Source organism: Lolium perenne, chromosome 2 (assembly GCF_019359855.2).
Source record: "Lolium perenne isolate Kyuss_39 chromosome 2, Kyuss_2.0, whole genome shotgun sequence".
Taxonomy (NCBI): Eukaryota; Viridiplantae; Streptophyta; class Magnoliopsida; order Poales; family Poaceae; genus Lolium; species Lolium perenne.
In genome coordinates this window covers 164,097,784-164,241,962 of record NC_067245.2, presented here as the reverse complement: position 1 = coordinate 164,241,962, position 144,179 = coordinate 164,097,784, and positions in this window count along the sequence as shown.

Below are 144,179 nucleotides of genomic sequence, written 5' to 3'. Positions count from 1 at the left end.
ACTTTGCCCCAACGAAACAGTGAGGTTGTCAATCTCACCGGCTTGCTGTAACAAAGGATTAACCGTATTGTGTGGAAGATGATTGTTTGCAGAAAACAGTAGAACAGTATTGCAGTAGATTGTATTTCAGTAAAGAGAATTGGACCGGGGTCCACAGTTCACTAGAGGTGTCTCTCCCATAAGACAAACAGCATGTTGGGTGAACAAATTACAGTTGGGCAATTGACAAATAAAGAGAGCATGACCATGCACATACATATCATGATGAGTATAGTGAGATTTAATTGGGCATTACGACAAAGTACATAGACCGTCATCCAACTGCATCTATGCCTAAAAAGTCCACCTTCAGGTTATCATCCGAACCCCCTCCAGTATTAAGTTGCTAACAACAGACAATTGCATTAAGTATGGCGCGTAATGTAACTAGTGACTACATCCTTGAAGATAGCACTAATGTTTTATCCCTAGTGGCAACAGCACAACACAACCTTAGAACTTTCTATCACTGTCCCAGGTGTCAATGCAGGCATGAACCCACTATCGAGCATAAGTACTCCCTCTTGGAGTTACAAGTATCTACTTGGCCAGAGCATCTACTAGTAACGGAGAGCATGCAAGATCATAAACAACACGTAGATATAACTTTGATAATCAACATAACAAGTATTCTCTATTCATCGGATCCCAACAAACGCAACATATAGAATTACAGATAGATGATCTTGATCATGTTAGGCAGCTCACAAGATCCGACAATGATAGCACAATGGGGAGAAGACAACCATCTAGCTACTGCTATGGACCCATAGTCCAGGGGTAGACTACTCACTCATCACACCGGAGGCGACCATGGCGGCGTAGAGTCCTCCGGGAGATGATTCCCCTCTCCGGCAGGGTGCCGGAGGCGATCTCTGGATCCCCGAGATGGGATCGGCGGCGGCGGCGTCTCCGGAAGGTTTTCCGTATCGTGGCTCTCGATGCGGGGGTTTCGTCACGGAGGCTATTTGTAGGCGGAAGGGCAGGTCAAGAGGCGGCACGGGGGCCCCACACCACAGGGCCGCGCGGCCAAGGGGGGGGGCCGCTCCGCCCTAGGGTGTGGCCCCTCCGTGGCCCCTCTTCGTCTCTCCTTCGGACTTCTGGAAGCTTCGTGAGAAAATAGGCCCCTGGGCTTTGATTTCGTCCAATTCCGAGAATATTTCGTTACTAGGATTTCTGAAACCAAAAACAGCGTAAAACAAAGAATCGGCACTTCGGCATCTTGTTAATAGGTTAGTTCCAGAAAATGCACGAATATGACATAAAGTGTGCATAAAACATGTAGATAACATCAATAATGTGGCATGGAACATAAGAAATTATCGATACGTCGGAGACGTATCAGCATCCCCAAGCTTAGTTCTGCTCGTCCCGAGCAGGTAAAACGATAACACAGATAATTTCTGGAGTGACATGCCATCATAATCTTGATCATACTATTTGTAAAGCATATGTAGTGAATGCAGTGATCAAAACAATGTATATGACATGAGTAAACAAGTGAATCATAAAGCAAAGACTTTTCATGAATAGCACTTCAAGACAAGCATCAATAAGTCTTGCATAAGAGTTAACTCATAAAGCAATAATTCAAAGTAAAGGCATTGAAACAATCACAAAAGAAGATTAAGTTTCAGCGGTTGCTTTCAACTTGTAACATGTATATCTCATGGATATTGTCAACATAGAGTAATATAATAAGTGCAATAAGCAAGTATGTAGGAATCAATGCATAGTTCACACAAGTGTTTGCTTCTTGAGGTGGAGAGAAATAGGTGAACTGACTCAACATTGAAAGTAAAAGAATGGTCCTCATAGAGGAAAAGCATCGATTGCTATATTTGTGCTAGAGCTTTGATTTTGAAAACATGAAACAATTTTGTCAACGGTAGTAATAAAGCATATGCATCATGTAAATTATATCTTATAAGTTGCAAGCCTCATGCATAGTATACTAATAGTGCCCGCACCTTGTCCTAATTAGCTTGGACTACCGGATCATCACAATGCATTGTTTTCACCAAGTGTCACAAAGGGGTACCTCTATGTCGCCTGTACAAAGGTCTAAGGAGAAAGCTCGCATTGGATTTCTCGCTATTGATTATTCTTCAACTTAGACATCCATACCGGGACAACATAGACAACAGATAATGGACTCCTCTTTTATGCATAAGCATATAACAACAATTAATAATTTTCTCATTTGAGATTTGAGGATTGTTGTCCAAAACTGAAACTTCCACCATGGATCATGGCTTTAGTTAGCGGCCCAATGTTCTTCTCTAACATATGCATGCTTAACCATAAGGTGGTAGATCTCTCTTACTTCAGACAAGACGGACATGCATAGCAACTCACATGAAATTCAACAATGAATAATTGATGGCGTCCCCAGTGAACATGGTTATCGCGCAACAAGCAACTTAATAAGAGATAAAGTGCATAATTACATATTCAATACCACAATAGTTTTTAAGCTATTTGTCCCATGAGCTATATATTGCAAAGGTGAATGATGGAATTTTAAAGGTAGCACTCAAGCAATTTACTTTGGAATGGTGGGAAAATACCATGTAGTAGGTAGGTATGGTGGACACAAATGGCATAGTGGTTGGCTCAAGTATTTTGGATGCATGAGAAGTATTCTCTCTCGATACAAGGTTTAGGCTAGCAAGGCTTATTTGAAACAAACACAAGGATGAACCGGTGCAGCAAAACTCACATAAAAGACATATTGAAAACATTATAAGACTCTACACCGTCTTCCTTGTTGTTCAAACTCAATACTAGAAATTATCTAGACCTTAGAGAAACCAAATATGCAAACCAAATTTTAGCATGCTCTATGTATTTCTTCATTAATGGGTGCAAAGCATATGATGCAAGAGCTTAAACATGAGCACAACAATTGCCAAGTATCACATTACCCAAGACATTTATAGCAATTACTACATGTATCATTTTCCAATTCCAACCATATAACAATTTAACGAAGGAGAAACTTCGCCATGAATACTATGAGTAGAAACCAAGGACATACTTGTCCATATGCTACAGCGGAGCGTGTCTCTCTCCCATAAAGTGAATGCTAGGATCCATTTTATTCAAACAAAACAAAAAACAAAAACAAACCGACGCTCCAAGAAAAAGCACATAAGATGTGATGGAATAAAAATATAGTTTCAGGGGAGGAACCTGATAATGTTGTCGATGAAGAAGGGGATGCCTTGGGCATCCCCAAGCTTAGACGCTTGAGTCTTCTTAGAATATGCAGGGGTGAACCACCGGGGCATCCCCAAGCTTAGAGCTTTCACTCTCCTTGATCATGTTGCATCATACTCCTCTCTTGATCCTTGAAAACTTCCTCCACACCAAACTCGAAACAACTCATTAGAGGGTTAGTGCACAATATAAATTGACATATTCAGAGGTGACACAATCATTCTTAACACTTCTGGACATTGCATAATGCTACTGGACATTAGTGGATCAAAGAAATTCATCCAACATAGCGAAAGAGGCAATGCGAAATAAAAGGCAGAATCTGTCAAAACAGAACAGTTCGTATTGACGAATTTTAAAATGGCACCAGACTTGCTCAAATGAAAATGCTCAAATTGAATGAAAGTTGCGTACATATCTGAGGATCATGCACGTAAATTGGCATAATTTTCTGAGTTACCTACAGAGGGATTTTGCCCAGATTCGTGACAGCAAAGAAATCTGGAACTGCGCAGTAATCCAAATCTAGTACTTACTTTTCTATCAACGGCTTAACTTGGCACAACAAAACACAAAACTAAGATAAGGAGAGGTTGCTACAGTAGTAAACAACTTCCAAGACACAAAATAAAAACAAAGTACTGTAGGTAAAAACATGGGTTGTCTCCCATAAGCGCTTTTCTTTAACGCCTTTCAGCTAGGCGCAGAAAGTGTGTATCAAGTATTATCAAGAGATGAAGTGTCAACATCATAATTTGTTCTCATAATAGAATCAAAAGGTACCTTCATTCTCTTTCTAGGGAAGTGTTCCATACCTTTCTTGAGAGGAAATTGATATTTTATATTACCTTCCTTCATATCAATGATAGCACCAACAGTTCGAAGAAAAGGTCTTCCCAATATAATGGGACAAGATGCATTGCATTCAATATCCAAGACAACAAAATCAACGGGAACAAGGTTATTGTTAACGGTAATGCGAACATTATCAACTTTACCCAAAGGTTTCTTTGTGGAATGATCAGCAAGATTAACATCCAAATAACAATTTTTCAGTGGTGGCAAGTCAAGCATATTATAAATTTTCTTAGGCATAACAGAAATACTTGCACCAAGATCACATAAAGCATTACAATCAAAATCTTTAACCTTCATCTTAATGATGGGCTCCCAACCATCTTCTAGCTTTTTAGGAATAGAGGCTTCACGCTCTAGTTTCTCTTCTCTAGCTTTTATGAGAGCATTTGTAATATGATGCGTGAAAGCCAAATTTATAGCACTAGCATTAGGACTTTTAGCAAGTTTTTGCAAGAACTTTATAACTTCAGAGATGTGGCAATCATCAAAATTCAAACCATTATAATCTAAAGCAATGGGATCATCATCCCCAATGTTGGAAAAAATTTCAGCAGCTTTATCACAGTGCGCTTTCAGCAGTTTTAGCAGTTTCAGGCAGTTTTTCGCGCTTTGCATTAGAAGTGGAAACATTGCTAACACCAATTATTTTATTAGTATGAGTAGGAGGTGCAGCAACATGTGTAGCATTAGCATTACTAGTGGTGGTAATAGTCCAAACTTTAGCTATATTCTTCTCTTTAGCTAGTTTTTCATTTTCTTCTCTATCCCACCTAGCACGCAGTTCAGCCATTAATCTTATATTCTCATTAATTCTAACTTGAATGGCATTTGCTGTAGTAACAATTTTATTATGATGATTCTCATTAGGCAAAACTTTTGATTTCAAAAGATCAACATCAGCAGCAAGACTATCGACTTTAGAAGCAAGTATATCAATTTTCCCAAGCTTTTCTTCAACAGATTTGTTAAAAGCAGTTTGTGTACTAATAAATTCCTTAAGCATGGCTTCAAGTCCAGGGGGTGAATTCCTATTATTGTTGTAAGAATTCCCATAAGAATTACCATAGCCGTTGCCATTATTATAAGGATATGGCCTATAGTTGTTACTAGAATTGTTCCGGTAAGCATTGTTGTTGAAATTATTTTTTTTAATGAAGTTTACATCGACATGTTCTTCTTGTGCAACCAATGAAGCTAATGGAACATTATTAGGATCAATATTAGTCCTATCATTCACAAGCATAGACATAATAGCATCGATCTTATCACTCAAGGAAGAGGTTTCTTCATAATTTACCTTCTTACCTTGTGGAGCTCTTTCCGTGTGCCATTCAGAGTAGTTGATCATCATATTATCAAGAAGCTTTGTTGCTTCACCAAGAGTGATGGACATAAAGGTACCTCCAGCAGCTGAATCCAATAAATTCCGTGAAGAAAAATTTAGTCCTGCATAGAAGGTTTGGATGATCATCCAAGTAGTCGGTCCATGAGTTGGGCAATTTTTAACAAGAGATTTCATTCTTTCCCAAGCTTGAGCAACATGTTCAGTATCTAATTGTTTAAAATTCATTATGCTACTCCTCAAAGATATAATTTTAGCAGGGGGATAATATCTACCAATAAAAGCATCCTTGCATTTAGTCCATGAATCAATACTATTCTTAGGCAGAGATAGCAACCAATCTTTAGCTCTTCCTCTTAATGAGAAAGGGAACAATTTTAGTTTAATAATATCACCATCTACATCTTTATATTTTTGCATTTCACATAGTTCAACAAAATTATTAAGATGGGAAGCAGCATCATCAGAACTAACACCAGAAAATTGCTCTCGCATAACAAGATTCAGTAAAGCAGGTTTAATTTCAAAGAATTCTGCTGTAGTAGCAGGTGGAGCAATAGGTGTGCATAAGAAATCATTATTATTTGTGGTTGTGAAGTCACACAACTTAGTGTTTTCAGCGTTGGCCATTTTAGCAACAGTAAATAAAGCAAACTAGATAAAGTAAATGCAAGTAAACTAATTTTTTGTGTTTTTGATATAGCAAACAAGATAGCAAATAAAGTAAAACTAGCAACTAATTTTTTTGTATTTTGATTTAGTGCAGCAAACAAAGTAGTAAATAAAACTAAGCAAGACAAAAACAAAGTAAAGAGATTGAGAAGTGGAGACTCCCCTTGCAGCGTGTCTTGATCTCCCCGGCAACGGCGCCAGAAAAAGAGCTTGATGGCGTGTAACTCACACGTTCGTTGGGAACCCCAAGAGGAAGGTATGATGTGCACAGCAGCAAGTTTTCCCTCAGAAAGAAACCAAGGTTTATCGAACCAGGAGGAGCCAAGAAGCACGTTGAAGGTTGATGGCGGCGGGATGTAGTGCAGCGCAACACCAGGGATTCCGGCGCCAACGTGGAACCTGCACAACACAACCAAAGTACTTTGCCCCAACGAAACAGTGAGGTTGTCAATCTCACCGGCTTGCTGTAACAAAGGATTAACCGTATTGTGTGGAAGATGATTGTTTGCAGAAAACAGGAGAACAAGTATTGCAGGAGAAGGTATTTCAGGAAAGAGAATTGGACCGGGGTCCACAGTTCACTAGAGGTGTCTCTCCCATAAGACAAACAGCATGTTGGGTGAACAAATTACAGTTGGGCAATTGACAAATAAAGAGAGCATGACCATGCACATACATATCATGATGAGTATAGTGAGATTTAATTGGGCATTACGACAAAGTACATAGACCGTCATCCAACTGCATCTATGCCTAAAAAGTCCACCTTCAGGTTATCATCCGAACCCCCTCCAGTATTAAGTTGCTAACAACAGACAATTGCATTAAGTATGGCGCGTAATGTAACTAGTGACTACATCCTTGAACATAGCACTAATGTTTTATCCCTAGTGGCAACAGCACAACACAACCTTAGAACTTTCTGTCACTGTCCCAGGTGTCAATGCAGGCATGAACCCACTATCGAGCATAAGTACTCCCTCTTGGAGTTACAAGTATCTACTTGGCCAGAGCATCTACTAGTAACGGAGAGCATGCAAGATCATAAACAACACGTAGATATAACTTTGATAATCAACATAACAAGTATTCTCTATTCATCGGATCCCAACAAACGCAACATATAGAATTACAGATAGATGATCTTGATCATGTTAGGCAGCTCACAAGATCCGACAATGATAGCACAATGGGGAGAAGACAACCATCTAGCTACTGCTATGGACCCATAGTCCAGGGGTAGACTACTCACTCATCACACCGGAGGCGACCATGGCGGCGTAGAGTCCTCCGGGAGATGATTCCCCTCTCCGGCAGGGTGCCGGAGGCGATCTCCTGGATCCCCCGAGATGGGATCGGCGGCGGCGGCGTCTCTGGAAGGTTTTCCGTATCGTGGCTCTCGGTACTGGGGGTTTCGTCACGGAGGCTATTTGTAGGCGGAAGGGCAGGTCAAGAGGCGGCACGGGGGCCCCACACCACAGGGCCGCGCGGCCAAGGGGGCGGCCGTGCCGCCCTAGGGTGTGGCCCCTCCGTGGCCCCTCTTCGTCTCTCCTTCGGACTTCTGGAAGCTTCGTGAGAAAATAGGCCCCTGGGCTTTGATTTCGTCCAATTCCGAGAATATTTCGTTACTAGGATTTCTGAAACCAAAAACAGCAGAAAACAACAACTGGCACTTCGGCATCTTGTTAATAGGTTAGTTCCAGAAAATGCACGAATATGACATAAAGTGTGCATAAAACATGTAGATAACATCAATAATGTGGCATGGAACATAAGAAATTATCGATACGTCGGAGATGTATCACATCGATATACCAACGGGGGTTTAGGTTTCTGTCACTCCGGCAACCCCGCAATTGGCAAACGAGTACAAGATGCATTCCCCTAGGCCCATAAAGGTGAAGTGTCATGTAGTCGATGTTCACATGAAACCACTAGAAGAATAGCACCACAACTTAAATATCATAACATTGAATATTACTCAACCATAGTTCACTACTATCATTTAGACTTCACCCATGTCCTCAAGAACTAAATGAACTACTCACGAGACATCATATGGAACATGATCAGAGGTGATATGATGACAAATAACAATCTGAACATAAACCTTGGTTCAATGGTTTCACTCAATAGCATCAACAACAAGTAGAAATCGATACCGGGAGAGTTTCCCCTATCAAACAATCAAGATCAAACCCAAATTGCTACGGCGGTGACGATGTCCAGCGGTGGAGACGGCGGTGATGATGGTGGAGATGATGATGATGGTGATGGAGATGATGTCCAGCTCGATGACGGTGACGATGGCGTCGATTTCCCCCTCCGGGAGGGAATTTCCCCGGCGGATCTCAGCCGCCGGAGAGCTCTTTTCTCTCTGGTGTTCTCCGCCCCGCAGAGGCGGCTGTAACTCTTCGTGAGGTACCCTCTGTGGCTTAGGTCTTCGGGACGAAGGATTTCGCGAAGAAAAGGAGGCGAAAGGGGCTGTGGGGCCCCTCACCACCAGGTGGCGCGGCCAGGCCATGGGCCGCGCCGCCCTATGGTCTGGGCCCACCTTGGGTCCAGCTGGCTCCCCCTTCTGGCTTCCTTCGTCATCTGGAAAAATAGGATTTTTGGTATAATTTCCTTCCAAAGTTGATCTTCCGAAATATTGCGTTCTGACGGTGCTTTTTCCAGCAGAATCCTGGCTCCGGTGCTTGATCCTCCAATAATGATGAAACATGCAAAATAGATGAAATAACATAAGTATTGTGTCCAAATATGAAATATATCAATGAATAACAGCAAATTATGATATAAAATAGTGATGCAAATTGGACGTATAAAATTCTTATGGGAATTCTTACAACAATAATAGGAACACACCCCCTGGACTTGAAGCTATGCTTAAAGAATTCATTAGTACACAAACTGCTTTTAACAAATCTGTTGAAGAAAAGCTTGGGAAAATTGATATACTTGCTTCTAAAGTCGATAGTCTTGCTGCTGATGTTGATCTTTTGAAATCGAAAGTTATGCCTAATGAAAATCATAATAACAAAATTGTTACTACAGCAAATGCCATCCAAGTTAGAATTAATGAGAATATAAGATTGATGGCCGAATTGCGTGCTAGGTGGGAAAAAGAAGAAAATGAAAAAGAAGATAATATAGCTAAAGTTTGGACTATTACCACCACTAGTAATGCTAATGCTCCACATGTTGCTGCACCTCCTACTATTAATGGTAAAATAATTGGTGTTGGCAATGTTTCCACTTCTAATGCAAAGCGCGAAAAACTGCCTGACACTAAAACCGCTGAAATCGCTCGTGATAAAACTGCTGAAATTTTTTCCAACATTGGGGATAATGATCCCATTGCTTTAGATTATAATGGTTTGGATTTTGATGATTGCCACATCTCTGAAGTTATAAAGTTCTTACAAAAACTTGCTAAGAGTCCTAATGCTAGTGCTATAAATTTGGCTTTCACGAAACATATTACAAATGCTCTCATAAAAGCTAGAGAAGAGAAATTAAATCGTGAAACTTCTATTCCTAGGAAGTTAGAGGATGGTTGGGAGCCCATCATTAAGATGAAGGTCAATGACTTTGATTGTAATGCTTTATGTGATCTTGGTGCGAGTATTTCCGTTATGCCTAAGGAAATCTATAATATGCTTGACTTGCCACCATTGAAAAATTGTTATTTGGATGTTAATCTTGCCGATAATTTTACAAAGAAACCGTTGGGAAGAGTTGATAATGTTCACATTACCGTTAACAATAACATTGTCCCCATTGATTTTGTTGTCTTGGATATTGAATGCAATGCATCTTGTCCCATTATATTGGGAAGACCTTTTCTTCGAACTGTTGGTGCTATCATTGATATGAAGGAAGGTAATATTAAATATCAATTTCCTCTCAAGAAAGGTATGGAACACTTCCCTAGAAAGAGAATGAAGTTACCTTTTGATTCTATCATTAGAACAAATTATGATGTTGATGCTTCGTCTCTTGATAACACTTGATATACACTTTCTGCGCCTAGCTGAAAGGCGTTAAAGAAAAGCGCTTATGGGAGACAACCCATGTTTTTACTACAGTACTTTTTATTTTATATTTGAGTCTTGGAAGTTGTTACTACTGTAGCAACCTCTCCTTATCTTAGTTTTGTGCATTGTTGTGCCAAGTAAAGTCGTTGATAGTAAGGTTCATACTAGATTTGGATTACTGCGCAGAAACAGATTTCTTTGCTGTCACGAATCTGGGCCTAATTCTCTGTAGGAACTCCAAAAATTATTCCAATTTACGTGAGTGATCCTCAGATATGTACGCAACTTTCATTAAATTTGAGCATTTTCATTTGAGCAAGTCTGGTGCCTCAATAAAATTCGTATTTACGAACTGTTCTGTTTTGACAGATTCTGCCTTTTATTTCGCATTGCCTGTTTTGCTATGCTTGATGGATTTTTCTATTCCATTAACTTTCAGTAGCTTTGTGCAATGTCCAGAAGTGTTAAGAATGATTATGTCACCTCTGAACATGTAAATTTTAATTGTGCACTAACCCTCTAATGAGTTGTTTTGAGTTTGGTGTGGAGGAAGTTTTCAAGGATCAAGAGAGGGAGATGATACAATATGATCAAGGAGAGTGAAAGCTCTAAGCTTGGGGATGCCCCGGTGGTTCACCCCTGCATATTTCAAGAAGACTCAAGTGTCTAATCTTGGGGATGCCCAAGGCATCCCCTTCTTCATCGACAACATTATCAGGTTCCTCTAGTGAAACTATATTTTTATTCCATCACATCTTATGTACTTTGCTTGGAGCGTCGGTTTGTTTTTGTTTTTGTTTTTGTTTTTGTTTGAATAAAATGGATCCTAGCATTCATTGTGTGGGAGAGAGACACGCTCCGCTGTTGCATATGGACAAATATGTCCTTAGGCTTTACTCATAGTATTCATGGCGAAGGTTGAATCTTCTTCGTTAATTTGTTATATGGTTGGAAACGGAAAATGATACATGTAGTAATTGGTAAAATGTCTTGGATAATGTGATACTTGGCAATTGTTGTGCTCATGTTTAAGCTCTTGCATCATATACTTTGCACCTATTAATGAAGAAATACATAGAGCTTGCTAAAATTTGGTTTGCATAATTGGTCTCTCTAAGGTCTAGATAATTTCTAGTAAAGTGTTTTGAACAACAAGGAAGACGGTGTAGAGTCTTATAATGTTTACAATATGTCTTTTATGTGAGTTTTGCTGCACCGGTTCATCCTTGTGTTTGTTTCAAATAGCCTTGCTAGCCTAAAACCTTGTATCGAGAGGGAATACTTCTCATGCATCCAAAATCCTTGAGCCAACCACTATGCCATTTGTGTCCACCATACCTACCTACTACATGGTATTTCTCCGCCATTACAAAGTAAATTGCTTGAGTGCTACCTTTAAATTTCTATCCTTCACCTTTGCAATACATAGCTCATGGGACAAATAGCCAAAAAACTATTGTGGTATTGAATATGTACTTATGCACTTTATCTCTTATTAAGTTGCTTGTTGTGCGATAACCATGTTCCTAGGGACGCCATCAACTACTCTTTGTTGAATATCATGTGAGTTGCTATGCATGTCCGTCTTGTCTGAAGTAAGGGAGATTTACCGCTAGAATGGTTAGAGCATGCATAATGTTAGAGAAGAACATTGGGCCGCTAACTAAAGCCATGATCCATGGTGGAAGTTTCAGTTTTGGACAAATATCCTCAATCTCATATGAGAAAATTAACTGTTGTTGAATGCTTAAGCATTAAAGAGGAGTCCATTATCTGTTGTCTATGTTGTCCCGGTATGGATGTCTAAGTTGAGAATAATCAAAAGCGAGAAATCCAATGCGAGCTTTCTCCTTAGACCTTTGTACAGGCGGCATAGAGGTACCCCTTTGTGACACTTGGTTAAAACATATGTATTGCGGTGATAATCCAGGTAATCCGCGCTAATTAGGACAAGGTGCGGGCACTATTAGTATACTATGCATGAGGCTTTTAACTTGTAGGATATAATTTACATAACGCATATGCTTTATTACTACCGTTGACAAAATTGTTTCTTGTTTTCAAAACCAAAGCTCTAGCACAAATATAGCAATCAATGCTTCCCTCTGTGAAGGGCCCTTCTTTTACTTTTATGTTGAGTCAGTTCACCTATCTCTCTCCACCTCAAGAAGCAAACACTTGTGTGAACTGTGCATTGATTCCTACATACTTGCATATTGCACTTGTTATATTACTCTATGTTGACAATATCCATGAGATATACATGTTACAAGTTGAAAGCAACCGCTGAAACTTAATCTTCCTTTGTGTTGCTTCGATACCTTTACTTTGTTTTATTGCTTTATGAGTTAACTCTTATGCAAGACTCATTGATGCTTGTCTTGAAGTACTATTCATGAAAAGTCTTTGCTTTATGATTCAATTGTTTACTCATGTCATTTACCATTGTTTTGATCGCTGCATTCATTACATATGCTTACAATAGTATGATCAAGGTTATGATGGCATGTCACTCCAGAAATTATCTTTGTTATCGTTTACCTGCTCGGGACGAGCAGAAACTAAGCTTGGGGATGCTGATACATCTCCGACGTATCGATAATTTCTTATGTTCCATGCCACATTATTGATGATATCTACATGTTTTATGCATACTATTGTCATATTTATGCATTTTCCAGCACTAACCTATTAACGAGATGCCGAAGAGCCAGTTGCTGTTTTCTGCTGTTTTTGGTTTCAGAAATCCTAGTAAGGAAATATTCTCGAAATTGGACGAAATCAACGCCCAGGGGCCTATTTTTCCACGAAGCTTCCCGAAGACCGAAGATGATACGAAGTGGGGCCACGGGGCGCCGACACACTAAGGCGGCGCGGCCCAGCCCCTGGCCGCGCCGGCCTAGCGTGTGGGGCCCTCGTGTGGCCCCTTGACCTATCTCCTCCGCCTACTTAAAGCCTTCGTCGCGAAACCCCCAGTACCGAGAGCCACGATACGGAAAACCTTCCAGAGACGCCGCCGCCGCCAATCCCATCTCGGGGGATTCAGGAGATCGCCTCCGGCACCCTGCCGGAGAGGGGAATCATCTCCCGGAGGACTCTTCACCGCCATGGTCGCCTCCGGAGTGATGAGTGAGTAGTTCACCCCTGGACTATGGGTCCATAGCAGTAGCTAGATGGTCGTCTTCTCCTAATTGTGCTTCATTGTCGGATCTTGTGAGCTGCCTAACATGATCAAGATCATCTATCTGTAATGCTATATGTTGTGTTTTTTGGGATCCGATGGATAGAGAATACTATGCTATGTTGATTATCAATCTATTACCTATGTGTTGTTTATGATCTTGCATGCTCTCCGTTATTAGTAGAGGCTCTGGCCAAGTTGATACTTGTAACTCCAAGAGGGAGTATTTATGCTCGATAGTGGGTTCATGTCTCCATTAAATCGGGGGGAGTGACAGAAACCTCTAAGGTTGTGGATGTGCTGTTGCCACTAGGGATAAAACATTGATGCTATGTCCGAGGATGTAGTTATTGATTACATTACGCACCATACTTAATGCAATTGTCTGTTGTTTTCAACTTAATACTGGAAGGGGTTCGGATGATAACCTGAAGGTGGACTTTTTAGGCAAAGATGCATGCTTGATAGCGGTCTATGTACTTTGTCGTAATACCCAATTAAATCTCACAATATTCATCATAACATGTATGTGCATTGTCATTCCCTCTTTATTTGTCAATTGCCCAACTGTAATTTGTTCACCCAACATGCTATTTATTCTTATGGGAGAGACACCTCTAGTGAACTGTGGACTCCGGTCCATTCTTTTAATCAAATACAATCTACTGCAATACTTGTTCTACTGTTTTTTGCAAACAATCATCATCCACACTATACATCTAATCCTTTGTTACAGCAAGCCGGTGAGATTGACAACCTCACTGTTTCGTTGGGGCAAAGTACTTTGGTTGTGTTGTGCAGGTTCCACGTTGGCGCCGGAATCCCTGGTGTTGCGCCGCACTACACTCCGCCGCCATCAACCTTCAACGTGCTTCTTGGCTCCTACTGGTTCGATAAACCTTGGTCTCTTACTGAGGGAAAACTTGCCGCTGTACGCATCACACCTTCCTCTTGGGGTTCCCAACGGACGCGTGCTGTACTCGTATCAGCAGCCCAACAATTCAAATTCGAATTTTTTGTTAAACTAAAATTCAATACTGGTGTTTGATTCAAAATTTAATAGAATCAAATCTACTGAGCCAAATTTGATGAATTTTATGTTGTTGAAAGCTTATGAAATTATCTAACCAACCCCACTGGTTTCAAACCCTAGTTCATTGTAGATCACCTGCAATAAAAATAACAAGTCAGTACCTTTTTCGAATTCAAACTTTATTTAAAAATCAACCATAATTGATTTTGAGTTGATTCCAACTCTCATAAATCACATTTCACATACTCTACATGAATATGTTAAAAGATAACATAGTTGTTTGAATGATCATGGGCTAGAGCAAAATAATGGCTATGTGGCCATTTCTAGTCCATTTAAATTACCCAAAATTAAATGTTAAATGGTATGAGAGGTTTCCTCCCATTTAAATCTTTGTCTCAAGTGATTCAATATGAGGAAATGATCTTAGCTATAGCACCTCATACTTGATTACTTTGAGATATTAAATTGTTGCAATAGTAGTGTTTAAATTGCATGAGGTGTAGTACCTCATTTAAATCATTTTTCTCAAATGATAAATGTGAAGTATTGACCTTGGTCAACATGATCTCACACTTATTAATTTAGGAGACTAAATCTTAATAAGATTCAATGAGAGGAATTTATTTTCTCAAAAAGAAGTAAATACAAACCCTAATCCGTATTCAATGAGAGGAAATTATTTTCCTAACACTAAGTAGGAAAACCCTAGTTGTGGTTAAGTGATGATTGTGATGATGATAGATCATCTTGAGTGAGCCATTAGGGCTAACTAGTCTACTTAAGTATTGATTGTTGTTTGTTACCTCGTATCCCTTTATAGACGCTAGTACCGAAGACTACCAGGAGGAGGAGGTCTTCTACGAGGAAGAAGAAGAACACTTTGATCACTACACCAATCAAGGCAATCTAGACTAATGCAAGCTATATTATTGCAAGCTATTACCAAGCTACCCTAATGCAAAGCTCTACTAGAGCAAGGCACCATTACACTTTTATTTTGTGTTTAAGGATCCAATCCCAAGTTTTATTCTTACAAGCTTTACTTTGGTTTATCAAAGTTTATTTTGTTCATAGTTCACTTTGGTCTAGATATGATGTATTACAAGAGTATCAAAGTTAGCTTAGAGAACTACAAGTTAGTTAGCACCCCTCATGGCTAGTTGCTAGTGCTAAACTAAAATTGACTACTCTAGATGGGAAACATGTGAATCAAATGACTTTGAAAACCTTGGAATGCTGAGTCATTCTATTGAAAGATTTGGAAGGTGAATATGACTTGTGAATGACATGGTGAATTTTACAAAAACTGATGGTTGGGTTCGGATGCGATACCATTCCAATTTTTGAGTACCCCCACAATACCTGAATCAGGGTAAGGCTTAACTGGAAACTTATGTATCTTAGTATGGGTTCCCTCTGAACAAGCGTCATAGGGGTTATGCCGAGGCTGCCTCCATTGAAAGTGAAATGACGTGAAATGAGGTGAATGTCCTACCCAAGCCCTGTGCAGTTCCCAGGCTGACGGTTTGTCTTCACTGGGAGGCCAAGCTCATGGGGAGAGGTGCCTATACTAGGGTATGTAAATGAAAGGTTATGATTGGTAGTCCACGCACTGAGTGTGATAAATCAGGGCCAGTTACCCCTTACGGATTATTGCAATTGTTGTAGCACAAGTGTACAACCTCTGCAGAGTGTAAACCTATTCGAATAGCCGCGTCCGCGGTCTTGAACAGGTTGAAAGGTCATACTGTTCCGTCATCAGAACTTTTCCAAAAGGTGACTTGTGAATTGAACTTGAAAGGTGACTTTTACTTGAATCACAACAGAGTTGTGGGAATGACACTAATGTTCCCACTTGAGTTAAGTTAGGCAAATGAAGAGTCTTTGTTTACTAAATGCTTATGAAATAAAATTGGCTTTATGCAAATGAACCTAGAGCTTAGAACCCCATTGATTAAGTTGATAGTACTTACACTAGTATTAGTTTGCGAGTACTTTAAAGTACTCATGGCTTTTTCCCTGGCTATTCAAATGGCCAGACTATGAAGAGGAGCACTACTACCAGGAAGACGGACAGCAGGACGTCTACGATAACTAGGACTACTCCTGATGTCAAAAGTTGCCTGTGGAGCAGATGGACCGCTACTACAATACTTCTGCTGTGTGTGTTTTGTAATTGATTATTAGATCAACTATTATTGTAATACTGGATCATGTGATCCTTTGTTGTAAGACAATTATGAGTTGTAATGAATGATGTTCTGTGATATCAATCTATTATGTCTCGCAAAAACAATATTCCTGGGATTGCGATGTATGGCATAATAGGCATCTGGACTTAAAAATCCGGGTGTTGACAAGTTGGTATCAGAGCCATTGTTTGAACTCAGGAAGCCCTAGTTAGAATGGACGTCTGAAAAACTTAGTTTCAAAACAAATGAAGTGAATATTTATGAAAACTTATTCTCTCTCGTATCTTTGAAATCTTTTAAAATAAGAAATCCATGCTCTACTTTTCCTTGAAATTCTACATAAAATTTTGTACACTTGATCATCTTAGTAGAATTTACACCTACGCAGGAGAGCACTAGTGTGAGTTTGTATCTGTCCCCTTTGTATCGTAGAACGAGGAAATGGTTCTTAAAACCATTGGTGTGTTAGTGGTAATGTGTGTTGATTGGCATGAATGAAAAAAAAATGTTGTTGGTTTTTACCACCTCAACACTACTCAAGTTTTCAAGATTTGAACTTTTCAAATTCTTATCCAAACAAACCCTAGAAAAATTCCCTCTCATCTTGTGACTTCCTGTCAACACCCGGATTTTTAAGTCCGGATGCCTATTATGTCATTCATCGCAATCCCAGGAAATTGTTGTTGCGAGGCATAATAGTTAAGTATCACAGTCATCATTCATTACAAACCATAATGTCTTACAAATTGGAATCACATGATCCATATTTCATGAATAGTTGATCTAATGATCAACGAACAAACACAAGTTCATAGCGGAAGCGTAAGATACAAGGACTCTCTAGTCCACAGGCCAACGCTTGACGTCGGAAGACTCCTAGTTGTCGTAGGCGTCCTGCTGGTCATCTCCTTGTTCATCTTCATACTCTGGCCATTTGAATAGCCAGGGACAAAGCCGTGAGTACTTTAAGTACTCGCAAACTAATACTAATGTAAGTGCTAGACATTCTAGTAAGGTTTGCTAAGCTCTAGTTTATTTGCATAAAGCCAGTTTTAGTTCATAAGTTTTTGAGAAAAGCTTATTCAAATACTAACTAACTCAAGTGGGAACATTAGTGTCATTCCCACCATTCAAGTGGTGATTTCAATTCAATTCACCACAATTCATTTCATCATCCTCTTTCGACATCATTTTCAAAGATATGACATCGGAAACTGTATGGCCTTTCCAACCGCCCGTAACCGTGGACGCGGCTATTCGAATAGGTTTACACTCTGCAGAGGTTGCACACTTGTGCCACAACATTTGATTTCATCCGTCGGGATTACCCCGAATCATCATAACACAGTACGCGGATCATCAACTATAACCTTTCACTTACAAATCCTAGTATGAGCACCTCTCCCCATGAGCTTGGCCTCCCAGTGAAGACCAACTGTCAACCTGGGAACTGCACAGGGCTTGGCCGTACAATTCACCTCAATTTCACATCATTTCTCAACAACGGAGGCAGCCTCAAGCGTAACCCCTATGACGTGTGTTCAGAGGGAACCCATACTCAGATGCATAAACTTCCAGTTAAGCCCTACCCATAATCAGGTATTGTGGGGGTACTTAATAATTGGAAAGGTATCGCATTCAAACCAATATCATGTTTATCAAAAATCACCATCTTCTCTTGGTCATATTCACCTTCAAAAATCATTCAATGGAATGCTTCATCATTCCAAGGTTTCAAATTCATTTCAAGTCACATTGTTCCCATCTAGAGTAGTCAAGTTTTATTCATTAGCACTAGCTCTAAATCATGAAGGGTGCTACCTTGCTTTGCTTGATGGAGACTAACTTTACTACTCTAGTACTTCCTTACTTTGACCAAAGTTAACTATAAAAGTAACTCTTTGAGAAAACAAGTAAAAACTTGTAATGTATAAACATGGGATAGGCTTATGTAAGAAAAGGTAAGATTCATGGTGCCTTGCCCCAAGGGGCTTTGCACTTTGCAAGAATATTAGCTTGCCTTGGTAGTTCTCAAAATTCTCCTCCTCCTCCTCTTGGTAGCAACCTTCTTCTTCGGTGTACTCTCCGGTGCTAGCGTCTAAATTTGAATACGAGTATAATTACTCACCAATTCAATGGCTATTCCATGTATCACATACAAACACACAAACTATTCTATGCACACAAATAATCTAATTAGGGTGCATGGGTTGTGTTGCTTGAGGAGAATTTACTTCTTTTCATTTAATATGTAAATGATAGTTTCCATAGGGTTCTTGAGAAATAATTTCCTCTCATTGAAATCTTCTTAAGATTTAATTTCCCTAACAATTATATATGAACTTATATTGAACTAAGTCAAACATTCATCATTATCATTTGAGAAAATGATTTAAATGAGGTAGACCACCTCATACCATTTAATAGTGCTACATATGATTTAAATCTCTAAGTAATTCATATAGGTGAGTTTGGCCAGGGGTCCAAACATCACATGAATTCATGTGAGACAAAGTTTAAATGAAGTATAAGACTTCATATAATTTACTTAATAGTTTTGGACAATATCAACTACATAAACTAGCCATATTGTCCATTAATTAAACTAGGGCATGATCATGCAAAGTGACCACACCATTTTATTGCATAAACAATTAGTGTAAGTCAAATGTGAGCTATTAGAGTTGGAATTAACTTAATATCTATTTTGGTTGATTTTTAATAATTGTTTGAATAGGGAAAAGTCCCTGCCTTCTTCTTTTTATCAACTTAATTCTGCAACTAATCTGGTCATGGGACCAGTGGCATTCTGTAGATATTTTCATTAGCTTTCCAACAACATAAAATTCATTGAATTTGGTTAAGCCAATTTAAATCTATTGAATTTCAAAATTTGGGCAGTATTGAAATTCATTTGAAATTGTTTAAATATGATTTGAATTAAAAAGGCCGGCGGGAAAGCTAGGTGGGCTGAAAGATTTGAAAGCCAGGGGGCAGCCCAACTAGCGCTGCGGGCCAACTGACAGAGGGGCCCGCACATCAGCGACCGAGGCTTACCGAAACGGTACTGGTGATCGTGAGCCACAGGATTAGAACGAGATCGTGCGGCCGAGGCTCGTCGTCTCCGTCGGGGAGAAGGGCTTTATGCCACGGCGGGGGTAGGGTTAGATAGGACACTATTTCCAATAGTGTTGCATTGTTCCATAATTGAAATTTGAGGTAATTTACCAAATTTGGTTTGATTCAAAAGGTGGCAAGATTTGGAAATGTGGTATTTATTTAAGTTGTTTTTTACCAGAGAAAATGAGGTGTGGTGGTGGAAATTTCTAATTCACAATATTGCAAAAATTGCTGTGTGAGATTGTTGAATATGATAAAATGTTCCAACTTTGGATGAGCATAGCATTTGATCTAGGATGAATTTGACATGGTGATATTTACAAAAAGTGTTCACCTTGATGTTGTCTTGGATGAGGTGCAAAGAGTTAGCAAGGTTTAGTTTGAAAATTTTGAATTGCAGGGGCTCAAAGTAGTGATCAGACTATAATTGGCAGTTTTGACCATTATCACATGTGAGCACAATTTGAGTTTGAAAATCATTTAATTTGTGTTTCTTTGATTCCAAAAGTTGTAATAAGTGTTTAGTAACATTATTCAACTAATGTTGAAGACCAAAATGGTCTAGGGTCAAAATTTATAAAAATGGCATAAGCCATATGTGAGGGTTTTGTGAATTTCTAACTTTTATTCTTTTATTTTTCTTTGCTTCATTTTGACAAGAGTGAGGTTTATTTGGTGTTAGATTGAGTTAGGTGAAAGGTTCAAACCATTTTGAGGTAATGGAAGTGGCTAGGTCAAGATTTGATAATTTGGCTATGTGCCACTTATGCCTCTATGCATATGTAGGATTTTATTTTGTTTCTCACTTGAATTGATTGGTAGGTGCTTTGTTGAGTGGGTTGAGGTATTTCCATTCATCTACTCAAGGTAGACAAAGCAAAGCTCATCATTTTCAAGAAGTAGCCATAGGCTTGCATATGCCTTTTTCTTAAATAAGATCTTTTCTTTTTAGTTTATTTTTTTCAAAGATTGATGACAAGAGGGATGAGGTTTAGGGTTTAGTAAGTTTTGCAATGGTTCACCACCATTTAGCAAAGTAAGAAAGATAGAGTTCACAAGTTACACATTAGGGCTAGATGCCCACATAGGTCTTTTTCTTTATTCTGGGTTTTCTCAAAATAGATCCAAATGATTTTTGAGGAGGTTAGGGTTTAGGGTTTTTCTTATTTGATTTCTTTCTCTTTTAATTTTATTTGGTTTGTGATCTTCACTTGATCACTTTAGGGTTTTAGGGTTTATCACATAAGCATAATAGCACTCATCATGGCAAAAACACAAGTAATAGGTATGAGTACTAAGCATAGCACTCTATTTAAGAAAAGTTTTTGTTGGTTCTCATTTTTGGAAAAAAGGAAATTCATTTTCTCTTTGTTTTGAAAATTTGGGGTGTTACAAACCCTTCCCCCTTAAACAAATCTCGTCCCGAGATTTTAAGAAAATTTAGGTTCCTAAGAGAGATTGGGCGATATGATTTAACAGGAAGACATACTTGGCATGGCCTGAGGTGCTTCCTGGGCTTCGGCGGCAGTCATGTTGTAGTAGCGGCCGTTGTTGTTCTGGTTCTTTCTTGCAGCAAAGCGGCATTGGTTCTGAGCAGGTGCAGCGGTGTTGCCGGCAATCTTGGCGAGTCTCTTGGGGCACTCATTGGAGTAATGCCCAACCACTCCACACTCATAACAAGTGATGGTGGCCTTGTCCTTGTTGGCGACGGGGATGGCGTTGCTTCCAGTCCTAGGGCCAGTGTTGTTGTTGTGGTTGTTGTTGTTGTTGCTGTTGTTCCCGTTGTTGTTGTTGTTGGGGTTGTTGTTGCTGGTGTGATTGTTGTTGTTGTTGCCTCCGGGCTTCGGGGATCCTCCGTGGTTGTTGGGGTAGTTTGGGCGGTAGTTCTGGGCAGGGGGCTTGCTATATTTTGGAGTAAATCCTCCAGATGAGTTGTTGCGGTACTTTTGGGTATTGCTGGACCCATGCTGATTCATCATCCGGCGTTTGCGGTTCTCGTTGGCTTGGTGAAGCTTCCCTTCCATCTGGATGGCGGATTCCACCAGGGCTTCCAGGTCAGCAAAGGGAATGTTGACCAGTACGGTCTGCATCTCATCATGGAGTCCGTTCAGAAATCTCTCTTTCCTCCTCTCATTGGTGTCGGTCTCGTCCGGGGCGTACCTTGACAGAGTAAGGAATCTGTCGCGGTATTCTACCACGGACATTCTGCCTTGTTTGAGTTCGCGGAACTCGTCTCTCATCATCTTGATCAGTCCTTGGGGCACATGGTACTTGCTAAACTTGAGCTTGAACTCCTCCCAAGTCATGAACTGACCTCCGTTCATGGCACGGGTGCTTGTCCACCAAGCACGGGCTGGTCCGGCAAGATAGTGGGTTGCAAACAAGACCTTCTCATTGGCTTCCACTCCAGCTACTTCCAAGTTATTCTCCATCGTCTGGAGCCAGTCATCGGCATCGAGGGGCTCTTCGGTCTTGTTGAAGATAGGTGGGTTGGTGTTCTGAAAGTTCTTCAGTTTTGACCCAGGGTGGTCGTGGTTTCCATGGCCGTTGTTGTTCTGAGCAAGCTGTTGCAGTGCAGCAATGTTGGCTTGGCGTTCAGCTCTCTCGGCTTCTCGGTCGGCCATCATCATCTCTAGCATCTGCCGCATGGCGTCTTGGGTGCTGTTGCGGGTTGGTGGCGCCATCTGAACATCGGAGTGGATGATAAGATAAGAGGGAAATTTCTACGGTTTGTTTGAATTAAAGTTCACGAAGTTCAAAACTTGAAAATTTGAGTAGTGTTGAGGGGGTCAAACCAACAACACTTTTTCATTCATACCAAACATCACACATTACACATCTAACACACCGTTGGTTTGAAGAACCATTCATTCGCTCTACGATACAAGGGGATCCTGATACAACTCACACCTACTTAAGTGCTGGAGTGATACTACTCTTCGGGGTGGAGTCTTCGTCGTCACGGGTAATGTGCTGGGCGAGAGGCGAGGGCGTTGTCCAACTCCTTGCGGGTCTGGTACAGCATGAAGTCGAGGTGTGCTACATAGTGGTTCATCTCCGGGTGCGGGGGCATGGTCATCGGTCCTCCCATGGGGTCATGCCTTGGGTAGTAGATGAAGCGAGTGTTCTTGATCTTGATCTCATTTTGTCCACACAGACGGGAAATTGCTTCTTGCATCGCTCTGACCAGTCCTTCCTTCCAGGTGTTTCCCGTTACAGAAAACCATATGGTTTCCCATATTGGGGCTCCAAGCTTTCTTCATATATCCGCAGAAACTTCCCACCGAGGTGGTCCTCCGGAGTGATTATTGAGGGGTGTTCCGAAGAACTCGGGATACGGGCGTCCTAGGTAGTCCACGAGTTGCTTCAAGTCTTTCTCGAACATCAGGTTTCCTCCGTGACCAAGCTGATAGAACTCCCATTTGTACTCCATCTGTGAGCAATTAGGATGAGTATGTTAAAGAAGTGGTCATGTGTGTAAAGTTTTATGTAGTTCTTAAGGTAAAAAGGTAGAGCATGAAATTCTCATTTTGAAAAAGATCTCAAGGATAAGAGTGAGAATAAGTTTTCATAAATATTCACTTCATTGGTTTTGAAACTAAGTTTTGCAGACGTCCATTCTAACTAGGGTCTCCTAAGGTCAAACAATGGCTCTGATACCAACTTGTCAGCACCCGGATTTTTAAGTCCGGATGCCTATTATGTCATTCATCGCAATCCCAGGAAATTGTTGTTGCGAGGCATAATAGTTAAGTATCACAGTCATCATTCATTACAAACCATAATGTCTTACAAATTGGAATCACATGATCCATATTACACGAATAGTTGATCTAATGATCAACGAACAAACACAAGTTCATAGCGGAAGCGTAAGATACAAGGACTCTCTAGTCCACAGGCCAACGCTTGACGTTGGAAGACTCCTAGTTGTCGTAGGCATCCTGCTGGTCATCTCCTTGTTCATCTTCATACTCTAGCCATTTGAATAGCCAGGGACAAAGCCGTGAGTACTTTAAGTACTCGCAAACTAATACTAATGTAAGTGCTAGACATTCTAGTAAGGTTTGCTAAGCTCTAGTTTATTTGCATAAAGCCAGTTTTAGTTCATAAGTTTTTGAGAAAAGCTTATTCAAATACTAACTAACTCAAGTGGGAACATTAGTGTCATTCCGACCATTCAAGTGGTGATTTCAATTCAATTCACCACAATTCATTTCATCATCCTCTTTCGACATCATTTTCAAAGATATGACATCGGAAACTGTATGGCCTTTCCAACCGTCCGTAACCGTGGACGCGGCTATTCAAATAGGTTTACACTCTGGAGAGGTTGCACACTTGTGCCACAACATTTGATTTCATCCGTCGGGATTACCCCGAATCATCGTAACACAGTACGCGGATCATCAACCATAACCTTTCACTTACAAATCCTAGTATGAGCACCTCTCCCCATGAGCTTGGCCTCCCAGTGAAGACCAACTATCAACCTGGGAACTGCATAGGGCTTGGCCGTACAATTCACCTCAATTTCACATCATTTCTCAACAACGGAGGCAGCCTCAAGCGTAACCCCTATGACGTGTGTTCAGAGGGAACCCATACTCAGATGCATAAACTTCCAGTTAAGCCCTACCCATAATCAGGTATTGTGGGGGTACTTAATAATTGGAAAGGTATCGCATTCAAACCAATATCATGTTTATCAAAAATCACCATCTTCTCTTGGTCATATTCACCTTCAAAAATCATTCAATGGAATGCTTCATCATTCCAAGGTTTCAAATTCATTTCAAGTCACATTGTTCCCATCTAGTGTAGTCAAGTTTTATTCATTAGCACTAGCTCTAAATCATGAAGGGTGCTACCTTGCTTTGCTTGATGGAGACTAACTTTACTACTCTAGTACTTCCTTACTTTGACCAAAGTTAACTATAAAAGTAACTCTTTGAGAAAACAAGTAAAAACTTGTAATGTATAAACATGGGATAGGCTTATGTAAGAAAAGGTAAGATTCATGGTGCCTTGCCCCAAGGGGCTTTGCACTTTGCAAGAATATTAGCTTGCCTTGGTAGTTCTCAAAATTCTCCTCCTCCTCCTCTTGGTAGCAACCTTCTTCTTCGGTGTACTCTCCGGTGCTAGCGTCTAAATTTGAATATGAGTATAATTACTCACCAATTCAATGGCTATTCCATGTATCACATACAAACACACAAACTATTCTATGCACACAAATAATCTAATTAGGGTGCATTTGTTGTGTTGCTTGAGGAGAATTTACTTCTTTTCATTTAATATGTAAATGATAGTTTCCATAGGGTTCTTGAGAAATAATTTCCTCCCATTGAAATCTTCTTAAGATTTAATTTCCCAAACAATTATATATGAACTTATATTGACCTAAGTCAAACATTCATCATTATCATTTGAGAAAATGATTTAAATGAGGTAGACCACCTCATACCATTTAATAGTGCTACATATGATTTAAATCTCTAAGTAATTCATATAGGTGAGTTTGGCCAGGGGTCCAAACATCACATGAATTCATGTGAGACAAAGTTTAAATGAAGTATAAGACTTCATATAATTTACTTAATAGTTTTGGACAATATCAACTACATAAACTAGCCATATTGTCCATTAATTAAACTAGGGCATGATCATGCAAAGTGACCACACCATTTTATTGCATAAACAATTAGTGTAAGTCAAATGTGAGCTATTAGAGTTGGAATTAACTTAATATCTATTTTGGTTGATTTTTAATAATTGTTTGAATAGGGAAAAGTCCCTGCCTTCTTCTTTTTATCAACCTAATTCTACAACTAATCTGGTCATGGGACCAGTGGCATTCTGTAGATATTTTCATTAGCTTTCCAACAACATAAAATTCATTGAATTTGGTTAAGCCAATTTAAATCTATTGAATTTCAAAGTTTGGGCAGTATTGAAATTCATTTGAAATTGTTTAAATAGGATTTGAATTAAAAAGGCCGGCGGGAAAGCTAGGTGGGCTGAAAGATTTGAAAGCCAGGGGGCAGCCCAACTAGCGCTGCGGGCCAACTGACAGAGGGGCCCGCACGTCAGCGACCGAGGCTTACCGAAACGGTACTGGTGATCGTGAGCCGCAGGATTAGAACGAGATCGTGCGGCCGAGGCTCGTCGTCTCCGTCGGGGAGAAGGGCTTGCTGCCACGGTGGGGGTAGGGTTAGATAGGACACTATTTCCAATAGTGTTGCATTGTTCCATAATTGAAATTTGAGGTAATTTACCAAATTTGGTTTGATTCAAAAGGTGGCAAGATTTGGAAATGTGGTATTTATTTAAGTTGTTTTTGACTAGAGAAAATGAGGTGTGGTGGTGGAAATTTCTAATTCACAATATTGCAAAAATTGCTAAGTGTGAGATTGTTGAATATGATAAAATGTTCCAACTTTGGATGAGCATAGCATTTGATCTAGGATGAATTTGACATGGTGATCTTTACAAAAAGTGTTCACCTTGATGTTGTCTTGGATGAGGTGCAAAGAGTTAGCAAGGTTTAGTTTGAAAATTTTGAATTGCAGGGGCTCAAAGTAGTGATCAGACTATAATTGGCAGTTTTGACCATTATCACATGTGAGCACAATTTGAGTTTGAAAATCATTTAATTTGTGTTTCTTTGATTCCAAAAGTTGTAATAAGTGTTTAGTAACATTATTCAACTAATGTTGAAGACCAAAATGGTCTAGGGTCAAAATTTATAAAAATGGCATAAGCCATATGTGAGGGTTTTGTGAATTTCTAACTTTTATTCTTTTATTTTTCTTTGCTTCATTTTGACAAGAGTGAGGTTTATTTGGTGTTAGATTGAGTTAGGTGAAAGGTACAAACCATTTTGAGGTAATGGAAGTGGCTAGGTCAAGATTTGATAATTTGGCTATGTGCCACTTATGCCTCTATGCATATGTAGGATTTTATTTTGTTTCTCACTTGAATTGATTGGTAGGTGCTTTGTTGAGTGGGTTGAGGTATTTCCATTCATCTACTCAAGGTAGACAAAGCAAAGCTCATCATTTTCAAGAAGTAGCCATAGGCTTGCATATGCCTTTTTCTTAAATAAGATCTTTTCTTTTTAGTTTATTTTTTTCAAAGATTGATGACAAGAGGGATGAGGTTTAGGGTTTAGTAAGTTTTGCAATGGTTCACCACCATTTAGCAAAGTAAGAAAGATAGAGTTCACAAGTTACACATTAGGGCTAGATGCCCACATAGGTCTTTTTCTTTATTCTGGGTTTTCTCAAAATAGATCCAAATGATTTTTGAGGAGGTTAGGGTTTAGGGTTTTTCTTATTTGATTTCTTTCTCTTTTAATTTTATTTGGTTTGTGATCTTCACTTGATCACTTTAGGGTTTTAGGGTTTATCACATAAGCATAATATCACTCATCATGGCAAAAACACAAGTAATAGGTATGAGTACTAAGCATAGCACTCTATTTAAGAAAAGTTTTTGTTGGTTCTCATTTTTGGAAAAAGGAAATTCATTTTCTCTTTGTTTTGAAAATTTGGGGTGTTACAAACCCTTCCCCCTTAAACAAATCTCATCCCGAGATTTTAAGAAAATTTAGGTTCCTAAGAGAGATTGGGCGATATGATTTAACAGGAAGACATACTTGGCATGGCCTGAGGTGCTTCTTGGGCTTCGGCGGCAGTCATGTTGTAGTAGCGGCCGTTGTTGTTCTGGTTCTTTCTTGCAGCCAAGTGGCGTTGGTTCTGAGCAGGTGCAGCGGTGTTGCCGGCAATCTTGGCGAGTCTCTTGGGGCACTCATTGGAGTAATGCCGAACCACTCCACACTCATAACAAGTGATGGTGGCCTTGTCCTTGTTGGTGACGGGGATGGCGTTGCTTCCAGTCCTAGGGCCAGTGTTGTTGTTGTGGTTGTTGTTGTTGTTGCTGTTGTTCCCGTTGTTGTTGTTGTTGGGGTTGTTGTTGCTGGTGTGATTGTTGTTGTTGTTGCCTCCGGGCTTCGGGGATCCTCCGTGGTTGTTGGGGTAGTTTGGGCGGTAGTTCTGGGCAGGGGGCTTGTTATATTTTGGAGTAAATCCTCCAGATGAGTTGTTACGGTACTTTTGGGTATTGCTGGACCCATGCTGATTCATCATCCGGCGTTTGCGGTTCTCGTTGGCTTGGTGAAGCTTCCCTTCCATCTGGATGGCGGAGTCCACTAGGGCTTCCAGGTCAGCAAAGGGAATGTTGACCAGTACGGTCTGCATCTCGTCATGGAGTCCGTTCAGAAATCTCTCTTTCCTCTTCTCATTGGTGTCGGTCTCGTCCGGGGCGTACCTTGACAGAGTAAGGAATCTGTCGCGGTATTCTACCACGGACATTCTGCCTTGTTTGAGTTCGCGGAACTCGTCTCTCATCATCTTGATCAGTCCTTAGGGCACATGGTACTTGCTAAACTTGAGCTTGAACTCCTCCCAAGTCATGAACTGACCTCCGTTCATGGCACGGGTGCTTGTCCACTAAGCGCGGGCTGGTCCGGTGATGTCTACGTTCCCCCTCCTTTCCTGTAGACAGTGTTGGGCCTCCAAGAGCAGAGGTTTGTAGAACAGCAGCAAGTTTTCCCTTAAGTGGATCACCCAAGGTTTATCGAACTCAGGGAGGAAGAGGTCAAAGATATCCCTCTCATGCAACCCTGCAACCACAAAGCAAGAAGTCTCTTGTGTCCCCAACACCCCTAATAGGTGCACTAGTTCGGCGAAGAGATAGTGAAATACAGGTGGTATGAATAAGTATGAGCAGTAGCAACGGTGCCAGAAAATAGCTTGCTGGCGTGTAGTTGATGGTGGTAGTATTGCAGCAGTAGTAACACAGTGAAATAGTAAACAAGCAGTAGTAACGCAGCAGTATTTAGGAACAAGGCCTAGGGATTACACTTTCACTAGTGGACACTCTCAACATTGATCACATAACAGAATAGATAAATGCATACTCTACACTCTTGTTGGATGATGAACGCATTGCGTAGGATTACACGAACCCTCAATGCCGGAGTTAACAAGCTCCACAATTTGTTCATATTTTAGTAACCTTATAGTGTAAGATAGATCAAAAGACTAAACCAAGTACTAACATAGCATGCACACTGTCACCTTCATGCATATGTAGGAGGAATAGATCACATCAATATTATCATAGCAATAGTTAACTTCGCAATCTACTAGAGATCATGATCATAGCATAAACCAAGTACTAACACGGTGCACACACTGTCATCTTTACACACGTGCAGGAGGAATAGAACTACTTTAATAACTTTGCTAGAGTAGCACATAGATGAATAGTGATACAAAACTCATATGAATCTCAATCATGTAAAGCAGCTCATGAGATTATTGTATTGAGGTACATGGGAGAGATGAACCACATAGCTACCGGTACAGCCCCGAGCCTCGATGGAGAACTACTCCCTCCTCATGGGAGCAGCAGCGGTGATGAAGATGGCGGTGGAGATGGCAGCGGTGTCGATGGAGAAGCCTTCCGGGGGCACTTCCCCGCTCCGGCAGGGTGCCGGAACAGAGACTCCTGTCCCCCAGATCTTGGCCTCGCGATGGCGGCGGCTCTGGAAGGTTTCTGTGGTTTTCGTCGAACGTATCAGGGTTTTCGATCCAGGGGCTTTATATAGGCGAAGAGGCGGCGCAGGAGGGTCGAAGGGGCGACGACACCATAGGGCGGCGCGGCCAGGGCCTGGGCCGCGCCGGCCTATGGTCTGGGGGCCCAGTGCCCCCCCTCTGGTCCTTCCCGGGTGTTCTGGATGCTTCCGGTGAAAATAGGAACTTGGGCGTTGATTTCTTCCGATTCCGAGAATATTTCGTTACTAGGATTTCTGAAACCAAAAACAGCAGAAAACAGGAACTGGCACTTCGGCATCTTGTTAATAGGTTAGTTCCAGAAAATGCACGAATATGACATAAAGTGTGCATAAAACATGTAGATAACATCAATAATGTGGCATGGAACATAAGAAATTATCGATACGTCGGAGACGTATCAGCATCCCCAAGCTTAGTTCTGCTCGTCCCGAGCAGGTAAAACGATAACACAGATAATTTCTGGAGTGACATGCCATCATAACCTTGATCATACTATTTGTAAAGCATATGTAGTGAATGCAGCGATCAAAACAATGTATATGACATGAGTAAACAAGTGAATCATATAGCAAAGACTTTTCATAAATAGTACTTCAAGACAAGCATCTATAAGTCTTGCATAAGAGTTAACTCATAAAGCAATAATTCAAAGTAGAGGCATTGAAGCAACACAAAGGAAGATGAAGTTTCAGCGGTTGCTTTCAACTTATAACATGTATATCTCATGGATAGTTGTCAATGCAAAGCAATATAACAAATGCAATAAGCAAGTATGTAAGAATCAATGCACAGTTCACACAAGTGTTTGCTTCTTGAGGTGGAGAGAAATAGGTGAACTGACTCAACATAAAAGTAAAAGAATGGTCCTTCAAAGAGGAAAAGCATCGATTGCTATATTTGTGCTAGAGCTTCTATTTTGAAAACATAAAGAGAGCATAAAAATAAAATTTTGAGAGGTGCTTGTTGTTGTCAACGAATGGTAGCGGGTACTCTAACCCCCTTGCCAGACAAACCTTCAAAGAGCGGCTCCCATTTTATTTTATTTTGGGTGGCACTCCTTCCAACCTTTCTTTCACAAACCATGGCTAACCGAATCCTCGGGTGCCTGCCAACAATCTCATACCATGAAGGAGTGCCTTTTTATTTTAGTTTTATTATGATGACACTCCTCCCAACCTTTGCTTACACAAGCCATGGCTAACCGAATCCTTCGGGTGCCGTCCAATAATCACATACCATGGAGGAGTGTCTATTTTTGTTAATTAATTTGGGACTGGGAATCCCATTGCCAGCTCTTTTTGCAAAATTATTGGATAAGCGGATGAAGCCACTAGTCCATTGGTGAAAGTTGCCCAACAAGAATGAAAGATAAACACCACATACTTCCTCATGAGCTATAAAACATTGACACAAATCAGAGGTGATAAATTTTGAATTGTTTAAAGGTAGCACTCAAGCAATTTACTTTGGAATGGCAGGAAATACCATGTAGTAGGTAGGTATGGTGGACACAAATGGCATAGTGTTGTTTGGCTCAAGGATTTGGATGCATGAGAAGTATTCCCTCTCGATACAAGGTTTAGGCTAGCAAGGTTGTTTGAAGCAAACACAAGCACGAACTAGTACAGCAAAACTCACATAAAAGACATATTGAAAACATTATAAGACTCTACACCGTCTTCCTTGTTGTTCAAACTAATACTAGAAATTATCTAGACCTTAGAGAAACCAAATATGCAAACCAAATTTTAGCATGCTCTATGTATTTCTTCATTAATGGGTGCAAAGCATATGATGCAAGAGCTTAATCATGAGCACAACAATTGCCAAGTATCACATTACCCAAGACATTAATAGCAATTACTACATGTATCATTTTCCAATTCCAACCATATAACAATTTAACGAAGAAGAAATTTCGCCATGAATACTAAAAGCTAAGAACACATGTGTTCATATGCAACAGCGGAGCGTGTCTCTCTCCCACACAAGCATGATGTAATCCAATTTATTCAAACACAAACAAAAATAAAAGCATACAGACGCTCCAAGTAAAGCACATAAGATGTGACCGAATAAAAATATAGTTTCAAGAGAAGGAACCTGATAATTTGTCGATGAAGAAGGGGATGCCTTGGGCATCCCCAAGCTTAGATGCTTGAGTCTTCTTGAAATATGCAGGGATGAACCACCGGGGCATCCCCAAGCTTAGACTTTTCACTCTTCTTGATCATAGTATATCATCCTCCTCTCTTGACCCTTGAAAACTTCCTTCACACCAAACTCGAAACAAACTCATTAGAGGGTTAGTGCATAATCAAAAATTCACATGTTCAGAGGTGACACAATCATTCTTAACACTTCTGGACATTGCCCAAAGCTACTGGAAGGTAATGGAACAAAGAAATCCACCCAACACAGCGAAAGAAGCAATGCGAAATAAAAGGCAGAATCTGTCAAAACAGAACAGTCCGTAAAGACGAATTTTAAAATGGCACCAGACTTGCTCAGATGAAAATGCTCAAATTGAATGAAAGTTGCGTACATATCTGAGGATAACTCACGTAAATTGGCATAATTTTCTGAGCTACCTACAGAGAATTAGACCCAGATTCGTGACAGCAAGAAAACAGTTTCTGCGCAGTAATCCAAATCTAGTATTGACTTTACTATCAAAGACTTTACTTGGCACAACAAAACACAAAACTAAGATAAGGAGAGGTTGCTACAGTAGTAAACAACTTCCAAGACACAAATATAAAACAAAGTACTGTAGCAAAATAACACATGGGTTATCTCCCAAGAAGTTCTTTCTTTATAGCCATTAAGATGGGCTCAGTAGTTTTAATGATGCACTCATAAGAAATAGTAGTTGAAGCGAAAGAGAGCATCCAGAGGTAAATTCAAAACACATTTAAGTCTAACATGCTTCCTATGCATAGGAATCTTGTAAATAAACAAGTTCATGAAAAGCAAAGTAACAAGCATAGGAAGATAAAACAAGTATAGCTTCAAAAATTTCAGCACATAGAGAGGTGTTTTAGTAACATGAAAATTTCTACAACCATATTTTCCTCTCTCATAATAACTTTCAGTAGTGTCATGAGCAAACTCAACAATATAACTATCACATAAAGCATTCTTATCATGAGTCTCATGCATAAAATTATTACTCTCCACATAAGCATAGTTATTCTTATTAATTGTAGTAGGAGCAAATTCAACAAAGTAGCTATCATTATTATTCTCATCAAGTGTAGGAGGCGTAGTATTATCATCATAAAAATTACTCTCCATAGTAGGCGGCACTAAAAGACCAATATCATTATAATCATCATAAATAGGAGGCAAAGTATCATCAAAGAAAATTTTCTCCTCAATGCTTGGGGGACTAAAAATATCATGCTCATCAAAGCCAGCTTCCCCAAGCTTAGAATTTTCCATATCATTAGCAACAATGGTGTTCAAAGCGTTCATACTAATATCATTGCTACTAGCATGCGAATAAGATTCCATGGGTTTTTTAATTTTCGCATTAAACCATTCATGTCTTGACTCAGGAAATAGAATAAAAAGCTCACAGATGTTGTCCATTATGCCTTACTAGTGTAAACAAGAAACAAAAAGTTGCAATTGCAGGATCTAAAGGAAATAGCTTTGAGTACTTACGGCGCCGGAAAATAGCTTGGTAGCCGAGGTCCGGAGTGTGAGTACCTTTTACCTTTCCTCCCCGGCAACGGCGCCAGAAAATAGCTTGATGTCTACGTTCCCCCTCCTTTCCTGTAGACAGTGTTGGGCCTCCAAGAGCAGAGGTTTGTAGAACAGCAGCAAGTTTTCCCTTAAGTGGATCACCCAAGGTTTATCGAACTCAGGGAGGAAGAGGTCAAAGATATCCCTCTCATGCAACCCTGCAACCACAAAGCAAGAAGTCTCTTGTGTCCCCAACACACCTAATAGGTGCACTAGTTCGGCGAAGAGATAGTGAAATACAGGTGGTATGAATAAGTATGAGCAGTAGCAACGGTGCCGTAAAAATAGCTTGCTGGCGTGTAGTTGATGGTGGTAGTATTGCAGCAGTAGTAACACAGTGAAACAGTAAACAAGCAGTAGTAACGCAGCAGTATTTAGGAACAAGGCCTAGGGATTACACTTTCACTAGTGGACACTCTCAACATTGATCACATAACAGAATAGATAAATGCATACTCTACACTCTTGTTGGATGATGAACGCATTGCGTAGGATTACACGAACCCTCAATGCCGGAGTTAACAAGCTCCACAATTTGTTCATATTTTAGTAACCTTATAGTGTAAGATAGATCAAAAGACTAAACCAAGTACTAACATAGCATGCACACTGTCACCTTCATGCATATGTAGGAGGAATAGATCACATCAATATTATCATAGCAATAGTTAACTTCGCAATCTACTAGAGATCATGATCATAGCATAAACCAAGTACTAACACGGTGCACACACTGTCACCTTTACACACGTGCAGGAGGAATAGAACTACTTTAATAACTTTGCTAGAGTAGCACATAGATGAATAGTGATACAAAACTCATATGAATCTCAATCATGTAAAGCAGCTCATGAGATTATTGTATTGAGGTACATGGGAGAGATGAACCACATAGCTACCGGTACAGCCCCGAGCCTCGATGGAGAACTACTCCCTCCTCATGGGAGCAGCAGCGGTGATGAAGATGGCGGTGGAGATGGCAGCGGTGTCGATGGAGAAGCCTTCCGGGGGCACTTCCCCGCTCCGGCAGGGTGCCGGAACAGAGACTCCTGTCCCCCAGATCTTGGCCTCGCGATGGCGGCGGCTCTGGAAGGTTTCTGTGGTTTTCGTCGAACGTATCAGGGTTTTCGATCCAGGGGCTTTATATAGGCGAAGAGGCGGCGCAGGAGGGTCGAAGGGGCGACGACACCATAGGGTGGCGCGGCCAGGGCCTGGGCCGCGCCGGCCTATGGTCTGGGGGCCCAGTGCCCCCCCTCTGGTCCTTCCCGGGTGTTCTGGATGCTTCCGGTGAAAATAGGAACTTGGGCGTTGATTTCGTCCGATTCCGAGAATATTTCGTTACTAGGATTTCTGAAACCAAAAACAGCAGAAAACAGGAACTGGCACTTCGGCATCTTGTTAATAGGTTAGTTCCAGAAAATGCACGAATATGACATAAAGTGTGCATAAAACATGTAGATAACATCAATAATGTGGCATGGAACATAAGAAATTATCGATACGTCGGAGACGTATCATCCGGCAAGATAGTGGGTTGCAAACAAGACCTTCTCATTGGCTTCCACTCCAGCTACTTCCAAGTTATTCTCCATCGTCTGGAGCCAGTCATCGGCATCGAGGGGCTCTTCGGTCTTGTTGAAGATAGGTGGGTTGGTGTTCTGAAAGTTCTTCAGTTTTGACCCAGGGTGGTCGTGGTTTCCATGGCCGTTGTTGTTTTGAGCAAGCTGTTGCAGTGCAGCAATGTTGGCTTGGCGTTCAGCTCTCTCGGCTTCTCGGTCGGCCATCATCATCTCTAGCATCTGCCGCATGGCGTCTTGGGTGGTGTTGCGGGTTGGTGGCGCCATCTGAACATCGGAGTGGATGATAAGATAAGAGGGAAATTTCTACGGTTTGTTTGAATTAAAGTTCACGAAGTTCAAAACTTGAAAATTTGAGTAGTGTTGAGGGGGTCAAACCAACAACACTTTTTCATTCATACCAAACATCACACATTACACATCTAACACACCATTGGTTTGAAGAACCATTCATTCGCTCTACGATACAAGGGGATCCTGATACTACTCACACCTACTTAAGTGCTGGAGTGATACTACTCTTCAGGGTGGAGTCTTCGTCCTCACGGGTAATGTGCTGGGCGAGAGGCGAGGGCGTTGTCCAACTCCTTGCGGGTCTTGTACAGCATGAAGTCGAGGTGTGCTACATAGTGGTTCATCTCCGGGTGCGGGGGCATGGTCATCGGTCCTCCCATGGGGTCATGCCTTGGGTAGTAGATGAAGCGAGTGTTCTTGATCTTGTTCTCATTTTGTCCACACAGACGGGAAATTGCTTCTTGCATCGCTCTGAACAGTCCTTCCTTCCAGGTGTTTCCCGTTACAGAAAACCATATGGTTTCCCATATTGGGGCTCCAAGCTTTCTTCGTATATCCGCAGAAACTTCCCACCGAGGTGGTTCTCCGGAGTGATTGTTGAGGGGTGTTCTGAAGAACTCAGGATACGGGCGTCCTAGGTAGTCCACGAGTTGCTTCAAGTCTTTCTCGAACATCAGGTTTCCTCCGTGACCAAGCTGATAGAACTCCCATTTGTACTCCATCTGTGAGCAATTAGGATGAGTAAGTTAAAGAAGTGGTCATGTGTGTAAAGTTTTATGTAGTTCTTAAGGTAAAAAGGTAGAGCATGAAATTCTCATTTTGAAAAAGATCTCAAGGATAAGAGTGAGAATAAGTTTTCATAAATATTCACTTCATTGGTTTTGAAACTAAGTTTTGCAGACGTCCATTCTAACTAGGGTCTCCTAAGGTCAAACAATGGCTCTGATACCAACTTGTCAACACCCGGATTTTTAAGTCCTGATGCCTATTATGTCATTCATCGCAATCCCAGGAAATTGTTGTTGCGAGGCATAATAGTTAAGTATCACAGTCATCATTCATTACAAACCATAATGTCTTACAAATTGGAATCACATGATCCATATTACACGAATAGTTGATCTAATGATCAACGAACAAACACAAGTTCATAGCGGAAGCGTAAGATACAAGGACTCTCTAGTCCACAGGCCAACGCTTGACGTCGGAAGACTCCTAGTTGTCGTAGGCGTCCTGCTGGTCATCTCCTTGTTCATCTTCATACTCTGGCCATTTGAATAGCCAGGGACAAAGCCGTGAGTACTTTAAGTACTCGCAAACTAATACTAATGTAAGTGCTAGACATTCTAGTAAGGTTTGCTAAGCTCTAGTTTATTTGCATAAAGCCAGTTTTAGTTCATAAGTTTTTGAGAAAAGCTTATTCAAATACTAACTAACTCAAGTGGGAACATTACTGTCATTCCCACCATTCAAGTGGTGATTTCAATTCAATTCACCACAATTCATTTCATCATCCTCTTTCGACATCATTTTCAAAGATATGACATCTGAAACTGTATGGCCTTTCCAACCGTCTGTAACCGTGGACGCGGCTATTCGAATAGGTTTACACTCTGCAGAGGTTGCACACTTGTGCCACAACATTTGATTTCATCCGTAGGGATTACCCCGAATCATCCTAACACAGTACGCGGATCATCAACCATAACCTTTCACTTACAAATCCTAGTATGAGCACCTCTCCCTATGAGCTTGGCCTCCCAGTGAAGACCAACTGTCAACCTGGGAACTGCACAGGGCTTGGCCGTACAATTCACCTCAATTTCACATCATTTCTCAACAACGGAGGCAGCCTCAAGCGTAACCCCTATGACGTGTGTTCAGAGGGAACCCATACTCAGATGCATAAACTTCCAGTTAAGCCCTACCCATAATCAGGTATTGTGGGGGTACTTAATAATTGGAAAGGTATCGCATTCAAACCAATATCATGTTTATCAAAAATCACCATCTTCTCTTGGTCATATTCACCTTCAAAAATCATTCAATGGAATGCTTCATCATTCCAAGGTTTCAAATTCATTTCAAGTCACATTGTTCCCATCTAGAGTAGTCAAGTTTTATTCATTAGCACTAGCTCTAAATCATGAAGGGTGCTACCTTGCTTTGCTTGATGGAGACTAACTTTACTACTCTAGTACTTCCTTACTTTGACCAAAGTTAACTATAAAAGTAACTCTTTGAGAAAACAAGTAAAAATTTGTAATGTATAAACATGAGATAGGCTTATGTAAGAAAAGGTAAGATTCATGGTGCCTTGCCCCAAGGGGCTTTGCACTTTGCAAGAATATTAGCTTGCCTTGGTAGTTCTCAAAATTATCCTCCTCCTCCTCTTGGTAGCAACCTTCTTCTTCGGTGTACTCTCCGGTGCTAGCGTCTAAATTTGAATACGAGTATAATTACTCACCAATTCAATGGCTATTCCATGTATCACATACAAACACACAAACTATTCTATGCACACAAATAATCTAATTCGGGTGCATGGGTTGTGTTGCTTGAGGAGAATTTACTTCTTTTCATTTAATATGTAAATGATAGTTTCCATAGGGTTCTTGAGAAATAATTTCCTCTCATTGAAATCTTCTTAAGATTTAATTTCCCAAACAGTTATATATGAACTTATATTGACCTAAGTCAAACATTCATCATTATCATTTGAGAAAATGATTTAAATGAGGTAGACCACCTCATACCATTTAATAGTGCTACATATGATTTAAATCTCTAAGTAATTCATATAGGTGAGTTTGGCCAGGGGTCCAAACATCACATGAATTCATGTGAGACAAAGTTTAAATGAAGTATAAGACTTCATATAATTTACTTAATAGTTTTGGACAATATCAACTACATAAACTAGCCATATTGTCCATTAATTAAACTAGGGCATGATCATGCAAAGTGACCACACCATTTTATTGCATAAACAATTAGTGTAAGTCAAATGTGAGCTATTAGAGTTGGAATTAACTTAATATCTATTTTGGTTGATTTTTAATAATTGTTTGAATAGGGAAAATTCCCTGCCTTCTTCTTTTTATCAACTTAATTCTACAACTAATCTGGTCATGGGACCAGTGGCATTCTGTAGATATTTTCATTAGCTTTCCAACAACATAAAATTCATTGAATTTGGTTATGTCAATTTAAATCTATTGAATTTCAAAGTTTGGGCAGTATTGAAATTCATTTGAAATTGTTTAAATAGGATTTGAATTAAAAAGGCCGGCGGGAAAGCTAGGTGGGCTGAAAGATTTGAAAGCCAGGGGGCAGCCCAACTAGCGCTGCGGGCCAACTGACAGAGGGGCCCGCACGTCAGTGACCGAGGCTTACCGAAACGGTACTGGTGATCGTGAGCCGCAGGATTGGAACGAGATCGTGCGGCCGAGGCTCGTCGTCTCCGTCGGGGAGAAGGGCTTGCTACCACGGCGGGGGTAGGGTTAGATAGGACACTATTTCCAATAGTGTTGCATTGTTCCATAATTGAAATTTGAGGTAATTTACCAAATTTGGTTTGATTCAAAAGGTGGCAAGATTTGGAAATGTGGTATTTATTTAAGTTGTTTTTTACTAGAGAAAATGAGGTGTGGTGGTGGAAATTTCTAATTCACAATATTGCAAAAATTGCTAAGTGTGAGATTGTTGAATATGATAAAATGTTCCAACTTTGGATGAGCATAGCATTTGATCTAGGATGAATTTGACATGGTGATCTTTACAAAAAGTGTTCACCTTGATGTTGTCTTGGATGAGGTGCATAAGAGTTAGCAAGGTTTAGTTTGAAAATTTTGAATTGCAGGGGCTCAAAGTAGTGATCAGACTATAATTGGCAGTTTTGACCATTATCACATGTGAGCACAATTTGAGTTTGAAAATCATTTAATTTGTGTTTATTTGATTCCAAAATTTGTAATAAGTGTTTAGTAACATTATTCAACTAATGTTGAAGACCAAAATGGTCTAGGGTCAAAATTTATAAAAATGGCATAAGCCATATGTGAGGGTTTTGTGAATTTCTAACTTTTATTCTTTTATTTTTTTTTGCTTCATTTTGACAAGAGTGAGGTTTATTTGGTGTTAGATTGAGTTAGGTGAAAGGTTCAAACCATTTTGAGGTAATGGAAGTGGCTAGGTCAAGATTTGATAATTTGGCTATGTGCCACTTATGCCTCTATGCATATGTAGGATTTTATTTTGTTTCTCACTTGAATTGATTGGTAGGTGCTTTGTTGAGTGGGTTGAGGTATTTCCATTCATCTACTCAAGGTAGACAAAGCAAAGCTCATCATTTTCAAGAAGTAGCCATAGGCTTGCATATGCCTTTTTCTTAAATAAGATCTTTTCTTTTTAGTTTATTTTTTTCAAAGATTGATGACAAGAGGGATGAGGTTTAGGGTTTAGTAAGTTTTGCAATGGTTCACCACCATTTAGCAAAGTAAGAAAGATAGAGTTCACAAGTTACACATTAGGGCTAGATGCCCACATAGGTCTTTTTCTTTATTCTGGGTTTTCTCAAAATAGATCCAAATGATTTTTGAGGAGGTTAGGGTTTAGGGTTTTTCTTATTTGATTTATTTCTCTTTTAATTTTATTTAGTTTGTGATCTTCACTTGATCACTTTAGGGTTTTAGGGTTTATCACATAAGCATAATAGCACTCATCATGGCAAAAACACAAGTAATAGGTATGAGTACTAAGCATAGCACTCTATTTAAGAAAAGTTTTTGTTGGTTCTGATTTTTGGAAAAAGGAAATTCATTTTCTCTTTGTTTTGAAAATTTGGGGTGTTACACTTCCTATGAGTGCCCCAAGAAGCTTGCCAAGACTGCCCCCAATACCGCTGCACCTGCTTAGCAGCAACGCCGTGTCTCCACTTGAAGGAACCCGAACAACCGCAACGGTCGTTTCTACCGTATGAATGCCACAGAAGCTCAGGAAGCACCCCATGCGATGCAGAGTATGTTTCCCTGTTAACCTATTTTCCCAATCTCTCTTAGGTTCCTAACTTTTCTTAAATCTCGGGACGAGATTTTGTTTAAGGGGGAAGGTTTGTAACACCCCAAAATTTTGAAACAATTAAGAACCATAATTTCAATTATCCAATTTTTAGGGTTAACAAAAACTTCCCTATTTCCGAAATCTTTTCTATTATGTGAATGAATGGAATGTTTGCTAATACCATGAATGTGTGTTTGAAGAATTTTAAATAGATCCTAAGCCACAACCATGCATTTAGGATCAAATGGAAACAAATAAAAAAGAAAATAAAATAGAAGTAGAGGCACATATGAGCCTATGGCCCTATTTGTGAATATAGGCCTATGTCATGATCTACCTTGTGTAGATGGTTTGAAAACCTTAACAAACCCAACCTAGTACTCACCAAGCCAAATCCAAAGTGAAACAAAATAGAAAGAAAATAAAAATCAAATAGGAGAGAGACATATGTGAGTGTATGGCCAATTTGCAAATTTGAGAAAATGCCCCACTTTCTTAGTTTTAATTGCTTAAACACAACACTATACCATTTGAACACAAAACAATACAATTTGGGTCAAAGAAAAAGCAAAACAAATCAAAGGAAAAATGAAAATCTAAGTTACATATGCTAATGGTCAAATCTGCCACTTTTAACATGTTACCTAATTTGAGCCCCTTTGGTTATTTTTTTTAAAACTAAACTTTCTAATCTTTTTGCCCAGATCTATTGTACTCATAAAACTAAACAACTTGGTCAAAGTCAACCTTGCTGATTCAAAGTCAAACTCTTAATATAAGCATGCAAAGTGGCAACTTTGAAACAGATTCTAGATTGCCCCAAATTTTGGATTTTTCACAAACCAACTTCAAATTGCAAACCAAGATCACCAATTGATGCCAAACATTATTTATATCACAGATATAAAGTGTTTTGGCCAAATTCAAAGTCAAATGAGATCATTGCATCTCACATATGGTGATCACATAGTTGAATAAAAAGTACAACCACTATTCTACCCACTATTGCCCACCTCACTCCCCTTTTTCTTGTGCTCATCTATAGTGCACCTTGTACTCCAACAACTCCCAATGACATCATATTGCCTAGCCATGCTCACCATGACACAAACTCTCTCCCTATGTCATGGCATATGTCACACATGTTGGCCATGATCTTTTGTGCATGCTCTAGCTCTCTCTAGCCTTGCCAACCATGTCACATACCTTGGCGTCACCTCACCTAAGCTTGCATTGCACTCATAGACCAAGAAAAATTCATAGACGATCCATGCCCATGGCCATGCCATCCCCTTGGTCACCACCACCATGCTCACCATGTCACCCTCCTCCCCTCTCTCTCTCACCTTGCCAACCTCCTCAACCCTATAAAAGGAGGCTTCCCCCACTCCAATTCTTCACACCACTTCACTCCTCTCCTCTCCCTGATCCTCCTCAAGCAATCCCTCGTCCCAATTTCATCCAAAGAGCCCCAATCGATCGCCGGAGCGCCGCCAGTACTGCTGCAAGTTCGCCGGAGCTAGGAGCCGCCCTAGGAGACGCCGCCGGTACAAGGAGCCTCGCCATCCTCGACAACGCCGCCCTGCATCAACGCCGACGACCGCCGGACCTCCGGTGAGCCGCCGACCCCCTAGGCTCGCCGCCAATGAGCCCGTGCTCATCGTCGACGACGACGCACGTGGACCGTCGGATCCTGCTCTAATCCTGCGGCTCACATAGATCATACCGTTTCGCTGTTTAAGTACCGCCGACAGTAGGTCCCGCTGTCAGGCGGCCTGCTCGTGCGAGACACACAGTGGGCCAGCCCGTTTTCTTTTTCTCCCCTGGCCCAATTCATTTTCCCGCGTAGCCCAACAATTCAAATTCGAATTTTTTTCGTTTAACTGAAATTCAATACTGGTGCTTGATTCAAAATTTATTAGAATCAAATCTACTGAGCCACATTTTATGAATTTTATATTGTTGGAAAGCTTATGAAATTATCTAACCAACCCCACTGGTTTCAAACCCTAGTTCATTGTAGATCACCTGCAATAAAAATAACAAGTCAGTACCTTTTTCAAATTCAAACTTTATTTAAAAATCAACCATAAGTGATTTTGAGTTGATTCCAACTCTCATAAATCACATTTCGCATACTCTACATGAATATGTTAAAAGATAACATAGTTGTTTGCATGATCATGGGCTAGAGCAAAATAATGGCTATGTGGCCATTTCTAGTCCATTTAAATTACCCAAAATTAAATGTTAAATGGTATGAGAGGTTTCCTCCCATTTAAATATTTCTCTCAAGTGATTCAATATGAGGAAATGATCTTAGCTATAGCACCTCATACTTGATTACTTTGAGATATTAAATTGTTGCAATAGTAGTGTTTAAATTGCATGAGGTGTAGTACCTCATTTAAATCATTTTTCTCAAATGATAAATGTGAAGTATTGACCTTGGTCAACATGATCTCACACTTATTAATTGAGGAGACTAAATCTTAATATGATTCAATGAGAGGAATTTATTTTCTCAAAAAGAAGTAAATAGAAACCCTAATCCATATTCAATGAGAGGAAATTATTTTCCTAACACTAAGTAGGAAAACCCTAGTTGTGGTTAAGTGATGATTGTGATGATGATAGATCATCTTGAGTGAGCCATTAGGGCTAACTAGTCTACTTAAGTATTGATTGGTGTTTGTTACCTCGTATCCCTTTATAGACGCTAGTACCGAAGACTACCAGGAGAAGGAGGTCTTCTACGAGGAAGAAGAACACTTTGATCACTACACCAATCAAGGCAAGCTATACTAATGCAAGCTATATTATTACAAGCTATTACCAAGCTACCCTAATGCAAAGCTCTACTAGAGCAAGGCACCATTACACTTTTATTTTGTGTTTAAGGATCCAATCCCAAGTTTAATTCTTACAAGCTTTACGTTGGTTTATCAAAGTTTATTTTGTTCATAGTTCACTTTGGTCTAGATATGAAGTATTACAAGAGTATCAAAGTTAGCTTAGAGAACTACAAGTTAGTTAGCACCCCTCATGGCTAGTTGCTAGTGCTAAACTAAAATTGACTACTCTAGATGGGAAACATGTGAATCAAATGACTTTGAAAACCTTGGAATGATGAGTCATTCTATTGAAAGATTTTGAAGCTGAATATGACTTGTGAATGACATGGTGAATTTTAGAAAAACTGATGGTTGGGTTCGGATGCGTTACCATTCCAATTTTTGAGTACCCCCACAATACCTGAATCAGGGTAAGGCTTAACTGGAAACTTATGTATCTTAGTATGGGTTCCCTCTGAACAAGCGTCATAGGGGTTATGCCGAGGCTGCCTCCGTTGAAAGTGAAATGACGTGAAATGAGGTGAATATCCTACCCAAGCCCTGTGCAGTTCCCAGGCTGATGGTTTGTCTTCACTGGGAGGCCAAGCTCATGGGGAGAGGTGCCTATACTAGGGTATGTAAATGAAAGGTTATGATTGGTAGTCCGCGCACTGAGTGTGATAAATCAGGGCCAGTTACCCCTGACGGATGATTGCAATTGTTGTGGCACAAGTGTACAACCTCTGCAGAGTTTAAACCTATTCGAATAGCCACGTTCGCGTTCATGAACAGTTGGAAAGGTCATATTGTTCCGTCATCAGAACTTTTCCAAAAGGTGACTTGTGAATTGAAGTTGAAAGGTGACTTTGACTTGAATCACAACAGAGTTGTGGGAATGACACTAATGTTCCCACTTGAGTTAAGTTAGTCAAATGAAGAGTCTTTGTTTACTAAATGCTTATAAAATAAAACTGGCTTTATGCGCAAATGAACCTAGAGCTTAGAAGCCCATTGATACGTCTCCAACGTATCTATAATTTCTTATGTTCCATGCTACTTTATTGATGATACTCACATGTTTTATACATACTTTATGTCATATTTATGCATTTTCTGGCACTAACCTATTAACAAGATGCCGAAGAGCCAGTTGTTGTTTTCTGCTGTTTTTGGTTTCAGAAATCCTAGTAAGGAAATATTCTCGGAATTGGACGAAATCAACGCCCAGGGTCTTATTTTTTCACGAAGCTTCCAGAAGACCGAAAGGATTACGAAGTGGGGCGACGAGGCGCCAACACGCCAGGGCCGCGCGGCCAGGCTAGGGCCCGCGCCGCCCTAGCGTGTGGGGCCCACATCAGCCCTCCGACTCCGCCCTTCCGCCTACTTAAATCCTTCATCGCGAATACCCCAGTACCGAGAGCCACGATACGGAAAACCTTCCAGAGACGCCGCCGCCGCCAATCCCATCTCGGGGGATTCAGGAGATCGCCTCCGGCACCCTGCCGGAGAGGGGAATCATCTCCCGGAGGACTCTTCATCGCCATGATCGCCTCTGGATTGATGTGTGAGTAGTTCACCCCTGGACTATGGGTCCATAGCAGTAGCTAGATGGTTGTCTTCTCCTCATTGTGCTATCATGTTAGATCTTGTGAGCTGCCTATCATGATCAAGATCGTCTATTTGTAATGCTACATGTTGCGTTTATTGGGATCCGGTGAATATGGAATACTATGTTATGTTGATTATCAATTACATATGTGTTGTTTAAGATCTTGCATGCTCTCCGTTGCTAGTAGAGGCTCTGGCCAAGTCGTTACTTGTAACTCCAAGAGGGAGTATTTATGCTCGATAGTGGGTTCATGCCTCCATTAAATCTGGGACAGTGACAGAAAGTTCTAAGGTTGTGGATGTGCCGTTGCCACTAGGGATAAAACATCAATGCTTTGTCTAAGGATATTTGTGTTGATTACATTACGCACCATACTTAATGCAATTGTCTGTTGTTTGCAACTTAATACTGGAAGGGGTGCGGATGCTAACCTGAAGGTGGACTTTTTAGGCATAGATGCATGCTGGATAGCGGTCTATGTACTTTTTCGTAATGCCCAATTAAATCTCACACTACTCATCATAATATGTATGTGCATTGTCATGCCGTCTTTATTTGTCAACTAGGACAAAACCCGTGCGTTGCACCGAAAATAGAACAATGAACTTTTCGTCAAAAAAGGTCAGTACTATCCAAAATAATTGTCCAAGTATAATTCTACACTCTCCGATCCAACCTAATTTACTCTGCTTTGTCTAGATACAAATGTATGTAGATGTGTTCTATCTCTAGATAGATGCATATCTAGATAAAATTGGGCCAAAAAAAATTATCGGAGGAAGTACTTAAGTGGCCCAATTAGTAGACACCAAATTAATCTAAGCACAGGAAGAACATGCAGCAGTTTAAGCACACCAGGTTTACGGCAAGACTATACATACAAATTACGAAAGAAGCTAGAACTACAAATTACGAAGTAAGCTGTATGTGCGTCAATATGTGAGGTTGTGTATAATGCGTTCGGCCGTACTACGGCATCCGGATGCTACGATTTGCAGCAGCGATTGCAAGTTGGGGTGGCCCTTTGCAGCAGCGCTAGGCGCGAGATGCCAGGAAGCGGTGGCGACGAGCACGCGTTTGAGGGAGAAGCTCATGTGCTGAGAACTGCAGTCCACCGCGAGGGAGACCAAAGCCGCGGCGTTGGTGGCTGCCTCTCCAGGCAAGGGATCTAGTTGCTGCCCATGTCGCAGCTGCTCTCGGACTCCGACCAGGGGACTCCGCCAGAAGGGGATATTGGGGATGTGGAGCGGATGAGCTTGAGGACTGGTTCTTTTTTGGGGTTGTCTGCACTCGCTGCATCACCGAGTCGAAGGGGAACCGCAGACAATGTTGCAGGTAAGGATGGGGGGATGTGGCTCCGGAAATCAGCGGCGTGACGGTGGACGACTGAAAGCGGAGTCGAAGCCGGCAGATCCGAGCACCTGACCCAGCTCCTGCACAACCTCCCGTCGATGGGGTCTCGCTGTCGCTCTCGCTGCGATTCGAAATTCCTTGACGCGGATGCCGGCCGGGAGCTCGCCGGAGGTTGGCTGGAGGGGGACGAAGTCACATGTGCCCCACCGACCACCGTGTCCAATCTTCCTTCAGAGGACTTGTGGTTTCAGACGCCGTCTTGGCCAATTCCGTCTAGCGGCGGCGGACAGGCCGGCTCCCGTCCAGCGCACGGGCGAACTGCGCCAGACAGGTGGGAGTACATCGATAGGGTCTGCTGGGGGCGCAGCCTCTATAGTCTATACTGTTCATGTGACGGCGAGCTCGCCCCGCAGGTGCGAACTCGAGACGCTCCAGGTTTCGTCGCCTACAAGCTCGTCGACCCAGGAATAGATGTGCGCCGCGCCGTTATGTTGCCCTTCTCGATTGCTTCTTCACCTTGAGCTTTCTTCCTTAGGATCTGCGCTTTTAGTTTCTAGCCTTCTACTATTCTACTGGTTGCCTATGATGACGATCTTCGCCGGAGATTTCTCGGGTCGGAAGAGTTTTGGGTAGATGGTATCTTTAGCGATTGACTTGGATTTGGGCGTGAGGGTTGGGATTTTATGGCAGACTACGGTGGCTTTGGTTGGTTGTATCGTGTTCGATTCGTTTTGGAGTTGGATTATATCTAATCGGAGGTAAGATTCGATCGGGGTTGCCTAAAAAAGCTACCGAGTCGAGCGAGGGTCGTTTTCACGGAACAAGCGAGGAGGGCAGACTGCGACGGATATCAAAACGAATCGTTTTCTTGACTTGGCGGTGGCATTGGGCTGTAATTTCTGCCAACTTCAGGGGTAGTAAAGAAACGGACCAACAAGAAACCTTATTTTCTTTATTATTAGGTATAGATTAGGAAAATTGCCCGTGCGATGCTACGGGAGATACGTTTCCATATGGTGTAGTATGTAGGAAAAAAAGTATATGATCATATGTAATCCTTTCCTCCAAAAGATGAAACAACTCATATAGTGGCGGCCCACCTGTATTATGATATTCCGTCACCCGTCCACCATCCAATATAGACCCAATCGACTATCGGCATTCATGCTCCATGCTCAACCAACTCCTCCGACGACACCTCGGCCCAGTTGAGATTCCGCCGCAACGCTGCCGGCTTGCCAAGCAACCGTGGTTTCCAAGTCACCACCAGATGCATTGTACAAATTATTTTTTATCAAATACTCTTAGAACATAACTACGATGTTTTTTCTGAAATATATATATACCTCCACATGTATGTGTGTTTGATGAAAATTAATTAATTTACCAAACTAAATTCTTCAATTCATGACATGCTTGTACACCAAAAAGAGTTTATAAAATAAGGATCCAACAATATAAGCGGCGGGACATGTCATAAGAAGATCTAGCTAGCTAGCCTCTGCATGAATACAATTGAATCATACCAAGCTATACAATATACACCGTGGGTAAAAAAAATAGTGCATTGCATACCTAAGATCAGCGAAGCTTTATTTCCATCGATATCTAGCAAGCGTGGCCTGCTGCCCCGCACGGATGGGGTGAGTTCATGGGCATTGTCGGCCGTCCTCGGTTAGGTCGAGGGGCAGGCGCATGCCGTAGTGCCAGAGCTGAGCTGTGCACAGCATCGTCCCGTCGTCGAGATTCAGTCCGACTTGGCGCCGCGGATGGACGCCATAGTACAGGTAGACGCGATCGAACGATAGATGAATCGATTTCTCTCTTGGCCTCTAGCTCTCCATGTCCCTGTGAAAGTTCTTGTTGACGCCCCCATAGTAAAATTTCTCACGTTTGTTTTTTTGTTTTGAGACGCCCATAGTAAAAAATGTTGGTAGCAATGAGGTGGTCGCTCCAAATTCAATATCTCATCTTGCTTTTGCTCACTGCCGTTGATCGATTGGGAAGTTCGCCATCTGCACTCACTAAGTCACTATAGAGACGTAATCTGCCGAGCCTCCACCGGCAAAAAGCCCACATCCCTGCCTAATCTGCCGTTGTGTCACCCTTGCATATGACTTTGCTGGCCATAGCCAACATGTGGAAGGACCGGACGGGCTCTGCGGCGACCTGCGATGCAAGTGACTCGAGGATGGTTCGACGCGAACTCGCATCGTCTTGGGGAGCGCAGTCGCAGCACTTGTGCGTGCCTTCGTCCTTGTCCCCATCAGGTGGCTCCTCCCCGTGTGCATGCGCTGCTGCTGCTTGGTCAGCCATGGAGGGAGACAACAGCGTGGACAGGGCACTTGAGTGCCACGGAGGTCCACCAGGACGCCGGCAAATCGATCATGGTGGTAGGTCTGCGACCAGTGGCTCCGGCGCGGGTGGTTGCGTCTGGAAGACGTGGGCCGCGACCTGAAGCGGCTGGGACTCTGGGAGATGGCCGATCGTTCTTGCCATGATATTGATACGTGCGTCTTTTCTCCCTCCTTGACCCGGATGAGCGCGTCGTGCACATGAACCTCCACGTTCTTCAGCTTCTGCAGGTCCCACGACTACGTCAACTACGCCGGCCTCCAGCTCCGCCGCCGTGATGACGCACCCACGGAACTGCCAGCTTCCCACACGTTGTTACGCACGATCTCCTAGTATCCGAGGAAGAGCTCCTTGTCCAGCCGCCTCTAACTCGCCTTCGGTGGCGTGCAGCCACGTCAAACAGTATCCAACACCTCGAAGAGCTAGCTGGTCGAAGTCGAGGCGACGACGGGCGGCGGTCGACGGCCAGCGTTACACGGAGATAAAGATTCGATCTAGCCTGGTTTTCGCTGGTTATATAAGCGGGAGGAAGGAAGGAGGCAGGCAGGCAGCTGTTGCGCTGCTCTGGTGAGTTCGTTTTGATCTCCTCGCGTGGCTTCCGCTATTTGAAACTGAAACTAACAACGAACTCTCCCAAGAAATAGATCGATCGAGAAAAACCAACCAAAAGGAAGAGCGCACGTGGCGGAATCGGACATGGGCAGGAGGACAGTCGCCTGACCAAGAAGGAAATCGTTCTCTCGAGATCGACCAGGACTCTGTACCGAGATCGAGCGGCACTCCCTCTTTGGCGCGGTCCAGGAGCGAACAAAGCTAACGACGCGACATCTCAAGCAAACGGACGACCAAACCAAAGGGAGGACCAAACCAAACGGACCGAACGACGGAAACACTTCTCCCTTTATTATTAGGTATAGATATAGATTGCCCAACTGTAATTTGTTCACCCAACATGCTATTTCTTATTGGAGAGACACCACTAGTGAACTGTGGACCCCGGTCCATTCTTTACATCGAATACAATCTACTGCAAACATTGTTCTTACTGTTCTCTGCAAACATCATCATCCACACTATACATCTAATCCTTTGTTACAGCAAGCCGGTGAGATTGACAACCTCACTGTCACGTTGGGGCAAAGTATTTTGGTTGTGTTGTGCAGGTTCCACGTTGGCTCCGGAATCCCTGGTGTTGCGCCGCACTACATTCCGCCACCATCAACCTTCAACGTGCTTCTTGGCTCCTACTGGTTCGATAAACCTTGGTTTCTTACTGAGGGAAAACTTGCTGTTGTACGCATCACACCTTCCTCTTGGGGTTCCCAACGGACGCGTGCTGTACGCGTATCAAGCTCTTTTTCTGGCGCTGTTGCCGGGGAGATCAAGACACGCTGCGAGGGGAGTCTCCACTTCCAATATCTTTACTTTGTTTATTGTCTTGCTTTATTTTATTTACTACTTTGTTTGCTGCATTATATCAAAATACAAAAAAATTAGTTACTTGCATTTACTTTATCTAGTTTGCTTTATTTACTATTGCTAAAATGGGTACTCCTGAAAATACTAAGTTGTGTGACTTCACTAGCACAAATAATAATGATTTCTTATGCACACCTATTGCTCCACCTGCTACTACAGCAGAATTCTTTGACATTAAACCTGCTTTACTGAATCTTGTTATGAGAGAGCAATTTTCTGGTGTTAGTTCTGATGATGCTGCTGCCCATCTTAATAATTTTGTTGAACTATGTGAAATGCAAAAGTATAAGGATGTAGATGGTGACATTATAAAATTAAAATTGTTTCCTTTCTGATTAAGAGGAAGAGCTAAAGATTGGTTGCTATCTTTGCCTAAGAATAGTATTGATTCATGGACTAAATGTAAGGATGCTTTCATTGGTAGATATTATCCTCCGGCTAAAATTATATCTTTGAGAAGTAGCATAATTAATTTTAAGCAATTGGATAATGAGCATGTTGCCCAAGCATGGGAAATAATGAAATCTTTGGTTAAAAATTGCCCTACCCATGGACTGACTACTTGGATGATCATCCAAACCTTTTATGCAGGATTGAATTTTTCTTCGTGGAACCTATTGGATTCAGCTGCTGGAGGTACTTTTATGTCCATCACTCTAGGCACCACAACAAAGCTTCTTGATGATATGATGATTAATTACTCTGAATGGCACACGGAAAGAGCTCCACAAGGTAAGAAGGTAAATTCTGTCGAAGAAACCTCCTCCTTGAGTGATAAGATTGATGCTATTATGTCTATGCTTGTGAATGGTAGGACTAATGTTGATTCTAATAATGTTCCTTTAGCTTCATTGGTTTCCCAAGAAGAACATGTTGATGTGAACTTCATTAAAAATAACAATTTCAATAACAATGCTTATAGGAATAATGTTGGTAGCAACTATAGGCCATATCCTTCTAATAATAGTAATGGTTATGGTAATTCTTATGGGAATTCTTACAACAATAATAGAAATGTGCCCCCTGGTCTTGAAGCCATGCTTAAAGAATTTATTAGTACACAAACCGCTTTTAACAAATCCGTTGAAGAAAAGCTTGGTAAAATTGATATTCTTGCTTCTAAAGTTGATAGTCTTGCTGCTGATGTTGATCTTTTAAAATTGAAAGTTATGCCTAATGAAAATAAAGATATTAAGTCATTTTCTACAGCAAACGCCATTCAAGTTCGAATTAATGAGAATATTAGATTGATGGCCGAATTGCGTGCTAGGTGGGAAAAAGAAGAAAATGCTAAAGAGAATAATGTAGCTAAAGTTTGGACTATTACCACCACTAGTAATGCTAATGCTTCACATGTTTCTACACCTCCTACTATCAATGGTAAAATAATTGGTGTTAGCAATGTTTCTACTCCTGATGCAAAGCGTGAAAAACTGCCTGAAACTGCTAGAACTGCTAAAACTGCTTGTGATAAAACTGCTAAAATTTTTCAAAACATTGGGGACAATGATCCCATTGCTTTAGATCATAATGGTTTAGATTTTGATGATTGTCAAATCTCTGAATTTATAAAGTTCTTACAAAAACTTGCTAGAAGTCCCAATGCTAGTGCTATAAATTTGGCCTTTACGAAACATATTACAAATGCTCTCATTAAAGCTAGAGAAGAGAAATTAAATCGTGAAACTTCTATTCCTAGGAAGCTAGAATATGGTTGGGAGCCCATCATTAAGATGAAGGCCAATGATTTTGATTGTAATTCTTTATGTGGTCTTGGTGCAAGTATTTCTGTTATGCCTAAGAAAATCTATAATATGCTTGACTTGCCACCATTGAAAAATTGTTATTTGGATGTTAATCTTGCTGATAATTCTACAAAGAAACCTTTGGGGAGGATTGATAATGTTCGCATTACGGTTAACAATAACCTTGTCCCCGTTGATTTTGTTGTGTTGGATATTGAATGCAATGCATCTTGTCCCATTATATTGGGATGACCTTTTCTTCGAACTGTTGGTGCTATTATTGATATGAAGGAAGGTAATATTAAATATCAGTTTCCTCTCAAGAAAGGTATGGAACACTTCCCTAGAAAGAGAATGAAGTTACCTTTTTATTCTATCATTAGAACAAATTATGATGTCGATGCTTCATCTCTTGATAATACTAGATACACACTTTCTGCGCCTAGCTGATAGGCGTTAAAGAAAAGCGCTTATGGGAGACAACCCATGATTTTACTTCTGCACTTGTGTTTTATATTTGAGTCTTGGAAGTTGTTACTACTGTAGCAACCTCTCCTTATCTTTATTTTATTGCATTGTTGTGCCAAGTAAAGTCTTTGATAGTAAGGTTCATACTAGATTTGGATTACTGCGCAGAAACAGATTTCTTGCTGTCACGAATTTGAGTAGTATTCTTTGTAGGTAACTCAGAAAAATCTGCCAATTTACGTGAGTATTCCTCAGATATGTACGCAACTTTCATTCAATTTGAGCATTTTCATTTGAGCAAGTATAGTGCCCCTGAAAAATTCGCCTTTACGGATTGTTCTGTTTTGACAGATTCTGCCTTTTATTTCACATTGCCTGTGCAATGTCCAGAAGTGTTAAGAATGATTATGTCACCTCTGAACATGTGAATTTTTGATTATGCACTAACCCTCTAATGAGTTTGTTTTGAGTTTGGTGTGGAGGAAGTTTTCAAGGATCAAGAGAGGAGGATGATACAATATGATCAAGGAGAGTGAAAGCTCTAAGCTTGGGGATGCCCCCGTGGTTCATCCCTGCATATTTCAAGAAGACTCAAGCATCTAAGCTTGGGGATGCCCAAGGCATACCCTTCTTCATCGACAACATTATCAGGTTCCTCTAGTGAAACTATATTTTTATTCCGTCACATCTTATGTGCTTTACTTGGAGCGTCTGTATGTTCTTGTTTTTGTTTGTTTGAATAAAATTGGATCCTAGCATTCATTATGTGGGAGAGAGACACGCTCCGCTGTTGCATATGAACACATATGTTCTTAGCATTATTCTTAATGTTCATGGCGAATGTTGAAACTGGTTCGTTAATTGTTATATGGTTGGAAACAGAAAATGCTACATGTGGTAATTGGTATAATGTCTTGAATAATTTGATACTTGGCAATTGTTGTGCTCATATAGATCATGTTTAAGCTCTTGCATCATATACTTTGCACCTATTAGTGAAGAAATACATAGAGCTTGCTAAAATTTGGTTTGCATGATTGGTCTCTCTAAAGTCTAGATATTTTCTAGTAAGGGTTTGAGCAACAAGGAGGACAGTGTAGAGTCTTATAATGCTTGCAATATGTTCTTATGTGAGTTTTGCTATACCGGTTCATACTTGTGTTTGCTTCAAACAACCTTGCTAGCCTAAGCCTTGTACTGAGAGGGAATACTAGGGCCCGCGCCGCCCTAGCTTGTGGGGCCCACGTCAGCCCTCCGACTCTGCCCTTCCGCCTACTTAAAGCCTTCGTCGCGAATACCCCAGTACCGAGAGCCACGATACGGAAAACCTTCCAGAGACGCCGCCGCCAATCCCATCTCGGGGGATCCAGGAGATCGCCTCCGGCACCCTGTCGGAGAGGGGAATCATCTCCCGGAGGACTCTTCATCGCCATGATCGCCTCCGGATTGATGTGCGAGTAGTTCACCCCTGGACTATGGGTCCATAGCAGTAGCTAGATGGTTGTCTTCTCCTCATTGTGCTATCATGTTAGATCTTGTGAGCTGCCTATCATGATCAAGATCGTCTATTTGTAATGCTAGATGTTGCGTTTGTTGGGATCTGATGAATATGGAATACTATGTTATGTTGATTATCAATTATATATGTGTTGTTTAAGATCTTGCATGCTCTCTGTTGCTAGTAGAGGCTCTGGCCAAGTCGTTACTTGTAACTCCAAGAGGGAGTATTTATGCTCGATAGTGGGTTCATGCCTCCATTAAATCTGGGACAGTGACAGAAAGTTCTAAGGTTGTGGATGTGCTGTTTCCACTAGGGATAAAACATCAATGCTTTGTCTAAGGATATTTGTGTTGATTACATTACGCACCATACTTAATGCAATTGTCTGTTGTTTGCAACTTAATGCGGAAGGGTGCGGATGCTAACCTGAAGGTGGACTTTTTAGGCATAGATGCATGCTGGATAGCGGTCTATGTACTTTGTCGTAATGCCCAATTAAATCTCACACTACTCATCATAATATGTATGTGCATTGTCATGCCATCTTTATTTGTCAATTGCCCAACTGTAATTTGTTCACCCAACATCTTATTGGAGAGACACCACTAGTGAACTGTGGACCCCGGTCCATTCTTTACATCGAATACAATCTACTGCAAACATTGTTCTTACTGTTCTCTGCAAACATCATCATCCACACTATACATCTAATCCTTTGTTACAGCAAGCCGATGAGATTGACAACCTCACTGTCACGTTGGGGCAAAGTATTTTGGTTGTGTTGTGCAGGTTCCACGTTGGCGCCAGAATCCCTGGTGTTGCACCGCACTACACTTCGCCACCATCAACCTTCAACGTGCTTCTTGGCTCCTACTGGTTCGATAAACCTTGGTTTCTTATTGAGGGAGAACTTGCTGCTGTACGCATCACACCTTCCCCTTGGGGTTCCCAACGGACGCGTGCTGTACGCGTGATATAGTTGATAATACTTACACTAGTATTAGTTTGCGAGTACTTTAAAGTACCCATGGCTTTGTCCCTGGCTATTCAAATGGCCAGACTATGAAGAGGAGCACTAGTACCAGGAAGACGGACAGGAGGATGTCTACGATAACTAGGACTACTCCTGACGTCAAAAGTTGCATGTGGAGCAGATGGACCGCTACTACGCTACTTCCGCTGTGTGTTTTTTGTAATTGATCATTAGATCAACTATTATTGTAAGAATGGATCATGTGATCCTTTGTTGTAAGACAATTATGAGTTGTAATGAATGATGTTCTGTGATATCAATCTATTATGTCTCGCAAAAACAATATTCCTGGGATTGCAATGTATGGCATAATAGGCATCTGTACTTAAAAATTCGGGTGTTGACAAAAAGCGGTAGTCTCTAAAGCATAATCCACAAAATATAATGGCATTATTTTATTTTATCTCATCATTAATCCAAAAAAGTTTGGATACGTCTTTCGAATACTTCATCATAACTATGGTGTTCCAAGAAACGTGAGTTGTGGAACAATTTAGTAACTCTCTTAGATGTTCGCTAAAACTCGTAATTCAAATATTTCCACCATGATCCAATCATAGATATTTGACTTTTCTATTACGATGATTTCCACTTCATGCTGAAATTTATTTGAATCTATTCAAATGTTTCAAACTTCTTCCTCATCAAATAAATATATCCATATATATGCACTCAATTCATTGTTGGAAGTTTTCATGAAGTAGAAGAATCTTTCGCACACAACTATGTCTAATGAACCACATACATCATCATGTATGTTTCCACTAAGTTAGTTGCCCGTTCAACTCTTGGCCTATGAATGGTATTTCAGTCATTTTCTTTAGAAAAGATTTGCATGTTCCAAACGATTAAAAATTAAATGACTCCAAAAATCCATTTGCATGGAGTTTATTCATGCGTTCTTTTCTAACATGACCTAAATGGCGGTTCCACAAATAAGTGGAATTCAAATCATTTGCCTTATGGCATTTTAGCATCAGTGTTATGCATGTGTGTTTCACCATAAAGATTTATAATAACTTATCCATCGTACATGGAGTACGATCATAACTTTGAACAACTCATTATTTTTATTTGACCAGAGCAAAATAACAATTATCAAGTTATTTATTATATATCTGAAGGGCTAGGTAGAATGCCAACGGCGAACATAATAACACTTTATTTTGTTCCAGACGTGCATTATTACCACATTCCTTATCAGTCACTTAGGTCATTGTATTCTTGTATTGCGTTGTGTTGTATGACATCTCATACCAATACATAAGGTATAAATAACCAAGAACTTCATTGTGTGACCAATCAAAGAATACATTCATAACATGTATATCATCTATATACACCTGAGCTAGACTTTCTAGTTTTTTCTTTCTTTCTACTAAAATCTTTTTGTAGTTTCTCTTTTGACTTTCCTCATATTTTACAAAATACTTCAACATCAATAACTTCTAGGCTTGTTGGTCAAATACCAATAACCTTGAGGTTCGCACTTTGAAGTTGATCATCACATGACAAGTGTTCTGGATTTCACTATTAGTAACTTTTTAATGCGACGACCAATTTCACTCATAATTTTATCCATCAAATCATGACAACTTCATGATGAAGCTACTATGGCTTACATGGATATGCGAATAACGTTAGTGCCCAACTAGTTAGAGGATCAAGACGACTAGCATCTTAAACTTTCGTACATTCCCATAAAACTTATGAGTTTATGTAGTCTCACTAAATTATATTCTATTATCTTGTAATAAGAATATAGATATCACATATATCTCACACCTTGTTTATTTCTGAAAACAAAATTTTCAGCTCCTTACTTTTCAAACAGATTTGAACATCAAATTTCACGGAGACAAGATAATTTAAGATACTAATTGAAACCATTGCTTTTCGAATCAGCAATTTGAGGATTACCAAAAGTTTGCAATAGGACTTAATCATTTCGTGATTCTTTAACGATACGGTACCAGTCCATAAAGTAACTTGTCAGATTTAACAATGTTTGTATCTCAATTACAAGCCTAGCATAAAGTAGGTAAGGGATGCCAATTCTACAAAATTTAATTCAAATACAATTTAGATTATGTTCAGGATAAATTGAGTTTACTATTAATTCTTAAATTAACTAGGTGAACTCCCACTTAAAGTAATATCCCTCGCATTGTATTAGTGATTACACGAACCAAATCTACTACACCAAGTCCGATCATCACGTGAGATGATGTAGTTTCAATGGAGAACATCAACATGTTTATCATATCATCTATATGATTCATGCTTAACCTTTCGATCTACCATGTTCCGAGGCCATGTCTGTACATGCTAGGCTCGTCAAGTCAAACCCTAGTTTCTGCATGTGCAAATCTGGCTTGCACCCGTTGTATGCACACATTGAGTCTATCACACCCGATCATCACGTGATGCTTCAAAACAACGAGTCTTAACAACGGTGCTAACTAAGGACGAACACTTTATTATCTTGTTTTTTAGTGAGTGGGATCATCTTATAATGCTACCGTCGCGATCTAAGCAATATAAGATGCATAAAAAGATTAACATCACATGCAATTCATAATGTGATATGATATGACCCTTTTGTCTTTGCGCCTCTCCAAATCACGAACATGATCTCTATCATCAACGGGCATGATCTCCATCATCGTCGGCGTAGTGTCAAGGTCAATGGTGCCGGCTTCATGGTTGTCCACCACGTAAATCTGGAACTGGATTTGTGAAATCCATAGGCTTTGGACCTAAAATAACGTGGACCCACCTGGACTGGGCTTCGTTGGACTGTGGATGTGAACTGGACGTCAGGTCCAATAACACTAGATACGTATGGACACACGAGTTTGACCATCCAGTATCCATTGGACCTCGACATAACGAGCACACGACGCGTATGCGTGCAAAGACACATGAACCCTATCCCTGCCCTCAAATCCCCAAGGCTCCTCCGTCGCCGGCAACTGCCCCCTCCGCCGCCGCCCTTCATCCCTGCCCGCCGGAGACCGCGATGGCGACCCAGACCTTCTTTCCCCGACTATGCTGCCCTCCCCTATCCCGAGTAGCCAACAGCGCCTGAAGAGGAGCCTAGCAGCCACCGCCGCCTCCTCCTCCTCAGGACGTCTTCGACTCCGATGAGCCTCTCCGCCACCGCCTGCACACCCCGAAGCATCTGTTCCTGGCCACCAATACCAGCACCGTGATGCCCACTGCTTCCCGTAGCTCAAGGTGAGATTCCCTTTCCCCTACCTCTCTCTCTATGAAGGTGTCCTCTTTCTTGTTCTTGATTTGGTAGTACGGTCAGAGCTAGTGTTTACAGATGCCTCAATTGAACTATGGATTTCCGGCCGTTCTTGTTAATTTGGAATATGTTCTCAGTTTAATTGCTTGACTAGAACATGGGAACTGATGGTCAATCCGTAGTGCCAATGCAAATGTGTGTGCCAAGTTCTGTCCAAACATGAGTACAACTAAGCTATTTGTCCAACTCAGATTGCTTATGTATGATACAGTATGAGCTTACCTTCTCGATGAATATATATCATGGACTTTAGCCCTACAGCTAGCACACACCGGATTGCTTATGTATGATACAACTAGCTTCACCTGTTGAAATGCATCTTCTATTGCTGGCGTTCCTGCTAGCCGTGTGCTGAATATTTCTGCCTACTACTATCTGACAATTTTGAGTAATGTAGAATGATGTTGTTTGCTAAATTTTAGTAAGGTCGAACGTTTGGGTAGCTTTCACTAGAAATGATATATTTATGATGAGCAAATGGATACCGGATATATCTTGTTTCCCCGGTAAACTGTACATTACTTTTGCTCGGTAAAAGATATGCACAGTTCCATTAAGGTTTGGGCTCTGTGACTCTGTGAGGCTTTATTTTGTTCATATGTATTTATATCATTTATATAGTTTAGTGTTTGATCAGCTAAGATTTTTTATATACCTTTTCCTTACATATATTGGTATTTATAACACCTGATGATTTGCGAGCATAACATATCTTTCAGATTATTATTTTTACATGCCCTGTAATCTCCAATATTGTTAGTGACTATCATTTGCTCATATTTGCTGCAGTTGCGCTGTCTCACTTGGAGCATCTTAAGTTGTTGATACTCGTTATTAATACTCCAATTGTCAGAATGTCAAACAGTCAAACTGCAGAGCAATCACAGTTACGTGACAGAGCGGATGAAGTGACTCAGCTCCCCAACGTAGAAGCAAGAAACGATCAAGAGTTTGGGATTTTTTCAAAGAGCTGCCTGATGAAGGAAAGGCTATTTGCGTTTATTGTCAAACCAAATTATCGTATCATCAAGGGATTGGCGTGTCACACTTCAAGCGTCATATCTTGTCTGGATGCCAAGAATTCCCACAGGATCTTGACCGTAATGCAATATTTCCCGTGAGTGACCCTGCTGCAGATGGATGTGGTTTTGTACTAGATCCAGCTGTTACAAGGGATTTCATGACCAAGTTTTGGATCAGTGCTAATCTTGCTTTCAGAAAGATTGAAAATGGGGTTTTCAAGAAAATGATGAAGTCAGCACACCCAAGTTTGAATGTTCATGGTTGAAAAACTCTCAAAAAGGATTGCATTGGTGTGTATGGCTAATTCTGGCTCTAGTGTTAGTTTCACAACTGACATGTGGACATCAGTCCAAGAACTTGGCTACATTTGCCTGACTGCTCACTATATAGATGAAGACTTCAATCTGCACATGCATACAATCAGCTTTAAAAGTGTTCCATATCCTCATAATATATGCTGCTGCAATCCATAGTACAATTTTGGATTGTCTCCATGATTGGGACTTGTCCAACAAAGCTTTTGCTATTACTCTGGATAACGCAACGTCAAATACTGTTGCAGTGAATAAGTTAAAGGCCAAACTTTGGATGGACAAGCCATTTGGTGGCGAAGATCTGCATGTGAGATGCGCATCACATATTTTGAATTTGGTTGTCCAAGTTGGTATGGATATTATCAAGGGAGCAATTGAGCCTGTCAGGGATGTTGTTAAACATGTAAACTCATCCGGACCTCGCCTACAAAGTTTTAATTTACTTCCAGAAATGTCTGGCCATAAACCTAAGAAAGGATTGCTTCTAGATGTTCCCACAAGATGGAACTCAACTTATACAATGCTTGAAGAAGCTCTGAAGCATAAGGCAGCCCACACAAGCTATGCTGATGTTCAAAACATTCAAGGACCTACAGTTGAGGATTGGAATCTGGCTAAGAGGGTTTGCAACTTCCTCAAGAATTTGCCGATGCAACAAAGGTGTTTTCCATGCACAAATTCCCAACATCACACAGATATTTAGAAGAGGTTTGGGGAATTCGAGGACTTCTTGTTGATGAAAAATATACAAAAGATGATTTCTTGAAGGATTTGTGCAAATATATGAAAGACAAGTTTGATAAGTACTGGGATCAACCTAACAAAGTTCTTCTGGTTGCCTCCTTGTTGGATCCACGGTACAAACTAGTTCTACTGAGATTCTGTTTCACCGAAGCATTTGGAGAAGAGGTATCTGATGAGAGAGTAGCTGACGTGGGCATTACCCTTCGGGTAACCAATATTGCCCTATCCTGTGCGGTCCAACTGGAGGCCCATGAAGATACTCGACGGCAAGGTGGGCCACTAGGACGGTGCGGGAGAAGATCCCTTGAAGAACAAGGCAAAAGCCGAACAAGGAAAGTTTGGAGCTAGACCTTTTGTAAAACTAGTCGTACCCGGACAGACTTCTTGAGACCTGGCCACCTATATAAAGGCCAGGAGAGGGGCTGCCGAGGGGGACAATCAATCTTAGCAACTTTAGCCACCAGAAGTCTAGAGCTAGGTCACCGTAGCACTTAGCCTCTCGACGAGATTACAGCCGAAACCTTTGGCACCCCATTGTAACCCAATATTCTCATAATCAAGATCAGACAGGCAGGACGTAAGGGTTTTACCTCATCGAGGGCCCCGAACCTGGGTAAATCGCTCTCCCCGCTTGTATGTTCACTGATGTCTCGTGTCAGCCTACAGGATTCCATCAACCCTAAGCCCCAATCGGAGGGCATTGCCGAGGAGTACCCTCGACAATTGGCGCCGTCTGTGGGAAGTCTGTCGGCACAAGACCCGACATTGGCACCTCCAGTCATGTCGTCGACAGCTTCGTCGACACCATCATCACCATCATCGCCAAGACAAGGAAGCCCGATTCGATTCGGCTCCTACGAATTCACCCCGCACAGCGACTCCTCTTGCTCAACCTTCTCAGATCTACAAGGAAACATGGAGATGACGTTCAACAGCATCCACTACAACGTCAATGCGGAAGGAGTCCTTCGGCTGCTGGGTCCTCACACCGCTAGGTCGTCGAGGAAATCACCACCACCGACCGCAGGGCCAAGCCTATCGTCATCAGTCGACCTCTCGGCTGGCCTGACCAACTCGACGAACTCATCCTCGCCATCAACCCCTCGGTCGACGTCTTCAATGTCAGTCGGATCCGATAACCTCGTGTCTTCAGAGAAGACCTCATACTACTGTTTAAACTGCGACACTAGGCACGGGTTGGGATCGAGCGATACACCGTTCATTTGCAGCGCCCAGTATTCGTCGGGAGAGGACAACATCGACAGCGTCGACAAGAAGGCCACCTAGAAAGCAGTGCGCCATCAAGTTTATGCTGCCAATAACACAAGAAACAGGGGAGACAGAGATCACACTCACCGATCCAGCAGACGGATAAGTTTTGAAAATAGCGCCAGTAACAACAACAGCGATTACACCATCGCAGAGGAAGAGTGGGCAGCAGCCAGGGCGGCCGTGCTTAACAACACATCGCTCCCCGCAGGAACCTCGGTTGGAACCGTCAACGCCTATCGCTCTATATTGGAAAAGAACCGGGAACGCTTATCAAAAGAGCAAGCCACCCTCGAGAGACGCCTATCCGCTGCGGAACAATCTAGCGTGCGACGGAGAGGCTCGCGAGGAAGCGCCTCACGAAGCAGTCAAGGTGTAGGCAAGCATCAATCAAGGCTATCCAGGCTTTCGGAAGATGACGCTAGAGAAATCACGTCGAATCTGACCAAGTCCTTCATGACCACGGACACCGCAGGCATGCCACGGCCAAAAGCCATCGAGGGAGCAACTGCCAACCTCGCAGCATACCTCATCAATCAGGGACCCGAAGGTTCTATGGCTCAGGCTCACCGGGGCGCCTTAGAAAGTCTCGCAATATTAGGAGACAACCTGGTCCCACGGAAGGAAAAGACCACGTTACAAGCCAGTGGCTCAAAGCATCGCTCGAGGGATGCTCGAGACGAAATCACCCAGAGCAGAATCGATAAAGCAAGACGACGATGCACCGCTAGAGAGGAATACGACAGTGACACCTCAGATGAAAGCCAGGAGAACGACGGCGAGCTAAGGGGGGCCGATTGTTTAAGCTACAAGATCCGTGAGACGATGCCATCCAAAAAGTTCAAGCCCACCCCCACCGACGCTGCCAAATACGACGGACAGTAGGAGCCGAGGTCTTGGATAGAAGATTACCTACAGACTGTAATCTTACACAAGGGAAATCAGATAGCAGCAATGCAGTGCTTGCAGCTTTACCTGAAGGACTCGGCACGAGCTTGGCTGAGAGGCCTGCGGAAAGGTTCCATCAAATCATGAGACGATCTAGTGGATGCTTTCGTTGCCAATTTCCAAGCAACATACAAAAGACCCGTCGGGATCAAGGAATTACGACATTGCCAACAGAAGCAGAAGGAGTCGATGCGCGCCTACATCGGGAGATTCACCAAGCTCCTAAACGCTGCCGAAGATGTCTCTGTCGACAGAGCAATCGATGCTTTCAGCGACGGCATCCGAGGTGAAACCTACATAGAGGAGCTTGGGCGCAAGAAGCCAAAAACTATAATCAAGTTAATGGAAATCGCCAACAGATGGGCTGATGGCGAGGACAACGTACGAAAGCCTTGACAGCGCAGTGATGACGAAGACGACGATCAGCCGAAGCAAGACTCGGGTGGACGAAGGGATCGCCGTAAGAAAAGAAAAGACCGCAGTTATGATGACAGTAACCTGGTAGCTGCGGGATACTCCGATCGGCGGGACGATCGATACGACGATAGACGAGACGATCGACAGGACGGCAATAGAAGCAACTCTGGAAATCGCGGCAGTTACAAACCACGGTCACAGAGGACTCCTGAGCTACCCTTTGCCGAACAGATAAACGCTCCCTGCTACTTGCACTCGTACATCGATTCCAAAGACAACAAGACGAAGTCAAGTCATCTGCTCAGGGATTGTCAACAGTTCATCGAAATGCAGAAGCTCATCCAGCAGCAACAACAGCCAACACCACCACCACCACTCCCACCTCAGCACCAAGTCCAGCAGGCTCAGCCTCACAACCCCAACAAGTCGTTTCCACCACCATGTGGGCAGATGAGCATGATCCATAGGACAGGTGTTTCGAGAAGGGAAATGAAGAAGCTCACCCGAGAAATTAATTTGGCAGAAAGCATCATGGCCAACATCCCCGAGTATGTCGAGTGGTCATCTCAGAGCATTACGTTCAGCAGAGCAGATCACCCGATGACAATTCCGAAACCAGGACACGCTGCCTTAGTAGTTGAGGCACAAATTGGAGGGTTCAAGATGAGCAAAGTCTTCATGGATGGCAGAAGTGGATTAAACCTGATATTCGTCGACACAATCAGAAGTATGGGGATCACTATGAGGATGCTAGAAGAGACAGACACCTGTTTTCATGGGATTCTCCCCACTTCACCGGCGTACTCCCTTGGCAAAGTTTACTTGAATGTCGTCTTTGGCAAACCCGACAACTTCAGGAAGGAAAAAATCGAGTTTGAAGTCGTAAACTGGGAATCATAGTACCACGCTATACTCGGAAGACCAGCTTATGCCAAGTTCATGGATGTGCCGCATTACGCATACCTCAAACTGAAAATCCCTGGGAGCAACGGGACAAACATCACAGTCTATGGAAGTTTCTCACGCTCAGACAATTGTGATCACAACTTTCAGAAGATCGCTGCGAAGTTCGGACTAAAATAGGAAATCATCGATCTCCCTTCCAAGTCATCGGCACACGATAACAAGGGAGACGAACGCGTCAGGGAGACGAAGAAGAAGCCAACCGATCTTGCCCTAGAAGTTTCGACAGTGAAAGCTTCGGCAGTTGATGGCACAGCAGTCGTAGAATAAAGCAAGACACTGGCAATCACCGCCGAGACTCCTGGTGAAATCAACGATGCTCCCAAAATCGGTGACGCGGTGGGAAAGCCAGAAGATAAGAAGAACCCATTCCTCGCTTAAGCGGATGGATAGTATTTAGTTTTTTCCTTTCTTTTCAACATGCCCCCTTTATTTTTTCTCGCCCCTTAGTTCCGTGCTTACTTTATTAATGAGAACTTAAGTTTTGATTCCTTGAAAAGCATTGTAGTAATTCGGAGCACCAGAACCACATCATCATAAACCTTGCTTGCGCCCCTCGGCGAACGTTGGTGCGACGAAGTACGCGGCTGATACGTCTCCAACGTATCCATAATTTCTGACGTTCCATGCTTGTTTTATGACAATACTTACATGTTTTGCTTGCACTTTATGATGATTTCATGCGTTTTCCGGAACTAACCTATTAACAAGATGCCACAGTGCCAGTTCCTGTTTTCTGCTGTTTTTGGTTCCAGAAAGGCTGTTCGGGCAATATTCTCGAAATTGGACGAAATCAACGCCAAACATCTTATTTTTCCCGGAACCTTCCTGAAAGTCAGAGGGGGACCAGAGGGGTGCCCTGGGGGCCCCACACGTGTGGCCGGCGTGGCCCAGGAAGGGGGCGCACCGCCCTAGTGTGAGGAGGCCCCGTGGCCCCTCCGACTCCGACTCTTCGCCTATTTAAGTCGTCCCGACCTAAAACATCGATACCAATTGACGAAACTCCAGAAAGAGTCCAGGGGCGCCGCCGCCATCGCGAAACTCCACTTCGGGGGACAGAAGTCTCTGTTCCGGCACCCTGCCGGGACGGGGAAGTGCCCCCGGAAGCCATCTCCATCAACGCCATCGCCTCCATCATGCTCCGTGAGTAGTTCCCCCATGGACTACGGGTTCTAGCAGTAGCTAGTTGGTACTCTCTATCCCATGTACTTCAATACAATGATCTCATGAGCTACCTTACATGATTGAGATTCATCTGATGTAATCGGTGTTGTGTTTGTTGGGATCCGATAGATGATACGTTATGATTAGTCTATCTATAAAGTTTGTGAAGTTATTGTTGCTGCAATCTTGTTATGCTTAATGCTTGTCACTAGGGCCCGAGTGGCATGATCCTAGATTTAAGCTCTATACTTATTGCTTAGATTGTATCTACAAGTTGTATGCACATGTCACTGTCCGGAACCAAAGGCCCCGAAGTGACAGACATCGGGACAACCGGAGGGGATGGCGGTGATGTGAGGATCACATGTTTTCACGGAGTGTTAATGCTTTGCTCCGGTACTCTATTAAAAGGAGTACCTTAATATCCAGTAGATTCCCTAGAGGCCATTTGCCACCTGCTGGTAGGACAAAAGATGTTGTGCAAGTTTCTCATTGCGAGCACGTACGACTATATATGGAAAACATGCCTACATAATTAATAATCTTGATGTTCTGTCTTAATGCTTTGAATCCTATCAATTGCCCAACTGTAATTTGTTCACCCAACACTTGTCACTTATTATTGGAGAGTTACCACTAGTGTAGATCGCTGGGAACCCCGGTCCATCTCTCATCATCATATACTCGTTCTATATGTCATTGGAAGTAGTATCAACTATTTTCCGGTGCCATCGCCTCTGTGTTATTGCTATTGCTGCTGTGTTACTGTTACTACTGCTCTCATATTACTGCTACTTTCACATCATCCCTGTTACTAGTGCTTTTCAGTGGTGAATTGACAACTCAGTTGTTAAGGCTTATAAGTATTCTTTACCTCCCCTTGTGTCGAATCAATAAATTTGGGTTTTACTTCCCTCGAAGACTGCTGCGATCCCCTATACTTGCGGGTTATCAAGACTGTTTTATGGCGCCGTTGCCGGGGAGGCATAACTCTACTCATAAGTTCACCTGGGGAGTACACTCTACCTCTCTCTCTATTTTTATTTCATTTTGTTTTGTTTTGTTTAGTTTACTTTTGTCTAGTTTCTTTGTGCTTAGTTTATTTCTGTCTAGTATTATTTTGCTTAGTTTACTTTTGTCTAGTTTGTTTTTGTCTTGTTTTATTTTTCTCATATACCCAAAAATCCATAAAAATTTGAAAAATCGAAAAATTAAAAACTGCTGTTATGGGAGAACCCACAACCTACTTGGAGCTTATAGAATATTATAATAATTATAGAAAATCAAGAGCGGGTGAAGTGATGAGTGCTGTGATAGAAAAATTGAATACAATTGCTAAAATCTTGCTTAAACGCCATGATATAAACTGTTGCTCTCAACAGGATACTAAACATCTTAAATTTCAATGTGGCTTTAGTGAAGAAGTTTTAATTAAGAACTATAATTGGAATAACTATATTCATCTTGGGTTCGAAGAAGTAGAACAATTTGTCATATTTATGGGAGCCTCTGAGATAGAATCCTTCATGGCTAAAAATTATGAAACTTGTGTTGTTTGTAAGGACCTTAAAGATTATGTCTCTTCTATCCTTAATTTTTTCAATGAAAGTTACACTGATAATCCTTATATCATTGATTATAAAGAGAGACTCATTAATGCACAAGAATGCACTCACAATTTGCAGGAACCTGTGGAAGAAGAAATTGATGAACCTGAAAGCTCATTGGATGAAAAAGAGGAGGAAATTGATGAACCTGAAAGCTCATTGGATGAAAAAGAAGAGGAGAGTGATGAACAAAAGGAGGAAGAATGGATTAGCTACCCATGCCAACCTTCTAATGAGAGTAACTCTTTATCTCTTACATTATTTGATTGTCCTCCATGCTTACCGAAAGAGGTTGAATGTTATGTTCCTGTTGATTCTCTTGAAATATTTCCTATGAGTAATACTTGTGAGAATAATTATGCTACTGTTATTTATGATAATCCATGCTACTTTGATAAATCTTATGATAATGCTTTGTTTGTGCCTGATGTCGAAATGCATGTTACTAAAGAATTTTGCGTAGCAAATGTTTATGATAAAGCTCTTGATGATGGTCCTATGTTACTTGATAATATTAATTGTACTACTAATGAAAATGGGGTTGGAGAATTCTTGACTTTATCTATGAGTCCCATATCTCTTGAGATTGATCAATCATCTTGTTATATTATTGATAAAAGTGAGTTTGAAAGTTTTGATCCCACTATTTTTGAGCTTGATAAAAATTATGTGTTTGTGGATCATGAAAAGTATGCTGCATGTGATAGTTATATTGTTGAGTTTGTTCATGAAGCTACTGAAAATTATTATGAGAGAGGAAAATATGGTAGTAGAAATTTTCATGGTACTAATACACCTCTCTATATGCTGAAATTGCTGAAGTTACTCTTGTTTTATCTTCTTATGCTTGTCACTGTGCTCTTCATAAATTTATTTGTGTACAAGATTCCTATGCATAGGAAGTGGGTGAGACTTAAATGTGTTTTGAATTTGCTTTTTGATGCTCTCTTTTGCTTCAACTCTTATTTCTTGCGAGTGCATCATTAAATTTGCTGAGCCCATCTTAATGGCTATAAAGAAAGCACTTCTTGGAGATAACCCATGTGTTTATTTTGCTACTGTTTTGTTGTGTTTTGGAAGTTGTTACTACTGTAGCAACCTCTCCTTATCTTTATTTTATTGCAATGTTGTGCCAAGTGAAGCCTCTAATCGAAGGTTGATACTAGATTTGGATTTCTGCGCAGAAACAGATTTCTATCTGTCACGAATCTGGGCTGTTTTCTCTGTAGGTAACTCATAAAACTCTGCCAATTTACGTGCGTGTTCCTCAGATATGTACGCAACTTTCATTAGTTTTGAGTTTTCTGATTTGAGCAACGGAAGTACCTCTTTAAAATTCGTCTTTACTGGCTGTTCTATTTTAGCAGATTCTGTCTCTGTTTTTTGCATTGTCTCTTGTGGACTTTAAGCGAGGCTTTCTAGACGTGGAGAGCTGTAGCTAATGTTTTATTGAGTTCTTGCAATGTGTCACTACAGGACCAAGGTGGATTCAAATTTTTTGAGTACTAACCCCTCTAATGAAGTTTATGAGAAGTTTGGTGTGAAGGAAGTTTTCAAGGGTCAAGAGAGGAGGATGATATATGATCAAGAAGAGTGAAAAGTCTAAGCTTGGGGATGCCCCCGTGGTTCATCCCTGCATGTTTCAAGAAGACTCAAGCGTCTAAGCTTGGGGATGCCCAAGGCATCCCCTTCTTCATCAACTTATCAGGTCACTTCTATTGAAACTATATTTTTATTCGGTCACATCTTATGTGCTTTACTTGGAGCGTCTGTGTGCTTTTATTTTGTTTGTGTTTGAATAAATTCGGATCCTAGCAATCCTTGTTTGGGAGAGAGACACGCTCCGCTTTTTCATATGAACACTTGTTCTTCGTTTTACTTTTAATGTTCAATGATAAAAGTTGGAAGCTACAACACTTATGGTTATTTGGTTGGAAACAGAAAATGCCTCATATTGTCTTGGATAATTTGACACTTGGAAATTGTTTTGAGCTCTCAAGTAGATCATGATTAAGTTCTTGCATCATGTAGTTTAAACCTATTAGTGGAGAACTACCGTAGAGCTTGTTGAAATTGGTTTGCATGATTGGTCTCTCTTAAGGTCTAGATATTTTCTGGTAAATGTGTTTGAGCAACAAGGAAGACAGTGTAGAGTATTATAATGCTTGTAATATGTTCTTATGTAAGTTTTGCTGTACCGGTTCGTACTTGTGTTTGCTTCAAACAACCTTGCTAGCCTAAGCCTTGTACTGAGAGGGAATACTTCTCATGCATCCAAAATCCTTGAGCCAACCACTATGTCATTTGTATCCACCATACCTACCTACTACATGGTATTTCTCCGCCATTCCAAAGTAAATTGCTTGAGTGCTACCTTTAAACAATTCAAAATTTATTACCTCTGATTTGTGTCAATGTTTTATAGCTCATGAGGAAGTATGTGGTGTTTATCTTTCAATCTTGTTGGGCAACTTTCACCAATGGACTAGTGGCTTCATCCGCTTATCCAATAATTTTGCAAAAAGAGCTGGCAATGGGATTCCCAGTCCCAAATTAATTAACCAAAATAGACACTCCTCCATGGTATGTGATTGTTGGACGGCACCCGAAGGATTCGGTTAGCCATGGCTTGAGAAAGCAAAGGTGGGGAGGAGTGTCATCATAATAAAACTAAAATAAAAGGGCACTCCTTCATGGTATGAGATTGTTGACAGGCACCCGAGGATTCGGTTAGCCATGGTTTGTGAAAGAAAGGTTGGAAGGAGTGCCACCCAAAAATAAAATAAAATGGGAGCCGCTCTTTGAAGGTTTGTCTGGCAAGGGGGTTAGAGTGCCCACTACCATTCGTTGACAACAACAAACACCTCTCAAAACTTTACTTTTATGCTCTCTTTATGTTTTCAAAACCAAAGCTCTAGCACAAATATAGCAATCAATGCTTCCCTCTGTGAAGGGCCTTTCTTTTACTTTTATGTTGAGTCAGTTCACCTATTTCTCTCCATCTCAAGAAGCAAACACTTGTGTGAACTGTGCATTGATTCCTACATACTTGCTTATTTGCATTCATCATATTACTTTATGTTGACAATTATCCATGAGATATGCATGTTGAAAGTTGAAAGCAACTGCTGAAACTTATATCTTCCTTTGTGTTGCTTCGATGCCTTTACTTTGAATTTATTGCTTTATGAGTTAAGTTTTGTGCAAGACTTTTTGATGCTTGTCTTGAAAGTACTATCCATGAAAAGTTTTGCTATATGTTATCTATTTGTTAGCAACTATAGATCATTGCCTTGAGTCACTTCATTCATTTCATATGCTTTGTAATAGTATGATCAAGGTTATGTAAGCAGCATGTCACTACAGAAATTATTTTTTTATCGTTTACCTACTCGAGGACGAGTAGGAACTAAGCTTGGGGATGCTGATACGTCTCCAACGTATCCATAATTTCTGACGTTCCATGCTTGTTTTATGACAATACTTACATGTTTTGCTTGCACTTTATGATGATTTCATGCGTTTTCCGGAACTAAGCTATTAACAAGATGCCATAGTGACAGTTCCTGTTTTCTGCTGTTTTTGGTTCCAGAAAGGCTGTTCGGGCAATATTCTCGGAATTGGACGAAATCAACGCCAAACATCTTATTTTTCCCGGAACGTTCCTGAAAGTCAGAGGGGGGCCAGAGGGGTGCCCTGGGGGCCCCACACGTGTGGCCGGCACGGCCCAGGAAGGGGGCGCGCCGCCCTAGTGTGAGGAGGCCCCGTGGCCGCTCCGACTCCGACTCTTCGCCTATTTAAGTCGTCCCGACCTAAAACATCGATACCAATTGATGAAACTCCAGAAAGACTCCAGGGGCGCCGCCGCCATCGCGAAACTCCAATTCGGGGGACAGAAGTCTCTGTTCCGGCACCCTGCCGGGACGGGGAAGTGCCCCCGGAAGCCATCTCCATCAACGCCATCGCCTCCATCATGCTCCGTGAGTAGTTCCCCCATGGACTACAGGTTCTAGCAGCAGCTAGTTGGTACTCTCTATCCCATGTACTTCAATACAATGATCTCATGAGCTGCCTTACATGATTGAGATTCATCTGATGTAATCGGTGTTGTGTTTGTTGGGATCCGATGGATGATACGTTATGATTAGTCTATCTATAAAGTTTGTGAAGTTATTGTTGCTGCAATCTTGTTATGCTTAATGCTTGTCACTAGGGCCCGATTGGCATGATCTTAGATTTAAGCTCTATACTTATTGCTTAGATTGTATCTACAAGTTGTATGCACATGTCACTGTCCGGAACCAAAGGCCCCGAAGTGACAGAAATCGGGACAACCGGAGGGGATGGCGGTGATGTGAGGATCACATGTTTTCACGGAGTGTTAATGCTTTGCTCCGGTACTCTATTAAAAGGAGTACCTTAATATCCAGTAGATTCCCTAGAGGCCCGGCTGCCACCGGCTGGTAGGACAAAAGATGTTGTGCAAGTTTCTCATTGCGAGCACGTACGACTATATATGGAAAACATGCCTACATAATTAATAATCTTGATGTTCTGTCTTAATGCTTTGAATCCTATCAATTGCCCAACTGTAATTTGTTCACCCAACACTTGTCACTTATTATTGGAGAGTTACCACTAGTGTAGATCGCTGGGAACCCCGGTCCATCTCTCATCATCATATACTCATTCTATATGTCATTGGAAGTAGTATCAACTATTTTCCGGTGCCATCGCCTCTGTGTTATTGCTACTGCTGCTGTGTTACTGTTACTACTGCTCTCATATTACTGCTACTTTCACATCATCCCTGTTACTAGTGATTTTCCAGGTGCAGCTGAATTGACAACTCAGTTGTTAAGGCTTATAAGTATTCTTTACCTCCCCTTGTGTCGAATCAATAAATTTGGGTTTTACTTCCGTCGAAGACTGCTGCGATCCCCTATACTTGTGGGTTATCAAGACTGTTTTCTGGCGCCGTTGCCGGGGAGGCATAGCTCTACTCATAAGTTCACCTGGGGAGTACACTCTACCTCTCTCTCTGTTTTTATTTCATTTTGTTTTGTTTAGTTTACTTTTGTCTAGTTTCTTTGTGCTTAGTTTATTTCTGTCTAGTATTATTTTGCTTAGTTTACTTTTGTCTAGTTTGTTTTTGTCTTGTTTTATTTTTCTCATATACCCAAAAATCCATAAAAATTTGAAAAATCGAAAAATTAAAAACTGCTGTTATGGGAGAACCCACAACCTACTTGGAGCTTATAGAATATTATAATAATTATAGAAAATCAAGAGCGGGTGAAGTGATGAGTGCTGTGATAGAAAAATTGAATACAATTGCTAAAATCTTGCTTAAACACCATGATATAAACTGTTGCTCTCAACAGGATACTAAACATCTTAAATTTCAATGTGGCTTTAGTGAAGAAGTTTTAATTAAGAACTATAATTGGAATAACTATATTCATCTTGGGTTCGAAGAAGTAGAACAATTTGTCATATTTATGGGAGCCTCTGAGATAGAATCCTTCATGGCTAAAAATTATGAAACTTGTGTTGTTTGTAAGGACCTTAAAGATTATGTCTCTTCTATCCTTAATTTTTGCAATGAAAGTTACACTGATAATCCTTATATCATTGATTATAAAGAGAGACTCATTAATGCACAAGAATGCACTCACAATTTGCAGGAACCTGTGGAAGAAGAAATTGATGAACCTGAAAGCTCATTGGATGAAAAAGAGGAGGAAATTGATGAACCTGAAAGCTCATTGGATGAAAAAGAAGAGGAGAGTGATGAACAAAAGGAGGAAGAATGGATTAGCTACCCATGCCAACCTTCTAATGAGAGTAACTCTTTATCTCTTACATTATTTGATTGTCCTCCATGCTTACCGAAAGAGGTTGAATGTTATGTTCCTGTTGATTCTCTTGAAATATTTCCTATGAGTAATACTTGTGAGAATAATTATGCTACTGTTATTTATGATAATCCATGCTACTTTGATAAATCTTATGATAATGCTTTGTTTGTGCCTGATGTCGAAATGCATGGTACTAAAGAATTTTGCGTAGCAAATGTTTATGATAAAGCTCTTGATGATGGTCCTATGTTACTTGATAATATTAATTGTACTACTAATGAAAATGGGATTGGAGAATTCTTGACTTTATCTATGAGTCCCATATCTCTTGAGATTGATCAATCATCTTGTTATATTATTGATAAAAGTGAGTTTGAAAGTTTTGATCCCACTATTTTTGAGCTTGATAAAAATTATGTGTTTGTGGATCATGAAAAGTATGCTGCATGTGATAGTTATATTGTTGAGTTTGTTCATGAAGCTACTGAAAATTATTATGAGAGAGTAAAATATGGTAGTAGAAATTTTCATGGTACTAATACACCTCTCTATATGCTGAAATTGCTGAAGTTACTCTTGTTTTATCTTCTTATGCTTGTCACTGTGTTCTTCATGAATTTATTTGTGTACAAGATTCCTATGCATAGGAAGTGGGTGAGACTTAAATGTGTTTTGAATTTGCTTTTTGATGCTCTCTTTTGCTTCAACTCTTATTTCTTGCGAGTGCATCATTAAATTTGCTGAGCCCATCTTAATGGCTATAAAGAAAGCACTTCTTGGGAGATAACCCATGTGTTTATTTTGCTACTGTTTTGTTGTGTTTTGGAAGTTGTTACTACTGTAGCAACCTCTCCTTATCTTTATTTTATTGCAATGTTGTGCCAAGTGAAGCCTCTAATCGAAGGTTGATACTAGATTTGGATTTCTGCGCAGAAACAGATTTCTATCTGTCACGAATCTGGGCTGTTTTCTCTGTAGGTAACTCAGAAAAATCTGCCAATTTACGTGCGTGTTCCTCGGATATGTACGCAACTTTCATTAGTTTTGAGTTTTCTGATTTGAGCAACGGAAGTACCTCTTTAAAATTCGTCTTTACTGGCTGTTCTGTTTTGGCAGATTCTGTCTCTGTTTTTTGCATTGTCTCTTGTGGACTTTAAGCAAGGCTTTCTAGACGTGGAGAGCTGTAGCTAATGTTTTATTGATTTCTTGCAATGTGTCACTACAGGACCAAGGTGGATTCAAATTTTTTGAGTACTAACCCCTCTAATGAAGTTTATGAGAAGTTTGGTGTGAAGGAAGTTTTCGAGGGTCAAGAGAGGAGGATGATATATGATCAAGAAGAGTGAAAAGTCTAAGCTTGGGGATGCCCCCGTGGTTCATCCCTGCATGTTTCAAGAAGACTCAAGCGTCTAAGCTTGGGGATGCCCAAGGCATCCCCTTCTTCATCAACTTATAAGGTCACTTCTATTGAAACTATATTTTTATTCGGTCACATCTTATGTGCTTTACTTGGAGCGTCTATGTGCTTTTATTTTGTTTGTGTTTGAATAAATTCGGATCCTAGCAATCCTTGTTTGGGAGAGAGAAATGCTCCGTTTTTTCATATGAACACTTGTTCTTCGTTTTACTTTTAATGTTCAATGATAAAAGTTGGAAGCTACAACACTTATGGTTATTTGGTTGGAAACAGAAAATGCCTCATATTGTCTTGGATAATTTGACACTTGGCAATTGTTTTGAGCTCTCAAGTAGATCATGATTAAGTTCTTGCATCATGTTGTTTAAACCTATTAGTGTAGAACTACCGTAGAGCTTGTTGAAATTGGTTTGCATGATTGGTCTCTCTTAAGGTCTAGATATTTTCTGGTAAATGTGTTTGAGCAACAAGGAAGACAGTGTAGAGTATTATAATGCTTGCAATATGTTCTTATGTAAGTTTTGCTGTACCGGTTCATACTTGTGTTTGCTTCAAACAACCTTGCTAGCCTAAGCCTTGTACTGAGAGGGAATACTTCTCATGCATCCAAAATCCTTGAGCCAACCACTATGCCATTTGTGTCCACCATACCTACCTACTACATGGTATTTCTCCGCCATTCCAAAGTAAATTGCTTGAGTGCTACCTTTAAACAATTCAAAATTTATTACCTCTGATTTGTGTCAATGTTTTATAGCTCATGAGGAAGTATGTGGTGTTTATCTTTCAATCTTGTTGGGCAACTTTCACCAATGGACTAGTGGCTTCATCCGCTTATCCAATAATTTTGCGAAAAGAGCTGGCAATGGGATTCCCAGTCCCAAATTTATTAACCAAAATAGACACTCCTCCATGGTATGTGATTGTTGGACGGCACCCGAAGGATTCGGTTAGCCATGGCTTGAGAAAGCAAAGGTGGGGAGGAGTGTCATCATAATAAAACTAAAATAAAAGGGCACTCCTTCATGGTATGAGATTGTTGGCAGGCACCCGAAGATTCGGTTAGCCATGGTTTGTGAAAGAAAGGTTGGAAGGAGTGCCACCCAAAAATAAAATAAAATGGGAGCCGCTCTTTGAAGGTTTGTCTGGCATGGGGGTTAGAGTGCCCACTACCATTCGTTGACAACAACAAACACCTCTCAAAACTTTACTTTTATGCTCTCTTTATGTTTTCAAAACCAAAGCTCTAGCACAAATATAGCAATCAATGCTTCCCTCTGTGAAGGGCCTTTCTTTTACTTTTATGTTGAGTCAGTTCACCTATTTCTCTCCATCTCAAGAAGCAAACACTTGTGTGAACTGTGCATTGATTCCTACATACTTGCTTATTTGCATTCATCATATTACTTTATGTTGACAATTATCCATGAGATATGCATGTTGAAAGTTGAAAGCAACTGCTGAAACTTATATCTTCCTTTGTGTTGCTTCGATGCCTTTACTTTGAATTTATTGCTTTATGAGTTAAGTTTTGTGCAAGACTTTTTGATGCTTGTCTTGAAAGTACTATCCATGAAAAGTTTTGCTATATGTTATCTATTTGTTAGCAACTATAGATCATTGCCTTGAGTCACTTCATTCATTTCATATGCTTTGTAATAGTATGATCAAGGTTATGTAAGTAGCATGTCACTACAGAAATTATTTTTTTATCGTTTACCTACTCGAGGACGAGTAGGAACTAAGCTTGGGGATGCTGATACGTCTCCAACGTATCCATAATTTCTGACGTTCCATGCTTGTTTTATGACAATACTTACATGTTTTGCTTGCACTTTATTAACAATACTTACATGTTTTGCTTGCACGTTTCATGCGTTTTCCGGAACTAACCTATTAACAAGATGCCACAGTGCCAGTTCCTGTTTTCTGCTGTTTTTGGTTCCAGAAAGGCTGTTTGGGCAATATTCTCGGAATTGGACGAAATCAACGCCAAACATCTTATTTTTCCCGGAACCTTCCAGAAAGTCAGAGAGGTGCCCTGGGGGCCCCACACGTGTGGCCGGCGCGGCCCAGGAAGGGGGCGCGCCGCCCTAGTGTGCGGAGGCCCCGTGGCCCCTCCGACCCCGACTCTTCGCCTATTTAAGTCGTTCCGACCTAAAACATGGATACCAATTGACGAAACTCCAGAAAGACTCCAGGGGCGCCGCCGCCATCGCGAAACTCCAATTCGGGGGACAGAAGTCTCTGTTCCGGCACCCTGCCGGGACGGGGAAGTGCCCCCGAAAGCCATCTCCATCAACGCCATCGCCTCCATCATGCTCCGTGAGTAGTTCCCCCATGGACTACGGGTTCTAGCAGTAGCTAGTTGGTACTCTCTATCCCATGTACTTCAATACAATGATCTCATGAGCTGCCTTACATGATTGAGATTCATCTGATGTAATCGGTGTTGTGTTTGTTGGGATCCGATGGATGATACGTTATGATTAGTCTATCTATAAAGTTTGTGAAGTTATTGTTGTTGCAATCTTGTTATGCTTAATGCTTGTCACTAGGGCCCAAGTGGCATGATCTTAGATTTAAGCTCTATACTTATTGCTTAGATTGTATCTACAAGTTGTATGCACATGTCACTGTCCGGAACCAAAGGCCCCAAAGTGACAGAAATCGGGACAACCGGAGGGGATGGCGGTGATGTGAGGATCACATGTTTTCACGGAGTGTTAATGCTTTGCTCCGGTACTCTATTAAAAGGAGTACCTTAATATCCAGTAGATTCCCTAGAGGCCCGGCTGCCACCGGCTGGTAGGACAAAAGATGTTGTGCAAGTTTCTCATTGCGAGCACGTACGACTATATATGGAAAACATGCCTAAATAATTAATAATCTTGATGTTCTGTCTTAATGCTTTGAATCCTATCAATTGTCCAACTGTAATTTGTTCACCCAACACTTGTCACTTATTATTGGAGAGTTACCACTAGTGTAGATCGCTGGGAACCCCGGTCCATCTCTCATCATCATATACTCGTTCTATATGTCATTGGAAGTAGTATCAACTATTTTCTGGTGCCATCGCCTCTGTGTTATTGCTACTGCTGCTGTGTTACTGTTACTACTGCTCTCATATTACTGCTACTTTCACATCATCCCTGTTACTAGTGCTTTTCCAGGTGCAGCTGAATTGACAACTCAGTTGTTAAGGCTTATAAGTATTCTTTACCTCCCCTTGTGTCGAATCAATAAATTTTGGTTTTACTTCCCTCGAAGACTGCTGCGATCCCCTATACTTGTGGGTTATCAGCGGCAAAAGATTGTGCTCCAAAAAACCCTCTGAAACTACGAGTGCTCAAGGATGCAAAACCAACAAGGACACTGCCCTTTCCCTCTGCTATAGATGCCTCTAAGAGTGCCGTAAAATAGCAAGAGTCTGGAAATACGTATATCAAACGACCCAGGTTCGATACTTCACCTATGGAAGTATCAAGGAACGACGGAGTCATCGGTAGAGCTAGTGCTACCGATATATTCGGGAGTTGTTGTCAGGACATGCATCGGTTGAAAGCAAAGTTGCACATACAACGGGTTTAGCAAGACCCGCAACACGAGCTGATCACTCAAATAATTTGCTGACCAACGAATACACATATGCTTAAACGAGTAATTAAGATTTGCTCCTCCCAAAATTTGCCAACGGCATTAACATGGTAAAAGGTGCATATATATATATGCACCTACCGAAAAAATAGTTTAAACTTCACAATCCAAAACCTTGGATGTAATAGCCAAATTATCTATTTACAATAAGAGTGTGATCCTGAATTACTCTTGCAGAGTTTCCTTTTCTTCAGGTGTCTTCGAATCCTCCTCAAGCCTGTCGACAATTATATTGGCGGGCAATACTACCTTCGGGTACAACGGCTCCAAAATACCAACCGCATTAGCAATGCCCAGTAGGCTTGCCAAAGGATAACGCGCAAGGACGAGGGCAAGTGTAAATCTGGCTCCTGCAAAAACTTGAGCTCGCACCAAGTCTCGAATCTTCTTGGTTTGCTAACACTAGTAGGAAAAGTCTCATCAGTGGCGCACGAAAATGAGATTCTGTGGCGCATGGGCGGTGCGCCACAGAAACGTCGCCACAAAAATAAGGTTTCTGTGGCGCACCTGACCGTGCGCCACAGAATTAAGGTTTCTGTGGCGCACTAGGTGTGGTGCGCCACAGAAAATAAGTGGTTCTGTGGCGCATGTGATATAGCTGCGCCACAGAAACAGGTGCGCCACAGAATTATGTTTTGGTGCGCCACAGAACAATCTACATGTATACTCGATTTTGTGCTCCCTGGTGTATTATACAGGTTTTATACTGGTTTTATACACCGTATACAGGTTATATACTGATATAATATAGACAAATATAATATGGACATATATAATCATCACATCATCATCACATTACTTAGAGCCCGATCGAGTTATACATATAGCTCCGTACAACTCATAATCCATGCAAATTAATTAAGTTCATCATCTCTAGATACAAATGAAGTGACACCGGCCGCCGCCTACACTAGGATGAAATAGAGTACCGCCGCGACGATGGTGAGCAAGAGCGAGAGCACAAGGAAGGTCTTCATCTTGCTCTTGTTCGCTTGGTGCTTCCTCCACTTGGCAACCGCCTCGTGTCTAGTCGGGTACCCTTTGTAGCAGTTGCCGCTGAACTTGTGCACATGTTTCTTGCACTCCCCCCACTCCTCGTACACTCCCGGAACCCTCCCCTCGAACACGACGTAGTAAGTCATCTCTATGGACACAAGGCATATTAGTATATAACGCAATGGAAAGAGTTAGAGGGTTCACATGCATACATATTCACAAGAATTAAAGCAAGGAAATAATAATAAACCTAAAACACATATAGCACCGGTATCACATAAGTAATATGGTTCAACGATAACGACTACAATAGTAATTGAAGTCCAACAACGACGACCACCGTTTCGAGCAAATTAAGCAAGTTTAGTTTACAACACGGTACAGATTTTCCATCGATTCAAAGTAATGCTAGGCACACCGGCCTCGGTCAACGAGACGTCTTCTTGAGCGGCTCCGGGAACGGCTTGTACATGTTCTTCGTCGTCCACGTCCTTCCATCACCCTGCCTACATAGGCGTTCTTCGATATCCCTCTTAGACAACCCTCTGAGTAGGTGTAAGAGCCCCGATGCGTTGGATACATCTTGTAAGATAATTTCCGAGAGCTTTACTTGGATGCGATGGAAGTCTTCTCTAAGATCATCATCATTGATTTGCCTCGACATTTTAATAGGGTCTCGCTTACTAGGTGGCAGAGACATCATCTCTGCATCCTCGACAAACCCTTTAAGGTGATGGAGGACATAGAAGGCCTCCTTAATACTGCCAGCTGGCTGCTTGATACAAGGGAAGTCGATCACGTGCTTGAACCCGAGCTTTTTAGTGTCCAGCCTGATATATTGCCCATTCTTGTCGACGGTGCCTCCATTTTTGGAGTAGCCAAGGATAGCCTCATCGAGAACACCCCTTATTCTCTTGTAGTCTTTCTTCGTCGTCGTACTCGACGAGTCGAAATACTGGGCTAGTGACCACTTCGGATCTAGGATCATGAGTGTGCAGTATTTGTCCCTGCTCAACACATGCAATTGAAATGGAATGTTGGAAATGATCGACAATGGAAGAAATATATAAGAAAGCATAAGTTACGACGGCCGTGAGCGGATGTGTACTTACTCGGGAAAGACAGGCAGAAGAATGGTGTTGCTCTCTTTGTACATGAGCATGAAGTTCTGGAGGTACCGCACCGCCTTGGTCCGTGTCCTTGAGCCGTCCTGGAGCTGGCTATCGTGCATGTAGTAGGGATCCGCTACCGCGATGTGGCGGGGTCACTGTCTGTTGATCTTCATCTGAAGATTGATCGCGTATAGGCGGACCAAGTTATAGTCGAGCCGTTTCAAGTGAAATAGATTGAAGACGTCCTCAAACGCTATGAAGAAGATATCCGCGGGGTCTTCATGGACGAAGTTCTGGTCGGATGGCACCTTGACCGAGAACACCGGGTAATTTGGATCCTTTTCTTTAAGAAGGACGCTCTCTAGATAATTAATAGAGTGCTGCAAAGGGAGCATTGGTCCACTTGCGAGGTGTTCCATGTCCAGAGGCAGTATCGGTTTACCAGCTTCATGACACCGGGGCAAGCCATCCGGTGTAGGTGGTACCATGTCGTCGGCCCGGATCCTCTTAGGAGCAGGCTGGCTCGAAGATGCGCCCTTCTTGGCTCCTCTCTTCCTTGCCTTCTTCACCTGACCTACTGGGGGTGCTGGTGGTGGTGATGGTGGTGCTTCGGGTGCTGCTAGGGTCGGTGCTGGTGGTGCTTCTGAGGTTGCTGGGGTTGATTTGGGTGGCTCCCCGATGATCATCTTACGCAGCGTGTTAGGGCTGAAAACGGTAGCAAGCTTGACTTGAGCTGGATTGCCAGCCTCCGGAGGAGTGTCTTGAGAAAAAACCGGTGAAGACCAGGCGCTGCTTCGTGACTGTAGTGGGACGACCAAGATGATCGCCGTGAGTGCGAAAGGCTTGTTCATCCATAGGAGGCATGTACATATCTTGGCTGCATGCGCCAGTGTTGATGTAGGCATCGATGTCATCATCATCATCTACATCGTTGCCATCAAGTGGCGCCATGTCCTGGACCTTAGGTGGTGGCGGTTGTGATGCCACCGCTTGGCGTACGTTGCGTCTGGTCGACGGTCGTTGCGGTAGCGCTCCCAACAACTGTTTGTGGCGTGTGGTGGTGGCGGCGACCGTCGGTTCCTTCCGGGTGGCGGGGCGACCGCCGGTTCCATCAGGGTAGTGGGGGCGGTGACTGCCGTTTCCTTAAGGGTGTCGTCGGCGCTGGCGATCTTGGGCCGGATGATAGGGGAGGTGGCGCCGGTGCTTTTCTTAGCACTCGGAAGACCCCCCCAGATGAATCTGGTTCTTCGGCCATTTCATAAGCCATGAGGTGCAATCCCCAAGGGACAAAACGTCGCCCTCGTCTGTGCCCGGAGGTTGAAAGGGGGGATGGCGTAGCGGTACTCCGGCACTACCATTACCAACTTGACCTTCACCACGTTTTCCGCCAATACATTGCCGTGCATAACGCGGGAAGCCATGACGATGCCGCTAGCAACTTCCACCAACTTGCCGTCGAGCTCCACCGTTTGTAGAAGTATGCACTGTTCATCCGGAGTCAGGGGCGCCATGTTGGGCATCATGAGATCGCAGTCACGAAAGGCATATATAGTTAAAGAAGATGACGCGAAGGAGTAACTAATGAGTTTACCTTCTGGATGGCGTCGATCTCGGCTACTATCGATACAAGGGCGGCGGTTGGGGGCGTCGATGCGACCAGTTGGAGCTGTGGCGGCGATTGAAGGCGGCGTCAGGTGGAGCGGCAACATCGGCGACACGTGGAAGCTTGAGTTGCTGCCGCTGATGCTGGGCACATGTATCGGCCCCACTTGACCTCCCGCATTCCAAGCAGCTAACCCCTCCATCAACCCAGGGGGGATGATCTACCGGATCTTCTCGTCCAATAACTTGTTCATCATCTCCGTGTTCTCCACAGGCTTTTCGGCCACCAGCTTCTCTAGTGACTCCACCTTCTTCTTCAGCTCCTGAACCTCGGATTTATCCTTAGCCGACGACCTGCTCTCCAGCTTTCTCGTCTTGGCATCTGATCCGTAGTACTCGGATAGCTTCATACTTGTGCCAAAGCCGGACACACGGCCACCTGACGTCGGTGGCTTGTCCAGCTCCCTCTCCTTGTATTTGTTCGTCGCCCTATTGAAAGGCGTGTCCCACGGTTCCGTCGACCCCTGGGACGACGGGCTAGCCGTACAACTAGCCTTCAACTCATCATCCTTCAGACAAAGGAACTTAAGGTTAGCCCATTTGGCTTCATTGCCTAATAAGATGAGCAAAATAATATAGACTATCCTTACCAGGTACTTCTCGAAATTCTTCACGTCTGTGTGATCTGTAATAAATTCCCCCGTCTTCCAGTCTAAGTAGTAGCGGGACCGGACAAAGTTCCTAGCCTGTACATCCTCGATTTTGTGCCAGGGGTTTTCTTTCCCCAGACTACCATCTCAGCATCCTCCTTGTCCCAAGTGGGTTGTTTTCCTCGGTAACCGCCGCTTCCGCAATGGTGGGTCCCTAAGTTCAAATCCCGCGTTTTCTTCCCCCAGGCGGTCCATTATTTAACAGTGTCAGTCTCTAAGTAAGACTTGAATGCATTAAAGTCTTCTAAGGAGAGCGACGGGTCTTTGCTACTTATCCTCTCCCAGCTTTCACCGGCCTCGATCTTGTTCTTCAGCCGGTTCTTCCAGCTGCTCAAGGCGGTGCTCATCTTCATGAGAGCTAAAGAGTCCACCTTCTTATTGAACGGCTCCGGGAACGTGTATCGTTGGTGAAGCTTCTGGAGGAAGGATTGGGCGATAGCCGCGTTCTCCTTGCTTCTGAGGTCCTGAGTTATTATCGGCACGGATTCACGGACGATGCACCCTAGTTGCATGCCGTACCCTTTGGCAACCCACGAAGGCTCGATCGGTAGGCCACTTTCGGAGACTACCGTGACAACATCGGTGATGTTGGCGAGCACTTGCGGCCTCCGATCCCTCCTTGGCCTCCTCGTCGTCCTCTTCTTCTTACCCTCCTGAGGGTTGCCGCCGCTATCACCTTCCGTGCGGTTGGCCGCGTTCTCTTCACCGGTCTCGGCGGCGTCGTCCCTGGTATCGTCCTTGTCGCCGGTGTCGGCGGCGGCCCCCCGGCCCTCTCCCTCGGAGGCTGCGTCCCGGCCCTCTTACTCATCGCCGGTCGACTCGGCGGCGGCCTTCCCGGGCCGGTCGTAGCCCACCCAGAAGTCCTTGTTGGCCTCTCTCGCTTCTTCATTCTGCTCCTGTGCTTAGAAGTGCTGCTCGACATGTTTATTTGCACTTCATTAAAAAGAGGCAAAAAGTTAGTACAAAAGTCAACCAAAAAATTTGGCATGACCTTTGCTAATTTTTCTACGTAGGAGTGCCCATTTCTCAACCGAAATGGAAGTTAATCAACGCTTCGGGAGAAATGGGCAACTCAATAAAATCCCTGCAAAAATATCCACCATATACACCATATATCCAACATATCCACCATATATCCACCATACAAAGTTGCCCATCTACAATACATCAAAAGCCAACGTAAACCTGGAGCATCTATTTCAGCATATTTTTTTAACCTGGAGCAGTACAACAACAATGACCTTCTTAACCTGGAGCATCTATACAAAAGCATATACAAGATAATGAGCATGAGCATGAGCATGATCATTTCATAAATGAATTCAAACAGTAGCATTTCATGTACTAGTAGCATTATATGCTTCTTCATAACCAGCAGCCATGCAACTTGGTTATAGAGCATAAACAAGCATACAAGCTTATAGAGCAAGCCAACCAGTAGCTACTGCCAACATGTGACCATGAGCATCATTTATTTCCTAGCATCTGCATAGAAGCATTACAAAAACCCTTTTATTCATCATTGCATGGAAGCATTACATCAACCCTTACATTACATATTTAGACAAACTAGGACACACTAAAACTAGAGGGCTGAAACTACAACAAACTAGGATACCAAATCTTTGATTTTTTTCATGCCCTTCCTCAGCCAGCACAAGATAACTCCAGCTTTAACCTTTTCTTCATGATTTGGTTCTACATAGTAGGGCAGCACCCCTGTGGGTCCTCCTTCCCTCAACTGATGCTTATACTTTTTCATTTTGGGAATGGGCTTAGGTCTGGATTTTGGAACTGGGAGAACTTGTGTAGTGTATGTGAACACACCTAGCTGGTTCAAGCCAGCTGCTGCTTCTTCTTCCCTGAACCTGGTAGCAGCAACTTCCCTCTCTTGCACACTTCTCCTATGATACACTAGCAACTCCTTGTCCGCCCTACCCATAGAAAAAGTCTTGGAAAGAGAGGCATCCCTAGAGCCAGAGGCACCACTGGAGCCAGTGCTCCTTCTCTTTGCACTCTAGGACAGGTTGTCCATGTTTGGTGTGGTTTTCTGGTCCACTACACTAGGCATTTATATAGGATGGAGGGCACAGAGGGTATGAGAACACAAGTTGAACAGTTGTGTTACATAGGACAATGCCATCCGTTTCTTTTTTTGAATTGTGATGTCAATCCAAAAGAGGGAGAATATTCTCCAAAATGGGTCAGAGACAAGCCATTGGGAATATTCCCCAAAATGGGTCAGGAGAGACTGTCCATTTTTGGTTCAGGAATATTCTTCAAAATCTGTCATATTTGGTCAGGATCAGAGACAATGTACTGATGGTTCTTGCTAGGCAGAGGCATTTTTGGTTCAGGAATATTCTACAAATTCTGTCATATTGATAGGCAGAGGAATATTCTTGCTAGGGTAGAGGTGGCCAGAGGTGAACTAAAACCATCTATGCATTCTCATCTTGCAACCAGGGAGCATGATCATTTCATAAATGAATTCAAACAGTAGCATTTCATGTACTAGTAGCATTATTATCTTGAAACCAATAGCTAATCATTTTCATTTTTATATATCAAACTACCAATATAATGGACAAGCATACTGCAATAAAGCATCTGCCAATTCAAACCATCTACTAGCAATTTTTATATATGAACCATCAGCAACCAATTTTTGTGAACTACTTCATGGGTATTGCATTTTAATTACCTGAGTAGGCAGTAGCTTGTTCAATAAAATAGTAGGCAGTAGCTTTTATCTCTACTTTACACTAGTTCATTTGCTACTGCCAACTTAGTAACATTTTCTAAATTGTGCTCCATTTTCTATTGAACACTAGGCAGTAGCATGTCAACTAGGCAGTAACTGTAACATCCCAAGTTTCAACAACAATCAACAAGAAAGATAATTTCCCAAACTCAAAATTTTGCAATTAATAAAAACTTTTTCTATGCATATAGTGCCACATATAGATCCATGCATTTGAGTGAATTTCTTTTGTGCAATTGCCATGATGAGTGTTAGTATGATTATCAATTGCTATTTAAACCCTAACAAAGATGCTCAAACCCTAGTTTGAGAAGAAATGAAGAAAATGGGAAAAACCCATATTTCACTTACATACACTTTATGCCAAATTGTAAATCCTCACCCTAGGCCATAATTGCTTGCCCTCTTGCTTGTAAAATACTTTAATATAATAAACTAACACAATTGCATCCTTGGATCAAGAATCAAACACAAGGAAATCAAAATTTCTTCATACATATGATAATGGTCATTTGGCCCAAAAATAGTTTCTTCACTACTTTACCCCTCTGGTTCTCTCAACTCTTGAACTAAACTTGGTCAACCAAAGCCATGTCATCCAAGACCATGTCAAGGTGAGTAACTTTGATGTTGACCACCATGGCTAGAGTTGACTAGGTTGACCAGTAGCAAGGTGACAAGTAGTGATGCTGAAATAAAGAGAAGATCATGTCACTTTTGCCATTTTGCAAAACAACTCCAAATTGGACCAAACCACCACCAATCCAACACACTAATTATATAAATGAGATCCACCAAAAAGATTTCCAAAATTCAAACAAAAGTTTCTTGTGGCCATTTCATCAAACACTTGGCAGGCTATGTTTCACTTTTGTGTTACACTCTATTATCCAGTGGTTTCTTGCCTAAACCAGCTCTACCTTGTGATCATCAGCCCTCTCTATGATCCCTGCCTCTAGCCCAGTACTTGCCATGGCTGGTTAAAGTGAGAAAGTAAGAGGAGATGCTCCATGCCATGCACACCCGGCCACCTTTGGCATCTCCACCTCTGGCCACCATTTCAACCTATCCTCTTGTCCTGGAGCATCTACAACACTCAAGGACGACGATGGTACACGCCCCAGCAATGCCAACGCACGTCATTGGCCGGAACGCGCTCGCCCAAAACTCGCCAGGACGTGCCAGTACGCGCGGTGACCGCGCTCTGGCATCGCCAGGACGCCACGCGCTCGAGCACCTCCGTCCTCCTCTGGCCAAGCTATGCCTGCGTCGAGCATCGCCACCCCGCCCTCTACACGCTAGACACACGCCCAGGCCTGCCCCTGCTCCGTCGCCGTCGTCCTCCTCACTTTTCTGCCGCGCGCCCCTTGATAGACTTTGGATGCGCTCGAGCCATCGCTTCACGCCTTGGCCTCGCCAGCTACGGGTTGAGCATCGCCAGGACACCAGCTAGCCGTAGCCGTCCTCGCCTTGCCCTTTCGCTCGCCACAGGAGGCGCACCATGGCCGTCCCTTCTCAGCACCCCGCGGCAACCCCTCGACCCTATAAATAGAGGCCATCGGCTCCTCTCTTCTGCACACCATCCACTCCCCTCTCTTCACTGAGCCTCCTCCACCACTCAATTTCACCAGTCGCCGCCGGAGCTGCTCGAATTGCGAGCTCAAGTGCGCCGGAGCTCGCGGAAGCTCTGCTTCGCCTGGAGCCTCCCCGAGCGCCGCCGCTGCACCAAGCTGTTCCTCGTCGACAACCACTTCTCCACGCATACTGCCAGACACCTGCAACGGCCTGGTAGGCTCTCCGACCCCCTAGGCTCGCCGCCAGGGAGCTCGCCTCTCGCCGGAGACGACGACGCTCACACGCCGTCGATCTCATTTCTAATCCTACAGCTTAGATGATGCGTACCGTTTCGCTGGTTAAAACGTCGCCGACAGGTGGACCCCACCTCGTCAGTGCGGCCCAAGCGCGCCAGATGCGTGTTGGGTTGCGCAGTGAAATTAATTCCTGTTTCGGCCCGTTATGGTTTCCCGCCTAAGCCCACGATTCAAAAATAGATTTAATCTTAATTCAAATGTGCTGCAGATGGTTTAGTAGATTTTGAATAATTTGAAATCTGCCCAACCCAATTTAGCAAACTTTATACCGTTGGAAAGCCCATGAAATTATCTAACCAATGCCACTGGTCCCACCTCTAAATTCATAGTAGATTTAAATTGATAAAAAAGACAAGACAGGGACTTTTGTACATTCAAACTTTATTTAAAATTTAACCAGAATAGATTTTGAATTGATTCCAATTCTAATAAATCAAAAATGATGTCCTCTAATTGATTATGCAATAACAAAGACAAGTTGTTTGTATGATCATGGACTGGATCAAATTAAATGGCTATGTAGTCAATTCTAGAGCAATTAAACTTGAAATTTAAATTTAACAAATAGTATGAGAGCTACTTTCTCATTTAAATCTTGATCCTAAGTGATATAACCAGGGGGAAAGACTTAGGCTAATGAACCCTTGATAAGTATTACTTAGAGATTTTAATTCATTTAAATGTTAGTATTAAACTATGTGAAGTGTAGCACTTCAATTAAATGATACTCACATATAATAGATATGAAATGTTGACCTTGGTCAACCTATATTTCATACCTGAGTATTATATGATGAGATTAAATCTTAATAAGATGTAATGAGAAGAAATTAAATTCTCTAAGGATCTAAATACAAATTTAAGAAATAGAAATAATGAGAGGAAATTATTCTTCTCCTAAATAAAGACTAATCAAATAATCCACCATGCCATCTTTGATTGAGGATAGGATTAGTGGTGAACCCTTTGAAGTGTTTCTAGTTTAGTATGTGAGCTTGGTTTAGTATTTATACCTCGTATTCGTATATAGACGCTAGTAACGAGGAATATCAAGAGGAGGAGGCCTACTCTCAGGAAGAAGAAGAGAACTTCGATAACTACTCAGCTCAAGGCAAGCTAACCCTTGCTAAACACAAGTGCTTAGCTCTACAAGAGCAAAGGCACCCTCACACTTTACTTTCATGTATTACCTATCCCATGTTTTTACTTACTTTTACTTTTGCTTATTTATTTCAAAGTACATTTGATTTATGATTCACTTGGTCTAGAGTAGAACAACACTTGAAGATAGATTAGCACAACTCAAAGCTAGATAGCACCCCTCATATAGTTGCTAGTGCTAATCAATTAAAATTGACTACTCTAGATGGGAACATGGTGAAGTGAAATGACTTTGAAAGAAAGTAAAGTGGAGGTGGAATTGAACAAGAGAAGATGGTGATTTTTGATAAAAATTGATGATTGGGTTTGAATGCGATACCCTTCCAATTATACAAGTACCCCCACAATACCTGATTATGGGTAGGGCTTAACTAGAAACTTGTGTATTTTAGTATGGGTTCCTTCTGAACAAGCATCATAGGGGTTACGCCGAGGCTGCCTCCGTTAAGTGTGTTACGATGATAAAATGAGGTGAATGTACGGCCCAAGCCCTGTGCAGTTCCCGGGTTAACTGCGGTTTCCACCGGGAGGCCAAGCTCATGGGGAGAGGTGCTCATACTAGCATATATAAGTGAAAGGTTACGGTTGATGATCCGCGTACTGTGTTACGATGATTCGGGGTTATCCTCGACGGATGTGATCAAAAGTTGTGGCACAAGAGTACAACCTCTGCAGAGTGTTAAACCTATTCGAATAGCCGTGTCCACGGTTACGGACGATTGGAAAGGCCATACTATCTCAGTTATCATAATGTTTGAGTTAAAAAAAGGAATGATGAATTGAAAAGTGATATTGAGGTGAATCAATATGAGTTGTGGGAATGACACTAATGTTCCCACTTGAGTTAGTCTAGCACATGATAAGGCTTTATTAAATGTTTATCAAATTAAAACTTGGCTTTAAGCAAATAAACCTAGAGCTTAGCACCCCCTTACTACACTTAATAATAAGTAATTACTCTAGTGTTAGTTTGCGAGTACTTTAAAAGTACTCATGGCTTTGCCCTGGCTATTCAAATGCCAGACTATGAAGGAGAGCACCAGTATCAGGATGACGGACAACAGGACGTCTACGATAACTAGGATCGTCTTCTAACGTCAAGCGTTGCCTGTGGAATAGATAGTCCACTACTACTTCGCTTCCGCTACTATTTGTGATGTTGAACAATATATTCGTGTAATATTGGATCATGTGATCTATGGTTGTAAGACAATATGTGTTGTAATAAATGATGACTCTATGCTACTTACTATTATGTCTCGCAAAAACATTATTCCTGGGATTGCGATGTACGGCATAATAGGCATCTGGACTTAAAAATCCGGGTGTTGACAAGTTGGTATCAGAGCCATTATTTGACCTTAGGAGACCCTAGTTAGAATGGACGCTCAAAAACCTAGTTTCAAATTCCATGAATTGACTAGTTATGAAAACTTTATTCCCCTTCTTACCTTGAAGAGTCTTTGGCAAACTTTAAATTCATGCTCTTTCTTATGAGTAAATTAAAATTTGAAACACTTGCACTTCTCTAACTTAATCATCTAATCCCTCTACAGATGGATCATGTCGTTGATACGCAGCCCTTTCTCCAGACTGAGTTCTATCAGTTGGGGAACGGTGGAGAGATCATCTTCGAGAGGGACCTCTTCTCCCTCTCAGAGTTCCTCGGGCGCCCACCACCGGAAGTCTTTGGTGGAATGATCAATGACCAGCCCGGTGGTCAACTCCAGTGGGTGATCATGGTGGACCTCCGTGGAAGGTTCACCCTCCCGATGAGCCAGAGGATCCAGTTCTCCTTCCGGGAGAACAACTGGGCGGATGGTCTTGCACGGGGACTTCAGGAAGGGCTCGCACGTCTGTGCGGGCAAAACTTCATGGACTTCGAGGATAGCCGCTTTGTGCACTATGCAAGGCACAACTCCCTCGGGGTGCCAATGAACCTGCCGTCGCACCCGCAACTTCACCACCATGTGGATCATCTCGACTTCATGTTGAATGAGACCCGCATCGACCTCGACAACTCCCGCGAATACGCCAACCACACTCACATTCAGTTGGCGCAGCAAGCGGAGACCATCAAGGTCATCGCCGGGGAACGCAGGGCACTCCGCCGCGCCAACCAGAACAAGGACTACGCCATCAACCGCCTCAAGGCCAGGATCGCCACTCTGAAGGCGACCATGGCCACCCAAGCTGAACAGATCCTGGAGCTGGAGGGCGAAGGTGAAGGGGAGAACATCCAGGGGGACGGCTACTCCTACGTCAGCAACGACGACGACTACGAGGAGGAGGAAGACGACGACCTGGAGTTCCACCCTTACGAGGATGGCCACGAGCACCTTGCTGCCGGGGTAGACAACGTCTACCCTATCAACGTCGATGGCGAGTAGTCCCGTCTGAGCACTTGCGTCCCGTGTTATGTATCGGTCCTTTGTACCCGCCCCATGTATCGTAGTTTGTTGAAAGGGTTCTTCAAACCCTCCTGAACATTTGGCTTGTAATATTTGCTACCTCCATGACTATGTTTGTGTGTGTGTAATATTATTATTTTATGAATCAAGTTTTAAGTTGTGTGAAATTTTATCCCAAAATGAGCCATAGAAATTTCCCTCTCATCTCATGATCCCTATCACTGTTCAGATGGCACCCCCAACTCGCAACGAAGCCGCAATGCTCCAAATGCTGCAACAGATGATGGCAGAGAGAGAAGCTGAGAGAGCTGACCGTCAAGCCAACCTAGCTGCACTTCAACAGCTTGCTCAGGGCAATCAAGGTCACGGAAACCACGACCACCCAGGGTCAAAGCTGAAGAACTTCCAAAACACCAACCCACCGGTGTTCAGCAAGACAGAGGAACCCCTCGATGCTGATGATTGGCTCCAAACCATGGAGAACAATCTCGAGGTAGCCGGAGTGGAGGACAACGAGAAGGTGTTGTTCGCCACCCACTATCTGGCTGGACCTGCACGTGCCTGGTGGACAAGTGCTCGCGCATTGAATGCGGGGCAAATGATGACTTGGGAGGACTTCAAACTCAAGTTTAGCAAGTATCATGTGCCCCCGGGCCTGATCAAGAAGATGAGGGATGAGTTCAGGGAACTGAAACAAGGCAGAATGACCGTAGTGGAATACCGCGACAAGTTCCTCACTTTGTCAAGGTACGCCCCGGATGAGACGGATACCGTCGAGAAGAGGAAGGAGAGGTTTCTGAATGGACTGCACGATGAGATGCAAACGGTGCTGATCAATATCCCCTTTGCTGACCTGGAAGCCCTCGTTGACTCCGCCATTCAAATGGAGGGGAAGATACACCAAGCCAACGAGAACCGCAAGCGTCGCATGATGAGCCAGAGTGGGCCCAGCAATAACCACAAGTATCGCCCCAACCCAAGTGGAGGGTTCGCCCCAAGAAACAAAAAGCCCCCAATGCAGAATCCACGTCCGAGTTATCAGAACCGGAGTGGAGGAAACCCCAGGTCAGGAGGACACAACAACCACAATAACTACAACAACAACAACAACTTCAACCGCGCTCCACCTCGCGCCCCCAACAACAACTCCAACACCGCTCCAAGGACTGGGAGCAATGCTGTCCCCATCACCCCCAATGACAAGTCCACCTACAACTGCTACGAGTGCGGGGTGGCGGGGCACTTCTCCTATGAGTGCCCCAAGAAGCTCGCCAAGACTGTCGCCAACACCTCAGGCCCTGCTCAGCAGCAGCGTCGTGTCACCACCAACAAGAAGTTCGCCCCCAACAACCCGAACAACCGCAATGGCCGCCTCTACCACATGAATGCAGAAGAAGCTCAGGAAGCCCCAGACGTTGTGCTGGGTATGTTCTCTGTTAACTCAATACCTGCAAGAGTGCTGTTTGATTCTGGAGCATCGCATTCATTTATTACCGAAGATTTTGCATGCACTTGTAAGATTCAACCCATCAGTTTGAAGCATGTCATGATAGTTCAAATCCCTGGATCAACAACTAAAGCTAGAAAAATTTGCAAAGATGTACCTATCAGAATTCATGAAATAGAATTTTATGCAAATTTGATTGTTTTGGGAGCCAAAGGTTTGGAAGTAGTCCTGGGAATGGACTGGATGGCGAAACATCATGGATTGATTGATTGTGCCAAGAAGGCCATCACCATGACTAGTAGCACCGGAATAATAGTCGAACACATATCTGAAAAGATGCCCAGAAAATTTACCTGCAACCAAAGCCTAGCCACACCCACCTTGGATCAGATCAGGGTCGTTTGTCGATATCCTGATGTGTTTCCGGATGATCTACCCGGTATGCCCCCAGATCGGGATATCGAGTTTATCATCGAGTTAATCCCCGGAACCGGACCGATAGCCCAGAGAGCCTACAGCATGAACCCGGCAGAGTTAGTGGAACTGAAGAAGCAACTGGATGATATGCTATTCAAAGGACTGATTCGACCAAGTGCGTCGCCTTGGAGATCGCCAGTTTTGTTTGTGGATAAGAAGGACGGTGCCACTCGTTTGGTTACGGACTATCGTAAGCTCAACGATGTCACCATTAAGAACAAGTATCCGTTGCCCAAGATAGAAGATCAGTTTGACCAACTGACCGGAGCCCAAGTGTTCTCGAAGATCGACCTGCGGACAGGATACCATCAGCTGAAGATTCGTGCCACCGATATCCCCAAAACTGCCTTCACCACCAGATATGGATTGTACGAGTACAATGTCATGTCATTTGGATTGACCAATGCCCCCGCTCACTTCATGAATCTCATGAATAAGATCTTTATGAACTTCCTGGACAAGTTTGTCGTTGTCTTCATCGACGACATCCTCATCTACTCCAAGTCCGAAGAAGAACATGAGCAACATTTGGAAGTGGTCCTAGATACCCTTCGGGAGCATCAGTTGTATGCCAAGTTCAGCAAGTGTGAGTTCTGGTTGAAAGAAGTAGGATTCTTGGGTCATATCTTATCAGCCGGAGGAATTGCCGTTGACCCCGCAAAAATCAAGACTGTTGAAGAATGGAAAGCCCCAACCACTCAGACCAAAGTCCGTGCATTTCTCGGATTGGCGGGATATTACCGCCGATTCGTTGAAGGATTCTCGAGCATAGCAAGACCGATGACTCAATTGTTGAAGAAGGACCGGAAGTTCGAATGGACCGACAAGTGTGAAGAGAGCTTTCAACAGCTCAAGCTAAGATTGACAACAGCCCCAATACTGGTTATGCCGGACATTACCAAGCCATTTGATGTGTACTGTGATGCCTCCAAGATTGGTCTTGGATGTGTGCTGATGCAAGAAGGCAAGGTGATATCTTACCTGTCAAGACAGCTGAAGCAGCATGAACAGAACTATCCAACCCATGACTTAGAGCTAGCAGCCGTGGTTTTAGCACTTAAAGTACGGCGTCATTACCTCATGGGTAATCGATGCGAAGTTTACTCGGATCACAAGAGCTTGAAGTATATCTTCACGCAGAAGGAGCTGAATATGAGACAGCGCAGATGGATAGAGTTAATCAAGGATTACGACATGGAAATCCACTATCACCCCGGCAAGGCCAACGTGGTAGCAGATGCTCTGAGTAGACTGCCGTGTCAGTTAAACTCCATGTTAGCGATTGAGCAACCCAGCCTGTTTGAAGAGTTTGAACAGTTTAGACTTGAACTGGTTAGTGAGGGCTATCTAGCCAGCATTGAACTCCAACCCACCCTGATTAGTCAGATCAAGGAAGCTCAGAAAGGAAATGCTAGCATTGATGGGATAAAGAGCCAAATAGCTGCGGGAAAAGCACCGGGATTCACCGTAGATGAAGAAGGAGTACTATGGTATAACAAGCGCCTTTGCGTGCCGTCAGACTCAGAGTTGAAGCAAGTTATTCTGAAAGAAGCTCACGACACTCTATACTCCATTCACCCCGGAGGAACCAAGATGTACCAGGATTTGAAGGAACAATTCTGGTGGCATGGAATGAAGAGAGAAATTGGAAGCTACATCGCCAAGTGTGACATCTGTCAAAGGGTCAAAGCAGAACATCAACGCCCCGCAGGACTGTTGCAACCCCTGCAGATTCCCGAATGGAAGTGGGATTCCGTAGGAATGGATTTCATCACCGGACTGCCCAAATCTAGCAAAGGAAATGATTCCATCTGGGTAGTGGTCGACAGACTAACCAAAGTCGCCCACTTCATCCCCGTCAAGACCACCTATCAAGGACCGAGACTCGCAGAGCTATATATCTCAAGGATAGTCAGCCTGCACGGAACCCCGAAGTCGATAGTTGTAACACCCCAAATTTCAATAAAAAGAAAGTTAGAAAATTTCAGAAAGCAAAATTTCAAACCAACAAAAAACTTTTCTTTTTGCATATAGTACCATGCATAGGACTTGTGCATTTGAGTGATATGCCATGATGATTGTTATTGCTTGTATTTGATATGCTCTAAAACCCTAGTGTGATCATATGAAGATCACCAACCAAATAAATCAAAAAGAGAAAGAAATCAAATAATTGAAAAACCCTAAAACCCTCACATATGCCCTATGGCATTTTTATAAATTTTGACCCTAGACCTATTTGGTCTTCACCATTAGTTGAGTAATGTTATTAAACACTTACTACAACTTTTGGAATCAAAGATTCACAATTCAAATGGATTTCAAACCCAAATCCCACTCACATATGATAATGGTCAATTTTGACAATTCTAGTCTGATCACCACTTTGAGCCCTTGCCATTCATTTTTCCCAAACCAACCCTTGCTAACTATTGGCACCATTTCAAAGTCAACATCAAGGTGAACAACTTTGGTGAAGATCATCATGCCAAATTCATCTTTGATCATGATCAAGGCTCATCCAAAGTTCCAACTTTCTCACATATGCAACATTCCCCACTTAGCCAATTTTGCAAATATTTGAATTCTAATTTTTCCACCACCACCTCAAAACCTCTCTGGTCATTTACAACTTATATCAACACTCACATTTCAAAAACTTTCACCATTTGAATTATTTCAAATTTGGACAATTTTGTAAATTCCAAAATCGGGCACTATTTGCAACTATTGCAAATAGTGATCTACCTCACCTAATCTAACCCAAAGCTGTCCTACATTGTCCCCTGGTCCCTTCTAACCCTAAGTGCTGCATAGAAACCCTAGGGAGAGAGAGAGAACAAGCAAAGACATGGCCATGCCGGCCCATGCCGGCCATGTTCTTCTCCCGCTCTCATCCTTGCACCCCTGCCCTGGCCACCTCGCCACCGTGTGCCACCGCATCCCCTACGCCACCTAGCACCGGCCATTGTCGAGGTAGACGCCGTAGCTCGCCGGAGATCGCGCGCCCAAATTCGCCCGGCATGCCGCTCGCGTCGCGACCATGCGCGCCATGGACGCGCACTGGCCACGCGCCGCGTAGCCACCTCGCCCACGCCCTGGACCCCCTGCGAGCACCTTGAGCATCGCCGTGACACCGCAACAACGTTGGACAACAGCTCGACCACGACCCGCGCCCGCCGTCGCCGGAGAAGCCAACCCTGGTCCGCCGCGGACGCGACGGACATGGAAGAAACGCGACACCACCAGGCCCTCCCCGACCAAGCTGTCGCCACCCAGAGGACCGTGGCGACGCCACGAACACACCTGCGCCCTCGCCTAGCTCGATAGCTCGCCGGAGCAGCCGCGCCCATGTCGCCCACCTCACTGCCCCGCAACCCTCTCTCGATTCTATAAATAGGAGGTTCCCTGGACCAAACCAACGACACCAGCTCACTCCCCACCTCTCACTGCTTCGCCACCACCCCTCCACTCACTCGATCGTCGCCGGAGCCACCCCAATTTGAAGCTCGGAGCCGCCAGTACCTGGTGGACGCCGCCGTCGATTGGAGCCACCCCAGGACGAGCCGCCGGTACCAGTCGACTCGCCGTCGTCCACACCTTCATCGCGCACCTTGCCAACCCTAGCTGGAGCCACGGTGAGCTCTCCGACCCCCTACCATCGCCGCCAGCACGTCGGGTTCTCGTCGGCGACGACGATGAACCACGGCCGTTGATCTGGATTCTAATCCGATGCTCCCCTTTAAAACGTACCGCTTCGGGCGTTATGAGCCACTGACGCCTGGCCCCCACCCTGTCAGGCAGCCCGCGCGTCTGTGGACCGTGGTGGGCTGGACTGGGCCATTTTTATTCGAATCGGGCCCAGTTTCGTTTCCCGCCGGCCTTTTAATTCAAACTAGATTTAATTAATTCAAATAAATTTGAATACTGCCTCCACTTTGAAAATAAATAGTTTCAAATTGGCTAAACCAAATTTAGTGAATTTTATGTTGTTGGAAAGCTACTGAAATTCTCTACAACATGCCACTGGCCCCATGGTCAGATTCTTTGTAGAATAAATGTGATAAAAATAACAAGACAGGGACTTTTCCCTATTCAAATAATTCTTAAAAATCAACCAAAATAGATATTAAGTTAATTCCAACTCTAATAGCTCACATTTGACTTACACTAATTGTTTATGCAATAAAATGGTGTGGTCACTTTGCATGATCATGCCCTAGTTTAATTAATGGATGATATGGCTAGTTTAACTAGTTGATATTGTCCAAAACTATTAAAGTTAAATTATGTGGAGTATTACACTTCATTTAAACTTGTCTCACATGGATTCATGGGATGTTTCGACCCCTGGTCCCAAACTCTCTTATATGAATTACTTGAGATTTAAATCAAATGTAGGGTTATTTAAATAGTATGAGGTGATCTACCTCATTTAAATCCTTTTCACAAATGATGATGATGAACATTTGACTTAAGTCAATATGAGTTCATACATGATTGTTTGAGAAATTAAATCTTAAGAAGATTTCAATGAGAGGAAATTATTTCTCAAGAACCCTATGGAAACTATCATTTACATATGAAATGCAAAGAAGTGAATTCTATTTAACCCCCACAACCCATGCACCTAAGTAGATTATTTTGTGTGCATAGAATAGTTTGTGTGTTATATGTGATGTATGGAATAGCCATTGAATTAGTGAGTAATTATACTCGTATTCAAATTTAGACGGTAGCACCGGAGAGTACGCCGAAGAAGAAGGTTGCTACCAGGAGGAGGAGGAGGAACAGTTTGAGAACTACCAAGGCAAGCTAATATTCTTGCAAAGTGCAAAGCCCCTTGGGGCAAGGCACCATGTTTCTTATCTTTTCTTATATGAACCCATCCCAAGTTTTTACTCTACAAGTTTTACTTGTTTTCTAAATGAGTTCCTTTTATAGTTAACTTTGGTCAAAGTACAAGTTGGTTACCAGAGTAATGAGTTAGTCTTTTCCAAGCAAAGCAAGATAGCACCCCTCATGATTTAGAGCTAGTGCTAAGGAAATAAAACTTGACTACGCTAGATGGGAACAATGTGATTTTGAAATGGATTTGAAACCTTGGAATGAAGATGCATTCCATTGAATGATTTATGAAGGTGAATGTGAACAAGAGAAGATGGTGATTTTTGATAAACAATGATGTTGGTTTGAATGCGATACCTTTCCAATTATTAAGTACCCCCACAATACCTGATTATGGGTAGGGCTTAACTGGAAGTTTATGCGTCTTAGTATGGGTTCCCTCTAAACAAGCGTCATCGGGGTTATGCCGAAAGCTGCCTCTACCACAAAAGAAATGATATGATATGATGCGAAATGAGGTGAATGTCCGGCCCAAGCCCTGTGCAGTTCCCAGGTTGACAGTTGGTCTTCACTGGGAGGCCAAGCTCATGGGGAGAGGTGCTCATACTAGGATTCGTAAGTGAAAGGTTATGGTTGATGATCCGCGTACTGTGTTACGATGATTCGGGGTAATCCCGATGGATGAAATCAAATGTTGTGGCACAAGTGTGCAACCTCTGCAGAGTGTAAACCTATTCGAATAGCCGCGTCCACGGTTACGGACGGTTGGAAAGGCCATACAGTTTCCGATGTCATATCTTTGAAAATGATGTTGAAAAGGGTGATGGTGAAATGACTTGTGGTGAATTGAATTGAAATCACCACTTGAATGGTGGGAATGACACTAATGTTCCCACTTGAGTTAGTTAGCACTTGAATAAGCTTTTCTCAAACTTTGTGAACTAAAACCAGCTTTATGCAAATAAACTAGAGCTTAGCAAACCATACTAGAATGTCTAGCACTTACATTAGTATTAGTTTGCGAGTACTTAAAGTACTCATGGCTTTGTCCCTGGCTATTCAAATGGCCAGAGTATGAAGATGACCAAGGAGATGACCAGCAGGACGCCTACGACAACTAAGCGCCTTCCGACGTCAAGCGTTGGCCTGTGGACTAGAGAGTCCTTGTATCTTACGCTTCCGCCATGTTGAACTATGAACTTGTGTGTGTTCGTTGATCAATAGATCAACTATTCATGTAATATGGATCATGTGATTCCAATTTGTAAGACTTATGGTTTGTAATGAATGATGACTGTGATACTTAACTATTATGCCTCGCAACAACAATATTCCTGGGATTGCGATGTATGACATAATAGGCATCCGGACTTAAAAATCCGGGTGTTGACAAGTTGGTATCAGAGCCATTGTTTGACCTTAGAAGACCTTAGTTAGAATGGGCGTTCTGAAAACCTTAGCTTTGAAATCCAATGAAAGAAACTATTTGTGAAAATTTACTACACTCTTGTCTTTGAGACTTTGCCAAAATTTGATGAATCATGTCTATTTTATTTGAATCAACTTAAAACTTTGCCACACTTTGCACTCTCTAACTTACTCATCCAATTCTCTTTCAGATGGCGCTGAATGAACCTATCAACACCAAGTTTTACCAGCTTGGGAACGGAGGAAGCTTGATCTTCGAGCACGACCTCAACGCCCTCTCTGACTTCCTTGGGCGCCCACACCCCGAGTTTCACGGGGTTCAGCTGGACGACACGCCCGGAGGAGAGTTGCAGTGGGTGATCACTGCCGACTTGAGGGGCAAGATGGAGCCTCCCACCTTGGAGAGGATCCTCTTCTCCTTCCGCGAGAGCAACTGGCTCGACAGACTCGCACGTGGCCTACAGGAGGCACTTGCGCGCCTCTATGGACAGAACGTGGTGCGCATCCTCGCCTCTCGCTATGCCCACCTTGTGAGGCCTGATGCCGCGGGAGTGCCCATGGAGCTGCAGCCGCACCCGGAGTTGAGGCACCATGCTGAGCACCTGGACTTCATGCTCTACCAGACTCAGAGGGACCTCGACGCCACTCGCGCTTACGCGAACCAGACCCATGCTCACATCACCGAGCAGGGTGAGGCGATCAAGCTACTCAACAACGATCGCAAGAGCCTTCGCCAGCAGCGTGCCAAGAAGGACGCTACGATTCGTTGCCTTCGCGCCCGGATCGCGTCACTTGAGGCCACTGTCAAGGCCCAGGAGGATCAGATTCGTCAGCTGGAGGATGACGACGGAGGCATCGACATTCAGGGAGGAGACGCCTTCCTGAGCGACGACAACGACTTTGAGGAGGACGAGAACACCGAGGAGGAGGACTACGAGTTCCTGGAGGCAGGACCCGACGACTACGTCCCGATCGATGTCGATGATGAGGAGTAGTTGCACTAGTTCACTTATAGTAGGTGTGAGTTGTATCCCGTCCCTGGTATCGTAGCATGAGAATGGTTCTTAAAACCATTGGAGTATGTGTGTAGTTTGTACTATGTGTTGCATGAATGAATGAATGTTATGTTTGCCATGAAAAGATTACAAGTTTCAAATTGTTTTCAAACTTAAACCAAAAATGAACCATAGAATGTTCCCTCTTATCTCATAATCTTCTACATCTTCAGATGGCCCCTCCAAATCGCACCAACGACGCGATGCTGCAACTACTGCAAACCATGCTTGCAGACCGGGAAATCGAAAGAGCCGAACGCCAAGCCAACCTCATTGCCTTGCAGAACATCGCCAACCAAGGCCATGGAAATCATGACCACCCCGGATCCAAGCTCAAGAACTTCCAAAACACCAACCCTCCCATGTTTAGCAAGACCGAGGAGCCCCTCGACGCCGACGATTGGCTCCAGACTATGGAGAACAATCTTGAGGTAGCCGGAGTAGAAGCCAACGAGAAAGTTCTGTTCGCCACTCACTATCTCGCTGGACCAGCCCGCGCTTGGTGGACAAGCACCCGTGCCATGAACGGAGGTCAATTCATGACTTGGGAGGATTTCAAACTCAAGTTCAGCAAGTACCATGTACCCCCGGGTCTTATCAAGAAGATGAGGGATTAATTCCGTGAGCTGAAACAAGGTCGCATGACGGTGGTTGAATACCGCGACAAGTTTCTCACCTTGTCAAGGTATGCCCCTGATGAGACCGACACCGTTGAAAAGAGGAAGGAGAGATTCCTGAACGGACTGCATGATGAGATGCAGACTGTCCTCGTCAACATCCCCTTCGCCGACCTCGAAGCCCTTGTTGACTCCGCCATCCAGATGGAGGGCAAGTTGAACCAAGCCAATGAGAATCGCAAGCGCCGCATGGCGAATCAGAGTGGATCAAGCCACCCCCAGAAGTTTCGCCCTAGCTCAAGCGGAGGTTTCACTCCGAGAAACAACAAACCCCAGATGCAGAACTCTCGCCCCGGTTATCAGAACCGGAGTGGAGGAAACTCCAAGCCAGGAGGCTACAACCACAACTACAACAACAACAACTACAACCGCGCTCCACCCCGAGCCCCTAACAACAACAACACCAACACCAACACCGCTCCCAGAACCGGAAGCAATGCCGTTCCCGTTGCGAACAAGCAGGACAAGACCACTATCACTTGTTATGAGTGTGGTGTAGTGGGGCACTACTCTAACGAGTGTCCCAAGCGTCTTGCCAAGCTCGCCGGCAACACCGCTGCACCTGCTCAGCAACAACGCCGTGTCTCCACCGGCAAGAAGTTCGCCCCCAACAACCCCAACAATCGCAACGGCCGCCTCTACCACATGAACGCTGAAGAAGCCCAGGAAGCACCAGATGTGGTACTGGGTATGTTTTCTGTCAACCACATCCCTGCCAGAGTGTTGTTTGATTCCGGAGCATCTCATTCATTTGTCACCGAAGACTTTGCATCAACAAGTAAAATTCAACCTCTCAGTTTGAAACATGTTATGATAGTTCAAATCCCCGGATCAACCACCAAAGCCAGAAAATTTTGCAAAAATGTGCCAATCAAAATCCATGATGTAGATTTCTTTGCAAATCTAATCATACTTGGAACCAAGGGTTTGGAAGTTGTCCTAGGAATGGACTGGATGTCAAAACACAATGGATTGATAGACTGCGCCAAGAAAGCCATAACCATGACTAGCAGCACCGGTATCGTAGTTGAGCACGTCTCTGAAAAACTACCCAGAAAATTTACCTGCAACCAAAGTGTATCCAAGCCAACTCTGGATCAAATCAGGGTCGTTTGTCGCTACCCTGATGTGTTTCCGGATGATCTACCTGGTATGCCCCCGGATCGGGATATCGAGTTTATTATAGAGTTAATCCCCGGAACTGGACCCATCGCCCAGAGAGCTTACAACATGAACGCAACCGAGCTTGTGGAGCTGAAGAAGCAAATAGATGACATGTTAGCCAAAGGTTTGATTAGACCAAGTGCATCCCCCTGGAGATCCCCCGTCTTGTTTGTCGACAAGAAAGATGGTGCAAATCATTTATGCACGGACTATCATAAGCTTAACGATGTCACCATCAAAAACAAATACCCCTTACCCAAGATCGAAGACTTGTTTGACCAACTCACCGGATCCCGAGTTTTCTCCAATCTTAGAACTGGATACCACCAACTGAAGATCCGAGCCACCGACATTCCAAAAACTGCCTTTACCACCAGATATGGGTTGTATGAGTACAATGTCATGTCATTTGGACTGACCAATGCCCCCGCTTATTTCATGAATCTCATGAATAAGATCTTCATGAACTTTTTGGACAAGTTTGTCGTTGTTTTCATCGACGACATCCTCGTCTACTCCAAGTCCGAAGAGGAACATGAACAGCATTTGGAGATTGTCCTAGAAACCCTTAGACAGCACAAGTTATATGCCAAGTTTAGCAAGTGTGAGTTTTGGCTGGAAGAAGTTGGATTCCTCGGACACATCTTGTCTGCAGGAGGAATTGCCGTAGATCCCGCCAAAATCAAAACTGTTATGAAATGGCAAGCCCCAACCACACAAACTGAGGTCCGCGCTTTTCTTGGATTAGCCGGATACTACCGCAGATTTGTAGAAGGTTTTTCGAGCATCGCTCGACCAATGACCCAACTGCTGAAAAAGGACAGAAAGTTTGAGTGGACCGACAAATGCGAAGAGAGCTTTCAACAGCTCAAGAGTAGGTTGACAACAGCCCCAATCCTGATCATGCCAGATATCGCAAAGCCCTTTGACGTATATTGCGACGCCTCCAAGACTGGACTTGGATGCGTGCTTATGCAAGAAGGCAAGGTTGTATCCTACCTTTCAAGACAACTCAAGCAACATGAATAGAACTACCCAACCCACGACCTCGAGCTTGCCGCCGTGGTCTTAGCCTTGAAAGTTTGGCGTCATTACCTCATGGGTAATCGATGCGAGATCTACTCCGACCACAAAAGCCTCAAATACATATTCACCCAGAAAGAGTTAAACATGAGACAACGCCGATGGATCGAATTGATCAAGGATTACGACATGGAGATTCACTACCACCCCGGCAAGGCCAATGTGGTAGCGGATGCTTTGAGTCGACTGCCGTGCCAGTTGAACTCCATGCTCGCAACCGAACAGCCCAGCTTGCATCAAGAGTTTGAACAGTTCAGACTTGAACTTGTTAGTGAAGGATTCCTAGCCAGCATAGAACTGCAACCCGCCTTGGTTGGTCAGATCAAGGAAGCCCAGAAAGACAACGCTAGCATTGACGGAATCAAGAAACAGATAGCCGCAGGAAAAGCCCCCGGATTCACCGTAGATGAAGCCGGAGTGCTTTGGTACAAAGAACGTCTCTGCGTACCATCGGACTCTGACTTGAAGCAAGTCATTCTGCAAGAAGCCCATGACACCCTTTACTCAATCCACCCCGGAGGTACCAAGATGTACCAGGACCTGAAAGAACAATTTTGGTGGCACGGGATGAAGAGAGAGATCGGTAGCTATATCGCTAAGTGTGACATCTGTCAGAGAGTCAAGGCAGAACATCAACGACCCGCCGGACTGTTACAACCCCTCCCGATTCCGGAATGGAAATGGGACTCCGTAGGAATGGACTTTATCACCGGACTGCCCAAATCCAGCAAAGGCAATGATTCAATATGGGTAGTGGTCGATAGATTGACCAAAGTAGCCCATTTCATCGCCGTCAAAACCACCTATCAAGGCCCAAAGTTAGCTGAACTTTACATCTCCAGAATAGTCGCTCTGCACGGAACCCCCAAATCGATAGTGTCAGATAGAGGATCACAGTTCACCTCAAGGTTCTGGCAGAAAGTGCATGAAGGACTAGGCACTCGCCTAAATTTCAGCACTGCCTATCACCCTCAGACCGACGGACATACTGAGAGAGTAAACCAGATACTGGAAGACATGCTTAGAGCATGCATACTGGAATACGGATCCAAGTGGGAAGACTGCCTACCTTACGCAGAATTCTCTTACAACAATAGTTACCAAGCCAGCCTACAGATGGCCCCCTTTGAAGCCTTGTACGGAAGGAAGTGCCGTACCCCCCTGAACTGGTCAGAAGTCAGAGAGAGCCAAGTTTTCGGCCCCGATGTTCTTCGTGAAGCCGAAGAGAAAGTTCACAAGATCCGAGAGTACCTCAAAACGGCGCAATCCAGACAGAAGAGCTACGCCGACAAGAGGTGTCGGGAGATGACCTTTGAGATCGGAGATTTTGTCTATCTCAAGGTCTCCCCCTTGAAAGGAATGCAAAGATTCCAACTGAAAGGAAAGCTTGCACCCCGCTATGTAGGACCTTTCCAAGTCCTCAGCCGCCGCGGTGAAGTATCTTATCAACTGGAGTTGCCTGAAGAAATGTCGGCAGTGCACGACGTGTTTCACATCTCACTTCTCCGGAAATGCCTTGAAGTCCCGGAGAAGACCGAAGTGTTCAAGAACATCGATCACCGATCGGTGGATATCAACAAGGATCTGACTTACCGCGAAGTGCCGATTCGCATTCTGGAAGAAGCTTACCGAACCACCCGCACCCGAAGCATCAAGTTTTTGAAGATCCAATGGAGCAATCATACCAAGGATGAAGCCACGTGGGAACGCGAAGACTTCATGAAGAAGGAGTACCCAGATCTCTTTAGTACCTAACTTTCTTTTCGATCTCGGGACGAGATCTTTTGTAAGGGGGAAGGGTTTGTAACACCCCAAATTTCAATAAAAAGAAAGTTAGAAAATTTCAGAAAGCAAAATTTCAAACCAACAAAAAACTTTTCTTTTTGCATATAGTACCATGCATAGGACTTGTGCATTTGAGTGATATGCCATGATGATTGTTATTGCTTGTATTTGATATGCTCTAAAACCCTAGTGTGATCATATGAAGATCACCAACCAAATAAATCAAAAAGAGAAAGAAATCAAATAATTGAAAAACCCTAAAACCCTCACATATGCCCTATGGCATTTTTATAAATTTTGACCCTAGACCTATTTGGTCTTCACCATTAGTTGAGTAATGTTATTAAACACTTACTACAACTTTTGGAATCAAAGATTCACAATTCAAATGGATTTCAAACCCAAATCCCACTCACATATGATAATGGTCAATTTTGACAATTCTAGTCTGATCACCACTTTGAGCCCTTGCCATTCATTTTTCCCAAACCAACCCTTGCTAACTATTGGCACCATTTCAAAGTCAACATCAAGGTGAACAACTTTGGTGAAGATCATCATGCCAAATTCATCTTTGATCATGATCAAGGCTCATCCAAAGTTCCAACTTTCTCACATATGCAACATTCCCCACTTAGCCAATTTTGCAAATATTTGAATTCTAATTTTTACACCACCACCTCAAAACCTCTCTGGTCATTTACAACTTATATCAACACTCACATTTCAAAAACTTTCACCATTTGAATTATTTCAAATTTGGACAATTTTGTAAATTCCAAAATCGGGCACTATTTGCAACTATTGCAAATAGTGATCTACCTCACCTAATCTAACCCAAAGCTATCCTACATTGTCCCCTGGTCCCCTCTAACCCTAAGTGCTGCATAGAAACCCTAGGGAGAGAGAGAGAACAGGCAAAGACATGGCCATGCCGGCCCATGCCGGCCATGTTCTTCTCCCCCTCTCATCCTTGCACCCCTGCCCTGGCCACCTCGCCACCGTGTGCCACCGCATCCCCTACGCCACCTAGCACCGGCCATTGTCGAGGTAGATGCCGTAGCTCGCCGGATATCGCGCGCCCAAATTCGCCCGGCATGCCGCTCGCGTCGCGACCATGCGCGCCATGGACGCGCACTGGCCACGCGCCGCGTAGCCACCTCGCCCACGCCCTGGACCCCCTGCGAGCACCTTGAGCATCGCCGTGACACCGCAACAACGTTGGACAACAGCTCGACCAGGACCCGCGCCCGCCGTCGCCGGAGAAGCCAACCCTGGTCCGCCGCGGACGCGACGGACATGGAAGAAACGCGACACCGCCAGGCCCTCCCCGACCAAGCTGTCGCCACCCAGAGGACCGTGGCGACGCCACGAACACACCTGCGCCCTCGCCTAGCTCGATAGCTCGCCGGAGCAGCCGCGCCCATGTCGCCCACCTCACTGCCCCGCAACCCTCTCTCGATTCTATAAATAGGAGGTTCCCTGGACCAAACCAACGACACCAGCTCACTCCCCACCTCTCACTGCTTCGCCACCACCCCTCCACTCACTCGACCGTCGCCAGAGCCACCCCAATTTGAAGCTCGGAGCCGCCAGTACCTGGTGGACGCCGCCGTCGATTGGAGCCACCCCAGGACGAGCCGCCGGTACCAGTCGACTCGCCGTCGTCCACACCTTCATCGCGCACCTTGCCAACCCTAGCTGGAGCCACGGTGAGCTCTCCGACCCCCTACCATCACCGCCAGCACGTCGAGTTCTCGTCGGCGACGACGATGAACCACGGCCGTTGATCTGGATTCTAATCCGACGCTCCCCTTTAAAACGTACCGCTTCGGGCGTTATGAGCCACTGACGCCTGGCCCCCACCCTGTCAGGCAGCCCGCGCGTCTGTGGACCGTGGTGGGCTGGACTGGGCCGTTTTTATTCGAATCGGGCCCAGTTTCGTTTCCCGCCGGCCTTTTAATTCAAACTAGATTTAATTAATTCAAATAAATTTGAATACTGCCTCCAGTTTGAAAATCAATAGTTTCAAATTGGCTAAACCAAATTTAGTGAATTTTATGTTGTTGGAAAGCTACTGAAATTCTCTACAACATGCCACTGGCCCCATGGTCAGATTCTTTGTAGAATAAATGTGATAAAAATAACAAGACAGGGACTTTTCCCTATTCAAATAATTCTTAAAAATCAACCAAAATAGATATTAAGTTAATTCCAACTCTAATAGCTCACATTTGACTTACACTAATTGTTTATGCAATAAAATGGTGTGGTCACTTTGCATGATCATGCCCTAGTTTAATTAATGGATGATATGGCTAGTTTAACTAGTTGATATTGTCCAAAACTATTAAAGTTAAATTATGTGGAGTATTACACTTCATTTAAACTTGTCTCACATGGATTCATGGGATGTTTCGACCCCTGGTCCCAAACTCTCTTATATGAATTACTTGAGATTTAAATCAAATGTAGGGTTATTTAAATAGTATGAGGTGATCTACCTCATTTAAATCCTTTTCACAAATGATGATGATGAACATTTGACTTAAGTCAATATGAGTTCATACATGATTGTTTGAGAAATTAAATCTTAAGAAGATTTCAATGAGAGGAAATTATTTCTCAAGAACCCTACGGAAACTATCATTTACATATGAAATGCAAAGAAGTGAATTCTATTTAACCCCCACAACCCATGCACCTAAGTAGATTATTTTGTGTGCATAGAATAGTTTGTGTGTTATATGTGATGTATGGAATAGCCATTGAATTAGTGAGTAATTATACTCGTATTCAAATTTAGACGGTAGCACCGGAGAGTACGCCGAAGAAGAAGGTTGCTACCAGGAGGAGGAGGAGGAACAGTTTGAGAACTACCAAGGCAAGCTAATATTCTTGCAAAGTGCAAAGCCCCTTGGGGCAAGGCACCATGTTTCTTATCTTTTCTTATATGAACCCATCCCAAGTTTTTACTCTACAAGTTTTACTTGTTTTCTAAATGAGTTCCTTTTATAGTTAACTTTGGTCAAAGTACAAGTTGGTTACTAGAGTAATGAGTTAGTCTTTTCCAAGCAAAGCAAGATAGCACCCCTCATGATTTAGAGCTAGTGCTAAGGAAATAAAACTTGACTACGCTGGATGGGAACAATGTGATTTTGAAATGGATTTGAAACCTTGGAATGAAGATGCATTCCATTGAATGATTTATGAAGGTGAATGTGAACAAGAGAAGATGGTGATTTTTGATAAACAATGATGTTGGTTTGAATGCGATACCTTTCCAATTATTAAGTACCCCCACAATACCTGATTATGGGTAGGGCTTAACTGGAAGTTTATGCGTCTTAGTATGGGTTCCCTCTAAACAAGCGTCATAGGGGTTATGCCGAAAGCTGCCTCTACCACAAAAGAAATGATATGATATGATGCGAAATGAGGTGAATGTCCGGCCCAAGCCCTGTGCAGTTCCCAGGTTGACAGTTGGTCTTCACTGGGAGGCCAAGCTCATGGGGAGAGGTGCTCATACTAGGATTCGTAAGTGAAAGGTTATGGTTGATGATCCGCGTACTGTGTTACGATGATTCGGGGTAATCCCGACGGATGAAATCAAATGTTGTGGCACAAGTGTGCAACCTCTGCAGAGTGTAAACCTATTCGAATAGCCGCGTCCACGGTTACAGACGGTTGGAAAGGCCATACAGTTTCCGATGTCATATCTTTGAAAATGATGTTGAAAAGGGTGATGGTGAAATGACTTGTGGTGAATTGAATTGAAATCACCACTTGAATGGTGGGAATGACACTAATGTTCCCACTTGAGTTAGTTAGCACTTGAATAAGCTTTTCTCAAACTTTGTGAACTAAAACCAGCTTTATGCAAATAAACTAGAGCTTAGCAAACCATACTAGAATGTCTAGCACTTACATTAGTATTAGTTTGCGAGTACTTAAAGTACTCATGGCTTTGTCCCTGGCTATTCAAATGGCCAGAGTATGAAGATGACCAAGGAGATGACCAGCAGGACGCCTACGATAACTAAGCGCCTTCTGACGTCAAGCGTTGGCCTGTGGACTAGAGAGTCCTTGTATCTTACGCTTCCGCTATGTTGAACTATGAACTTGTGTGTGTTCGTTGATCAATAGATCAACTATTCGTGTAATATGGATCATGTGATTCCAATTTGTAAGACTTATGGTTTGTAATGAATGATGACTGTGATACTTAACTATTATGCCTCGCAACAACAATATTCCTGGGATTGCGATGTATGACATAATAGGCATCCGGACTTAAAAATCCGGGTGTTGACAATAGTATCCGACAGAGGATCCCAATTCACCTCCAGATTCTGGCAGAAAGTACATGAAGGACTAGGAACTCGCCTAAATTTCAGCACAGCTTACCACCCGCAGACAGATGGACAGACTGAACGAGTCAACCAGATACTAGAAGATATGTTGAGAGCATGTGTGCTAGAGTATGGATCTAAGTGGGAAGACTGCTTGCCGTACGCAGAATTCTCATACAACAACAGCTACCAAGCCAGCTTGCAGATGGCCCCCTTCGAAGCACTGTACGGAAGGAAGTGCCGTACCCCTCTGAATTGGTCGGAAGTAGGAGAGATTCAAGTCTTTGGACCAGATATTCTCCGAGAAGCTGAAGAGAAGGTTCACAAGATCCGCGAGTACCTCAAGACAGCCCAATCAAGACAGAAGAGCTACGCTGACAAGAGACGCCGAGAGATGACCTTCGAGATCGGAGATTTCGTATATCTCAAAGTGTCCCCTCTTAAAGGAATGCAGAGATTCCAGCTTAGAGGAAAGCTCGCACCCCGATATGTCGGACCTTTCAAAGTCCTGAGTCCCCGAGGAGAAGTATCCTATCAACTGGAGTTACCGGAAGAAATGTCAGCGGTGCACAATGTGTTTCACATCTCGCTACTCCGGAAGTGCTTAGAAGTGCCCGAGAAGACAGAGGTTTTCAAGAACATCGACCATCGAGCTGTGGATATCAACTCAGATCTGACATACCGCGAAGTACCTATTCGCATCTTGGAAGAAGCCTTCAGAACCACCCGTACCCGGAGTATCAAGTTTCTGAAGATCCAATGGAGTAACCACACCGAAGAAGAAGCCACTTGGGAGAGGGAAGACTTTATGAGGACTGAGTACCCAGATCTCTTTAGTACCTAGTTTTCTCAGATCTCGGGATGAGATCTTTTGTAAGGGGGAAGGGTTTGTAACATCCCAAGTTTCAACAACAATCAACAAGAAAGATAATTTCCCAAACTCAAAATTTTGCAATTAATAAAAACTTTTTCTATGCATATAGTGCCACATATAGATCCATGCATTTGAGTGAATTTCTTTTGTGCAATTGCCATGATGAGTGTTAGTATGATTATCAATTGCTATTTGAACCCTAACAAAGATGCTCAAACCCTAGTTTGAGAAGAAATGAAGAAAATGGGAAAAACCCATATTTCACTTACATACACTTTATGCCAAATTGTAAATCCTCACCCTAAGCCATAATTTCTTGCCCTCTTGCTTGTAAAATACTTTAATATAATAAACTAACACAATTGCATCCTTGGATCAAGAATCAAACACAAGGAAATCAAAATTTCTTCATACATATGATAATGGTCATTTGGCCCAAAAATATTTTCTTCACTACTTTACCCCTCTGGTTCTCTCAACTCTTGAACTAAACTTGGTCAACCAAAGCCATGTCATCCAAGACCATGTCAAGGTGAGTAACTTTGATGTTGACCACCATGGCTAGAGTTGACTAGGTTGACCAGTAGCAAGGTGACAAGTAGTGATGCTGAAATAAAGAGAAGATCATGTCACTTTTGCCATTTTGCAAAACAACTCCAAATTGGACCAAACCACCACCAATCCAACACACTAATTATATAAATGAGATCCACCAAAAAAATTTCCAAAATTCAAACAAAAGTTTCTTGCGGCCATTTCATCAAACACTTGGCAGGCTATGTTTCACTTTTGTGTTACACTCTATTATCCAGTGGTTTCTTGCCTAAACCAGCTCTACCTTGTGATCATCAGCCCTCTCTATGATCCCTGCCTCTAGCCCAGTACTTGCCATGGCTGGTTAAAGTGATAAAGTAAGAGGAGATGCTCCATGCCATGCACACCCGGCCACCTTTGGCATCTCCACCTCTGGCCACCATTTCAACCTATCCTCTTGTCCTGGAGCATCTACAACACTCAAGGACGACGATGGTACACGCCCCAGCAACGCCAACGCATGGCATTGGCCGGAACGCGCTCGCCCAAAACTCGCCAGGACGTGCCAGTACGCGCGGTGACCGAGCTCTGGCATCGCCAGGATGCCACGCGCTCGAGCACCTCCGTCCTCCTCTGGCCAAGCTACGCCTGCGTCGAGCATCGCCACCCCGCCCTCTACACGCTAGACACACGCCCAGGCCTGCCCCTGCTCCGTCGCCGTCGTCCTCCTCACTTTTCTGCCGCGTGCCCCGTGACAGACTTTGGATGCGCTCGAGCCATCGCTTCACGCCTTGGCCTCGCCAGCTACGGGTTGAGCATCGCCAGGACACCAGCTAGCCGTAGCCGTCCTCGCCTTGCCCTTTCGCTCGCCACAGGAGCCGCGCCATGGCCGTCCCTTCTCAGCACCCCGCAGCAACCCCTCGACCCTATAAATAGAGGCGATCAGCTCCTCTCTTCTGCACACCATCCACTCCCCTCTCCTCACTGAGCCTCCTCCACCACTCAATTTCACCAGTCGTTGCCGGAGCTGCTCGAATTGCGAGCTCAAGTCCGCCGGAGCTCGCGGAAGCTCTGCTTCGCCTGGAGCCTCCCCGAGCGCCGCTGCTGCACCAAGCTGTTCCTCGTCGACAACCACATCTCCGCGCATACTACCAGACACCTGCAACGGCCTGGTAGGCTCTCCGACCCCCTAGGCTCACCGCCAGGGAGCTCGCCTCTCGCCGGAGACGACGACGCTCACACGCCGTCGATCTCATTTCTAATCCTACGGCTTAGATGCTGCGTACCGTTTCGCTGGTTAAAACGTCGCCGACAGGTGGACCCCACCTCGTCAGTGCGGCCCAAGCGCGCCAGATGCGTGTTGGGCTGCGCAGTGAAATTAATTCCTGTTTCGGCCCGTTATGGTTTCCCGCCTAAGCCCACGATTCAAAAATAGATTTAATCTTAATTCAAATGTGCTGCAGATGGTTTAGTAGATTTTGAATAATTTTAAATCTGCCAAACCAAATTTAGCAAACATTATACCGTTGGAAAGCCCATGAAATTATCTAACCAATGCCACTAGTCCCACCTCCAAATTCATAGTAGATTTAAATTGATAAAAAAGACAAGACAGGGACTTTTCTACATTCAAACTTTATTTAAAATTTAACCAGAATAGATTTTGAATTGATTCCAATTCTAATAAATCACAAATGATGTCCTCTAACTGATTATGCAATAACATAGACAAGTTGTTTGTATGATCATGGACTGGATCAAATTAAATGGCTATGTAGTCAATTCTAGAGCAATTAAACTTGAAATTTAAATTTAACAAATAGTATGAGAGCTACTCTCTCATTTAAATCTTGATCCTAAGTGATATAACCAGGGGGAAAGACTTAGGCTAATGAACCCTTGATAAGTATTACTTAGAGATTTTAATTCATTTAAATGTTAGTATTAAACTATGTGAAGTGTAGCACTTCAATTAAATGATACTCACATATAATAGATATGAAATGTTGACCTTGGTCAACCTATATTTCATACCTGAGTATTATATGATGAGATTAAATCTTAATAAGATGTAATGAGAAGAAATTAAATTCTCTAAGGATCTAAATACAAATTTAAGAAATAGAAATAATGAGAGGAAATTATTCTTCTCCTAAATAAAGACTAATCAAATAATCCACCATGCCATGTTTGATTGAGGATAGGATTAGTGGTGAACCCTTTGAAGTGTTTCTAGTTTAGTATGTGAGCTTGGTTTAGTATTTATACCTCGTATTCGTATATAGATGCTAGTAACGAGGAATACCAAGAGGAGGAGGCCTACTCTCAGGAAGAAGAAGAGAACTTCGATAACTACTCAGCTCAAGGCAAGCTAACCCTTGCTAAACACAAGTGCTTAGCTCTACAAGAGCAAAGGCACCCTCACACTTTACTTTCATGTATTACCTATCCCATTTTTTTACTTACTTTTACTTTTGCTTATTTATTTCAAAGTACATTTGATTTATGATTCACTTGGTCTAGAGTAGAACAACACTTGAAGATAGATTAGCACAACTCAAAGCTAGATAGCACCCCTCATATAGTTGCTAGTGCTAATCAATTAAAATTGACTACTCTAGATGGGAACATGGTGAAGTGAAATGACTTTGAAAGAAAGTAAAGTGGAGGTGGAATTGAACAAGAGAAGATGGTGATTTTTGATAAAAATTGATGATTGGGTTTGAATGCGATACCCTTCCAATTATACAAGTACCCCCACAATGCCCGATTATGGGTAGGGCTTAACTAGAAACTTGTGTATTTTAGTATGGGTTCCCTCTGAACAAGCATCATAGGGGTTACGCCGAGGCTGCCTCCGTTAAGTGTGTTACGATGATAAAATGAGGTGAATGTACGGCCCAAGCCCTGTGCAGTTCCCGGGTTAACTGCGGTTTCCACCGGGAGGCCAAGCTCATGGGGAGAGGTGCTCATACTAGCATATATAAGTGAAAGGTTACGGTTGATGATCCGCGTACTGTGTTACGATGATTCGGGGTTATCCTCGACGGATGTGATCAAAAGTTGTGGCACAAGAGTACAACCTCTGCAGAGTGTTAAACCTATTCGAATAGCCGTGTCCACGGTTACGGACGATTGGAAAGGCCATACTATCTCAGTTAACATAATGTTTGAGTTAAAAAAAGGAATGATGAATTGAAAAGTGATATTGAGGTGAATCAATATGAGTTGTGGGAATGACACTAATGTTCCCACTTGAGTTAGTCTAGCACATGATAAGGCTTTATTAAATGTTTATCAAATTAAAACTTGGCTTTAAGCAAATAAACCTAGAGCTTAGCACCCCCTTACTACACTTAATAATAAGTAATTACTCTAGTGTTAGTTTGCGAGTACTTTAAAAGTACTCATGGCTTTGCCCTGGCTATTCAAATGCCAGACTATGAAGGAGAGCACCAGTATCAGGATGACGGACAACAGGACGTCTACGATAACTAGGATCATCTTCTAACGTCAAGCGTTGCCTGTGGAATAGATAGTCCACTACTACTTCGCTTCCGCTACTATTTGTGATGTTGAACAATATATTCGTGTAATATTGGATCATGTGATCTATGGTTGTAAGACAATATGTGTTGTAATAAATGATGACTCTATGCTACTTACTATTATGTCTCGCAAAAACATTATTCCTGGGATTGCGATGTACGGCATAATAGGCATCTGGACTTAAAAATCCGGGTGTTGACAGTAACATTGCATTGGACTAAATTAGCTAGGCAGTGGCATTGCATTGGACTAAATTACCTAGGCAGTGGCATTGCATTGGACTCATTGGACGAAATCTCACACTACTTTAAGATTATCCAAACATGGCACTGATGATGATCAAATGGATCATACACCATTTTTATTATATCAATGATAAAATTAGCCACTGCATAAATTAGCCACTTAACTAAATTAGCCACTGCATAAGTTAGCCACTTTATTCATGAAAGCATCATCCACTGCATTATTTTGGTGAAGAACCAGAGAAGAAGAAACACTGAACAAACACTGAATTGGCAAAATTGTACTGCTATAGGCATTCATTGGCAAGCAAAATTGGGCTGCTATAGGATCATAGGCATTCATAGGTTTTGGAAGTGGCCCCTAGCATCACCAAGCTATTAAACCACAACCAAAGCATCAATCATCATAATCTTCTAAGATTCAGATTATAATGGATATTTACCAACAATTACTTGGCATCCATTCATTCTATGCAAACAAATTGAATCATTATGAATACACAGTTCATCAATAAATAGTTCCAGTAATGATCCTTACACCTGCAAGCAAGGGAGCACAGCGAATTGGGGACGGGCCGGGCACATGACAGTGTGGGGAGGGGGACAAGGGAGTGGGGAGGGGGAGAGGGGCTCTCACCGAACGGCGGCGGTGGCAGGGCTACAGTGGTGATGGCGTTGTCCTCCTCCTCCTCTGCGGTGGTGGCTCGGGCTCGCGCATCCTCCTCCTCGATCTGCGGGGCGGCTCGGGCTTGGGTGTCCTGCTCGGCGGTGGCGTGGCGGTCCTCCTCCTCCTCCTCTGCAGCGGCGGCTCGGGCTCGCGCGTCCTGCTCCTCGATCTGCGGCGGCGGCTTGGGCTTGGGCGTCCTGCTCGGCGGTGGCGTGGCGGTCCTCGTCCTCCTCCTCGGCGGCAGCGACGCTAGGTGGCGACGCTTGGCGCTAGTGGTGGTTGCGAGAGCAGTGGCGCTAGGGTTGTCGGGGAAGAAACTGCTGTTGTGAGTGGGGAAGAAAGGGTCGATCGAGTTATTTCACCAAGTGTCTAAATTCTGTGGCGCACGTAAAGTGGGGAAGAAAGGGTCGATCGAGTTATTTCACCAAGTGTCTAAATTCTGTGGCGCACCCCTCTACGTGCGCCACAGAATTAAGCATTCTGTGGTGCATCAGCTCTGACATGCGCCACAAAATTCCTTAATTCTGTGGCGCACCTAAAGGGGCGTGCGCCACAGAATTTAGACACTTAGAAAAACAAAAAGGTTTACTGCTGTGTCCTGACAGATACTTAGCACTAGCCTAGTGGTTAAGGCCAATGTTAGCCCATTAGTAGCCAGGTTCGAACCCTGGCTGCCACACGATTTTTCTTCCTTTTTTTCATATTTTAGTTACATTTCAATAAATAACACAACATTATTTAGTAATGTCAACACCCGGATTTTTAAGTCCGAATGCCTATTATGTCATACATCGCAATCCCAGGAATATTGTTGTTGCGAGGCATAATAGTTAAGTATCACAGTCATCATTCATTACAAACCATAAGTCTTACAAATTGGAATCACATGATCCATATTACACGAATAGTTGATCTATTGATCAACGAACAAACACAAGTTCATAGTTCAACATAGCGGAAGCGTAAGATACAAGGACTCTCTAGTCCACAGGCCAACGCTTGACGTCGGAAGGCGCTTAGTTGTCGTAGGCGTCCTGCTGGTCGTCTCCTTGTTCATCTTCATACTCTGGCCATTTGAATAGCCAGGGACAAAGCCGTGAGTACGTTGAGTACTCGCAAACTAATACTAATGTAAGTGCTAGACATTCTGGTATGGTTTGCTAAGCTCTAGTTTATTTGCATAAAGCTAGTTTTAGTTCACAGAGTTTGAGAAAAACTTATTCAAGTGCTAACTAACTCAAGTGGGAACATTAGTGTCATTCCCACCATTCAAGTGGTGATTTCAATTCAATCCACCACAAGTCATTTCCCATCATCCTTTTCAACATCATTTTCAAAGATATGACATCGGAAACTGTATGGCCTTTCCAACCGTCCGTAACCGTGGACGCGGCTATTCGAATAGGTTTACACTCTGCAGAGGTTGCACACTTGTGCCACAACATTTGATTTCATCCGTCGGGATTTCCCCGAATCATCGTAACACAGTACGCGGATCATCAACCATAACCTTTCACTTACAAATCCTAGTATGAGCACCTCTCCCCATGAGCTTGGCCTCCCAGTGAAGGCAGAGGCAGTCGGCACTGAGGCCCCCTGCAGGGCTTGGGCCGGACATTCACCTCATTTCGCATCGTATCATATTGTTTCTTTTGTGGTAGAGGAAGCTTTCGGCATAACCCCGATGACGCTTGTTTAGAGGGAACCCATACTAAGACGCATAAACTTCCAGTTAAGCCCTACCCATAATCAGGTATTGTGGGGGTACTTAATAATTGGAAAGGTATCGCATTCAAACCAACATCATTGTTTTATCAAAAATCACCATCTTCTCTTGGTCATATTCACCTTCAAAAATCATTCAATGGAATGCATCTTCATTCCAAGGTTTCAAAAATCCTTCAAATTCACATTGTTCCCATCTATAGTAGTCAAGTTTTAATTCATTAGCACTAGCTCTAATTCATGAGGGGTGCTAACTTGCTTTGCTTGGAGAAGACTAACTCACTACTCTAGTAACCAACTTGTACTTTGACCAAAGTTAACTATACAAGTAACTTATTTAGAAAACAAGTAAAGACTTGTAAAGTAAAAACTTGGGATAGGCTTATGTAAGATAAGATAAGAAACAGGGTGCCTTGCCCCAAGGGCTTTGCACTTTGCAAGAATAATAGCTTGCCTTGGTAGTTCTCAAACTGTTCCTCCTCCTCCTCTTGGTAGCAACCTTCTTCTTCGACGTACTCTCCGGTGCTACCGTCTAAATTTGAATACGAGTATAATTACTCACTAATTCAATGGCTATTCCATACATCACATAGAACACACAAACTACTCTATGCACACAAGTAAATAAACTAGGGTGCATGGGTTGTGGGGTTTAAATAGAATTCACTTCTTTGCATTTCCTATGTAAATGATAGTTTCCATAGGATTCTTGAGAAATAATTTCCTCTCATTGAAATCTTCTTAAGATTTAATTTCTCCAACAATCATGCATGAACTCATATTGGCCTAAGTCCAATGTTCATCATCATCATTTGGGAAAATGATTTAAATGAGGTGGATCACCTCTTACAATTTAAATAACACTACCTTTGATTTAAATCTCAAGTAATTCATATAAGAGAGTTTGGGACCAGGGGTCCAAACATCCCATGAATCCATGTGAGACAAGTTTAAATGAAGTGTAAGACTTCACACAATTTAACTTTAATAGTTTTGGACAATATCAACTAGTTAAACTAGTCAAAATATCCATTCATTAAACCATGGCATGATCATGCAAAGTGACCACACCATTTTATTGCATAAACAATTAGTGTAAGTCAAATGTGAGCTATTAGAGTTGGAATTAACTTAATATCTATTTTAGTTGATTTTTAAGAATTATTTGAATAGGGAAACATCCCTGTCTTGTTATTTTTGTCACATTAATTCTACAAGGAAATTGACCATGAGGCCAGTGGCATGTTGTAGAGAATTTCAGTGGCTTTCTAACAACATAAGATTTACTAAATTTGGTTTAGCCAATTTGAAATGGTTGAATTTCAAAGTGGAGGCAGTATTGAAATTCATTTGAATTAAATAAACTCAGTTTAAACTAAAAAGGCTGGCGGGAAACTAACTGGGCCCAAATGGTTTGAAAAAGGGAGAAACGGCCCAGCAACGCATCCAGTGCGCGCGGGCCTGCTGACAGGGTGGGGGCCACCCGTCAGTCTCTCTTAAAACCCGAAACGGTAAGTTTTAACGTGGGGCGTAGGATTAGATCGGGATCGGACGGTGCTGGTGCGTCGTCTTCTCCGGCGAGAGGCAGAGAGGTTGGCGGCGAGGGTAGGGGGTCGGAGAGCTCACCGCGGCTCCAGCGGGGGATGGCAGTGTGCTCGGGGAAGGTGTAGACGACGGCGAAGCAGCTGGTAGCAGTGGCGGAGCTCGAGGTGGCCTGGATCAATGGCGATTTCTCCAGGGCTTCCGCAGCTCCGAGCTTGCGATTGGCCTTGCTCCGGCGACGATCGAGGTGGCTAACGGTGCGAGGCTAAGTGGTGAAGGGTGGGGAGTGAGGTGGTGTGCTCAGTTGCTTCCAGGGAACGCTCTATTTATAGGATTGAGCAAGGGGTGCGGGGCAGTGGCAAGGTCGACCATGGCGCAGCTTCTCCGGCGGCTGGTCGAGCTAGGCGTGGTCATGGCGATGCTCTACTTGTCCAGGCGATGCGTTTGGCGGTGACAGCGCGGTCGGGGGAGGCTCGGTTGGGTCGCATTGTTTCCACGACGGCCGCGGCGCGTACGGGAACATGCTGTCGTCTCCGGCGCCGGCGGTCACGTTTTGGGGCTGGGCGCGTGTCTGGCGCGGCTGAGGTGTCACGGCGGTGTGCTTGGTGAAGAAAGGGGGTCCAGGGCGTGAGCGGAGTGGCTGCGCGGCGCGTAGCCAGTGCGCGTCCATGGCGCGCATGGTCGCGACGCGAGTGGCATCCAGGGGCGACTAGGGCACGCGATCTCCGGCGAGTCTACGTCGGCTACGGCGAGCTGGTGGGTGCTAGGCGAGGTAGATGCGTACGGTGGCGACGTTGGACACCAGGGCCAGTGCTGAGAGTGAAGGGAGAAGAGAGGGGCTCGACATGGCCGGCATGTGGCCGGCATGGCTATGCCATGCTTGCTATGCCTCTCCTCCTAGGGTTTCTATGTTGGTGTTAGTGAGAGAGGGAACCAGGGGACCAATTGGTGTAAGTTGGGGTAGGTTAGTTAGGGTAGAATCACTATTTGCAATAGTGTCCAATAGTGTTCAAATTTGGAATTTACAAAATTGTCCAAATTTGAAATAATTCAAAAGGTGAAAGTTTTTGAAATGTGAGTGTTGAGATAAGTTGTAATTGACCAGAGGTGAATTGAGGTGGTGGTGGAATTGTTAGAATTCAAAAATTGGCAAAATGGGCTAAGTGGGGAATGTTGAATATGTTAAAAAGTTAAGACTTTGGATGAGCATTGCTCATGATCAAAGATGAATTTGGCAGGGTGATCTTCATCAAAGTTGTTCACCTTGATGTTGACTTTGAAATGGTGCAAAGAGTTAGCAAGAATTGGTTTGGGAAAATTTAGTTGCAGGGGCTCAAAGTGGTGATCATACTAAATTTGGCAGATTTGACCACTATCACTTGTGAGTGGGAATTGTGTTTGAATTTCATTTGAAAAGTGAAACCTTGATTCCAAAAGTTGTAATAAGTGTTTAATAACATTATTCAACTAATGGTGAAGACCAAATAGGTCTAGGGTCAAAATTTATAAAAATGCCATAGAGCATATGTGAGGGTTTTTAGGGTTTTGCAATTTATGGATTTTCTTCCTTTTTGATTTGTTTGGTTGGTGATCTTCATAAGATCACACTAGGGTTTTAGAGCATATCAAATACAAGTAAAAGCAATCATCATGGCATATCACTCAAATGCACAAGTCCTATGCATGGTACTATATGCAAAAGAAAAGTTTTTGTTGGTTTGAAATTTTTGCTCTCTGGAATTCTCTAACTTTCTTTTTATTGAAATTTGGGGTGTTACAAACCCTTCCCCCTTACAAAAGATCTCGTCCCGAGATCGAAAAGAAAGTTAGGTACTAAAGAGATCTGGGTATTCCTTCTACATGAAGTCTTCGCGTTCCCATGTGGCTTCATCCTCGGTATGATTGCTCCATTGGATCTTCAGAAACTTGATGCTTCGGGTGCGGGTGGTTCGGTAGGCTTCTTCCAGTATGCGAATCGGCACTTCGCGGTAAGTCAGATCCTTGTTGATATCTACCGATCTGTGATCGATGTTCTTGAACACTTCGGTCTTCTCAGGGACTTCAAGGCACTTCTGGAGAAGTGAGATGTGAAACACGTCGTGCACAGCCGACATTTCTTCAGGCAACTCCAGTTGATAAGATACTTCACCTCGGTGGCTAAGGACTTGGAAAGGTCCGACATAGCGGGGTGCAAGCTTTCCTTTCAGTTGGAACCTTTGCATTCCTTTCAAGGGGGATACCTTGAGATAGACAAAATCGCCGATCTCAAAAGTCATCTCCCGACGTCTTTTGTCGGCGTAGCTCTTCTGTCTGGATTGCGCAGTTTTGAGGTACTCGCGGATCTTGTGGACTTTTTCTTCGGCTTCACGAAGAACGTCAGGGCCGAAAACTTGGCTCTCTCCGACTTCTGACCAGTTCAGGGGGGTACGGCACTTCCTTCCGTACAAGGCTTCAAAGGGGGCCATCTGTAGGCTGGCTTGATAACTATTGTTGTAAGAGAATTCTGCGTAGGGTAGGCAGTCTTCCCACTTGGATCCGTATTCCAGTACGCATGCTCTAAGCATGTCTTCCAGTATCTGGTTTACTCTCTCAGTCTGTCCGTCGGTCTGAGGGTGATAGGCAGTGCTGAAATTTAGGCGAGTGCCTAGTCCTTCATGCACTTTCTGCCAGAACCTTGAGGTGAACTGTGATCCTCTATCTGATACTATCGATTTGGGGGTTCCATGCAGCGCGACTATTCTGGAGATGTAGAGTTCAGCTAACTTGGGGCCTTGATAGGTGGTTTTGACGGCGATGAAATGGGCGACCTTGGTCAATCTATCGACCACTACCCATATGGAGTCATTGCCTTTGCTGGATTTGGGCAGTCCGGTGATAAAGTCCATTCCTACGGAGTCCCATTTCCATTCCGGAATCTGGAGGGGTTGTAACAATCCGGCGGGTCGTTGATGTTCTGCCTTAACTCTCTGACAGATGTCACACTTAGCGATATAGCTACCGATCTCTCTCTTCATTCCGTGCCACCAAAACTGTTCTTTTAGGTCCTGGTACATCTTAGTACCTCCGGGGTGGATTGAATAAAGGGTGTCATGGGCTTCTTGCAGGATGACTTGTTTTAAGTTAGAGTCTAATGGTACGCAGAGACGTTCTTTGTACCAAAGAACTCCGGCTTCGTCTACGGTGAATCCGGGGGCTTTTCCTGCGGCTATCTGTTTCTTGATTCCGTCAATGCTAGCGTTGTCTTTCTGGGCTTCCTTGATCTGACCAACCAAGGTGGGTTGCAGTTCTATGCTGGCTAGGAATCCTTCACTAACAAGTTCAAGTCTGAACTGTTCAAACTCTTGATGCAAGCTAGGCTGTTCAGTTGCGAGCATGGAGTTCAACTGACACGGCAGTCGACTCAAAGCATCCGCTACCACATTGGCCTTGCCGGGGTGGTAGTGAATCTCCATGTCGTAATCCTTGATCAATTCGATCCATCGGCGTTGTCTCATGTTCAGCTCCTTCTGGGTGAATATGTATTTGAGGCTTTTGTGGTCGGAGTAGATCTCGCATCGATTACCCATGAGGTAATGACGCCAAACTTTCAGGGCTAAGACCACGGCTGCAAGTTCGAGGTCGTGGGTTGGGTAGTTCTGTTCATGTTGCTTGAGTTGTCTTGAAAGGTAGGATACAACCTTGCCTTCTTGCATAAGCACGCATCCAAGTCCAGTCTTGGAGGCGTCGCAATATACGTCAAAGGGCTTTGCGATATCTGGCATGATCAGGATTGGGGCTGTTGTCAACCTACTCTTGAGCTGTTGAAAGCTCTCTTCGCATTTGTCGGTCCACTCAAACTTTCTGTCCTTTTTCAGCAGTTGGGTCATTGGTCGAGCGATGCTCGAAAAACCTTCTACAAATCTGCGGTAGTATCCGGCTAATCCAAGAAAAGCGCGGACCTCAGTTTGGGTGGTTGGGGCTTGCCATTCCATAACGGTTTTGATCTTGGCGGGATCTACGGCAATTCCTCCTGCAGACAAGATGTGTCCGAGGAATCCAACTTCTTCCAGCCAAAACTCACACTTGCTAAACTTGGCATACAACTTGTGCTGTCTAAGGGTTTCTAGGACAATCTCCAAATGTTGTTCATGTTCCTCTTCGGACTTGGAGTAGACGAGGATGTCGTCGATGAAAACAACGACAAACTTGTCCAAAAAGTTCATGAAGATCTTATTCATGAGATTCATGAAATAAGCGGGGGCATTGGTCAGTCCAAATGACATGACGTTGTACTCATACAACCCATATCTGGTGGTAAAAGCGGTTTTTGGAATGTCGGTGGCTCGGATCTTCAGTTGGTGGTATCCAGTTCTAAGATCAATCTTGGAGAAAACTCGGGATCCGGTGAGTTGGTCGAACAAGTCTTCTATCTTGGGTAAGGGGTATTTGTTTTTGATGGTGACATCGTTAAGCTTACGATAGTCCGTGCATAAACGATTTGCACCATCTTTCTTGTCGACAAACAAGACGGGGGATCTCCAGGGGGATGCACTTGGTCTAATCAAACCTTTGGCTAACATGTCATCTATTTGCTTCTTCAGCTCCACAAGCTCGGTTGCGTTCATGCTGTAGGCTCTCTGGGCTATGGGTCCAGTTCCGGGGATTAACTCGATGATAAACTCGATGTCCCGATCTGGGGGCATACCGGGTAGATCATCCGGAAACACATCAGGGTAGCGACAGACGACCCTGATTTGATCCAGAGTTGGCTTGGATACACTTTGGTTGCAGGTGAATTTTCTGGGTAGTTTTTCAGAGACGTGCTCAACAACGATACCGGTGCTGCTAGTCATGGTTATGGCTTTCTTGGCGCAGTCTATCAATCCATTGTGCTTGGACATCCAGTCCATTCCTAGGACAACTTCCAAACCCTTGGTTCCAAGTATGATTAGATTTGCAAAGAAATCTACATCATGGATTTTGATGGGTACATTTTTGCAAAATTTTCTGGCTTTGGTGGTTGATCCGGGAATTTGGACTATCATAACATGTTTCAAACTGAGAGGTTGAATTTTACTTGTTGATGCAAAGTCTTCGGTGACAAAAGAATGAGATGCTCCGGAATCAAACAACACTCTAGCAGGGATGTGGTTGACAGAAAACATACCCAGCACAACATCTGGTGCTTCCTGGGCTTCTTCAGCGTTCATGTGGTAGAGGCGGCCGTTGCAGTTGTTGGGGTTGTTGGGGACGAACTTCTTGCCGGTGGAGACACGGCGTTGCTGCTGAGCAGGTGCAGCGGTGTTGCCGGCGAGCTTGGCCAGACGCTTGGGACACTCGTTGGAGTAGTGCCCCACTACACCACACTCATAACAAGTGATAGTGCTCTTGTCCTGCTTGTTCGCAACGGGAACGGCATTGCTTCCGGTTCTGGGAGTGGTGTTGGTGTTGGTGTTGTTGTTGTTAGGGGCTCGGGGTGGAGCGCGGTTGTAGTTGTTGTTGTTGTAGTTGTTGTTGTAGCCTCCTGGCTTGGAGTTTCCTCCACTCCGGTTCTGATAACCGGGGCGAGAGTTCTGCATCTGGGGTTTGTTGTTTCTAGGAGTGAAACCTCCGCTTGAGCTTGGGCGAAACTTTTGGGGGTGGCTTGATCCACTTTGATTCGCCATGCGGCGCTTGCGGTTCTCATTGGCTTGGTTTAACTTGCCCTCCATCTGGATGGCGGAGTCAACAAGGGCTTCGAGGTCGGCGAAGGGGATGTTGACGAGGACAGTCTGCATCTCATCATGCAGTCCGTTCAGGAATCTCTCCTTCCTCTTCTCAACGGTGTCGGTCTCATCAGGGGCATACCTTGACAAAGTGAGAAACTTGTCGCGGTATTCAACCACCGTCATGCGACCTTGTTTCAGCTCACGGAATTCATCCCTCATCTTCTTGATAAGACCCGGGGGTACATGGTACTTGCTGAACTTGAGTTTGAAATCCTCCCAAGTCATGAATTGACCTCCGTTCATGGCACGGGTGCTTGTCCACCAAGCGCGGGCTGGTCCAGCGAGATAATGAGTGGCAAACAAGACCTTCTCGTTGGCTTCCAGTCCGGCTACCTCCAGATTGTTCTCCATAGTCTGGAGCCAATCGTCGGCGTCGAGGGGCTCCTCGGTCTTGCTAAACACCAGAGGGTTGGTGTTCTGGAAGTTCTTGAGCTTTGATCCGGGGTGGTCATGATTTCCATGGCCTTGGTTGGCGATGTTCTGCAAGGCGATGAGGTTGGCTTGGCGCTCGGCTCTTTCGGTTTCCCGGTCTGCAAGCATGGTTTGCAGAAGTTGCAGCATCGCGTCGTTGGTGCGATTCAGAGGGGCCATCTGAAGATGTAGAAGATTATGAGATAAGAGGGAACATTCTATGGTTCATTTTGGTTAAGTTTGAAAAACATTTGAAAACTTGTAATCTTTTCATGACAACATAACATTCATTCATTCATGCAACACATAGTACAAACTACACACCTACTCCAATGGTTTTAAGAACCATTCTCATGCTACGATACAAAGGACGGGATACAACTCACACCTACTATAAGTGAACTAGTGCAACTACTCCTCATCATCGACATCGATCGGGACGTAGTCGTCGGGTCCTGCCTCCAGGAACTCGTAGTCCTCCTCCTCGGTGTTCTCGTCCTCCTCGAAGTCGTTGTCGTCGCTCAGGAAGGCGTCTCCTCCCTGAATGTCGATGCCTCCATCGTCATCCTCCAGCTGACGAATCTGATCCTCCTGGGCCTTGACAGTGGCCTCAAGTGACGCGATCCGGGCGCGAAGGCGACGAATCGTAGCGTCCTTCTTGGCACGCTGCTGGCGAAGGCTCTTGCGGTCGTTGTTGAGTAGCTTGATCGCCTCACCCTGCTCGGTGATGTGAGCATGGGTCTGGTTCGCGTAAGTGCGAGTGGCGTCGAGGTCCCTCTGAGTCTGGTAGAGCATGAAGTCCAGGTGCTCAGCATGGTGCCTCAACTCCGGGTGCAGCTGCAGCTCCATGGGCACTCCCGCAGCATCACGCCTCACAAGGTGGGCGTAGCGAGAGGCGAGGATGCGCACCACGTTCTGTCCACAGAGGCGCGCAAGTGCCTCCTGTAGGCCACGTGCGAGTCCGTCGAGCCAGTTGCTCTCGCGGAAGGAGAAGAGGATCCTCTCCGAAGTGGGAGGCTCCATCTTGCCCCTCAAGTTGGCAGTGATTACCCACTGCAACTCTCCTCCGGGCGTGTCGTCCAGCTGAACCCCGTGAAACTCGGGGTGTGGGCGCCCAAGGAAGTCAGAGACGGCGTTGAGGTCGTGCTCGAAGATCAAGCTTCCTCCGTTCCCAAGCTGATAAAACTTGGTGTTGATGGGTTCATTCAGCTCCATCTGAAAGAGAATTGGATGAGTAAGTTAGAGAGTGCAAAGTGTGGCAAAATTTTAAGTTGATTTAAATAAGATCGAACATGATTCATCAAATTTTGACAAAGTCTCAAGGACAAGAGTGTAGGAACTTTTCACAAATATTTTCTTTCATTTGATTTCAAAGTTAAGTTTTTCAGAACGCCCATTCTAACTAAGGTCTTCTAAGGTCAAACAATGGCTCTGATACCAACTTGTCAACACCCGGATTTTTAAGTCCGAATGCCTATTATGTCATACATCGCAATCCCAGGAATATTGTTGTTGCGAGGCATAATAGTTAAGTATCACAGTCATCATTCATTACAAACCATAAGTCTTACAAATTGGAATCACATGATCCATATTACACAAATAGTTGATCTATTGATCAACGAACAAACACAAGTTCATAGTTCAACATAGCGGAAGCGTAAGATACAAGGACTCTCTAGTCCACAGGCCAACGCTTGACGTCGGAAGGCGCTTAGTTGTCGTAGGCGTCCTGCTGGTCGTCTCCTTGTTCATCTTCATACTCTGGCCATTTGAATAGCCAGGGACAAAGCCGTGAGTACGTTGAGTACTCGCAAACTAATACTAATGTAAGTGCTAGACATTCTGGTATGGTTTGCTAAGCTCTAGTTTATTTGCATAAAGCTAGTTTTAGTTCACAGAGTTTGAGAAAAACTTATTCAAGTGCTAACTAACTCAAGTGGTAACATTAGTGTCATTCCCACCATTCAAGTGGTGATTTCAATTCAATCCACCACAAGTCATTTCCCATCATCCTTTTCAACATCATTTTCAAAGATATGACATCGGAAATTGTATGGCCTTTCCAACCGTCCGTAACCGTGGACGCGGCTATTCGAATAGGTTTACACTCTGCAGAGGTTGCACACTTGTGCCACAACATTTGATTTCATCCGTCGGGATTTCCCCGAATCATCGTAACACAGTGTCAACACCCGGATTTTTAAGTCCAGATGCCTGTTATGCCATACATCGCAATCCCAGGAATATTGTGGTTGCGAGACATAACAGTTGAATATCATACGTCATCATTCATTACATACCATAGTCGTCTTACAAATAGAGATCACCTGATCCATCTTACACAAATAGCTGATCTATCGATCAACATACACACAGATCATAGTTTCATAGCGGAAGCGTAACGTAGAAGGGACTCTTGAGTCCACAGGCCAACGTCTGACGTCAGAAGGCTCCCTAGTTGTCGTGGGCGTCCTGCGGGTCGTCTTCTTCATCCTGTTGTTCGGCTTCATAATCTGGCCATTTGAATAGCCAGGGACACAGCCGTGAGTACTTTAAGTACTCGCAAACTAATATTATGGTAAGTGCCAATAGTTCTAGTAAGGGGGTACTAAGCTCTAGTTTATTTTGCATAAAGCTAATTTTGTTTCACAAACATTTTTGTAAACAACTCTTCAGGTACTAACTAACCCAAGTGGGACATTAGTGTCATTCCCACAACTCTGTTGTAATTCCAAGTCAAGGTCTCCGTTCAAGTTCAAAAATCATAAGTCACCCTTCACCATTCATAGTTTTCGAAAAGTTCTGATGACGGAACAGTATGGCCTTTCCAACTGTCCATAACCGAGGACGTGGCTATTCGAATAGGTTTGACTCTGCAGAGGTTGTACACTTGTGCCACAACAATTGCAATAGTTCGTCAGGGGTAACTGGCCCTGATTTATCGTACGCAGTACGCGAACTACCAATCATAACCTTTCATTTACATACCCTAGTATAGGCACCTCTCCCCATGAGCTTGGCCTCCCAGTGAAGACAGACAGTCAGCACAGGAGCGCACGAGGCTTGGGCCGGACATTCACCTCATTTCGCATCATATCGTATCGTTTCTTTTGTGGTAGAGGCAGCTTTCGGCATAACCCCGATGATGCTTGTTTAGAGGGAACCCATACTAAGACACACAAACTTCTAGTTAAGCCCTACCCAGATTCAGGTATTGTGGGGGTACGGTAAAATTGGAATGGTATCGCATCCGAACCCAACCATCAGTGTTTTTGTAAAATTCACCAAGTCATTCACCGGTCATATTCACCTTCAAAAATCATTCAATGGAAATCATCTTCATTCCAAGGTTTCAAAACTCCTTCAAAATCTTTCAATAGCAAGACTCGTCATTCCAAGGTTTTCGAAATCCTGTCGGTTCCCAGTTTCTCAAATGGAGTAGTCACTTTCAAAACCGCACTAGCATCTATGTATGAGGGTGCTAAGTACTTTGTTTTGCTTCTAGGCTAAGTTTGATACTCTTGTACTAGTCCAATACTAGCCAAGTGAATCATGAATCAAAAAGTACTTTGATAAGACCAAAGTAAAAGGCTTGTAAAGCAAATACTGGAAAGCAGGAGCATAATTATAAAGTCGAGAAAGTAGTGCCTTGCTTATGGTGAGCTTTGCAAGTGGCAAGATTAGCATCTTGCATTGGGGTCAACTTGCAAGGGTCTAGTTTGGATTGGTAAAAGCTGGCTAACTTTACTACTCTAGTAACCCAACTTGTACTCTGACCAAAGTTAACTATAAAAGTAACTGGTTTAGGAAACAAGTAAGAATCTGTAAAGTCAAAACTTGGGATGGGTTCACATAAGAGAAGATAAGCAACATGGTGTCTTGCCCCAAAGGGGCTTTGCACTTTATCAGCATATTACTTACAAACTAAGTAGTTTAGCTTGCAAACAATATTATTGATAAACGCTTGCAAGGGTAAAAACTTGCACGGGTATTGGCTTGCAGAAATATCAGCTTGCATAGTATTTTAGCTTGCCTTGGTATGAAGTGAGGGTCTAAGTTCTCTTCTCCGTCTTTGTCGTAGAAGTCCTCCTCTTCCTGATGGTCTCCGGTACTAGCGTCTAAAATACGAATACGGGGTACACAATCATCATACCAAACTTACATACTAACTAAGCACACACAAGCTTTACAACTTAACTAGCATCACACTTTCTATTAAGTGGGTGGAGGTGTTCCTCTTATTCACGAGAAATAATTTCCTCTCATGATCTTATTAAGATTTAATTTCTCTTATGAACACAATATGACCTAGGTTGACTAAGGTCAACCTCTTCATACTCCTCATTTGAGAAAATGATTTAAATGAGGTTTCATACCTCATACAATTTCATACTAAAAAGGTAATGATTTAAGGTCACCAAATACTCACATAAGATTATATAGACCATGGTCCATAACTCATGTTGAAATACTTGAGACCAAGATTTAAATGAGAGGACAACCTCTCATTAGATTTAACACATAGTTGTAACTAGGTTAACAACTACCATTGAGGTGATTTCACATCCTCAACAATTCATTGGTTATTCTAACATCAAGTGTAATTACACCAATTTATTCTATTCACACAAATACTACAAAGAGGGTGCATTGGTTGTGTTGCTTGAGGAAAAGTAATTTCCTCTCCTTACATGGAAATGATAATTTCCATCTAGGGTTGGAGAAACACTTCTCTCTTGTTGAAATCTTCTTAAGATTTAATTTCTCAAACAATCATACATGAAATCATGTTGACCCAAGTCAACCATTCATCATCATCCTTTGAGAAGTAGATTTAGATGGGGTAAAATACCTCATACCATTTAATAACACTACATATGATTTAAATCTCTAAGTAATTCATATAAGTGAGTTTGGCCAGGGGTCCAAACATCACATGAATTCATTGGAGACAAGATTTAAATGAAGCATAAGACTTCATAAGGTTTACTTAATAGTTTTGGACAATATCCACTAGTTAACTAGCCATATTGCACACTACTCAAACTAGGGCATGATCATGCAAAGTGACCATACCATTTTCTTGCATAAACAATTAGTGCAAGTCAAATGTGAGCTAAAGGAGTTGGAATTGACTTAATAGCTATTTTGGTTGATTTTTAAGAATTATTCTAAGGCAGAAAAGTCCCTGACTTGTTATTTTTGTCAGATTAATTCTACAAAGAGATTGACCATGAGGCCAGTGGCATTGGATAGATATTTTCCTAAGCTTTCCAACGGTATAAAATTCACTAAATTTGGTTTAGCCAAACTGAAATGGTTAAATTTCAAAGTGGAGGCAGTATTACAATTAAATGGAAAAGTTTAAAAAGGGGGTTTGACTTAACAGGGCCGGCGGGAAAATAAACGGCCCAAAGATTTAAAAATGCTCGGGGCAGAGTTGGGCCGGCCCAGCTAACGTCCAGCGCGCAGCGGGCCAGCTGACAGGGGGAGGTCCACCTGTCAGCGACGGTGACTTACCGAAACGGTACGCGCGAGCGGTGGCCGTGCGATCAGATCAAGATCCAACGGCGGGGGATCGTCGTCGTCGTCGATGCGAGGACGGCGCTGGCACGACGAGGCACGGGGGTCGGCGGCGAGCTGGGACGTCGGCGAGCGGCGGCGTTGATGCAGGTCGATGTTGTAGACGACGGCGAGTGCGCTGGTACAGATGGCGTCGCCGATGGTGCTTGGATTCGTCGGCGGCGATCTCAGGTCCTCCGCGGCTCCGGCGATGAAATTGGAGGACTCCGGCGAGCAATCGAGGAGGAGGAGTGGATGAGGAGATCGAGGAGAGGGAGGCGACGATGATGGTGTGAAGAAATCGGTGTGAGGGGGCTTCCTTTTATAGCGACGCGAGGTGGCCAGAGGTCTGCGGCGGGGTCGACATGGCCGCGGCGTTTCTGGCGAGCAATGGGGATGGGTGAGGGCGGCGCTAGGTAGGTGACATCCAGGCGAGGCTAACGCGCGTGATGGCGAGGTGGGGGACGGTCTGGCGACGACGCATTGCGTCCTGGTCTGCGGCGGCGTCCACGGGAAAATGTCGACGGTGTCGACGGCGGCAGGCGGAGCGAGGACACGGGACCGTGTCCGGTGGGTTGGCGCGGCGACGGCGAAGCTCAACGTGCAGAGAGAGGGTCCAGGGGAGGCGTGCTACGGCGAGGCGACGCGTGGCCTGTGCTGCCCGTGGTGCGCGCGGGTGCGACGCCCACGGCATGCACATGTCACCCTGGGCGCGACGCGTTTCCGGCGGGGGCGTGTCGATCTCCGGCAGGGGTTGGTCTAGGATGCAATAGGGAGTCGAGGTGGAGCTTCTGGACATGGTGGGCACGGCTGGGGGTGAAGGAGAGGAGAGGGAGCACGGCATGGCCGGCATGCCATTGGCATGGCCATGGCTAGGCCATGTCTTGCCCTTCCCTAGGGTTTCTGTGGTGTGTGAGGCAGAGAGGGGGCAAGGAAACATGTAGGGTTGGTTTGGGTAGGTTAGAGTTAGGATAGAACACTATTTCAAATAGTGGGTGTTGTTCCCTATTTATGTTTCATCAAATTTTGCCCAAAATTGATTTAGCTCAAATGGTGGACAAATTTGAAAAGGGTGTGTTTGATTTGGTTCTAAAAGACCAGAGGCAAAGAGAAGTGGTGGTGGAATGGTTGAATGCAAAGAATTGCAAAAAAAAATGGGCAAGGTGAGATTGTTGATCATGATATAAAGTTCCCATTTTGGATGAACCTAGCTATTGATCAAAGATGATTTTGGCCAGGGGGTCTTTACCAAAGTTGCTCACCTTGATGTGCTCTTGGATGACATGCAAAGAGTTGGGAAAGTTTAGATTGAAAAACTTGAAATAGAGAGGCTCCAAGTAGTGACCAGAATAATAATGGCAGATTTGACCATTATTGTATGTGAGCCAAAATGGAGTTTGTAAAAGATTTGAATTGGGTTTCTTTGATTCCAAAAGTTGTAATAAATGTTTAGTAACATTATACAACTAAGGATGAAGGTCAAAATGGTCTAAGGTCCACATTTAGAAAAATGGCATAAGCCATATGTGAGGGTTTTGTGATTTTCTCACTTTTATTCTTTTATTTCTCTTTGCTTCATTTTGACAAGAGTGAGATTTGTTTGGTGTTAGACTGAGTTAGGTGAAAGGTTCCAACCCATTTGAGACAAGGTTGGTGCCTAGGTCAAGATTTGATAAATTGGCCCTAAGTGTATGTGAGGGAAAAAAATGGGATTATCCCACTATTGGATTTCTCTTCATTTGAGTTGAGTTGACTTGACTCTGATGTCATTCTTATTAGTTTAGGCACAATTTCAAACCATTGAAACCATTCCAAAAGGTCTAGCTCAAAGATTTGTAAAATTGGCCAAAACACATGAGAGGTGACAAGTCCAGCTTTCATATTCTTGCAAGATGCTCCCCTTGCTTTACTTGAGCAAGGTGGAGGGTCAAGTTAGGGTTAGATTGGGTCCAGAGATGGTTTCACACCATTTGGTAAAAGTAGAAGTGCATAGGACAAGAATTGATGAAAATGGCTAGGGGTCACCTATGCCTCTATGGCATATGTGGTATTTGATTTTTACTTTGACTTGGCTTGACCCAATTGATGTTGTTGAAAGTTGAGAAGGTATATAGGAGTGATCCAACCATTCAACTTCAAGTCTAGGGTCAAGATCCTCAATCTCACAAATTTGATATTTTGCTCTCAGATGCCTCTATGGCATTATTACTCTCTTTTTGAAAACCTTGTGTTCCACTTTGGATTGTGTTGGAAAAGTACTAGATAAGGCTTGTAAGGGTTTTCCAAACTCCTCAACAAAGTAGAAAGGCCTAGGGTAAAGTTTTACAAACAAATAACCATAGGCATATATGCCTCTTTCTTAAATAAAATGTTTTCCTTTTTATTTTATTTCCCAAAGATAGATGGCAAGAGGAATGAGGTTTAGGGTTTAATAAGTTTTGCAATGGTTCACCACCACTTAGCAAAATAAGGAAAGGTAGGGTTCCAGATCTACATATTAGGGCTATAGGCCCACCTATGGTTTTTCCTTTATTTTAGGGTTTCTCAAAATATATCCAAAGGATTTTGGAGAAGGTTTAGGGTTTAGGTTTTTCTTATTTGAGTTCTTTCTCTCTTTGTTTTGATTTGGTTTGTGATCTTCACTTGATCACTCTAGGGTTTGAGGGGGTATCACACAAGTATTCTACACTCATCAAGGCAAGAAACACAAGTAATAGGTAGGGGCACTAAGCATAATACCTTATATCAGAAAAGTTTTTGTTGGCTCTCATTTTTGGAAAAAGGAAATTCATTTTTGCTTTGTTTTGAAATTTGGGGTGTTACAAACCCTTCCCCCTTAAACAAATCTCGTCCCGAGATTTTAAGAAGAGTTAGGTTCCTAAGAGAGATTGGGTGATATGATTTAGCAGGAAACATACTTGGCATATTCTGAGGTGCTTCTTGTGCTTCAGTGGCCGTCATGTTGTAGTAGCGACCGTTGCGGTTGTTCGGGTAGTTTGGAGCAAAATTTCTTCTAGTTGCGATACGGCGCTGCTGCTGTGCAGGTGCAGCGGGGTTGGCGGCGATCTTGGCAAGCTTCTTGCGGCATTCATTGGAGTAATGACCCACAGTTCCACATTCATAGCAGGTTACCGTTGACCTGTCGTTTTGTGTAATGGGTACAGCGTTGCTTCCAGTCCTTGGGGCTTTGTTGGCGGCTTTCACCGGACACTTGTTAGAGTAGTGACCAGTAACACCACATGCGTAGCAAGTCACATTGGACTTGGCTCTGGGGGCATGGTGGGGTATCGGGATGAGCCGTTCTAAGGATGCTATCTTCACGCGGAGGCGGGCAATGAGGTAGTCCTTCTTGGCGTGTTGATGGCGAAGTGCCTTGCGCTCCATGGCAAGGATGTTGATGGCATCAGTCATCTTGGCGTGCTCAGTGTGTATCTGATTGGCTGGGGCCCGGGAGTTGTTGCGGGTCGGAGGGGCCATCTGAACATCGAAGTAGATAATAAGGTAAGAGGGAAACTTCTATGGTTTGTTTGAGTAAAAAAAAAAATTCAAGAATTTGAAAACTTGAAGACTTGAGGAGTGTTGAGGGGGTAAAAACCAGCAACACTTTTTCATTCATACCAACATCACACATTACAAATCTAACACACCGTTGGTTTGAAGAACCATTCATTCGTTCTACGATACAAGGGATCCTGATACAACTCACACCTAATTAAGTGCTGGAGTGATACTACTCTTCCGGGTGGACTCTTCTTCTTCACGGTCGAGGTGCTTGGCGAGAGGCGAGGGCGTTGTCCAAATCCCGGCGGGTTTTGTACTGCCGGAAGTCCTGAGGTGCTTCAGAGGGGTTCATCTTTGGTTGTGGTGGGGGCATGGTCATTGGTCTTCCCCAGGGGTCATGTCTTGGGTAGTAGATGAAGCGAGTGTTCTTGATCTTGTTCTCATTTTGTCCACACAGACGAAAAATTGCTTCTTGCATCGCTTCGGCTAGTCCTTCCTTCCAAGTGTTTCCCGTTACAGAAATCCAAATGGTTTCCCATACCGGGGCATCAAGCTTCCTTCGTAGATCAGTAGAAACGTCCCACTGAGGTGGTTCTCCTGCCTTAGCCTTGAGTGGTATTCCGAAGAACTTGGGGTACGGGTGTCCTAGATAATCCACTAGCTGCTTCAACTCTTTTTCGAACTTGAGGTCGCCTTCGGGACCAAGCTGATAGGACTCCCATTGGTACGTCATCTGTGAGCAAAGAGGAGTAAATTAGAGAAGTAGTCAAGTGTGCAAATTTTTAGGTAAGTTTGCAGATAAGGTAGAGATTGCTCATCTTTTTGAAAAAGGATTTCAAGGATAAGAGTAAGAACAAGTTTTCACAAATATTCACTTCATTGGTTTTTGAAACTAAGTTTTTCAGACGTCCATTCTAACTAGGGTCTCCTAAGGTCAAACAATGGCTCTGATACCAACTTGTCAACACCCGGATTTTTAAGTCCAGATGCCTGTTATGCCATACATCGCAATCCCAGGAATATTGTGGTTGCGAGACATAACAGTTGAATATCATACGTCATCATTCATTACATACCATAGTCGTCTTACAAATAGAGATCACCTGATCCATCTTACACAAATAGCTGATCTATCGATCAACATACACACAAATCATAGTTTCATAGCGGAAGCGTAACGTAGAAGGGACTCTTGAGTCCACAGGCCAACGTCTGACGTCAGAAGGCTCCCTAGTTGTCGTGGGCGTCCTGCGGGTCGTCTTCTTCATCCTGTTGTTCGGCTTCATAATCTGGCCATTTGAATAGCCAGGGACACAGCCGTGAGTACTTTAAGTACTCGCAAACTAATATTACGGTAAGTGCCAATAGTTCTAGTAAGGGGGTACTAAGCTCTAGTTTATTTTGCATAAAGCTAATTTTGTTTCACAAACATTTTTGTAAACAACTCTTCAGGTACTAACTAACCCAAGTGGGACATTAGTGTCATTCCCACAACTCTGTTGTAATTCCAAGTCAAGGTCTCCGTTCAAGTTCAAAAATCATAAGTCACCCTTCACCATTCATAGTTTTCGAAAAGTTCTGATGACGGAACAGTATGGCCTTTCCAACTGTCCATAACCGAGGACGCGGCTATTCGAATAGGTTTGACTCTGCAGAGGTTGTACACTTGTGCCACAACAATTGCAATAGCTCGTCAGGGGTAACTGGCCCTGATTTATCGTACGCAGTACGCGAACTACCAATCATAACCTTTCATTTACATACCCTAGTATAGGCACCTCTCCCCATGAGCTTGGCCTCCCAGTGAAGACAGACAGTCAGCCTGGGAACTGCACAGGGCTTGGGCCGGACATTCACCTCATTTCGCATCATATCGTATCGTTTCTTTTGTGGTAGAGGCAGCTTTCGGCATAACCCCGATGATGCTTGTTTAGAGGGAACCCATACTAAGACACACAAACTTCTAGTTAAGCCCTACCCAGATTCAGGTATTGTGGGGGTACGGTAAAATTGGAATGGTATCGCATCCGAACCCAACCATCAGTGTTTTTGTAAAATTCACCAAGTCATTCACCGGTCATATTCACCTTCAAAAATCATTCAATGGAAATCATCTTCATTCCAAGGTTTCAAAACTCCTTCAAAATCTTTCAATAGCAAGACTCGTCATTCCAAGGTTTTCGAAATCCTGTCGGTTCCCAGTTTCTCAAATGGAGTAGTCACTTTCAAAACCGCACTAGCATCTATGTATGAGGGTGCTAAGTACTTTGTTTTGCTTCTAGGCTAAGTTTGATACTCTTGTACTAGTCCAATACTAGCCAAGTGAATCATGAATCAAAAAGTACTTTGATAAGACCAAAGTAAAAGGCTTGTAAAGCAAATACTGGAAAGCAGGAGCATAATTATAAAGTCGAGAAAGTAGTGCCTTGCTTATGGTGAGCTTTGCAAGTGGCAAGATTAGCATCTTGCATTGGGGTCAACTTGCAAGGGTCTAGTTTGGATTGGTAAAAGCTGGCTAACTTTACTACTCTAGTAACCCAACTTGTACTCTGACCAAAGTTAACTATAAAAGTAACTGGTTTAGGAAACAAGTAAGAATCTGTAAAGTCAAAACTTGGGATGGGTTCACATAAGAGAAGATAAGCAACATGGTGTCTTGCCCCAAAGGGGCTTTGCACTTTATCAGCATATTACTTACAAACTAAGTAGTTTAGCTTGCAAACAATATTATTGATAAACGCTTGCAAGGGTAAAAACTTGCACGGGTATTGGCTTGCAGAAATATCAGCTTGCATAGTATTTTAGCTTGCCTTGGTATGAAGTGAGGGTCTAAGTTCTCTTCTCCGTCTTTGTCGTAGAAGTCCTCCTCTTCCTGATGGTCTCCGGTACTAGCGTCTAAAATACGAATACGGGGTACACAATCATCATACCAAACTTACATACTAACTAAGCACACACAAGCTTTACAACTTAACTAGCATCACACTTTCTATTAAGTGGGTGGAGGTGTTCCTCTTATTCACGAGAAATAATTTCCTCTCATGATCTTATTAAGATTTAATTTCTCTTATGAACACAATATGACCTAGGTTGACTAAGGTCAACCTCTTCATACTCCTCATTTGAGAAAATGATTTAAATGAGGTTTCATACCTCATACAATTTCATACTAAAAAGGTAATGATTTAAGGTCACCAAATACTCACATAAGATTATATAGACCATGGTCCATAACTCATGTTGAAATACTTGAGACCAAGATTTAAATGAGAGGACAACCTCTCATTAGATTTAACACATAGTTGTAACTAGGTTAACAACTACCATTGAGGTGATTTCACATCCTCAACAATTCATTGGTTATTCTAACATCAAGTGTAATTACACCAATTTATTCTATTCACACAAATACTACAAAGAGGGTGCATTGGTTGTGTTGCTTGAGGAAAAGTAATTTCCTCTCCTTACATGGAAATGATAATTTCCATCTAGGGTTGGAGAAACACTTCTCTCTTGTTGAAATCTTCTTAAGATTTAATTTCTCAAACAATCATACATGAAATCATGTTGACCCAAGTCAACCATTCATCATCATCCTTTGAGAAGTAGATTTAGATGGGGTAAAATACCTCATACCATTTAATAACACTACATATGATTTAAATCTCTAAGTAATTCATATAAGTGAGTTTGGCCAGGGGTCCAAACATCACATGAATTCATTGGAGACAAGATTTAAATGAAGCATAAGACTTCATAAGGTTTACTTAATAGTTTTGGACAATATCCACTAGTTAACTAGCCATATTGCACACTACTCAAACTAGGGCATGATCATGCAAAGTGACCATACCATTTTCTTGCATAAACAATTAGTGCAAGTCAAATGTGAGCTAAAGGAGTTGGAATTGACTTAATAGCTATTTTGGTTGATTTTTAAGAATTATTCTAAGGCAGAAAAGTCCCTGACTTGTTATTTTTGTCAGATTAATTCTACAAAGAGATTGACCATGAGGCCAGTGGCATTGGATAGATATTTTCCTAAGCTTTCCAACGGTATAAAATTCACTAAATTTGGTTTAGCCAAACTGAAATGGTTAAATTTCAAAGTGGAGGCAGTATTACAATTAAATGGAAAAGTTTAAAAAGGGGGTTTGACTTAACAGGGCCGGCGGGAAAATAAACGGCCCAAAGATTTAAAAATGCTCGGGGCAGAGTTGGGCCGGCCCAGCTAACGTCCAGCGCGCAGCGGGCCAGCTGACAGGGGGAGGTCCACCTGTCAGCGACGGTGACTTACCGAAACGGTACGCGCGAGCGGTGGCCGTGCGATCAGATCAAGATCCAACGGCGGGGGATCGTCGTCGTCGTCGATGCGAGGACGGCGCTGGCACGACGAGGCACGGGGGTCGGCGGCGAGCTGGGACGTCGGCGAGCGGCGGCGTTGATGCAGGTCGATGTTGTAGACGACGGCGAGTGCGCTGGTACAGATGGCGTCGCCGATGGTGCTTGGATTCGTCGGCGGCGATCTCAGGTCCTCCGCGGCTCCGGCGATGAAATTGGAGGACTCCGGCGAGCAATCGAGGAGGAGGAGTGGATGAGGAGATCGAGGAGAGGGAGGCGACGATGATGGTGTGAAGAAATCGGTGTGAGGGGGCTTCCTTTTATAGCGACGCGAGGTGGCCAGAGGTCTGCGGCGGGGTCGACATGGCCGCGGCGTTTCTGGCGAGCAATGGGGATGGGTGAGGGCGGCGCTAGGTAGGTGACATCCAGGCGAGGCTAACGCGCGTGATGGCGAGGTGGGGGACGGTCTGGCGACGACGCATTGCGTCCTGGTCTGCGGCGGCGTCCACGGGAAAATGTCGACGGTGTCGACGGCGGCAGGCGGAGCGAGGACACGGGACCGTGTCCGGTGGGTTGGCGCGGCGACGGCGAAGCTCAACGTGCAGAGAGAGGGTCCAGGGGAGGCGTGCTACGGCGAGGCGACGCGTGGCCTGTGCTGCCCGTGGTGCGCGCGGGTGCGACGCCCACGGCATGCACATGTCACCCTGGGCGCGACGCGTTTCCGGCGGGGGCGTGTCGATCTCCGGCAGGGGTTGGTCTAGGATGCAATAGGGAGTCGAGGTGGAGCTTCTGGACATGGTGGGCACGGCTGGGGGTGAAGGAGAGGAGAGGGAGCACGGCATGGCCGGCATGCCATTGGCATGGCCATGGCTAGGCCATGTCTTGCCCTTCCCTAGGGTTTCTGTGGTGTGTGAGGCAGAGAGGGGGCAAGGAAACATGTAGGGTTGGTTTGGGTAGGTTAGAGTTAGGATAGAACACTATTTCAAATAGTGGGTGTTGTTCCCTATTTATGTTTCATCAAATTTTGCCCAAAATTGATTTAGCTCAAATGGTGGACAAATTTGAAAAGGGTGTGTTTGATTTGGTTCTAAAAGACCAGAGGCAAAGAGAAGTGGTGGTGGAATGGTTGAATGCAAAGAATTGCAAAAAAAAAATGGGCAAGGTGAGATTGTTGATCATGATATAAAGTTCCCATTTTGGATGAACCTAGCTATTGATCAAAGATGATTTTGGCCAGGGGGTCTTTACCAAAGTTGCTCACCTTGATGTGCTCTTGGATGACATGCAAAGAGTTGGGAAAGTTTAGATTGAAAAACTTGAAATAGAGAGGCTCCAAGTAGTGACCAGAATAATAATGGCAGATTTGACCATTATTGTATGTGAGCCAAAATGGAGTTTGTAAAAGATTTGAATTGGGTTTCTTTGATTCCAAAAGTTGTAATAAATGTTTAGTAACATTATACAACTAAGGATGAAGGTCAAAATGGTCTAAGGTCCACATTTAGAAAAATGGCATAAGCCATATGTGAGGGTTTTGTGATTTTCTCACTTTTATTCTTTTATTTCTCTTTGCTTCATTTTGACAAGAGTGAGATTTGTTTGGTGTTAGACTGAGTTAGGTGAAAGGTTCCAACCCATTTGAGACAAGGTTGGTGCCTAGGTCAAGATTTGATAAATTGGCCCTAAGTGTATGTGAGGGAAAAAAATGGGATTATCCCACTATTGGATTTCTCTTCATTTGAGTTGAGTTGACTTGACTCTGATGTCATTCTTATTAGTTTAGGCACAATTTCAAACCATTGAAACCATTCCAAAAGGTCTAGCTCAAAGATTTGTAAAATTGGCCAAAACACATGAGAGGTGACAAGTCCAGCTTTCATATTCTTGCAAGATGCTCCCCTTGCTTTACTTGAGCAAGGTGGAGGGTCAAGTTAGGGTTAGATTGGGTCCAGAGATGGTTTCACACCATTTGGTAAAAGTAGAAGTGCATAGGACAAGAATTGATGAAAATGGCTAGGGGTCACCTATGCCTCTATGGCATATGTGGTATTTGATTTTTACTTTGACTTGGCTTGACCCAATTGATGTTGTTGAAAGTTGAGAAGGTATATAGGAGTGATCCAACCATTCAACTTCAAGTCTAGGGTCAAGATCCTCAATCTCACAAATTTGATATTTTGCTCTCAGATGCCTCTATGGCATTATTACTCTCTTTTTGAAAACCTTGTGTTCCACTTTGGATTGTGTTGGAAAAGTACTAGATAAGGCTTGTAAGGGTTTTCCAAACTCCTCAACAAAGTAGAAAGGCCTAGGGTAAAGTTTTACAAACAAATAACCATAGGCATATATGCCTCTTTCTTAAATAAAATGTTTTCCTTTTTATTTTATTTCCCAAAGATAGATGGCAAGAGGAATGAGGTTTAGGGTTTAATAAGTTTTGCAATGGTTCACCACCACTTAGCAAAATAAGGAAAGGTAGGGTTCCAGATCTACATATTAGGGCTATAGGCCCACCTATGGTTTTTCCTTTATTTTAGGGTTTCTCAAAATATATCCAAAGGATTTTGGAGAAGGTTTAGGGTTTAGGTTTTTCTTATTTGAGTTCTTTCTCTCTTTGTTTTGATTTGGTTTGTGATCTTCACTTGATCACTCTAGGGTTTGAGGGGGTATCACACAAGTATTCTACACTCATCAAGGCAAGAAACACAAGTAATAGGTAGGGGCACTAAGCATAATACCTTATATCAGAAAAGTTTTTGTTGGCTCTCATTTTTGGAAAAAGGAAATTCATTTTTGCTTTGTTTTGAAATTTGGGGTGTTACAAACCCTTCCCCCTTAAACAAATCTCGTCCCGAGATTTTAAGAAGAGTTAGGTTCCTAAGAGAGATTGGGTGATATGATTTAGCAGGAAACATACTTGGCATATTCTGAGGTGCTTCTTGTGCTTCAGTGGCCGTCATGTTGTAGTAGCGACCGTTGCGGTTGTTCGGGTAGTTTGGAGCAAAATTTCTTCTAGTTGCGATACGGCGCTGCTGCTGTGCAGGTGCAGCGGGGTTGGCGGCGATCTTGGCAAGCTTCTTGCGGCATTCATTGGAGTAATGACCCACAGTTCCACATTCATAGCAGGTTACCGTTGACCTGTCGTTTTGTGTAATGGGTACAGCGTTGCTTCCAGTCCTTGGGGCTTTGTTGGCGGCTTTCACCGGACACTTGTTAGAGTAGTGACCAGTAACACCACATGCGTAGCAAGTCACATTGGACTTGGCTCTGGGGGCATGGTGGGGTATCGGGATGAGCCGTTCTAAGGATGCTATCTTCACGCGGAGGCGGGCAATGAGGTAGTCCTTCTTGGCGTGTTGATGGCGAAGTGCCTTGCGCTCCATGGCAAGGATGTTGATGGCATCAGTCATCTTGGCGTGCTCAGTGTGTATCTGATTGGCTGGGGCCCGGGAGTTGTTGCGGGTCGGAGGGGCCATCTGAACATCGAAGTAGATAATAAGGTAAGAGGGAAACTTCTATGGTTTGTTTGAGTAAAAAAAAAATTCAAGAATTTGAAAACTTGAAGACTTGAGGAGTGTTGAGGGGGTAAAAACCAGCAACACTTTTTCATTCATACCAACATCACACATTACAAATCTAACACACCGTTGGTTTGAAGAACCATTCATTCGTTCTACGATACAAGGGATCCTGATACAACTCACACCTAATTAAGTGCTGGAGTGATACTACTCTTCCGGGTGGACTCTTCTTCTTCACGGTCGAGGTGCTTGGCGAGAGGCGAGGGCGTTGTCCAAATCCCGGCGGGTTTTGTACTGCCGGAAGTCCTGAGGTGCTTTAGAGGGGTTCATCTTTGGTTGTGGTGGGGGCATGGTCATTGGTCTTCCCCAGGGGTCATGTCTTGGGTAGTAGATGAAGCGAGTGTTCTTGATCTTGTTCTCATTTTGTCCACACAGACGAAAAATTGCTTCTTGCATCGCTTCGGCTAGTCCTTCCTTCCAAGTGTTTCCCGTTACAGAAATCCAAATGGTTTCCCATACCGGGGCATCAAGCTTCCTTCGTAGATCAGTAGAAACGTCCCACTGAGGTGGTTCTCCTGCCTTAGCCTTGAGTGGTATTCCGAAGAACTTGGGGTACGGGTGTCCTAGATAATCCACTAGCTGCTTCAACTCTTTTTCGAACTTGAGGTCGCCTTCGGGACCAAGCTGATAGGACTCCCATTGGTACGTCATCTGTGAGCAAAGAGGAGTAAATTAGAGAAGTAGTCAAGTGTGCAAATTTTTAGGTAAGTTTGCAGATAAGGTAGAGATTGCTCATCTTTTTGAAAAAGGATTTCAAGGATAAGAGTAAGAACAAGTTTTCACAAATATTCACTTCATTGGTTTTTGAAACTAAGTTTTTCAGACGTCCATTCTAACTAGGGTCTCCTAAGGTCAAACAATGGCTCTGATACCAACTTGTCAACACCGGATTTTTAAGTCCAGATGCCTGTTATGCCATACATCGCAATCCCAGGAATATTGTGGTTGCGAGACATAACAGTTGAATATCATACGTCATCATTCATTACATACCATAGTCGTCTTACAAATAGAGATCACCTGATCCATCTTACACAAATAGCTGATCTATCGATCAACATACACACAGATCATAGTTTCATAGCGGAAGCGTAACGTAGAAGGGACTCTTGAGTCCACAGGCCAACGTCTGACGTCAGAAGGCTCCCTAGTTGTCGTGGGCGTCCTGCGGTCGTCTTCTTCATCCTGTTGTTCGGCTTCATAATCTGGCCATTTGAATAGCCAGGGACACAGCCGTGAGTACTTTAAGTACTCGCAAACTAATATTACGGTAAGTGCCAATAGTTCTAGTAAGGGGGTACTAAGCTCTAGTTTATTTTGCATAAAGCTAATTTTGTTTCACAAACATTTTTGTAAACAACTCTTCAGGTACTAACTAACCCAAGTGGGACATTAGTGTCATTCCCACAACTCTGTTGTAATTCCAAGTCAAGGTCTCCGTTCAAGTTCAAAAATCATAAGTCACCCTTCACCATTCATAGTTTTCGAAAAGTTCTGATGACGGAACAGTATGGCCTTTCCAACTGTCCATAACCGAGGACGCGGCTATTCGAATAGGTTTGACTCTGCAGAGGTTGTACACTTGTGCCACAACAATTGCAATAGCTCGTCAGGGGTAACTGGCCCTGATTTATCGTACGCGATGCGCGAACTACCAATCATAACCTTTCATTTACATACCCTAGTATAGGCACCTCTCCCCATGAGCTTGGCCTCCCGGTGAAGACAGACAGTCGGCACAGGAGCGCACGAGGCTTGGGCCGGACATTCACCTCATTTCGCATCATATCGTATCGTTTCTTTTGTGGTAGAGGCAGCTTTCGGCATAACCCCGATGATGCTTGTTTAGAGGGAACCCATACTAAGACACACAAACTTCTAGTTAAGCCCTACCCAGATTCAGGTATTGTGGGGGTACGGTAAAATTGGAATGGTATCGCATCCGAACCCAACCATCAGTGTTTTTGTAAAATTCACCAAGTCATTCACCGGTCATATTCACCTTCAAAAATCATTCAATGGAAATCATCTTCATTCCAAGGTTTCAAAACTCCTTCAAAATCTTTCAATAGCAAGACTCGTCATTCCAAGGTTTTCGAAATCCTGTCGGTTCCCAGTTTCTCAAATGGAGTAGTCACTTTCAAAACCGCACTAGCATCTATGTATGAGGGTGCTAAGTACTTTGTTTTGCTTCTAGGCTAAGTTTGATACTCTTGTACTAGTCCAATACTAGCCAAGTGAATCATGAATCAAAAAGTACTTTGATAAGACCAAAGTAAAATGCTTGTAAAGCAAATACTGGAAAGCAGGAGCATAATTATAAAGTCGAGAAAGTAGTGCCTTGCTTATGGTGAGCTTTGCAAGTGGCAAGATTAGCATCTTGCATTGGGGTCAACTTGCAAGGGTCTAGTTTGGATTGGTAAAAGCTGGCTAACTTTACTACTCTAGTAACCCAACTTGTACTCTGACCAAAGTTAACTATAAAAGTAACTGGTTTAGGAAACAAGTAAGAATCAGTAAAGTCAAAACTTGGGATGGGTTCACATAAGAGAAGATAAGCAACATGGTGTCTTGCCCCAAAGGGGCTTTGCACTTTATCAGCATATTACTTACAAACTAAGTAGTTTAGCTTGCAAACAATATTATTGATAAACGCTTGCAAGGGTAAAAACTTGCACGGGTATTGGCTTGCAGAAATATCAGCTTGCATAGTATTTTAGCTTGCCTTGGTATGAAGTGAGGGTCTAAGTTCTCTTCTCCGTCTTTGTCGTAGAAGTCCTCCTCTTCCTGATGGTCTCCGGTACTAGCGTCTAAAATACGAATACGGGGTACACAATCATCATACCAAACTTACATACTAACTAAGCACACACAAGCTTTACAACTTAACTAGCATCACACTTTCTATTAAGTGGGTGGAGGTGTTCCTCTTATTCACGAGAAATAATTTCCTCTCATGATCTTATTAAGATTTAATTTCTCTTATGAACACAATATGACCTAGGTTGACTAAGGTCAACCTCTTCATACTCCTCATTTGAGAAAATGATTTAAATGAGGTTTCATACCTCATACAATTTCATACTAAAAAGGTAATGATTTAAGGTCACCAAATACTCACATAAGATTATATAGACCATGGTCCATAACTCATGTTGAAATACTTGAGACCAAGATTTAAATGAGAGGACAACCTCTCATTAGATTTAACACATAGTTGTAACTAGGTTAACAACTACCATTGAGGTGATTTCACATCCTCAACAATTCATTGGTTATTCTAACATCAAGTGTAATTACACCAATTTATTCTATTCACACAAATACTACAAAGAGGGTGCATTGGTTGTGTTGCTTGAGGAAAAGTAATTTCCTCTCCTTACATGGAAATGATAATTTCCATCTAGGGTTGGAGAAACACTTCTCTCTTGTTGAAATCTTCTTAAGATTTAATTTCTCAAACAATCATACATGAAATCATGTTGACCCAAGTCAACCATTCATCATCATCCTTTGAGAAGTAGATTTAGATGGGGTAAAATACCTCATACCATTTAATAACACTACATATGATTTAAATCTCTAAGTAATTCATATAAGTGAGTTTGGCCAGGGGTCCAAACATCACATGAATTCATTGGAGACAAGATTTAAATGAAGCATAAGACTTCATAAGGTTTACTTAATAGTTTTGGACAATATCCACTAGTTAACTAGCCATATTGCACACTACTCAAACTAGGGCATGATCATGCAAAGTGACCATACCATTTTCTTGCATAAACAATTAGTGCAAGTCAAATGTGAGCTAAAGGAGTTGGAATTGACTTAATAGCTATTTTGGTTGATTTT